Source organism: Brienomyrus brachyistius, chromosome 1 (assembly GCF_023856365.1).
Source record: "Brienomyrus brachyistius isolate T26 chromosome 1, BBRACH_0.4, whole genome shotgun sequence".
Classification (NCBI taxonomy): Eukaryota; Metazoa; Chordata; class Actinopteri; order Osteoglossiformes; family Mormyridae; genus Brienomyrus; species Brienomyrus brachyistius.
The window spans coordinates 32682483-32810452 of NC_064533.1; the positions used below are offsets into that span (position 1 = coordinate 32682483).

Genomic DNA, 127970 nt, shown 5'->3' on the forward strand with positions numbered 1-127970 from the left:
ATCTCATTTGCACCAGGCTACTGGTGTCACAGCAACAGGCATTAGGCAAGTGTCAGCTAGGGTTGGTTATGGGGACTTGTCTGAGGGATGGGCTCCTCGGTGGATTAACCCATCTAAACCAGTGCAGTATGGAAGACCTTTTCTCATTTTGTCATTGACTAGGAGATGGTGTGCAGCTCAGTGGGTTGGGATGCTGTGCCTGTGATCATAAGGTTGTTGGTTCTAGTCCCAGGGCCAGCAGAGTGATTTCATCCTTAGACCACTAAGTAGGACGTTGGTTCTTTCAGAAACTGGTTGATCCTGCTATCTTGAAAAAAATATATATTTTTTCACTTTGGATAAAAGCATTAAAAAATTAAATGTAAAAGGGGTAAATTAAAGCTAAACAAATTAAAATTATCTGGGGGCAGTTTCAAAAAACAGGATTTCTTGCTGCGCTGGATAACTTGTCGGATTTCAAGCATAGTGAGATAAATGTAAGTGAACAAAGAAAAAGTTCATTTAATAAGTTATCTGTGTTAACAAGAATTCTTGCTTTCTGAAACAAGCCCATGGTCATAAAATATGGGGGGATTGTAACCCCCCAGAAATTAAAACCGGCCAATGCATGGCCCTGGACATCCCTAAATGGGTGGGGACCTTAACCTCCCAATGTTCAAGCCAAAGTTACGCCCTTGAATAGACCCTAGAAAGTACTGGTGACCTAAGTCACTTAATATTAAAGAGGTTTGCACAGCAGGAGAGACAGGCCAGGGCATAGATTTGGGTACGGTTGGTAGGGGCACGTCCTTTCCCAATATTGTGGGAGTGCCATGCGTTTGGGGGGGCGGGGGGTTCATATGCCCTTGAAGATAGAGGTGGGGGGCGGCATGGTGGTGCAGTGGTTAGCACTGTTGTCTCACACCTCTGGGACCCGGGTTCGAGTCTCCGCCTGGGTCACATGTGTGCGGAGTTTGCATGTTCTCCCCATGTCATCGTGGGGTTTCCTCCAGGTACTCCGGTTTCCCCCCACAGTCCAAAGACATGCTGAGGCTAATTGGACTTGCTAAATTGCCCGTAAGTGTGCATGTGTGCATGTGTGAGTGACTGGTGTGTGAATGTGCCCTGCGATGGGCTGACCCCCCATCCTGGGTTGTTCCCTGCTTCGTGCCCATTGCTTCCGGGATAGGCTCCGGACCCCCCGCAACCCAGTAGGATAAGCGGTTTGGAAAATGGATGGATGGATGGATAGAGGTGCAGTTTGCCTTACGGCCAGCAACCGTATTATCACGTTATGATTGTGCCACATAACCTCAGCATTAAACAAAATCACAGTGCTAAAACAGACAACAACAAACATGATAATCACACGTTCCACCTTTACAGAAAGGTGATGAGTTTTTCCACACAGGGAAATAGGGACACCATTATCTAATCTGACTGCATTTAGATCATAAAAACATCATGGAATTCAGTTCAGCAGATGGAGCACATAATTCAAGTGCAGCAAATCATGAATTATGAAAATTACTGGAAATGATTCGACACAATAATAGAGTTAAGATGGAGTACCGTGGAAGAAAAATGCAAAAGACAAAAAGGAAAGAGAGCAGGGATGGTAAATGGGTTTCCTTCATCCAGTGGTTAATGCTGTCCTGAGGTAATTAACAACTTCCTGTTGAATGAAGAAGAATTCACAGGCAATTATCATGTGCAGTTCAAAAGCAACTTTGCTACCTTAGCTGGATAACCCCCACCTGAATTCCGAACAGTGTCAATCTTTGCAACTGGATCCTGGTGGGAGTAGTTTATTGGTTCCCTGGCTGGGGGTCGGGGTGAGGGCCCCCAGGATTGTCTGCTGTAACCCTCTTGAGTGACTTTGTTTCCATAAGCTGTTGTTTCATTACAGATCTAAAGCTCATCCTCAGATTACAGCAGCTTGGATGTTCACTGAAGGCAAGACACCTCTTTTGTTTACAGTGGTTTACCAGAAGTAGATCACCATGGAAATAGTGGAACCTTTGCTATTTTTCACTATGGTCATGTCAGCTTTGAAAGGAAGATACCCAAAGAGCCAGGACTGCCGCATCTCCACAGGATACCACACACGATGAGACGAAGCCTTTGCCTTACACTGATAAGGCTTCCAGGACCGAGAATATCTTCCTTGTGGTTCATGGAATGGATCTGCTGGGTCCTGCTATTTAAATAGTGTGTTTATTTCATGACCAGGGCTGGACTGGGATTAAAAATCCATTGAAGCCTGTGCCTCTCAGTATAAACGCAGAATCCGGTGTTTCCATGGTTTTCCATAGCCTTCTGGGTAATTTTATCATGGGAGGACTGTCCTTGGCTGCTTTTCCTGACCATTACCTTGTTTTTTAATGATTTTATTCCAGGCCTTTGATCCATGTGGGGTCTAATGAAGGTCTCTTTCTTTTAAATAGAAAAACAATGTGCGTCAAATTCATCCTAATAGGAGGGTGTTTAGGCAAACGCTTCAGAATACAGGCGTTTTGTTTTCCAGATGTTCCGCAAGCTAGAATTTGCACCACAGCACAGCCCGTTTGTCTCTATGGAAAAGCACCACAAGAGGGCAGAAGTGTAACCACAGCCCAGTCCAGGATACTGTGTTTGGGAAAATTGATGAACAGATGGAGAGATGGCTGAGTGCTTAACACTGATGAGAATCCAGACTCCATGTTTTGTGTGTAGCTTGCATGCTCTCCCTGCGTCATGTGAGTTTCCTCCGGTGGTCCAAAGACCCTAATAGGCATCTTTAAATTGCCCTAGTGTGTGAATGTTTGTGTATATATGTATCCTATGATGGACTGGAGCCCTATCCAAGGTGTTCCCCAGCCTGGTGCCCTATGCTGTCTGGAATTGGCTTCAGGCTCTAACCCTGTCCAGGATAAGCGATTCTAGGAAAAAAATTATGTTGTCAGAGAAGAAGTAAATGTTCTGGTCACGTTTGCCTGTCCTTACAGTAACCAGGCCCCTGATTTGTTCCACACTTTTATAGCAAAAAGAATATAGCTTAATAATTAGTCCGAAGTTATATAATTGTAATCGTATGTATCGTGTCACTGTATGTGCTCCTTAATTTAAAATTTGTGCCTTAATTCTATACTTCTAATCTGTGTTTTTGTGTTTCTTTGTTTTCAGCAGAAGGGATGTAGAGTAAGACCTTCATTGCAAAGTGGACCTGATTGTTTACTGTGCATAATCCTGAAAAAGAATATATTCTGTACAATGCAAAGGATGTGATTAAGAAGTTGTGGGTTAAAAATAATTCTTAATGTGCCGTGAAGAGTGTATTTCTAGGGAGGAGGGAGCCGCTGCTCCCATGTCCTGTGAAGATCACACCGTCAGTCTCTGCTCAGCTCTGCAGACAGTGTAAGGCAATGATTACAAAGGATTTACCAGTATCACAGCAAATAAGACATTGTTATGGTTCACTCATGCAGCCTGATTAACAGGAATAGCACAATGCAGCTCCTGCTGTGACTGAGGAGACTTTGTTTTGAGTTACCTGGGGTGTGGATTACACCTGTACTTTGTGTGAAGCATGTCCCATGTTTGGGCACAAGGAGACGGAAGGGATGGGCTTCCACAGTGCCCTGCAGTGCTGAATTCTTCTGTCCCTTTAATTACACTGGAGAGTGACTCAATGCTGATTACAGAGCCGGATGACAATCTGGATGACTAATCTGTGCAGGGCCACACACCTGCTAGCACGCGCCTGCGGTGTCTGACACACAGATCCAAAGCTAGGTATTTTATGCTAAGTCTAAAGTTCAAAGGTACAACAGCAATGACCCTCTTGGATCTGAGTTTGCAACCTTCAGGTTAGGAGGTTATGGCCTTTATCACTATGTGGTCAGCTTCCACACCACATCATAAAGCACAATCCCTCGAGTTTTAAGTCAGAATCTAAGGGGTGGTTAAAAAAGGGAGATGTGTATAGCTTAGTGGGTTGGGAGTGTGCCTGTGATCAGATGAGCACCAGTCAGTTTGAATCCCATGGTCAGTGGGGTGACATCATCATTGGGCCCCTGAGCCCAGTTGCTTCATATACTGGTCGACTGTTCTTTCTCAAAAAATGTATGTCGCTTTGGATAACGGTATCTGCTACAGTAATAGTAATGAAAAATGGGTTAAGTTCAGTGGAAAACTTGTGTGTTTTTACAGAAAGAACCTTCCTTTCATCAACAACCCAGTAATCCTAGACAGGCTAACTGCATTTTCAGCTTTTTCCATTTTTTTTTACTTTCTTTCCAGATGGAATTCGGAATAAGGTGTCAGGAATCTGGCAGACTGCTCCAGCATGGAAAAAAATAAACATTTTTGGGGGATCGGTAGACAGGAACGCCGTCTGCGCAGGCGCTGGGTGGCCCGTCTGCTCCTGGCTGCAGCAAGGACAGTTCGGCCCAGAAGGAGGGAACAAAGAAAACATTCCAGACCTGAAGTACACAAATACGGATTCCAGGCACAGCTGGAATAAAGTGATTGTGGGGCACAATGCAGAGTTAATGGGCGTCCCTTTAAATATGCGAATTCCAAAAATGGGCTCAACATGGATGTTCTGCGGGACCGATGACTATCCTCTGTGGTAGATGGCAGTGCACACAGAAATGTAATCATTTGCAGTTTAGTGGGTGTGGTTAAGTGGGTGGCAGGGAGGGGTTAGTGAAACTTTAACGAAGTTCACGGCCTGGTTTGAGCATCAGGGAATCAGCAATCAGACCCGGAACCTGCACTACCATCCCGGAATGGTCACCTTCCATCCTTTAAGAAACGACAGGAAATCGGGCTGCGTGAGAATAATCAACAAAGGTGGTCATCCACCAAACCCTCCTGATTCATCAGCAAGATGTGAACGTACTAAAACAATACAGAACACAAATAAACTTTATCTTAATCTCTGACTTCAATCTCTCCACATGCTGCTTAACTTCAGAGGTGTGCTTTTACTTTGACATACCTGTTTCAAAGCTTCTCAGAAACACAAATACGATTAACAAAATGGTGTATGTGATTTTCACAAGGAAATACATGGACTGGGTGTAGTCACTTAAAATAGGGCTGAAATTGGGAAGGATTAAAGCAGATAATTTCATAATTGACGCAGCTGTATCCTCGCAGAATAAACTGGAGAAAAAGCAGAGAGTATGTGTGTGTGTGTGTGTGTGTGTGTGTGTGTGTGTGTGTGTGTGTGTGTGCAAAAAAGAGAGATCTGAAAAGCATGTCTTCGAGATAAAGAAAGGGAGGCATGACCAGTAGCCCTCTTCTTAAATAAGTCACAAAGCTTGCCATTAAGATCCGGCCGATCGCAAGTGACCCTCCAAACACAATCGGTCCATTGAACATTCAGCCAGACGTTCTCATAAGGCTGAAGTTCTGGAGGGTGTGTCATGGCACGAGAGAGGACCAGCTGTAAGAAAGTCTGAATTAGCTCTTTCTCAAGATCTACTGTCTCGAAAAAAGGATGCTGAGTAGTGACACACATCTTGCAGCCCCTTGACAGCAGCAGCATTGTTTATTTTTAAACTTAGGTAAATGCGGATATGTGCATTTTACATAACAAGACGCTTCTATCCAATGCAATGCACATTTCTGTAAAGCAAGGTCAGATTGTCCCTGAAGCAATTTGGAGGTTAAGGGTCTTGCTCAGGGGACCAGTGGTAAAATCATTCTCCCAGCCCTGGGATTCGAACCAGCAACATTCTGATCAAGGGCACAGCATTTTAACCCACTAACATCATGGAATCTGTTTAGTTTGTGTTTCTCTTTTATTTTTATAGACACATGTGGGCAGTGGTGGCTTAGGGAAGTGCACTTGTAATTGAAACATTGCAGGTTCGAATACCCCACCAGCAAGGTACCACTGAAGTACCCTGAGCAAGGTACTGCCCCCAAGCACTGCTCTGTGGGCACTGAATTAGCTGTCCACAATGTCCATAAGGTTTAGGGTTCGAATCCCACCCCATGTGTGTGGAGTTTCTGTGATCTTCCTGGTTTCTGTTTCCTCTGGATGCTTCAGTTTTTCCCTACAGTCCAATGACACATAGATAAGCGAACTGGTCTTGTTAAGCGTCCATAGGGTATCACTGTGTGTGTGCCCTCGGAAGGACTGGCATCCTTTCTGCCCTGTGCTTCCTGGGATATTCGGTAACGACGTAGCATTACTACTTGGAGGACAGGGACTGACAAAGAAATGACCAGGTGGATAAACGTTTTGAGATGACCTTCATGCATTGTGAACTAAAGCGCTATATTTCTAGTAGCCTATAAGCGCATCTGCGAATCTGTAAAAGGGAATTATTCCCATTGTATGTTAAAAATCTAACTACCAGAAAAGCCGCAGCGGGCAATCTTCTGTCAGCCGGAAGAGGTGGTCAGATGGTCAAAAACAAGAGTATTAACCCGCTACTTCGATTACATCCATTACCGGATTACTGCGGAAGCTTGAAATCGCCCAGCCTTGCGTTTGGTTGCCTTTTCCTAAGGACAGCATTACACAATCACGCACGGTACCGAAAAAAAACCCAGAGGGAGCTACGCGGCCAATGGCTCGGAAGCGAAGCTCGGCTTTGGGCCGGACACAGTGACGCGTTCCGGGGCGGGTACACCAAAAGCGGAGTGGCCAGCTCGCTTCTGGCTACAGGGCGCTCCGCTTAGGGCTTGTTGGGCTGACGGGACGTTTTTTTTGTGTATGGAAACAGCTGGAGAGGTCTTTCCGGACGCGTTTTTTATTCCATTGTTACTCGGTATATAATATTACTCCACTTTTTTGGATGCGGAGAAAATGGTTTAAAGGACTACTTGAAACTTTTTTTCTGTTTCTGACCTACTAATAAATAAATAATCTGAATTTGCTGACGGAAAGAGGAGTTTGGAAGAACGGTACTCGGGGTGTCGGAGCGCCGCGTATGAAGACGCTCGCCGTGGGAGTCGGTGGGACATTTCACAAGGTTATCCGCGGATCGTGCTAAAACGTTACGGTTCCGGCGTCTTTGTTATCCCCACAAACGCTGACGATCACCGTCTGATTTCATTGTGTGGTTTTAAAATGATGTATTTAGTTATTTTCTGAGTTCGGCTCTCCGGATCTGCTCGTTTTCCAGCTCGTAGCCGCAGGAGCAGGAATGCGGTCGGGATATTTCTGGGTGGGGATGGGCTTTGTGAGTGTGTAACAGTCCCCCCAGGGGGGGGTTGTTTTATTAAGTATTATTAGTTTGTTCCGTTGTGCTTGATCGTCATTAGATGTTGTGTTTAGCGCAGTGTGTTGAGGCTTTAGGTTGTGTAAAATATCGGCTTGACCGCCGATCCCACCCTGGATGCATCGGGCAGGCCTGGCTAGGGTAGGGTAGGATAGGGTGGGGGAAGGGGGCTGATTTATTCACATTTACAGTCTGTATAAATGCCTCTGGTTTCTGTGCGGATCAGCGATTGCTTTGCTGCTGGAGTTAAACTGTTACTTTGTCACTTAGTTGTTATATTTAACTTTACTTACCCCCCGGGTATCTTTCTCGCTTTTGTTTTTTGAGGTTGTTTGAGTTTTGTCTTTTTTTGTGCCGTGTGCCTCGGTCGGTAATAACGTTTAACTGGCTTTAAATAGAATGCTATAACCTCGTTTTGACACGTTACTTAATGAATTTTGAAGGGAGGGAGCTGTAACCATACCGATTCGTTTTCAAACCCAGTTTAGATCAGCCAATTGGAATACGATCTGTCGTGTTTAATGCCCAACGCGCCTTTTGCATTTATCCCATAACACGTGTATTCAGTGCACCCTTATTTCAATCCCGATCTGGCCTTTAACCCTTCAGGAGATCATGTAGCTCCTGTGCTTCAAACGCTACTGTAGAAAACTAACGCGACTGACCTGCTTTATAAGCATAACTGAAAGTTAGCCCATGTGCTACTAGTATAAATGGCTGAATTACCTTCTCCATTTGCAGTACCTGTGTTGGTGGGGCACAGTGCTTATCATATGAATAAAACACCACTAGAATTCGTTCAAGTAGATATTTTTGGGCAGCAGAGTTAGTTTGTTGGTTGGTGATAAGCTGGTAACTTGCAGTTGTTAAACGCCAAGATCTACTGCTTCTAGTGAGATTTTGCTATCAGGAAGGTCAGTTTTATTGGCTGTTTGTGACTGACAGATTATTCATGTGTCAGTGATTTTGTAAGTGTGGAACCTGAGACTTATGGACAGATTCGTCTGTGTGACTCTGAAAGTACTTGATCTTCTCCTACTTGGAATTTTTAATTCACATTTTTGGGAATCTGCTGCTTTTGCTGCTGCTTTCCCCAACTAATCACTTAAACTCTGACTTGTCCGGACACTTCCGACCAGCCCGTGAGTGATTAGCTGCCGTGTTACGGTCATGGATTTGTAACATAAACTAGCTTTTTCAGCTGCTTTCAGGCGCTCTGTGATTGTACCATTGAATAAGAACCGTAACGTGGCTCGGACCAATTAAGAAAAAAAAATCCTGATTTATAAACATCAAATCGTTGTGGGGTTTTTTTTGTGTCTAAATGTTACTTTCAATGTACATACTTTCAATGAGTCTCGTTTGTTAGGGAAGTCGCACCTCTAAGAGATTATCACTGCTTTTTTTTTTTTTTTTTTTTTTTTAAAAAAAAAGGCTGAGAACAGCTGTGGGATGACGTTCACATGAAGTGTGTGGTCAGAGCTGCAAGAGAAGAGGCTGTACGGGTGCCTGCTGGGTGCACTAGCTAATCAGGACACAAACCGTACGTCAGCTGTATTTAGCTCTCCGGCAGACATGTTCCTTTAGTTAATCTTTGCCTTGGCTGATTTAGAACACATGAAGTTGTACAATATGCCTTTATGACATCCTTGCCTGCATAATATCCTTTCTGGTCTCTATATTCTGACTCATACCCACCAGTGCGTTTATGTGCCTTTACTGGCTGTTGTCTCTCATGAGCTCCCACACACACAATTTCAGTCTTTTCACCATAGTAACCTGTCGTGTCTTGAAGTCGCATTCTGCTATGCACTGGAGTGGCCAATAGGCGGCGTAGTGGTTACTGATATGGTCTTGCAACTGAAAGGTTGGGCCAAAGAGTCCGCTAAGTGTAAATAAATCTTGTCTCATGGGATTTGTTGCCCCCTACTTAAGAGATTGCCTGTCCGCAATTGACGTTTGTGCCGTGCTCATTAAATTGCTAATCAGGTATGACATGTGATCAGCAAACGAAGGATGGACACTGTCCCTAGCGCCCAGACACTCGGGCCCTCCTCCCTGAAAGACTTTAATTAAGGAAATGGAAGTGCTGTTTTAAGAGAGGAGGGAAGGGAGGGGTGAGTCATAAATGAATAACTGTGACCTCAGGCTTTGGATAGCAGCTCTTTGCGGGGGGGGGGGGGTGCTTTACAGCTAGAGAGAGAGCATCCCGTTGCTGATTTTCCCCTGCAGAGGAAGCGACAGGCCCATTGCGACATGGCCACCAGGCCAAAGGGCTAGGGAAAGCATGCTTCCTGTTAGTGGCCATGCAGAAGTGGGGCCCCCCGCCCAAGACATGGTTAACACCAGCTAAACAGGAGTCACGAAAAGCTCAAAGCCTCACACTGCTTAGATGTGGCCTCTTGGAATAAGTTCTGTGACATCCAATGTTAAATCCAAATCGGATCTATCGTTTTTCTTACTGAGCCACATTAATTAAACTGGTCCGCTCATGTGGGATTTTATTTGTTTTTGCCCGTTGCCCCGTGACTTTCAGTGTGTTTGGGGTGGTCCATCATTTAAAAGTATGATGATAGTAAGTCAGAATGTCAGGCAAGCTGTAGGCTGGAGTGGTTTATCTATTATCCAATGACTGATGCAGTATTGGATTTTTCCTGAAGCAGAGTATGAATTCAGATGAGGCTCGTTAGTTCTGCGATTCTAAAATAGAGTGAGTCATTTTTCTTCCTTTCTCCAGCTATTTGGGCTGGTTTCCTCTTACACTTGTGGTCATCCAGCATGGAGAGCTTTCTGTACTTTAATCCTGCTCCATATTTGTTCAGAAATGTGGGCTGAGGAGAGAGCCAGTGCATGTCTGTGCTGATAAGCATTACCAGGCTCCTGCTGGTGAACGTTGGAGGAACCGCGTGTCTGGGGCTCTGACAGGCTGCTTCATTCTGTTTAAAACCTTTGAATGTTTTGGCCACGTCTTCTGACACATTCCCTGTTTTCACGATCAGAATGGTGTCCTTTCCTCTAGCACCACCCCCCCCCCCCCCCCCCCACGGACCACTGACATCTAAGATGGCAGTAGATGGACTGAAATGGTCAATGTTTTGGGCAGAGGCCAGTCAGCATGATCTTCAGGGGTCTGATCGACCCAGCTGCTTTTTATAGAGGCTGTCTGGATCTAGTTCTGGAGCTGCCAGCTTTATTTGGGCTTGGTCAGAACTGGGGTGATTTTATCTAATCATTAATTTTCCTCTTCTGCTGGTTGGATGAGAGATGCACTTGATGTACAGTATTGATGCATGAAATCGAGGTCTGTGCAATATGAGATGCTAGCTGCAAGGGTCCTGATCCTGCACGGCTGCATTTATTTATTTAGCTAGCATGTCCCTTTTCCTAAGATGAATTTCCCTGAAATGATTGTTATTAGAGGTTGCTGCGTCCTGTACAGTTTCTGCAGATCCCCGCATTGGCAAGTCATGGCGGTTGTTAAGTAAATGTTTGAAGGATGTTTTAAGGCCAGTTCGTACTTCTCCGTAGAAGCGCAACCTTCGCATATCCACTCTGCGTATGCGGGCACGGAAACATTCATAGTTCTCCAGTCAAGCCACATACTTTGCAAATGCGCACAACATGTCGTATTTTATATTTTATTAAAAATAAGAACCATATAAATGTATTATTCTGATATTCCCTGCACGCATTCCACAGCAGTGTACGTCTGCCTCTTTCTTTGCGTTTTACAAACACGGAGAGCCAACTGACAGGGTTGCCAACTTTGGTCTGCCGGTTGGCATAAGAATTTTAGTTTAAATCGAGTGTGCACACACAAGAAAGCGCATTTACACGTGTGTAGCAGGTTTATTACCTTGTGAACAGTCTGTTGGGTTTGCAATGTACTCGTCAAAAGCATCCGTGGCATTTAAAGTGGACGCCCCTGAATCGACCGTGCGCGGTGCGTCCTGAGTTGCGCTTGCGCTGCCGCACAGGCAGAAATTTGGAGGGCAGCAGGCATTGGTGCAGAGTGACGTCAAACGTGTCCCAGACGTTGGCGCGGACACGTCTGCTAGTGAGGGTGTGGGGTACAGCTGAACCTGTGCCATGGTTTGGGATGGTCTCTCTCTTAATCATTATAATATGTGGGGTTTTTTGAGTCAGACGGTGCATGTGGTGTTAGGGGGAAGATGGCTGAGGACTGGATGCACGTTCCCTCCCCCCTTTCACATGTCCAGTATATGTCTAGCTCTTTTCGGGGGAGGTGTGGCAAGGCAGTCGTCTCGGGTCACTGGTCGCAGACTGAACTGGCCGTCTCCTTCAGATGATGGCGAAGGCCTCAAAGCGCTGTTTGGTCTGCTCCTAGACTGGGTGTTTGCTTGAGTTATAGTGTGGGGGTGGATTATTTGGGTTTGCTACCTTCTTTAGGACGTTCCCCTCCCATTCTTTGTTTTGGATGCTTCCATTTTTGGTTGTGGGAGGCAGTGATGATAGCAGGGCTGCCCTGACTCGGACCTGCTTCCATGCTTTTTTTTTTCCTGCACTGTGAGCAGTTTTGTGTGCTAAAGCCTGAAAGCCACCTGGAAGCCTGACTTGGAGACTCGCTGAGAGGCTCTGGCTGACCCGATCCCAAACGGCGCCGGCTCAGCGCATGCCAAGGTTCAGACTTGGGACTCAGCCCGCATCTGGCCAGATTTTTCGATTTCCCCCCTGATTTTATGCGAAGCAGCCGTCTACCCTGAAAGGTAATTCTGGTTATCGCTGACATTCCAGTGCGAAATGTCAGACAACCTGGGATGCATCCCTGAGAGAACCACTGCGAGGTCAGGGCGGGGTCAGAAGATCACTGTCCTTTTTAGCATCAAAGGTGTGACTGTATTTTTATACTCAAGGTCTGTTTTGAATGTTCATGAGTGGGTTTGACACACCTACATGCCCTCGGTCAGGCCAAAGTAAACAAGGCATAGGTCATATGTAGAGACACCTTTAAAGTAGTTGGAATTCTTTTACTCGGGGGTTTTTTTTTTCCTGGGTTTGCGAGATAAGCATGTTAGTCTGTTTATGTAATTTATGAAGGCTGTGGTCTTGCCTATGTTCACTTTTAAATCACTCGGAATTCAGTGATGGGTTGAGCACCATAGAAATTTTTGCGCCCTGCAAAAACATACGCATAAAAGTATCGTTTTAAAAGCAGGATTTAAAGGGGATCTGCTTTGTTGCTCTGTCACTGTCTACTGCAGCACCTCAGGCAGAAGGATCAGCACTAAGTGTAAGTGTGGCTCAGGGCGTAATGCAGACAGCAAGGCGTTGGCCATGTGAGAGAGGCGGCTCTGGGCAATGGGAGGTTTCTGTGGTGGTACGGTTCAGCAGAGCTTCTAAGATGGGACTCTGATATGCTACAGCTGATGTCTTTAAAGTCTGCAAGCAGTACTGTGTGTGGCTGCCGTGGCAGGATGGAGAAGTTTCTGGCCGACGCTGAGATCACAGTGTCGCTAAGTAGAGGTTTATCGTTCAGTCGCACGCGGGAGGTGTAATCCTCGTTAGTGAGCAAATGGGGAAAAAGCAGGTTGAAGTGCATGCTGCCTTCAATCCCGACTTGCTGTGGGATGCGCTCGGGGTGATCTTGGGACGCTCGGAGCAAAATCAGATGTCTTCTCGCCGCTCTGACTGCTGGATAGTGTCGTCTCTGTTCGGCGCCAGCTTGTAGGTGTCACAGTAGGGCTACTCTCATTCTGAAAGCGCATTGTGTAGTGGTCGGGGGGGGGGGGGGGGGGGGGGGGTGGTAATGAACAGGAACTCTTATGTGGGTGGAGATTGCGATCTACCAGGAGTGTAGTTGGGGGAGGTGGCATTGAGCGTTCAGAGCTTTTGCTGGAGGAGTACCAGTTCTACAGTGAAAAACGGAAAAGACTCTTTCTCCTTTGTCTGGCGCTTGTGTGATCCGATGTAGCTTCCTCTTCCCCGGCATTTGACAGAAGGCTTCTGTCTTGGCCTATTGCCCTTCTTTTTTGTGAGGAACACCTGGATTTGGGTCCAATCCGGCGTTATCAGACTGCAAAGTCTGCATAAACAGATGAGCCGCGTCATGGTCAGGGCCTCTAAACCAGAGGCAGAAGCTACCCGCACTTCTCCCTAGAGCGGGAACAAGGCCCCAGGACCACATTCTTCACGACTGTCGGCGCAAGGCAGATTTAGAGATGCGGTCTGTCCCAGTTGTGCGTCTTGGAGGAAGTTGGCTGTCGGGGGAGCATGTAGGAAGGGGGAGGGTGGGGGCTGGAGTGGAGGATTTCAGGAGCTGGGATGGCAACAGCAGCTTGACCAAATATGGCCGTAGACAATCCCAGCTCCCAATCCGACACTTGGGCTGCAGTGCAGAGCACAGCTCGGTGAGGATTCAGTCGTTCAGGAATGTCTGGGTTGTTCAGACCTGATTTAGGCTTGTATCTTTGGCCCCCGCCCCCATGAGTCAAGTTCCGGACACTCGTTACAGGAAGGCTAACCAGTCAGCTTCTAGTCACAGCTTATTGAAGCGTTGGATGTCGTCTCTTTGCTATGTAAACAAACAGTGTTTCCTGCCACTTGAGTCGGTCCTTACCGGATCACTGGCTTGATAATATGGGCCAGGCTCTAGATTGTAACTGGACTATAATTGGAGATGAGCAAGGAATAGTTTAGCACAAACTGAAAGATCCATATGAAGAAGAGCAAAAGGGCAGTAGTGGGGGGGGTGGTAAGCCTCTGAATGTGAAGGTGCTTGATCATGGAGTAAAAGCTGATGTAGTTAAAGGATTCGTGTAGTTTGGCGTGGGGGTGAAGGTCGCCACGTTGAGCAAAATGCCAGTTTGTTTCTGAAAATGTTGTAGCCGTCTTGTTTATCGGAGAGACTGCAGATCATTCGTACAACAGTAACTGATACTCCTGATGGTCTCTGGCTTCTGACCACAAATCCTTAGTTCTCTGAACAGTCATAGGGTTAAGGCGTATGGCTTTCTGGGATTTGTTAGTTAAGCCCCATCCTTGCTACCAGTAGCTTCATTTATTCCCCAACAACTGTTTTTCTGAAGGCTCCTTTCTCTTGAAAAACAAGGAATGGCATGAACTGGTCCAGTTCTGGTGGAATGTTGGCATTCTTTACTGACGTAGCTGGTTGTTATTAACTAGTGAGATTCAGATATCAAAGGAGTCCTGTACCTCCGTCACATGACCTAGTGCTTATGTTAATAGTTTTGGCAAATGACGAGTTGACATTATAATCAATGAGATATTAATGTTACCCGTGTTTGTTTTTGGTCTCTGGCGTCTGCCTGTATGGAAACATGGAGCTCTTGTTTTCAGTAGCTTTTAGTTTCTGAAAATGTTTTTGAAAGCCAGTGTACCAATAAAGGGCCTGGTCACATTATTAAGGAGAATCCTGACTCAATGCTCCTCTGGTTTTTGTTTGCCCTTTGAGCACCATCAGTTGCAGATTTACGCAACATCACAGCCTTTTATCTTGAAGCATTTAGCCTCTCGGTAAATTGGTTACAAGTTCTAACGAGCATCCCAGTAAAGAAAATTCCAGTGGAGTTTAACAACTTTTGGCAGCATTTGGAACTGTTGTTCTTGTGGCTGCAGGCGTGGGCTTGAGCTGAGCTGCGTTTGCTTTTCAGTGTGAATATGCTTAGAGTGCCACATTATGCTACATGTAAGAGATTGAGGATGACTCGTCATTTTGAAAGACCCCTTTTTTTTAAAAAGAAAAACAAACTCGAATGCTACGCTAATGCCGTTACCAGTGACCTCTGTCGGCCAGCCTATCACGCTGCGAGTCTAAGAGGATGCGATCTAATCGGCGCCTTCCTCCTGATTTATCGGCTGTAGTCATGACTGAGACTCCCCTTTCTCTCGTGCACAAAGAGTTCATGCTGATGTCTGTTTGCCCCCAGTCATCTTTTGCTAATTGCTCCATGTTTTCTGAACTGTTTTTCTTCTCCTGCTGTCCGTTGAATATTTCCACCAAGCCCATTGGGCTGCCAGGTCCCCCGCTGCTCCCCCCGGCGTTTATTGGTCCTTTGGGCGAGCGCTAGGCACGTTCTAACCACAGTTAAGTGGAGCAACTGCTCCCTGCTGGGGCTGCTTCCTGTGTTGCCCCTGGAGACTGGTCCTATTTAGAGATGCGCTACCTGTGGCTGGATGGAAATGTGGCTGGAGTGGCGTCTCCTTTGTTGAGTGAAACCTTCCCAACTTAGCATCAGGATATACTCTTTTAAATGCGTCTTTGTGATTTTGGTCCATGATTTGAAGATGCCTTGAACCTCCCACCTCACATTGGCTTATTTTGATTTTATTTTCTCTCTCTCTCTCTCTCCCCCCCCCCCCCCCCCCCCCCCACCTTGTGTTCTGTAGATGGACCCAAAGATACTGTGTGTGCTGTTAGCAGTAGCTTGTTTCTGCAATGCCCAGCAAGGTAAGCTTGTGTGTCTCTCTCTTTGGCCACGTTCACACCGGGTATTAACACGCCTCTCAGCATGCGTCTCCACCGACCGCTTTTAATCGGATCTCACTTTCCAGCAAATTATTCAACTTAGCACGTCTGTATGCAGAATATGCCGAACATTTAAAGAAACAGAGAGCTGTTTTCTCATTCTAGTGTAAACAAACCGCCTGAAATAATTATATCTATAAAAAAAAATTTATGAATAAATATTTTAATATATAAACGGGTGTTACACTGGTGTTATGTTTCTATCAATACATCCATTATCTAGGATATGGAGCCCACATTTTTACCTACGTGCTTTAATTTTGTGTTCATGTAATTTTTACCGCCATGCTTCACCAATATTAGTAAAGCGCGGAGCAGCTTTGGCATAAACAAGGAAGCTTCGTCAAAGTGTACATTAAATATTTGATCTGTGCAAATTCCGAAACATCTTTATTGAATCCCTTCTTACACAATTTATTGTTCCCAAATTTGCGCACTATGATAACGTTTCCGTGCGAATGGGTCAGGACGGATAGATATTAAACAAATTCCCCAGCAGATTCAAACTTATTTCTTGATGTTGTAGGGAAAAAGATGCGTCGTTCACAACAGTTTAGTAGATGATGGTCTGTTCTGCACCGACACAGGCTCTGACCTGAATCATGTCAGATACCGTCCGCACATTTAATGCGTACATAGGTATGTACACCCACACCAGGATATCGGTTGAGAAGGCGGCCCTTCAGAGCGACCCGTGACACGCCCGTGTTCACACTGCCGTGTGAATGTGACCATGTCCGTCCCAAACCACCTCCCAATGTGGTTTGAGCGAGCGGATCTCGATGTGTTTTCAGTACGTTTTGGGTAGGTCCACACCTGTATTTAGCGCTGTCCACTTGTGATCGAATCACCCAAGACGCATGTTAATACTGCCAGGTATGACCAAGGTCGGCCTCTCTCATTCGGTCTCTCTCTCGCTCTCTCTTTCTCCTGTCCTCCCTCTGCTCAGTCGCTGAAATGCAGCACATGCTATTTGTGGTGAGGGCCGTGAATATCCCACTCTCTGCTGTCAGAGGGTTTGCCCGCACCATCTGATTCATCTCGTCGTCTCCCCCTGTGGGTGAGGCGCATGCACACAACTTTTATTGGGGTGATGTCACTGTTCAGGAGACCCCTCCCTCTCCAGCCTCATCCAGGATGACACAAAATGGAGGGAGTGGAATGTTCCATTCTAGGCATCCCTCACCAAGAATGTATTTTCCATTTATAGCTGGCAGCTGGTCACCAAGACAAGTGAGATGTCTACACTGTGGTTTTCTGGGTGCATGAGAAGCTCTATTGAATTGTGCTGCTTCGTTCCTCCCATTTTCCTGCTTTGCACAGATGGAAACGAATGCATCAAGGCCAACGCAAAATCCTGCGGGGAGTGCATCCAGGTCGGGGAGAAGTGCGGCTGGTGTACAGATCCCGTAAGTACTTTTCTAAGGTATTTTCATGCTCCTGAGTTCCCTTCACCATTGGCAAGTTGTGCCGGAAGGACAGGATGCTTCCCATGCCTCCGTTCCAGCAACAGCCGGTGGCCTTTCAAACAAGGGAAGTTGGCTAGTCCCCCCCCCATCCAAGAAATGTATATGCATTTATATTTTTCTTTACTTGCATTTATTTACAATAGGATATTTATAAATGAAAATCGAAAAAAATTAAAAAGTAGTGGAAAATCCACATGGGACTGAATTTGAAACATTACGATGTTGTAGTATCATTTCAAAACGCTGTCAGTCAAAAAGAGGTGCAGCCACTTTGACAGTTCCTCCAATCATCATGCAGCAGCCCAGAGTCCTGGCCCGCCCACTGCCCCATTTACTCCCAGAGATGCTGAGCTTCCCTGGAAATTACGCTTTGACGCATTTGCCCAATAAATGTCTAACTTTGCTGCACTGGAAACAGAAGTGCTATTGACATCCAGTGAAGCTACACTTCAAAAGGTTTTATTAGATCATGCTACCATGGGAATATAATGTATGACAAATAAAAAATCACGGTGACAACCCGCGAGAAATTATTGTTGATTCTAAGCGAACTAGCAGTGAAACTGAACACGTTCCAGCAAGCTCTTTGTAATAGAAACGTGTAAATACAACAGAACATATTTTACAAAAATTTTCATGAAATTCTAGTGGAGGCGAAGCTTCCCTTGTGGCCTTAAAGCAGTCGCTAGTCTGGTGGTGCATGTGGTTGTAATGAGGTTTTTTTGAGAGGGGTGGGAGGAAGCATCTACCAAATGTGCTAGAGTCTTTGTGTTCTCTGTCCTCACTTCTGTGGGACCCCAGCAACATGCTGTCTAGCTCAAGCCATGAACGTTTTGGAATATTGACATCCTGTAAAGTTGGAGTTTAAGACAGAAGACTGATGAGCTTCTAGTCAAATGAGTCAGTTGCTTACCAGATCTCACCTGAGACATATTCCAGCATCAGAACCAGCAGGCACTTGGGGACCTGGGCCCAGTCTAGTTGCAGGAGGGGCTGGGGTGTACCCCTTTATTCTGGTAAATCGAGTGAAAGTTAGTGGAGTGAAAGAGCAGTGAAAGTTAGTGGAGATCGAACCCCAGAGCGAGGATTACTGCATTGGCTGAAGGTGTCCTTGATAAACAGCATTTCATATTGCCCCCCTGTATCCCCATTTGCAGGACTTCCTGAAGCAGGGTGAGCCCACCTCGACCCGCTGTGACGAGCTGGAGTCCCTGAAAAAGAAGGGCTGCAAGGCGACCCTGATCGAGAACCCCAGGGGCAGCCAGACAGTTGATAAGAACGTTCCGGTCACTGACCGCAGCAAAGGCAGCATTGAGAAGCTCAAGCCTGAAGATATCACGCAGATCCAGCCACAGAAGCTCACCCTGAACCTTCGATCTGGTGAGGCTTTCCGCCCTGACTTACTTTACGGGAAACGGTAGGCTAAGGGCTTTAAGATGAAGGTAAGATGTGGTAGCTGTGGCGGTGTTTACCAACACTCCCACTACATACTTCCATGGGTCCCCTGTTGATCACAAGTAGTCACCACATTTGGAGGCAGAGGGCTCCAGAGAAGTAACTTTTTGATTATGGCCTCAGAATTGACAAATCCATTATTGTCTGTTGGTGTTGGAGGAGTTTTCGGTATGTGTGGGTCACTTCCTATTGCTTTCTTGAATTCTGGGACGCTTATTGTGGGTAAATGGTTGCTAACTGGCAGGGCTGACCCTATCTTGGTTTCTGATCTTGTCATGTGAAGTTGGAATTTTTGCGAATGATTTGCCAGGTCGCCCAGTGATTGTAATGTTGTCTTGTGCAGGTGAACCCCAGTCTTTTAACTTGAAGTTCAAGAGGGCCGAAGACTATCCCATTGACCTCTACTACCTTATGGACCTTTCCTTCTCAATGAAGGATGATTTGGAGAATGTTAAAAACCTGGGAACAAGCCTAATGATAGAGATGTCCAAGATCACTACAGATTTCAGAATTGGTAGGAGCAGTCAGACTCTGTTTTTATCTCCTTGCACGTTGCACAAACACCTGTCCTCCACCAAGGGCAGCAAGTTCATTTATCTTTCGACCTTAAGGTTAATAGTTTATGCTTCTTTCCAGCCAACTTGCAAAGGCAATGTTTTCCCCAACCATTTAACATCTTTTGTTGCTATTCACAATGTTTCTGGACTGTTAGGTTGGATCTTAACCGCTGCGTCACTTGCTCGACCATTCTTACATGTTGTTTACCTTCAAGCGTTCCTGTCCTCTGTTAGCCTTGGGTTGGTTTGCTCTCTGCACTTCAAAGGCTGACTTATGTTGTTGACCATCCCATGGTTGACCTGTTGCCGCATTGCAGGCTTTGGCTCCTTTGTGGAAAAGACTGTGATGCCATACATCAGCACCACACCAGCCAAGATGCTGAACCCATGCACCGGCGACCAGAACTGCACCAGCCCCTTCAGCTACAAGAACGTGCTGAAGCTCACCAATGATGGGAAACAGTTCAACACCTTGGTGGGCCAGCAGCAGATCTCTGGGAACCTGGATTCCCCTGAGGGCGGCTTCGACGCCATCATGCAGGTGGCAGTCTGTGGGGTAGGTGTGGAGTCATCTGCCCTTTTCACTTGCAGTCCTCCCTGTTTTGATGGTGCTTTACCTCGGCATGCGGTTGTGATCTTCTCAGCCCCAAAGACACCTGTACCAGAGATTGGGTGATCTTCACTGGCTGAGAGCTGGGAGGGACTAGAAATGTGGCCTGTTTATGGTCCCCAAGGGCTGGGTTGAGGGTTGAGAAATACTGCTCTATAAGAAAGTCTATGGATTGATGCATTGAGCACTGGCATTAGTTTTATATGTGTTAAGCTTCAGCCAAGCAGTAACTATATGATGAATTCCCCCCCCCGAACTCCCAGGACCAGATCGGCTGGAGGAATGTGACCCGCCTGCTGGTGTTCTCCACGGATGCCGGGTTCCACTTTGCAGGGGACGGGAAGCTGGGCGGGATCGTGCTGCCCAATGACGGGAGGTGTCACTTGGAGAACAATATGTACACCATGAGCCATTACTATGTACGTCTTCTGCATCCTAGGGAGGGGGGGGTTGATGATAAAATAACGTCACTGCATAAGCAAGCTGCATAGTCCTGTCTGTGCCCCCCTCCGCCCCCAGGATTACCCCTCAATCGCCCATCTGGTCCAGAAGTTGAGTGACAACAACATCCAGACCATCTTTGCCGTGACGGAGGAGTTCCAGCCCGTGTACAAGGTGACCGTGGTGTCCGTGTTTCTTCACATCTGTGTGAAGATCTGAATCTTCAGTGAACCTGTAGTGCCTGGGGCTCTTCACCCTGTTGATTCCCGTTCGTCCCAGCTGGGGGTGTGTTCAAGCTATCTACAGCTATTACCTCTCGTTCATAACAGCTGCTGTGGGGCTGAAGACAGACTCTAAAACTAGACACATACACCCCCCCCCCCCCCCCCCCTCTTTAGCTGCTGCGCTAAAACCCACATTTAGCCTTCGTAGCACCCTTGCACACTCTCCTAACCATAATATCTCCCCCCCCGCACCCACAGGAGCTGAAGAACCTGATCCCCAAGTCTGCCGTGGGGACGCTGTCCGCCAACTCAAGCAACGTCATCAATCTGATCATCGACGCATACAATGTGAGCTTGGGTGTCCATGTCATGAGAAATGTCACCCCGGGGGGCACTCTGACTCTTTGTAAGGTTCTCTATACGCCCCCACCCCTTTCCCCACCCATCCACCCCTGCTGTTTATAGTGCCACTAAATCATCTTATGAGCATTAGTGCAGTAAATCAGTAATTTGGGGACCTATCCCGCCTTTCTCCTCATACTGAACATGTTCTGTTGGTTCACAGTCTCTGTCATCAGAGGTTATCCTGGAGAACAACAAGCTTCCTGATGGCGTGACCATCACTTACAAGTCCCACTGTAAGAACGGCGTGATCGGGGAGGGTGAGAACGGCCGCAAGTGCTCCAACATCTCCATCGGCGACGAGGTGAGCCCACGCCGCACCCACACCCCCGACCAGGGGCTGACTAATGCACAGGCTGTGGACCTTTGTACTCGTGCAATATTTGTACGACGCGACCATAGGTCACATGGTAGCTAAGAGGTTGCCGACATTGTAAAGTCACATGATCAATGCCATTTTTACCTGCGAAAGCTACCAATACTGCAGAGCTATGCAAGTTTTTTTTGCATATTATACACACAAGATATTATCGTAAGCAAACAATAATTTAATTTTTGTTATAGTTTTCTTGTGTGCATAAAATAACATGAGCGCACAGGAAATTAACCAAACAGAGCAGTGGTCAGCCTCGCACCTGACAATCTACTTTTATTATTATTAATCTTGTGCACTGAACCACAATGATATCCTTAAAGCAAAATGTACTTGATATGTCTTATTTAGTTTGTTATTAGCCCATTTATTTATTCCAGTGCACATTGTATGTAAAGTGTAATTGGTAATTAATTATATGTGGAAATACATAATCTGAAAATCCAAGGGGTGTGCATTGTCCCCCACAGCGAACTGCTCAAAGCGATCTTTGCTACACGTCTGTGTCGTGTTTTAGAGTTATAACAGTTATTACACTCTTAGAACTATGAATGGGCACTCAGGGCACCTGACTAACCGAATGTAAAGTTCCCATGACAGCAGTCAAAAATGAATTAAAATTCACTTAAGAACTCTGGAAATGCATGACGTGTGCAAGAGTTGCCATTAATTGTAAATGCTTAACGAACATCTCATTACAGCAGAAATGGACTATTTTCATGGCTATTAATAATATAAAACTTTATTGCGGTGTAAAAAGAATTTCTTTGACATTCTAATGCTGTGTTCCATTTAAATTCATAAATCATAAATTCCGAGATCTTCGTCGGAAATTTCAACTGGAACGCTCCCTCAAGTCGGAATTGCAACTCATGAATTTGGAGGAATCGACACCACCCTGAGCTCAGGATCCAAAATGGCTGCTAACCCTAACCCTTTATCAACAGTAGTTGTCACTGTAGTTTTATGTCGTATAGTAGCACTTGCGTCTTATTTGTGGCTCATTAAATCGGTCATACACACAGTACTGTCCAACCACTGTCTGTGGATGTGTTGCTATGGTGTTTTTTATGTGCAAAATACCGCATATTATATTGTTATCCACTAATATTGCTAACAATTAACTGGGCTGGAACTGGGACAGATTCAATAAGCAGGATTTAAGGTAGTCTGGGCTAATTGTAAGTGAATGAAAATTAAATCAGAGTTAGACGTGTAAGCAAAAAATCTTGCTCTGTAGCCCAGCGTCCTACCCAGCCTTGGGAAAGATGGAACAGTTAGTTAAATCAGCAACCCCTGACTGTCCATCCAGATGTCAGTCAACGGCCCTAGATAAGTTAATATGCCCCTAGCCTCCCCCGCACACATCCCCCTTATCCGCCCCTTGCTTGTTCTCAGAGTTGAGGTTTTCACACCTACTAGGTCCCTTGAGTCCCTCAGGCGGATGTGTTTCATTTCAGCAAAACAGTTTCCTGAATGCACACTCAGCGCTCGGTCCGCTGCACCTGCCGTGCTCCCAAATGCAGTTGCATTCTGCTTCATGCAGATCAGGCAGGGCACTGAAATGACGGTGTGGTTTGCCCTCCCCTAGGTGTCCTTCAACATCAGCATCACGGCACACAAATGTCCCAAGCAAGGCAAGTCGGAAACCATCAAGATCAAGCCGCTGGGCTTCACCGAGGAAGTGGAGATTGCCCTCAGGTTTATCTGCGAGTGCGAATGCCACAAAGCCGGAGTGCCCAAGAGTCCCCTGTGCCACAACGGCAACGGGACCTTCGAGTGCGGGGCCTGCAGGTACAGCGCCTCAGGAAGTCACCACACTGGCTTCCTCAAGCTCCACTAGGATATTGGTTTAGCATCTGATACAACACCCTAGGTCTGGTGACCACATGGGGGTCCAATAGTACACCTTGGTGACGTGTGTCCTGATGTAGTCATGGGTCTAAGCAGACCTATTCCAGCCCAAGGCGTATGTGAACTAAGCGACCACCAGGACCCCCCACTCCCCCATCTGATCAAACTGTCAGAATGGGCAAGAAGATGACAAATGACAGCTAGGTTCATCAGATTTTGCTTAGGGTCCTGAAAAAGATTGGTCCTACCCTTTTCTCAAGTGTTTCAATATCGCCGTCCTGCACCCATCCCACCCCCCAGATGTAACGAGGGCCGCATCGGCCGGCAATGTGAGTGCAGCACAGAGGAGGTGAACAGCGACGACCTCGATGCCAACTGTCGCCGTGACAATGGCACAGACATCTGCAGCAACAACGGTGACTGCATCTGCGGCACCTGCGAGTGCAAGAAGCGGGAGAACCCCGAGGAGCGCTACACCGGGAAGTTCTGCGAGTGCGACAACTTCAACTGCGACCGCTCCAACAACAAGCTGTGCGGAGGTGGGCCCCGGGGCCCGTCGGGGAGCGCTCTGCACTCTACCTGGTCACTCTTCCTCCTTTTGGGGTGTTTGTGAATTCTGGGCCCCCTGACAAAATGTTACTTTGAGCCGCCTCGATTGATTTTTGCCTACTGGCAGGTTCCTCTCTCTCGAAAGGTAGACTCTGAGCCTCCTCCAGTCCAGGGTCTGGGAAACCAATCTCTCTACCTCTCCCACCCTCCAGGAAATGGCCGCTGCGAATGTAGGGTGTGCATCTGTGACGCCAACTACACAGGCAGTGCCTGCGACTGCTCGCTGGATAACGCAACCTGCCTGGCCTCCAACAAGCAGGTCTGCAACGGTCGCGGCAACTGCGAGTGCGGCACCTGCAAGTGTACCGACCCCAAGTTCCAGGGTCCCACCTGTGAGATTTGCCCCACCTGCCCCGGCGTTTGCACCGAGCACAAGTAGGTCTGCACCTCCAAATGGTGACTCTGTCCTGCTGTCGGCCATTTTGGCCATGGTCAGAGTTTGCCTTCTGTCAGAATAGGTTAAATGTTTGTGTTTACTTTACTTTTTTTTTGTAATCTGTGGCGAAATGTCATTCTGAGCAACGATGTGTTTACTGTTTGTGTTTGGCCAAAACTACTGGCAACAAAAAGAGCTGTAACTTGATAGTAAAACCACTTCCTGTTCTGGGCGCCTTTGCAGATAGCATTCCTGCATTCTGCTGGGTCTTGGCAGCTTTCTGGAGCTTTCTGTAGGAAAATGCAGTTGTGTGTTGGGTATGGGTTTGTGTCTCTTTTTTTTTTTTTTGGGGGGGGGGGGAGGGAGGGGTCTTCCAAATTCTGTTCAACTGGCAAAAAGGTTTGAGTCTTGGAGTTGCTTGTGTTGTCTTTGAGTTGAGTGATTGTACACGGCACTTCCGCTGATCCGACCTCCTCCTCGAACTTTTCAGGAGTGTTTCGGTAATTTCCTCGGTAAATTCCCTCAGCCGTGCACCCAGCCTTTCTCGGTGCGGATCCCAATACCTTCTGGTTTTCCCAGTATTGCTGAGCTGCCTCTGCCCCCAGTGAATGAGGAAACCTTGTTTGGTCAGCCAAGGCAGCTCTTGGTAGCTTAAACTCGCTGACCCCCCCCCCCCCCCCCCCCAGGGACTGCGTGCAGTGCCGGGCCTTCGGAACGGGCGAGAAGAAGAGCACCTGCGAGAGGGACTGCAGCTACTTCACACTGGAGAAGGTGAAGGACCGTGAGAAGCTGCCCCAGCCCGTGCAGGCGTTCCCCCTCATGCACTGCAAGGAGCGCGACGCGGACGACTGTTGGTTCTACTACACCTACTCCGTCAGCAACACCTCCGAAAAGATAGTGCACGTGGTGGAGGAACGAGGTGGGTGCAGATCTGTCTTTCTTTAGGGGGGAGATGTGTAACCCTGCAGACTAGGGGTCTGTGCTGGCAGCTGGGAGGGAACTGACATGTGGACTGCTGGGGGTCTGTGAGGAATGAGTCAGTAAACACTGGCCTAGACGTAATGTAAATCGTTAAATGTAATTACACAGGACAGCTTTAATAATTAAACAGTAAAGCATATGTATTATATGACACTGAATAGTGTGGGTCACATATCATCCTAAATTGTAAATCCCCCCCCCCCCCCCCCCCCCCAGAGTGCCCCACCGGTCCGGAGATTGTGCCCATCGTAGCTGGGGTGGTCGCCGGGATCGTGCTTATTGGCCTGGCCCTGCTGCTCATCTGGAAGCTTCTCATGATCATTCACGACCGGCGTGAGTTTGCCAAGTTCGAGAAGGAGAAGATGAACGCAAGATGGGACACGGTGAGGAGCCCCCCCCCCCCCGGCATCCCTGAAATGCCCGTTTGACCCTCGTCCCTCGCAGTTCATTAGTCTGGTCCATCGATGCCCTTATGTCGTCGTACTGCTAGTGCCCCCTAGTGTGTCCCGCCAACAATATGGTTATGTACGAAGGAATAATCGGGCCCTTTTACCCACATGCAAATGAATCTGTACAAATACAAATTATTTTAAAAGAATTTCAAATCAATGGAGTAATAGGTGTAGCTATATGTGAGTTGAGGAATGTAATTGGTTTGTGTTGCTAAAATATGCTAAGCTAAGCAATGCTATGCTAAGATAATCTGTTTCTGGTAGCAGCACAGCAGTGTCAGCAGGCTCTCCTGATGAGTTTAGCAGGCCTGTCTGCAGTCTGCTCAGCCCACTTCTCTGTGCTTGGAGCCATGGATGCTGCCTCGAGTGTTTTAAGTACAAGCCTGGCTTTCCAGTGGCCGCTTGGCCAACTTTGCAGTGATCTTTTTGTCCATCCTCTGATGGGAGTGGCGTCTGCCTCTCTTGGCGAAGTGCTGCTGCCCCCTAGTGTTCCTTCAAGGCACATCTGTTTGAAGGACGCCAGTCTATCCCAGTTGCTTGTAGCTCCATCTAGTGGTAGGTATGAGGTGCTGTAGCCCAGGCTGCATGGGCTTTTAATTAGAGGGAGCCACACTGTGGAGTCATGGCTCTGGCCAGCTGGGCCTCGCATGTAGATTAAGCGTTTTCAGTACCCGGGTCTCAGCTGCATGAACAGTGACTGCCCTGGCAGGGGCAAAACTACTTAAATGTCTGTAATCTGTTACATGCGTCATTGAACTGTCCACTGCGCTCCAGGAAATGACTCGTCCTGTTCTGAGCCCTCCCTTCATGACTGCTCGTCCTCTCTCTACTTCTGTCTGTCCCTCTCTCTCACCCTCCTCTTTTCTACTGCCATCCTTACCTTCTTCCCTGTTCTCTACCCATAGCAAGACAATCCCATATACAGAAGCCCCATTAATAAGTTCCAGAATCCCAGCTATGGACGTAAAGCTGCAGTACTATAAGTTTGTATCTCCTCTCCTTTCTTTCTGTGCTTTCCTGCATGATTCCTGTGTCCCTGACCCTTTATCCATCATACTCTCATCTACACCTTTGTAATATTTCTAATGACCAATGAGATTATAAGAATGAGCCTTTGGTTAGCCTGCAGTTGGCTGATGTTAGTGTTTGTGTGTCTAAACTCTGATGAATGGTAAGTACTCGAAGTAAAGGGAGAATTACAATCCCAATGATAAATGCAGTCTGCACCCTGTTGCCGTGGAGACTCATCTGCGTGCTTATTGGTTATTCTGCATGTGCTATGTGGGCTTTGAACCCATCGTTTGCTGTTGAAGTCCCACTAAACATTACTAAACAGGTTAGGAGGGTCACAAAAGTTGGCCTTAAATGCATGAGAATTTCTGGTTTCACCAAAGTTTTGAATTTAAAGTTTTTTTCTGTTCAGGGTGTGTGACAGTTTCCAGAGGTCTGCTTAGCACTCGGGGTTTGCAGGTGGTTAAGTAGTACGAGGGGTTTTGATGGTGGAATCCCAGCATCAGCGTGGATCTGCGCGATCCTGTAATCAGTCAGGGGTCCCAGTGTCTGCTAGTGTGTGAGGCTGTCCCAAAACGTGCCTGTGTTTTCTGACTCTCATCTCTGCTTTATAGGGAGAAAACCCCATCTACAAGAGTGCAGTGACGACCGTGGTCAATCCGAAATACGAGGGCAAATGATGGTGCCTCTTTCTAACACTGTATCACTGTATGCAAAATTGTTTGGGCTGAGGGGGGGGTGGGCTGGGCTGGGAATCACCTCTCTGGGGTTTGTAGTCACAGTATTATAGCTTTAAGTTAGGCCACTATTTTAGTATATTTCTCTAACTTTTTTTTTTTTCCTGAGCATTGTTAAACTGTACATACATGTATAAACTTGGTTTTTATTTTGTGTTTTTTTTTTCCTTTAAGTTGTAATTGAGTTTTAATTGCAGGCCTTTCAATGCTTCAATGGTGCCTTTTATTTGAGATCTCAGACTTCCTCAGTTATGGACCTTTAGCCATGGTGACAGCGAAGGCCTGAGACGCCTGAAGGAATCAGCCGCCTGATTATGTGATTGTGATCATGAAGGTTGCGTTGGAGTGGGTTCATGTTTGGTTTCGAATAACACAACTGCAAAGTGAAAGAGCCTTTTCGTTTTATGGTTTTTAAAAAAAAATGTGTAAATGTGGTGCCTGTTTCTTCGAGAATGTGTAAGGAAAAGGATTAAGAGTTTTGAGTTCTGCAGGTTTTGATTTTGGAAGCTGTCAATGTATAAAAATCTCAGGTTTGTTTGGGGTCTCTGTTTAAGCGATGCCAAAAATAACAGCCTTATTTGCAAGAGTAAAGCCTTATACAGTTTTAGCCTTTTATGTTATTTTACATCAATATACTTGCAGAGGTTGTCAGTCCTCTTTTCTGTGCGCGTGTGTGTATGCGTGTGTGTATGCGTGTGTGGTTTTGTCCCCCCCACCAGCCTGGTGCTTTTACAGATTTGGATTCTGGTGTGAGTAATCTCCAGATGTGCCACAGAGTGTCCCTAAGACCATCAGTGTTAAGGGGAATGGGGAGGAGCCTCCATCTGATGCAGTGTCTCCATAACATACCAGCCCATGTCTCGCTTTTTAAAGTGCCTTTTCATTTCTGCTTCATGTTCACTTTCGCGATTGTTTTCTGAGTTTATTTATTAAATAAAGTACCAAAATCCCCACACTTCTGTGCATTTTTGACTCTTGTTTGGTGGCAACTTGAAATGATTAAAGAGACAAAACATCTTAACGCATTTTAAAACGCATGTTAGTCTTGGCCCGTGGTAGGATTTACTGTTTTCAGTGTCCGTGTTGAGCTGGGTTTCTCTGGGTTTCCTCCACACGCCAAAGAACCATTAAATAAAAATGTCGGATAACACAGGTTTTTTTAGGAGTTCCTTTAGGAGACCATTTTGAAGCTATTGCATTCTTGGAATAGCATTAAGGTTTACATTAACCAATAAGATTTACATTATGATTAATTCTGTCCACCTGCAACCCTGATTGGGATATGTGGTTGGAAGTTGGATGGGTAATTCCATTCAGTTCCTGAAAGTGGGAAATGAGTCCAGCCGGGTTTCTACAGGGTTGCTATTCCAGAAGAGAGAACAGGCTGAGCCCAGCTGACCACTGAACACGTGTGAGGTGACCTTGTGGAGAAGTGAGTTTTAAAGCTGCTGAGGTTCCAATATCCCCCCACCCCACCCCAATACACGCATACCCACACCACAGATGGTAGGTTCAAGGTCCTCTTGCCAAATATTATTATTTTTTAAAATACATTTAAAGGAGTGTATGGTGTGTGTGGGTTAGTTCCCCATCCGGTTATTCCTTGGCTTGTGCCTGTAGATTCCAGACCCCCACATCCCTAAATTGGACAAGTGGGTATGGAAGATGGATGGATGGGCATTTGAAAATTACATGGGGCATGTTACAGCCACTGTTTACAGTACAATAGCTGTTTTTGTGTTGATGCACCACTAGGCGGAGCTATTACACGTGAAGACCAAAGGACACCAAATACAGGGTGCAGATTCAGTAACTCTGTAAATGTCTGTGCATTGTCTCAGTGTGAAACATTTCTCAGCAGTTTTACTACATGTGGTTTTTTTAAGTGTGTCGCTTTCATATTAGGGGGTTATATTTTCTCTTCAAATTGCTTATAGTGTGCCTGGAATTTAAGATTCAAGATTATTTGTCACTTGTACTTGTACACCAGCAGAGAAATGAAACTGTTGCTATTCCAGACTGCAATAAACAAAGTAGAAGAATGATGGAATTAAAATAACTAACAAAATAAGTAGTAAAATATAGAAATATATAAAAAGTAAAGATGAAAAGTTAAAAGAAAATATTTGAGATTCCTGGCTGAATGCATTTATGCCTTGTTCAGTAGAGGACATTTGAAGAATGTTCTACGTTGCTACTGGAAACCATGTTTGGGTTACGGAGGCAGGACGGGAAAAAGGAAAACGAAAGAGACATAGGGAGGCCCCGCCTCTCTGGGGGGGCGGGGGATGTGATTTTAGGCTCTAAGGCTCTCTGCCTCTGCATAGATGTGGCCTGAAACAGGACAGCCAGCAGGGAGGTAAGAGGTTGGGGCTCTATGTTGGGTTTAACAGCATCTGAGGATCAGTGTGGGTCAGGGCTGATGAGGGAGCTACTGATCCGCACAATCTTTTCCCACCAGTAGCTGTATTTCCTTAGCCTTAATGCCCGTGATTTAAAATGTCATGTTTGTATTGTGTATATGTGTCTCGGTATTTATATTCTGCTTATAACTTTGTCACTTGCACTATGACCAACAAGAATATTTCCCCTCAGTGTATCTGTTGACAATGAGAAATACTTTGAATCCTGTTTCATTTTGCCGCCCCCAGATGATACAACAAACCATGGCTGTGGGGCTTTTCCTGTGCTTCTGGCCCTGGGTCCCAGAGGCTGATGGTAAGGAGCTATGTGGTGGACATTTGGGTCATCAGGGTTCTGGGGCGGGAGCCGTCCTGGGCTGATGGGGCTACCAGGCGCCGGTGACGTCAAAGGGACCCTCTCCGTGGTTCTGATGCCCTATTCCTGCTGTGTCTGCCAACCTGCCCTTTGGACCGTACCACTGGAGGTGGCCGGGGGGAGCCGTTTTGCCACGCCACAGGGGTGACCAGCTGTCAGGAGTGCCTGGCATCCGGACCGCAATGTGCTTGGTGCAAAGCAGAGGTACGTGCGGGACACCAGTCCATGTGGGGTGTCCACATCACCCTGTCTACATCCGTTGTCACTATGCTGTCGTTTATTGCCTGCTAATATCAGCGCACACAAACTAACACCCTTTAAAATGACCGCCAATGCTCTCTATATGTAACTGGTGGTAGATCTCTCATCACAAAATTAATTTTTATGTGGCACCTTTCACAACACAGCTGCACTCAACAAGCATGCATGGCAATCCATTATTTCATCATTTATACAGAATGGTTTATTACACAGGGACAAGAAATAGAATAATGTTCGATAACATCTAAATGTCTAGCAGGAATACACTGGACTAGAGCTCTCTAATTTCCTTCCTTTGTGTGTGGGTCATAGATCATATTCTTTATAACCGGGGGGGTGTCAGCATGCTTTACCGAGGCCCTGAGGTCGCCTTCCCCCTTTTGCATGTGAAAGGGCTTCGTCAGGCTTGGCCAGCACACTTGGGAGCGCTGTGGTACGGTCCAGGCCCTCCTGGCGCGGGGCTGCCCCACAGCTGCTCTGGAGGACCCCCGGGGCTCCAACGTGCTGCTGCAGAACCGGCCCGTCGCCTCCCGCCACAGGGACCCCGGGCACCGCCCCCACGACGTCACGCAGCTGCAGCCACAGAAGGTTCTCCTGAAGCTACGACCAGGTATGACTTGCTTTTAAAAATTTATATTTTTGCCACAGACTCTTATCCAAAGAAACATACAGTTTTTTTCAGAAAGCATGGTCAGACAGTTCCTGGTGCAACTGGGGGCCCCAATGATAAAATCATTCTGCCAGCCCTGGGATTTGAATGGACAACATTCCAATTACAGGCACAGTGTCCTAACCTGCTGAGTCCCAGTGAGCTGTGCTATCAAAACCCCCTGCAAATTTTGTCAGTACTCCCAGGGTTATTAATGAAGCTGATTCCATTCTCATGGGCAATGTGTAATGAGGTACCATAATCGCGTTCTCCCAAAGTTGGGGTGTTCTTCCGTTTACTGGCGTTCCCAGTTCTCCACTTTACAGGCCACTTCCTTCTGGACAGGAGAACCTCAGACCTTCGAGGTGAAATTCCGACGTGTCGAAGGCTACCCTGTCGACATGTACTACCTGATGGACCTGTCCTTCTCCATGGAGAATGACCTCCTCAATGTGAAGAAGTTGGGCACGGACCTGATGGAGGAGATGAGGAACATCACGGAGGACTTCAGAATCGGTGCTGGCCTCTCGGACTCGCTTTTATATCCAGAATATTCAGTCAAAATGACAAATATGTTAAATAACAAGGATCAAGACCTGTAGAGCTTTGTGGAGGTTCTCCAGATGGATGTGAGATTATTGACATCTTTAACCTGTTTCTCTGATATCTGGATTTTTTGCCTTTGTTTAAAAGCAGCTGTTTGTGACCCTTTAGGATGATATCCAAGTCATTTATGAAACCAACGATGATGATTATCTTCCGGCCTGTAGGTTTTGGGGCATTCGTGGATAAAACAGTGATGCCCTATATCAGCACGTCTGAGCAGATGCTGAAGAATCCCTGTAAGAGGGTGGAACCCAAGCCCTGTGCCCCAGCCTTTGGTTTCCGGCACGTTCTGAGCCTCACCAATGATGGGAACCTTTTCAGCCAGATGGTGGGGGAACAGCATATATCAGGAAACCTGGATTTGCCAGAGGGAGGGCTGGATGCACTCATGCAGGCTGCTGTCTGTGAGGTAGGGGTCATGGTGGGGGGGGGGGTGTCTTCTGACAATGCACTCGTCTGTTTTCTTTCCGGCCATTGTCTGCATGTGGAACGGGAAATCACGTAGACTTTTGAAGTTCTTGTAAAGACATTGTTGGGCACAGTCTGGATCCTCCCCCCTCCAGGAGCAGATCGGCTGGAGGAATGTGACCCGCCTGCTGGTGTTCTCCACGGATGCCGGCTTCCACTTTGCAGGGGACGGGAAGCTGGGCGGGATCATCCTGCCCAGTGACGGGAAATGTCACCTGAAGGACAATGTGTACACCATGAGCACACGCCAGGTGGGGGTCCTGTGTGCGGCCAGCGAGCTGCACTATGGAGCTTGGTGTTGATCATTCATTCTTCATGGTAGCTTCTCAGGAATCATGCTTAAATGTTATAAGGTTGGGTGATTATCCTATAGCGACCTCCAACGTAAGCCTGACTGTCAACATTTGGCTTTGTCAATTGACTGATTAGTTCCTAGGTAAACAGGTCAAGATCCTGAGAAAGAATTGGTCATAATTTACCATCCATTTTTAAGAAGTTACCCACTGGCCCAACAACAGAATTGAATTGAACAGCTGAAGGCTCTGAGTGCATGTCGATGCTTCAAATTGCTTACTTGCTGTTTTAGGCTAAACCTAATTAAATCTGACTCCAGCTTATATAGTTTAAGAGCTATTTTGCAATCGTTTAGTTATGAGCTCCAGATAATTCAGGCCAGAGCTACTTATTCCTGTTCTTTGAGATCAAACACCACATCAAGCTTAGGGGCAGCCCAAATTTAACACACCTGATACCGGAGGCTCTAAACTGAGATGCTACTGAAGGGCCTAATTATCTTCACCAGGTCTGTTAAATAACGGTTGCACCTGAACTCTGTGGGATGGTAGATCTCCAGGAGCAGGAATGAGTTTGTTTGACCTTGTTTGTTCTGGATAAGGTTGCAATTATATGAATTTTTAAGTTGGAAACATTACATGGAAATTAACAGGAATATAAAGGAATTTATGGGAATAAACTGGAAATTTGCAGAATTGCATCCCTATAAAAGGGAACTTAATCGTATTTGAGAAAAAAAAACATTTTGATGGTACTAATAGTGATATCGTTGTGAGTGTGTGTGTGTGTGTGTGTGTAAAAACACCCCAAAATAAGCATCTGTATGAAAACGCACTGGTTGTAAGTTAAATTCTATTTTGTATTATTCATTTAGTTTGCTTTCTTTGCCATATCTGACAACTTGCGCAGAGTTCCACAGAATTCAATATTTCTAAAAATCCCCAACTTAACTTCCCACGGAAAGTTTCTGGAAAGTTTCTGAAAAGATTCCGTTCCTTTGCAACCCTACTTCCCATGGAGGGTTTTTGAAAAGATTCCAGAAATTTACCAGAAAATTTTCCACCCTTTTGCAACCCTAATACTGGATTACAGTGTCACACTAGATTTGCTTTTCCCCGGTGAAGCAATATCCATGTACTCAATGTGTGACCTGTTTGGTCTTGGTCTCGGGTCCGCAGTTTGGCAACAAAGTAACATAATGACAGCTTGCTTAGTCAATATAACTTGCCAGCTTGGTTTAATCAAATATCACACCTCATAAGCCATGGGCCTCATACATTATTTCATCCATTTATCCATCCATCCAACCTTCCATCCATCCACCTTTCAACCACTTATTCTACAATTTTTACACATGACCTTGTACTGTATATTAGTGCCCCGTGTTTAATAATTGGTAGAGTTAAGCAATATGGCGTTAGATGGTGGGTGGATGGATGGATAAGCAAATTATAAGAGTAGTAGTAGGGCAGGATCATGGAGTTGCTGGAGGAATCCCTTCCTTTGTAAATACAGGGCTGTGGTTGTGTGCACAGATACCTGTCATGTGTGTGTGTCTCGGACCAGCTGCTGTCTTCCTGTGTTGTGTTGGCATGTCATATTTCCTGTGGTTGATCCTGAAGGACTATCCATCCCTGGCTCATCTGGCTGAGAAGCTAAGGGAGAAGAACATCCAGACCATCTTCGCCGTGACCGAGGATGTGGTCCCCCTGTATGAGGTGGGAGCTGCAGGAGTTTCCAGCACCAGTGATACTTCAGTGAAGAAGTTCATGTTCAGCTGAGCTTTGATTAGATAAACGGATTATCTGGGACAGGATCCAGTGATCCTGAGGTTACAAGAATCTGCTTTGCATTGGGCTGAATATGGAAAACACCTGTTGAAAAATGTGCCGGCTAACTTACCTGGATCTTAATTCTTACAGCCTATTCAAGGGACCAACAGCATGTTATCACTATCCGTGCTTTTTAGTTCTGTACCACCACTTCTGCTGATTTCTTTCTGTTTATTTTGCAGTAAATTGTCCCATTGTCTTGGTTCTAGAAACTGAAGCAGATATTTCCTACTTGTACTGTTGGGACCTTATCAAATGACTCCCACAACATCCTGCAGTTGATTGTCGAGGCTTATAATGTGAGTTCATTTCAAAGTTTTATTGACATACGTACAAAGTACAGTGTACAGAGTGCAATGGAATTCTTACTTTAGTGCTTCATCAGAGACTACACAATTAACAGAGCAGTGCAACATTACAATAACTAACATTACATAAACAACTGACAATAAACAGCTAATAAATAAGCTATTGACAGAGCATCCATGAGCGCAGGTGTGAGGTGTTTTTAAACGGCCTGTAGCACGTGTACTGAGAGTGTGTTAGCAATATTGCACATTTTAATCTGACACCCTGAAGTGACCTTTTGAGTAGACTTCCAGAAGCACAAAGCCTGTCTCTGCCCTCAGGACATGCCACTACAGACTCAATGTCATCGTATCCATAGAAATGTGGCTGGTGACCTTTGCCCCTCAGGCTCTGACTTCAGAAGTCATCATGGACAACAGCGAGCTGCCCCCTGGGTTCCAGATTGAGTACAGCAGCACCTGCAAGGGTCACGTGACCCAGACGGGGGAGGCAGGACGCAGGTGCTCCGGTGTCTCTATTGGAGATGAGGTAGGCGTGTCCCAGGTTCCTGCTGGCAGGCTGCCGCCTCCCTAAGCATCTCTGACACATGCTTCCTGCCCCCCCCCCCATGGTCAGGTGACCTTCCAGGTGAGCGTGACAGCGCCGCCCTGCACGGCTGAGACGGCAGAATCGCAGCTGCTGATCAAAGCGCAGGGCTTCAGCGAGGAAGTGGAGGTTCTGCTCCGCCCTCTGTGCCGCTGCCAGTGTGCCAAAGACAGCGAGCCTCACAGCTCCGTGTGTAGCGGGGGCCGCGGGACACTGGAATGCGGGGCCTGCAGGTGGGGGCGCCCCCTAACGGCGGGATATTTAGACACGTCACCCTTCATCCTTTATGCACATTCAAGCCATTATTGTGTGACATTCAGCAGGCAGGATGGAGACTAGATCCACTTAACGAGAGGAAGGAATTTGAGTCTGATTTAGATAGGGGGTGGAGAAGTAAAAGAAAGCAAGGAACAAAAACAACTGGGGGGGGGCTGATATTCACTGCCTTATGAAAATACATAAGGGCCAAATGATTGGATCATTATTATAGTTCAGCACCGTTATGTAGCAGTAAAGTGAAGTCAGCTGAGTGCCTGAATCTATTGATTGGCTGGCCAGGTTACACCTCCATCTGTCATCAATGGATTTTTTTCTCAGTCTGTGAAAGAGTAGTTCAGGGAGCAAGAAGAATCATTTTCACACATGATTTGGCCACCACAGTCTTGCCCTTAACCACTGAAAGGCTTTGAGATGTGCTGAAGCAGATGTGCTTTTTCTGGAGCAACTGAAGAGCAATACAGATCACCCGAACTTGACTGTTTAATATGTGGTTAACCGCCATGCCACCTGCTGGCCATTCCCAATACCTCAGGTGTGATGCGGGTCACGTTGGCACGTTCTGTGAGTGTGAGGCAGCCATAGCAACCATGGGTGACCTGTGCCGGCGGGACAACGCCTCGGAGGTGTGTGGCGGGCGCGGTGACTGTGTGTGTGGCCAGTGTGTGTGCCACATGCTGCGCCGCAGTTCCGGGCATGCCTACTATGGACAATACTGCCAGTGCGATGACCTACACTGTGACCAGCACCAGGGTGTCCCATGCGGAGGTATTTTCTTCCACAAAAAAGGTTGTTATGATAAGCAGAACAGTCAGTCAAAACTTGCCTTATTTAATCTAAGTTTTTCAAGGCATCAGGAAACAGGAACAGTTGAATAATGCTCGGAAATGTGACTGAGAAAAACTCCTACAAGCAGTGTTAATTCCTCTAAGTTACGGGGCGGGGTTTGTGATCTGCTGGTGACATCTTGGTGCACTGACCTAGTGTGCTTTGCGGGTGTGAGGGCGGGGCAGGTGTGAGTGCGGTGTGTGCCGCTGCTCCCCGGGCTTCAGCAGCAGTGCCTGTGAGTGCCCCACCTCGACGGTCAGCTGCCTGGGACCCAACGGCCTACTGTGCAGTGGGCGGGGCCACTGTGTCTGCGGCACCTGCGTCTGCGGGGATGCCCGATTCCAGGGCCCCAGCTGCGAGCTCTGCCCCAGTTGCCCGGACGTGTGCGTCATGCACAGGTAGGGGGCGCCACATCCAAATCCCACCTGAGGGTTTGTGGGGTCTTTGGAGGACACATTGACCCCACCTTTTCCTTGGCAGGGAGTGTGTGCTGTGCCAGGTCCCTGCCCCGGGTTTGGTAGATGGGCGCTGCAGCACTGAGTGCAGTTCGCTGAACCTCACGCTGGTTCCAGGCCCCCAGCTCCTCCCCCAAGAGCGCCGGGAAGTGGGGCTTCGGCGATGCCGTGAGAGGGACGCCGATGGCTGCTGGGTGCAGTTTTCCCATCAGGCCGAGTGGGGGAACACCTCTGCCCACCTCACCGTAGCCCTCCATAAAGGTAGGCCCCAAAGTCCCCCGACACACATGGGGTCCGTGCAGCACTGTTTACAGCAAAGAAGTAACATTAAAGTCAAATGATGCTTTATTTACCTCAGGTTATGTACATTTTTAGTATGCCCCATCTTGCTCTCCTGGATGTTCACACACATACAGAGGTGAGGAAGAAGCTTGGCATCTGAGTACAAGGCCAGCCACCCATCTACCGCCCCTGGTGCATATTTCGCGGAGTTAAGGGCATTATACACGTGACTATTTTGCCATGTGTGGGACTCAAACCAACAACCAACGACCATAGGCCTAACCAGCCACACGTTGATTACCTAATCCAGCAGCATTAGGGCATCAATCTTTGCTGGCCTAGAGCTCCTTCTCTATTGATTCCACCCTCCATTATGAACGCCTCGATCCTGTGGCCTTCAGCTTGATGTTTCCTATGTCATCTCCTCCCAGAGTGCCCACCGGGCCCCAACGTGGTCCTGATCACGGCCGTGGTGTCGGGCTCTGTGGTCCTGCTGGGCCTGGCTCTCCTGCTGCTCTGGAAGCTTCTCACCACCATTCACGACCGCAGAGAATTCGCCCGTTTTCAGAACGAGGTGGAGCGTGCGCGCTGGGACACGGTGAGTGCAAGTTCTGATGGCAGCGGCACCCGACCTGCTGCCATGGCGCATTCAAATACGCAAGGGGGTGTTATAATTTTGCTCAAGATGGTTTCCTCTGTCATCATTACCTGACATGAAGATTTGTGGATGACTTCCTCTTCATTCTAGGGCGATAACCCGATCTACAAAAGTGCAGTGACCACAATCAAGAATCCAAAATACAAGGCACACTGACACCCCTCCGCACAGGGTTCCCAGGCTCCCTTACACTTCCTGTTAGGAACTTCACTTAACAGAGCACAATGGGCTATAACTGTACCCAAAGTAAATTATTTGGCGTGTGGGTTTAGCCTCACTCGCTAACTGTTGCTAACCGTGTTACGTTTAAGTGACCGTACTTTCTGAGTGACCCTAAGTAACATTCTGAGTGTTCAGTAAGAAATGCAGGAAGTCATGCTTAACAGGATAGAATTGTTATATTTTGTAAAATGTATAATACACCTATCACAAAATGGAAAATATTTCATGCTACTGGCATATACCAAGAATTATCAGATAAATGTGAGAAATTATCAGGTAAAATAATTTTCTATAAGCTTGTCAACTAAAAAAGTCAAAATGCTGCTGTTTCCCACTCAGTGATTGTTTTTTTTTTTGAACGTGAATGTATGAGGGCAAGGTGATACCCTTTAGTCCCACAAGAGGGCAGCAAAACGAATCATTTCTGTTACACCGGTCACTGTATTTCATAATGACGTAATGCTAAATGCGGGTTGATGTCTCGTGTACTGACTTGTATTCTGTAGCTTTAGAGATATGCAACCTGCGTAGTTTAAATTTACACTATAAATGCAATAAAACCCCTGTTAAAACAAATGATTCTGTGTGTGTGTGTGTGTGTGTGTGTGTGAGAGAGAGAGAGAGAGAGAGAGAGAGAGAGAGAGAGGAAAATCTCCCAGAAAATCTGCCTCTAAATACCCAATACTCACGTGCAACAGTATGATCACATGACACACAGGGTAATTTTTCATGGAGTAACAGACAATTCAGGGACTATAGAAAATAAATGGTAGAAATTCTTTCATCTTAATACTTAATATTTCCAGTAATTTGTCCATGTTTGAGAAGTAGAGAGCCTGAGCTGTGGCAATGTGTACAGTATTATGGTCTGTCTCTGCTGAGCCCTGATGTTCAATGCTAATCCTCATGCTGAGCTGCTAACCTAAGCCAAACTCCACAGCACCTCCTATGGGAACGTCTGGGTGGATCCCTGTAGTAGTGGGGGGGGGAGGGGGTGTTAAAGGTGCAGGTATGGAGGGTGGCTGCACACAAGAGGACCTCCGTGGCAATGTCAGCAGGGAAGGAGAGGAAGGGAGGGAGAGAGAGAGAGAGAGAGAGAGAGAGAGAGAGGGAGATGGGGGGACGGTGGGGGATGGGGCAGCTTCTGGAGCCATTTGCTAAACAAGCAGCTGAGAAAGAGAGTTCTGGAAATAAAGAAAGGTGGGGGGCAGAGCTGCATTCAGGGGGTCAGCTTGATGTCCAGCCACAATAAAATATCCCTGATCTGACATGTGCCCACAAGCAAGAACCTTCGTCCCGATCAGAGGCTCCAACCACAGGGACCTGGCATCCCTGGGAAAGGGATACTAGGCTGAAAAGTGCATATTATTATACCGCTCCACCACTTATGGGATATTTTTGAGTCTATTAAGCTAGGAGCCTGACTGGAACAATGCAGGTTAAGTACCTGGGGCACCTCCTGGGATTTGCACAGGCAGCCTGCTGAGTGAGGGAGTTTCCTTAACCATTGCGCCACCTGCTGTCCCCAGACCGCAACACTTCTCTTTGGTCCTTGGAAAAAAATCGGAGAGCTGTTGGTTTTTGGTGAGAGAAAGAGCTGCATTGTGCCCTCTATCTGTCTTCTGGGTCACATGTTTGCTGCAGATATGTCGCTGAAGGGTGGCTGGGTGGGCGGGCTTTCCACATGCGCTCGGGGGATGCTGGGAGAGGGGCAGTCGGAGGATCACCCTACTCAAGCAAGTCACAGTAGAATCATACTGATTTAGGTGCGTATGACACTTCTGTGAGCAAAATAATATACCAGATATATACCAGGTACAAAAGTAAACCTTTCAAGCAAGAAACTCCAAAGAGAGGATGTGAAGACTGGGAGATGTTTATTGACCAGGTGGACCTCTTTGTAAAAGCTGGGATCGAATGCAGCAAAGAATGCTGGGAAAAATGCTATTCAAACATGCTTTCATGTTTCAGAATCAGCTGAAATGTGGCATAACCCAAAATCTGGAGCAATCAATAACTACCAGGTGCATCAGCAATAGCTTTCTCTATAAGATGGTAAGCATAACTTCAGAGAGCCAGAGGCATCCATTTCTGTAGTTCATGATGGGCTCAGCTCATCGTAATGGCACATTATAACCATTCAATGAAGCCCAAAGACTACAGATATTATTGGTATAAAAAGGACTTTATGTTTGTCATAATCATATGTGAGCCTTCTCTTCGTTATTCCGCCTTTTTCCGATAATATCCAGCAATTTGAAGTAGTGTTAATTATGTAGCGATTACAGCCTTTTGGTCCTAATGACTTAGAGTCCTGTGATGAACCACACATCACTTTCCCATCCCTAAGCTATAGCGGCAGATGGAAACATGGATTAGCCCAGGCTTTCCGGATTTTCCGATACATGGCCGGATCCCATGCCGATTTGAATGTGGCCTCCTCGACTTAAAAAGCGGAAACTCTCCAGGAAAACGTTAATGTGAGATGACTGATGCGCACACCCCCCAGGGGAACTTACTTCTCTAACTCAGATCACGGCAGTACAGTGGCGAGTGCCAGTGTGCCTGTTGTACTTGGAGATAAATTATTTACAGGCTTTTGATCAATAGACACGTGGAGGGGTGTGGGACTCTCACATGTGGCACTGGCTTTTGTCCAGTTATGTCACCCTCAGCCAAACTGGGGGGAGCAAGTCAAGCCCATGCTGGTACCCTAAAAATGGGCTCTGTGTTGACGTCAGTTTCAGGTGTAAGTGGGTGGGCCTTAAAAATAATGATAATGATAATAATAAACGTACGTATAATTAGCAGACACTTTTGTCCACAGCCATATACAAGTGAGCCATATAGCACAGTGCATACATACATGCTGTCAAGGGGTTGAACAGGCATCGGTGTAACCAGACTGAGCTTCCGGTGCATGTCCAGGTGCAAGTGAATGCGGGTTTGGAGGTGGAGCCACAACAGCGGCTACACAACAACTTTAACAAAGTGAGAACCTAATAAGACTATTTAAGGGGCTGAAGCGCGACATAAGAGCATTCAAAGAACATAAAGACAAAGAGGCATCAGGCTAGTAGAGGAGTTCTTGGGACAGATGGGTCTTGAAGCATTTTGTGAAGGTGGAGAGGAAGTCTGGTGGCTGGACTTGGTCCGACAGCTCATTCCACCATTGGGAAACCACACAAGACACCCATACAACACTTTTTGCGTGGTGGAGGGAGCTACAAGCACCATTGGTTTGCTGACCAAAGGGGGCAAGATGGGACATTTGATGGAGATGGGTGCCTGTCCATTGATAGAGCTGTAATAATAATAATAATAATTATTATTATTATTATTTATTTATTGTTATTATTATTGTTCATAAACTACTCCCTGACTACAAATTATTGTGCATTTTGTCAGATAAACTCAGGCCCATAGTTTTTGAGGTCAGCAGTTTGACAGACATTTCTATAAGCCTACAGTAGATATTACAGCCAAAATTGTGTGATGTTTTCGCTCTATGTGTAATCTCAGAACCCCATTCCATCAGCACCATGCTTTATATTCAAAATCAATTTGTAATCTCTTATCTAATATTATTCAAATGCTTAAAATCCAGATTTTTTCTATTATTCTCTTATCCAACATTATCACCGGTTCTTGGTGTCAATGGAGAGATTACCAGAAACATGCATAATCAAAGCACCCTGAATACACGGGTGTGCGATTTAATAATTCATCTTTTGATTTATGGTACGTAGGTCAAATGAAGACGCCTCAAGAGGTACCTCTTGGGAACGTATTAGGAATATGGGCATTAAACCTTACAATGACTATGTTTCTCGCAATATCTTGGTTAATTATGCTAACTTTCAAAATCTACGTCGTACCGTTTAATCATCCAACTTGTCGACAAATTAAATTAAGCAATTATTCTTAACTTCTCTTTGTTTATGAAAATAAGATAAGATTTAAGAAGACTTTTGTTTACAACAAACAGCGAAAATACGATACTATTTATCACCGATTTCGGCTTTTTGAATCACTGAGGAAATATATTATTATAAAACCGAGCAAACTGTATTGAGTGTAGCTTCAAATTCACGTCAAGGCAGGGGGGCGCAGAATAAAAGTCGCCCCTATCCGGCCGAGCAACGCAGTTGACGCTTCACCAGACTGAGTCATGCTTGTGGATTGCTGCGTTGAGTAAAAGTGCCCGTCCCATTTATAGCATAATGGTGTTACCGCTATTTGTTTAACTCACACTTTAATGCGAATGTGTGCCAAAAAGGGAGAACCTTACCTCATTTTTTCTTACTACGTAGGTGTCTCTAAAGATCCGTTATCAGTGTGTGTGCCTGTGTGTTACATAGGCCCACTGAATGTGTGTGTGTGTGTGTGTGTGTATGTAATGTGGCTCTTTAAATAAGTACACGAACATATAAGAACGCAAAGAGGAAATAAAAAATAAAACAAAATAAAGAAAATCTGATTATCTCATAAGCTTCTTGTATTTGTATCGTTAAATGTAAAAAAGGACTAAAAAGCAGGTGGTGCTGCGGTTGAAGACGTTGCCTTGCAGTCGGAAATTGCAGTAGGAAACGCCGTACACTGCATTTGCCAGCAACATACTCATTGCTCATTGAAAATGTCATTTTAAAACTTGAACCTCGGTTTTTTTGTAAACCATATAAAACACACCGGACTAAGTCGCGCCCTTTGCGCTGTTGTATAACCTTGCCGCACGACGGGGCTGTGTGCCGGGGGGGTCTCCTCTCGGTATCGCGGTACCGTTCCGATTCGGCCCGGATCACATGTTGCTGACCTGTCCCTGCGATCTGTGGAGCGACCCGGGGGTGGGAGTCTAACCCCTAACTTTGGCTGCTGACTGAGCTCATCAGCCCCCGTCTCTCCACAGGTGATTGGTGCCACTCGCCGTCCAATCGCAGCGCGCTCGTTTCGCCATCGCAAAGTTGTTAACCCCATACCGGAGTGTATTCCTCCGGCTTGATCAGCTTTAATCTCCCCGGTGCTCTTTCCAGTCGCCCCCTCCCCCCTCCTCCAAACCCTCCCGTTGATTTCCATAATATTTTACAGGCACCAAGACGCGTGTCGGTTCGGCGGGTCTGGGAGATCGCTTCGCCCCCGGAGATGGTGTCCGGAGGGATCCCGACAAATGTCTCCCAGTTATTCTGCTGCATGGCGTTTGCTGTTTGCCAAACACCTACCAGTCTCGTTTTTTTTCTTTTTGATAACCTAGTTGCCCAGGACAGCTAGTTAGAATGTTGAGTGTGATTGCCATCTCCCATCCGTGGCGCTACTGGTAAGTTCTTGCTGATTTTTATATATAATTTATATTTTTCGCATTATAATCTCGTCCAGTATTGGCGTGTCACAGTTGTAGCACCGATTGCCATTTTCTACGTGTGCTCATGTGTAGCGAGCATTATGTCTCTCCAGCTTGGCTACATATGTATTAATTCCGCCCATGGTTGTCGCGTCAAGACAATATTTGATTTTTATAGTGTTTTTCTTCCTCCTCTGTTGAATGTTGAGCCAAAGTGTGCTGCTGGGTGTTTTTTTTATCAGTATTTCCTTGCGCACATATCGCCCCGATTATAGACAAAGAGTCGGCCGCGATCTAAGTGAAGGAAGGTGACGCTGTCTTTTTTGCTTGAATCTTATAATGGGGGGTAAACTTGCTGGTCTGTCTTGTCCGACTTCTCCCCCCCCCCCGGCCGGCCGGAGCCCCCCGGAGCCGCAACGCAAACTGCGTACGCAGCGCGCAGCCGCTTCACCTTTGTCTGGGTGCGCGCAATACACGCATGTGTCTTTAAAAATAATTCAAATAAAATAAACTTAAAATGGTGTGTCGATGTGGATAAGCGGCCGTGGGCATGCTATGAAAATGCTTTTCTTTTCCCGGATTTTGCGTGGTGGGTGCAAGGGGGGGCTGCCCTTGTGTTAAAGGTGGAGGTTGACGTGTTGGCGTGTTGACATATCGTGGGTAACGTGTCGCGTTAAGTGCGCGTTTAATGTTAACTAGCTGAGAGACTGGTCAGTAAATGCGCGGTTAACGGCAACTAGTGAGCAACTAGTTAGCAAAAACCCGTTTAGTATTTCATGTCAAAACTATGATTAGGGAGGGGGGAGGGAAAGGGGGGCACGCGGTTCGGTGTGGAATCATTTATGGCTTTTTGGTTTTCAGGGTGGCGCTGTGCGAATAATTTAAAATATTTAATGACAAATAAAAGTGGGGCATAGTCCGTTGTGACACCGTAATGTGACATGCGTCAGATCTGGGCTATCAGTCCGAGGTCGCCTTGTCTGCTCATCATCTTTAATAAATCCATAGGGGAAATATATCCCCCCGATGCTTCCTGACGCCGGATCTAATAGCAGATGATTGAAAATCGTCCACAGGCTGCATTTAAGCCGCTACTAGTCATGTATGCGTTCAAGAGCCGATGTTAACGTCTGCTTTGCCGATTTGAAATCTTTTAAGATGACATTTCCTGAACTTGACCTAATTATTGTTGGTGTTTTTTCTTCTTTCAAATGTATACTGCAAAAAAATGGAGTATACCATCTGGGGATTCAAATGTATATTCAACAATATTCCTGCACAAGGGAATTGGTGAGGACAGAATAACTATCCACAAGCGAATTTTTCCTTTGTGCTGAAAGAAATATGACCTGTTTGGTGGAACAGGGCAATACATGCAGTATATCTGTGAGATATAATGCTGTAATCTCCCTGGGGATTGCAGTCTGCTGTTCTCTGGAAGGTTTCGTCCCTAGTCATAAACTGACCCGGCTGACAGTAGGCGAATGTAAATTTTTACAGTGTTGCATGTATAAATGTGATAAACCTTCAGTGCGCACTTAATGCATCTATTTTAATGCCTTTGCCAGTGCTGAGGTTTTGTTTGAAATGGAGCTGTGTACTGCAAAGCATAGGGGGTGCTTTTCTTAGCTGTACTTTTAATTTTTCCATGAAACTGGACAATTCAGGCGCTTGAACGGCACAGTGGGGGGCAGCTTGTACAGTAATGGAAATGGGGGGTTATAAAATTACTGCTTGGGGTGGGTGCAGTTTTACATAAAATGTCCTGGATGTTTTCCGTATTACTGACATGTAAAAGCCTGCCCTTTTCTGGTAGGGATGAACGGTGTTTGGCAGTGGCAACAAGGCATGTTGGGTAATGCACGGTTGGATGTATTTCTGCAGGCCATTTTTCTCTGGGTTTGCACTGAACTGGTAACCTGGAGCTGGGTGGCGTGGAAAGCCCTGAGGTCTGTCTCTAGGCTGCTTTCCACCAGAGGCAAAGTGATTCAGCTTCTGGGTGTGGAGCTAAAAATCACATTAGTGGCAGTCAGCTGGAAAAATGGAAGCCATAACAAGCCTGAACATGGTGATTGTGGTGAACGATTTGGCTGGAGTCAACAGACAGAGAGGTGGGTCGCAGTTTTCTTTTTTTTTTCTTTTTTTTTTTTTTACAGGTTAGTCGGATGTCCAAGAAATGCCAAAATATCTGCTAAGCAAGACCGTACACATATGTGACGGGGCAGTGGTGACTGTGGGTTAGGATGCAGTGCCTGTGATCAGAAGCTTGCTAGTTCATATCCCACAGTCAGCAAGGTGTTGTCACCACTGGGCCCATGAGCAAGGCCCTTAACTTCCAATTGCTCCAGCAACTGGCTCACCCTGTCTTCTCAAATGTGCATCTCTTTGGAGAAAAGCAGCTGCTAAGTAAAGAGAATGTAAGACACAAACTGACATTTCAGCTGGGTTTGTAGGTCCTGCAGGGTTTTAGGGCCTGGTTATGAGTGTCAGGAGGAGCTCAGCTGCCTCACTTGCCCTGGCAAGTTATCTGTACAGATGGGTAAAAATTACTGATTATCATAAGTGTCAGCTAATCGACAAAAACAGTATTAAAATCCTTTGACTTCAAAGAACCAGCTTGATGGATCAGGCTCCTAGCGTGTCTATTAAGTGTGGATGTATTTATCGCAGCTGGGGTCGCTTTCGCTGGTGTTGGAAAAAGAGGGTTTTTTTGAACGAGTAAATGAATTTGCCTGGCTGGTGGTAGCAACCATCTGATTTCAATCTGAGGAAAAACACACGGAGACTGTTGCTCTGAAATGCGCCTGTTAGATGTGGAGACTCCGTAGTTCTGGGCTTCGGGCTTGTGTCTTCCCCACTTAAATGTCCTCTGTGGTGATGCTCTATACGACTGAGATGTTTGGTTTCTTGATCGTTTTGGTATGACGTGCTGAAGTAGTTAGCTTAGCTTTACCTAGCCAAATTCCCAGTTGTGACTTAAATTTAATTTAATGCCCCTTTTTATTGTTTGCCCAGTGGTAGTTTAGAATTGCCTCCTTGATATGAAAATATTCCCTCAAAGTGTTCTTTCACATATTACGGGTGGAAGGTCGACGGTCTCTGCATAATACCAGTCCTGAGGCAGGTAGCTAAGCTTGCTAAGGAGCTAGCTGGCCTTGGCTGGGTGAGTTGTATTTCTGGCAGGGTTTCCTTTACCCATGTGGTAGCCAGCTGTCCCACCTTTAACGAGTTTGAAGCAGGGGAGAGAGGGAGGACTGCGATTTTAGATGTTTCCCCTGCCTGTTTGCCAGTCTTTAGCCTGTTGGTATGGTCTAATCTTCTTGAGTGGTCACGTGCCTGGTGGGCGGAGGGCCGCAGTTCATTCACTGGGCGCGAGCACAGCCTGTGGTGGCCCAGAGTATGCAGTGGGTTGTTGGGACTAACATTGTGCTAGTTAGTCCTTCTGACTACTCGGACGACTTGGATGCTTGTGGTGAATCTGTTCGTTCCAACAAACGTTTTTTTTAATAAATTGGATCTTCTTTCTACTGTTTAAAGTAATGACTTCAAAGGTTTTTCTGTGGTCTGTCCTTCCCTTCTTATTCTCAGTGCTGTTGCTGGTAGGATGATTGCAGGGTGGACACCAAAGCTCAGTGATCTCCACTAGCTTTCATTCACCTGACGTGTGCCTCAATGCAGTTGGACCTCCAGCTCCTTGTTGCATATGGTAGCTAGCGTGCTGGCTTTCTACTGCGTCGTCGTCCACCTCCAGTGACTCAAGTGTGTGATTGCATTTGTGTTCAGCTTAATCGATTATGCCAGCACAATTGAGTCCAGTTAATGGGAATCGGTATGTGCCAGATAGCTGTGGTTCGCTGTATTGGTGCCCGGTGCTGGCTGTCCCAAGCTGATCTCTCTTGGACTATAACCCTCCCAGATGTCCATGGGTGAGTCTGATGGGACAAGCTCTGCAGACAATAATGGGTCTTGAGTCCATGCAAGAAAGTTAAGTGTTCCGTAGCATAGAGTGTTCTCAAGGCAACCATGGATTTAATGATGAATTATTTTCAATGAAAGACAGTCTGGTGGCCTAAATGATGAAGAACTTTAGGCCTGTGGTCGTCTGAACGTAGCTGGAGCTTCACAGTGCAGGATGGTGTCTGGATGAGATACCGTTAATTAATTTGGTTTGATTGGATCTTTACAACATTATGAACTGATGTTGTAGTCACCAGGGCAAAAACTATTGATTCTTTCAGAGGATAAGGTGTCATTTGACTATATGGGGGGGGGGGGGGGGGGGGAAATGTCAAATGTTTCATTGATTTTGCTTTGTTTGTGGGGCTTGAACAATGGTGGGGAGAGATTATTCAGCTTAATTTGCATCAGCCAGCCATTTAAATACTCAAAGGCATATAGCTATCAAGTGATGTACTTAATTATAATTTGTACTATATAATTAAGAGTCAAACGCTTTCTTAGAAGTACAGCAAGTCAGAAATCTGAAATGCCAGGGTATTTCATGGCCTGTGTGTAAAATGCACCAGTTAATCCTAATTATGAGTGCAGATGGATTGGGGAGGGGGCTATACAGATGGTGATGGGGAAATCGAGCACCTGGACTGCCGCAGTGGGTATTTAAAAGGATGCTGTGTCAGAGAGGTTCTCTGTTTGTTGCACTTCCTGTCAGTTGACATGGTCCCTCATAGGACTGGGCAATTAATCGAAAATGAATCAAAACCAACATTCAGAATCTCTAATCAATGTTATCTTGCCCATGTTGTTTACTTCATTTAAAAAAATTCTATTAATACCTTCCCCAGTGTGCGTTCATGTCCTGTCCCTTTAAAAACATACTACCGCGTGTTGTCACATGACTCCGCCCTGTCCAGTCTGCAACATTCAAACAACATGGAGGAAATCTGTCAACACTGAGCTGACTGACTGAGCAACTCCAGCAGCATGTACCAAAGAAAAATGCTGCGTCTGTTGTTTGAACACAGTGTGGCTTTAGTGAAGAGTGCAACACAAAGAGGTCACTGCGAAAAAACTTTTAGTTACCAAAGGTAATGCCACCAAACCATTTCAACACTAACAATGTTTAAAATGCAGTGGAGACTGCTTATAGTGATCACGTTTATAGTGATCAACCACTGTTTTGGATCAAAAAGCTTGTGACAGAATCATTCCTGTACAAATACTGTTTCAAAAATTTGCTTACAGTAATTAAGTAATCTACTTAGTGTTCATTTTGGGTCTTTTTAAACATGACAACATGCGGAAAAAATACAACTGCTGTATTTTTATTTATTTTATTGTTTTTACTTTGATAGCCCTACTTTGCCTTGCGGTAGCCCGCCTGTTTCTGGCTAGCTACCTGAGGCTAATGCTGCATGCACAGAAAACCTGACTGGGGAAAAAGTCATTTTCTCTCAATGAAAAATATAGAAAGCTGCCAAAAACAAGCCAACAAGATGCTGTAGCAAAACTACAATAAGCTATATTTTATATACAGTACTGTATTGTAGCATATTTGAATATTACACAGTTCAGTGACCTGTGCATCACAGTAACTTGAAAAGCATTTGAAACACCTGTACTGTATTTTGAAATCGTCAATAAAATTTAGTAAATAGCGACGCTGTCCGTTTTATTACCTTACATTTGTGTAATAAATATACAAATGTGGACTTGCTAAAATTGCCCGTAGGTGTGCATGTGTGAGTGAATGGTGTGTGAGTGTGCCCTGCGATGGGCTGGCCCCCCATCCTGGGTTGTTCCCTGTCTCGTGCCCATTGCTTTCGGGATAGGCTCCGGACCCCCTGCGACCCAGTAGGATAAGCGGTTTGGAAAATGGATGGATGGATATACAAATGTGAATTGGATGGTAATATGCCTGAGACATAAAGAAAAACAATCTGTTATGATGATCATCCGGTTGTACTGATCAATTTCACCCAGACAGATGTGATCACTATAAATGATTTACGTTTGCAAAAAATGCAAACTATTTATTTTACACTTTTTTTAGGGAACTTGCTTGTGACCTTTTTATAAGACGTTTTAATTTCAAGTGTTTTGTGCTTTGCTTTCAGTTGTTCAAATTATTCAATGAATAAGCATAAATTGTGCGTCTGTTCCCTTCGGTTATTTTTAAATCGTAAAGTTATACAATTTCTCATTAGAAAGGAAATCCCAGCTCCAGAAACAAAATAGTCGTTCATTAATTGTAATCGAGGTAAAATGTTCAGTTAATCGTGATATTGATTTGAGGTCATTTCACCCAGCCCTAGTCTGTCATGTCTTCCAGGGGGTCAGGGAGACCCCTAAGATTATGCTCCTGTGAGCATGTAGGTGTCTGGGCCATCAAGGCTGCTGCTGGTAGGGGAAGCTTTGAGGGGTGGGGGCAGGGAGACTGATGGGACAGCAGGGCTGTGTGTGTGTGTGTGTGTGTGTGTGTGTGTGTGTGTGTGTGTGTGTGTGTATGTGTGTATGTGTGTATGTATGTATGTATGTATGTATGTATGTATGTATGAATGAATGAGTCAATTGGACTGCTTTATGTTTCTTAAAATGATTGAAATCTCCTGCCCCCGCATGGAAGGATAAAAGCTGCTCGTCATTTTGCCCCCACTTCCCTCACCCCCCTTGCTTCCCTCGATGTGATTCGCCCCCTTATTTCCCGTAAAGGTGGCAGGTGGCACACGCCACATTTCAGATGTCATCGCCATGACCTCATTTCTGCATTGCATTAGAGGCTTTGCTTCTTGGTCTGGAGGTGATTGGCGCACTGTTAGTGTTCGTTACACTGCAACATCGGCAGCCATGGCGACGGGTGCTGGAAGGCCAGCTGCAGCGCCCCCATCAGGGCGGAGTCTCCTGGCTGAGATCTTCTGCTCTGGAGCACCATCTGGGGGCCTGTTGGTGTCACATGCCCTGAACAAAGCCAAAGGGACCAGTGTGTGAGGCAGAAAACCTTCCTTCACTTCTCCACTCTTACTGCTGAGTTTGCCTTGGATAGCTGCTTTCTGGAGTGAACCATCAGCAATGACATCATTCCTCACGTTCTTCTGAAACGCTCAGAAGCTCAACACAAGCTGTTTATGTGGCGACTGTGTTCTGTATTCTGCATACACACAGAAACATCTGTGTTCTTTTTGTTGCCCTTTCTCTGTCTGGGTCATAGACTACAGTAAATGTAACGGTACTTTTAAAAGAACTTCTGGGTTTGGGTCGGGGTCCTTCACGAAAACATCTCACGAGACCCCCCCTGCACATCGATTCTACCAAATGTCTCGCCATTCATGGATCTTTCTTTTGCAGGCCTCCATGATGCTCTTCAGATATCCTGAAGAATGTGGCTATTTAGGGCCAAGGATGGGTGTATTCCCCCCAGAATGGGAAGGTAAGCTGCACTTATATTTATCTGACAGTTGGGACAGGCATCTTCTGTAAAATGCCTGTATTTTTTTTTTTTTTTGGGGGGGGGGGTATTTGAAGCAATATTTGTGCTAGAAAAGCAGATGGAATGAACACTGCATATTGCACTATTCCCTTCTTTATCCAGCTCTTGGTTGCCATCTGGTAGCTGAAGGTGGAATTGCAGGGGGTGGCTGGTCTAATAGAGAGAGTACTGCTCTCCCAAAATGGAGCTCTGACTGTGGCAGTATGGGTGATATGGCTCTTAGTTTAGCAGATAGTCAGTCTGCATCATCAGCGGTGAGAGGTCCCTCAGGACCTCCTTAAGTGTTGTTCTCCTTGTCCTAACTTGTACTTAAAATGGATTAGCTGGGCTTGGTTGGTAACCCTCTGGGGTCCAGAGGTAGGGAACAGACTTTCACTGACTGAGGCATGATCACACATTTCATTCAATATGATAAACTTAATTCATGGTAAATTATTTATTTGTTTTGGCATTAAACTCATCTTAATCTTAGTGTACTTTGTAAATATGTCAGATTTATGTGAAGTTTGTCATTTGACATCAAAGTATAGACTTTGAAAATGCAGTTTGGAACACCTGCAGAAACATTATAAAAGTACATAGTAAACAATGGTAGAAGTTTGTTTTGACCCCAGATATCTGATCACCAAAGTCTTGGCTAAATGAAGATGACTAAATGGTGTAGTTGTAACATTCAGTTGGATAAATAAATAAGAAAAACCAAACTCATGTCACTATTTCTGGCTCCTTCCATTGAATATGTAGGAGCTGCCATGTGTATGCATGAGCCATTCACACCTGGGCACACCCCCCCCCCCCCCCCTTTTTATGGCGCTGATGGGGATGTGTCTGGATCACGTTTCACCGTTGCGTTCATCAAGTTATCATGCGAATGCAATTTGAATGTTCTGTAATGCAGCTGTTTAGAATGCGAATAGCGATCTTCAGGTGAGGGCGGCACTACACACCCCCGATGCAGGTAGAACAAAGTAAGGTGACATGGTTTACTTATTTGCCGATTTAACCTAATTTTAAAAACTTTTTGAAAACGTTTTGAAAAGAAAACTAAGTCCGTAATCTGTCTTCATGATTCTGCATTAAGATTTCAGTGAGTTTTGAACTGAAATACACAAGAGAGATTCGCAGCATCGCTGACTCCAGAGGGTTAATGTGGGTTTGAGTGTGACTTTGTATACGAGGAGGTGTCCTGAGTGCTATCTCCCCCCCCCACCTCAAATTCTTTACTCATTTCCATGTCAAGTGTTGGTCAGTAATTAGCATGCATGACCAGGTAGTGGTCGACATCATCAGAGGGTGCAGTGATGCTGTACACCTCTGCAATGGGGAATTGCTTTGATAAATAGAGTTGAATAGCCATGAATCTGAATGGGCTTATGCAAGTTACCCAAGGTGTCCATCTGATGGGAGAGGTGTTCTGCCATTTATGCTGTGTTACATCTTCAGTGACTGAATAAAACCCAAAATCATAGAAGCTGTCATCTGGTATTTCTAAAGTTAACGTCTCTTTACAGTGTGTACTTTAACAGATTTTGAAATTTCCTGTCACCTTGTCCGAGCATCACATGACCTTGAATCTGTACTACTTCCTGTTAAAGAAAGTGAATCCATGGACCAGATGGCAGAACACTTCAGCTGGATATTGTGTCCAGTGTACATGCATTCAAGTTTTTTTCCTGCCTGGTGTATCAGTAGACAGCAGTTAACAAGAATTTTTAGAACTGTCCTGGAAGTTGCAGTTTGACTTTTTGGAAGGGGCTATGCTTTTGCACATTAGAATTATACCAGGACAATAGCAATTTTTTTTTTCTTGTTCAAACAGCTTTCGGTCAAATTGGGGGAGAAAGTCTGTTGGACAGCTTGATGTAAAAGTACCCCCTTTGCTGTTTTGGCTAAAACTGGCCTTTACAAAGAAATACACCAACCTTACACTGTAATGGGTGAGATCACATCCAGACTGCTACGTATTTAGGAAACCGGGCATGTAGTTGGATCAGAGAGAACTCATTTTTGAGTGACTTTTGATTTATATTCTGTTGAAGTAGTTCAAGTGTAGGGAAAAAATAAACAACCAAAGTATATCATCCAGTCTGGAAAAATGGGGAAATTTAACAATATGTAGGTAAAATGAAATGTGCCCTCATGCTTTTTACTTAAAGTTAAAAAAGAAATGAATACTCATTATACCCACCCCAAGCCATTTTCCTTATTTTCCCAGAATGTTCATTTAGCTGCGTTTGTCAGTTCTGGGTTTGATTTGAGCATCTTGTAATTACAAATTTGTCCACAAGAGGGAATGTATATAAAAACAAAATAACGGAGTAGCTTCCGGTATTCATACAATTTAGTCTCCCAGATAAATTGTAGGTGCAATTTCAGACTTAAGACATGGCAAACTTATTGGTAAATACTGGTGTTCTAAACGAAAAGTACTCATAATGCCCACAGAGCGTGCGGCTTTTTGTGGATGACGAATAGGTTGCAGACTAATTTATAAAATGTCAAGTTCTTTTTTTGTTTGTCGGACATAATAATCTCTACTAATCAGTGTGACCTCCCAGTTTAATATGTTTGGCAATTTACTATATTCACTATGTTGTCATTTGTCAAAATTTGGATATGCAAAATAAAGATATTTTTTAAATACTACTTTTAATTGTTCTTGAAAAGCGTAGTTTTAGTTATTCTTAGAGATTTGTAATTTTCAGTAACTAATTATTGCATATGGGGATTATAAACATAAAGAGCTTTTAAAAAAGATTTTATATACGTTTTTTTTGTAAAATAACTAAAACGCAACTTTCTTATAGTGAACAGCAGACACCCCACGCGCTGTCCGCACCGCCCCTCGCCCAACACCCCCCACCTTGTCGCCAGGGCGACGCGAACGCGCACGCGCGCGGGCCCGCGCGGGAATGGCTGTCGCGTGACGGGAGGGGGGGCCGGGCCGCCAGGAGCGAGCGGACGGTTACGGAGTTTTTAATGTCCGCCATGTTGGCCATGGCGTACTGAGCCGGGGAGAGAGAGAGCGGAGCAACGGGAAAAAACACATCGAGAGGGAGCGACCGAGATCCGGGCCTTCCCGGCGTCGTCCTGGAGAGCACCACGGACGCATCAATGAAAACTAAAACTGGAGCGGCTGCGCTTTTTATGGGATCGCGTAGATTTATGCTGCGTCTTTAATCATAAGAATGAGTAAACTGTCGTTTCGGGCGCGGGCGCTGGACGCCGCCAAGCCTCTACCCGTCTTCCGCTGCGAGGATTTACCCGACCTGCACGAATATGCCTCCATCAATCGGGCAGTACCGCAAATGCCGACCGGGATGGAGAAGGAAGAGGAATCGGTACGTTTAGCCGTCCCGAAGCGCGAGTCGGATAATGACATCGGGCTATCGGCGTACGAGGGGCGCCCCTGTCCTGTCTGCGCAGGTTTGCACAAAATGGCCGCCATGTCCCTCTTTTCAGAAAGGCGCTATTATGATACGCCTCGACCGCGCCAGCTGGAATAAAACGTCGCATACACGGACATAAGGTCCCATTATCTCTAAATCGTGTGGTAAAGGCCGGTTGCGGCGGCTCGTTTCTCCTGGAATCGGTTCGCCGAACACAAAGGGGTCACGTGACAGGAGTCGAGCCCGCCATCTTGTCCGCGGTCTTTCTGCTCCGGGGCGCGCCTGTACCGCTGCAGCTGCGGCGGGCCGCCGCCAAGGGGTGCCGTCGAGCCGAATGGGGCTTGGGAGCACGATCGCCTGTCTGTCGCTCCGCGTTGGTGTGCGTGGGAGAGACGCACGGGCGATAGAACGGGAGATGCATGCAACTTTGTCATTAAGTTTAGAAGGTAGCACGTATTAAGTAATTTATTCAGATGTGGAAGAAAGCATGACTTGTTGCGGGTCATTAAAACTCTGAATCGGGTTTTAGTCTTGCGTCTTTGCTAAATACCTGTTCATCAAATGTGCGTGAATTCCCACCTTCCGAGGACAGCTCTAATGGATTCTTCTGGCAGTATACATTCTGTAATCAGTGGTCATTGAATTGTTCATTCTGTAACGAGCGTGTCCTGCCAGTTTGTGGGGTTTGTTATGCATGCTGGGTGGGTGTCCTGTACTGTGTTTACATTCTGTCAGTTGTGACTTGCACGCCTGGAATGAAAAGGGTACATAGGCTAATTCACCAAAAACGGGCCCTTCCGTTCTGTGGGATGTTTTGCTGAAAGGGTGCTGTTTCTTATGTTTCTGGTAGGATTTAATCAGACTTTGGCAGGTTTAAGGGAACACAGTACTGCACCGTATGGGTCACAGGAATGTGTGACACATCAGCCTGGGATCACTTTCTGGAAACCTGTGAGTGCTCCATTTGTGTAATTGGAGGTGACCCCCTTCCAGCATCTTTGTATTGATACACCACACATTAGACCAGAGCTGTAATATTGCTCACACACTCCCATGTCCTCTGTGGCACTATTCCCAATGTGCTGTACCCTATGCTTTGGGGAAATTGACTTTTTATTAGAATTTTAAAGGATGCTAGGTTTTAAATAGAGTATTTCTGAGGAATCTCCCACAAATGCACAGTTATGAATTGTAAACATATAACAATGGTATTCATAACGCAATTGTGGGTAGATTCCATTACACCGGGATGCAGACACCATTCACGTGTCGGAATGGCTCTCCTATACTGTTTAATGCTTGAAGTTTGTGTATTGAAGATGATCTACAAGAAATAAGTCCCGCTTTTGGTGATTTGGCTGTTCACCTTGACTGTCCCCCCCCCCAAACTCAAGGTAGCATAAATAGAATTGAACAGAATGGCAACTTTCAGTCCTGTAGCACTCAATTATTTTTTATTGGTTAATTTTGCTGTTTGTGGATATGCTTTAATTGTGCCAAATCAGAATTGTTTTTATAGTTCCATCCGTCAGTGTTTAGCTGTAGACTGTTTTTTGTAAGGATTGGTTAATAATGCTGCATTTTAATTTTAAATAGAAGCTGTGCAGCAGGGTTCAAATGCTTTTAACAGGAACATCAAGCTGTAAAACACCTGCCAGTAGCTTTTTGGGATTTTTCCCACAATGGCTCGCTCTGTTTGGTTTGTTTTCTGGTTGAAAGTGTGTCATATCACAGAATAGCAGCTGGTTTAATTTCCCTTTTCCTTGACAGGCTTTCAGGTGTTTCTCAGGTAGTTTGTTTTCGCTGAAAGGATTTTGCTTGATAGGGTGGAAATTTACTTCCTTGATGGAGCCAGTGGGACAGGTTTAATATTTCTACAATAAGTTGTTTTCATATCCACTCCTCCAGTCGTTGCTGCATATTAAATTTAAATGGGTGAATGAGTGGAGCCCCTAGTAACTGTGTTCTGGATGTGGGCCCTGTTGATTTTGGTGGAAGGATGAGAGGGTCCTGCAGTTTAGTTCATTCTTCCTTTATGGGAAGCCTGACCTCTGAAAATCTGAGTCCTGTTGATGTGCAGCCTCTGGAAGAAGGAATGAAGGAGTACAAGCTTTCTGTCTCCAGCGGCACTCCCTCTCAGCAGGGGCACAGGCCTGTAGTACTCCATTGATTTCAGGGCAATTGAGACGACACATGACCTGCTGTCATTCATCCGAAATGTTAGGTTATACACACCTGTTGTTTGAACTCCGAGAACGAGAAGTCTTCTAAAATTGTTCAGAACAGGCAAATCAGAGGCAAGTTTCTGTGCAGCTGATCTTGCCACTAATACGATAGAAGATCTAACAAGTGTGAAGTTGTCTCTACTTGATGATGACCACTGGCAGGCAGTGCAGTGACACTGGAGGTGAATTTTGCTGGATTTGTGAGACTTGCATGCACGCCTGCTTAGAAATGTTTAATGGGCAGGTCTGTCTGAAACCTGTAGTTGAGTGATTTTTTTTTTTTAATAGTTTTTCTGTCTCATGCATGTCTAGAGTTTATTGTGCTTCTGTGCTGAGGTGGTTTTCACATTTTATGTGGATTTTGATGTGCATTACAATTGAGAGCTTCTGAAGGCATAAATCACTGTTGTGGAAATTGTTTCCTATCTGGGAAATCCATCCTATACTGCATGTGGTTTTGGGCACAGATGGTTCACATGTCAGGTCTTCATGGGGCAATATTCAGTGGTTTGGTAATATGTTCAAATTATCTTGAACCCAAGTCTTGCATGACTCACACTTCGGTGAATTTGTGCATTAGCTGCACTACCATTTAACAAACACTTAGGTTAAAGCATTGAATCTGAGCATGTATGTTTCTTTATTATGCATTTAATGGTGGAAAATTACCTATAATAAACCCTTTGGAGGGATTCAAAACAAGTTAAGCAAACTTGTGACTTAGGGGTTAAAAAAAAAATTCTTAAATTTTTTTCTTGCAACTTTTTGAAGAAATCAGACAAGATATCCCTGTAAAAAATCCAATTAATGTATGCGCCGCAAACATACCCAGAATTCCAAACCATTGTTCTTAATTAGGCTTCATTGGGAGAGCTGATTTGGAGAAGATAAAGGATGGCTGCATTATTATTTTCATATACTGCTCACCTCTGGCAGCAATCCATACTACATCTCTGCCCATAAACAGTACATTGGCAATTTTTCACGTTATTGCTGTAGCATAAAAAGTACAACACGACTACCTTAATGGTGATTCCGTACAGAAGATTAAGTTGTGTTTAACATGCTTAAACTGAAGCAAAAGGAAATGTAAAAGCAGGCTTCTTCAATGTCTAGGTGACTGGTCACTCCAATTCATCTTTTTCCCACCTGCAAATAGCACCATTTTAATAGCTCAGTGTAAAGCAGGAGTGCTTTCATTATGTTTGTGAATTTTTTTTACTTGTTTGCTTTTAATCAGTTGTGCGCTGAAATAGCACTATAGTCTCCTCTGCCAGAATATCAGCTTCTAAAAACATAAAATGAATGACAGAATGATTGTGAGATGAGTCAGCTTTTGCTACAAACAAGATTTTCAGATTTGGTTCATGTGCTTTTGAATGTACATGTGCTGATGGTCTTTGTTGCAAACATCTGTTTTTTTCTGTTTAAAGGTGTTTATTTTTAAACAACTCTTGGTATTAACAAGGTTAGAATTTTTTTCTTAATTGATCTTTGGACCTTCATGAAAATGAGTGGGCTGCTTGTTGGAATTATTCATTTGAGCTACAACTGTGTGTCATTCTTCTTCGAGTGTACTAAACGATTTTCTCCAAGGATGTTTCCGAATCCGTATATTCTCTGTAATGTTCTGAACACCATCCAAGCTGCAGTTGTTCACTGGAAGGTGAAGCTTTTCAGTTTGAGAATATTTTGAATTTCTGACTGCAGAGTAGTACCTGTGTGTTAAATGCCGTTCCATTTACTTCGGAGGACAGAAGTTGGAGCTAGGAATAATGTCACACCATATTAAGTGCGTTCCAGTACAAGTCAAAAGCCATTTAGTAATACTACTTCTAGGTAGGTTCATTGTTAGCATTACATGCTATTTTGAGCATATAAACTTTTGTGTGTACAAACCCTGTAGCACCACGTCCACAGGTTGGACAGCATTGTATGTACGACTGACATTTAATGAGATACAAGTTTGACAAAAGTGCTAACAAGCAGTATATATCTATATGAACTCAGAAATTTCAACTATCCAGTTCAAATGGAACGAACCATATGTCATTTGCTGGGGGGTGTCACCTTGAAAACCCCCTGAGAAAGGGGCAGGGTTTCATTGAAACCCTGTGTCATGGATGGTACAAAGTACTCTTGATATTTTGTATGCTGATTAAAATTTAATCAGTATCATCTACCATGTCAGTGATAGCTTTCAGAAAAATCTTAAGCATGTAAGTCTCTTCATTTAGAAGCATGGGTCTGAATGGGTTTCATGCTTGTGCAGGTGTTTGCAATGCAATGAATGATGGAATTTCAATTGGTGGCATTATTTTAATGACAGTGTTGGCAGAGATTACAGAATGAGTACATCAATCATTTCTACAATTTTGTAAGCTGTGTTCAAGACCAGCTTGTTTCACCAGCTTCATTCTTCTTCAGTTTGTAATTGTGGCATTGTGCGGCAGGTAAAAATACCTGGCAGCACGATCAGCAGCACTGTTGGAGTTATAACTGATGCTTGGCAAACCTATTATCTGGCAGAATTCTCCAGCTTTGTGTCAAGAAGGCTGTCTCTTTATGGGGAAACACTTCAAATTTAGCTGGTTTTACTATGTGTGAATGTGTTAAGGCATGCCTTCTTGTTTTCTGGTGTTTTAATTGATAGCAATTCACTGGTGGCTAATTGTTCTACATTCCCAGACTTTTAGAGCATCTCTGCTTTTTTTTTTTTGTTTGGTGATCCTGATTTTTGTAGACACCAATAAATCCCCACCCACACCCATTGTTAAAAATGGGCAAGAGCATGTGTGCACCTCTGCAGTATATTTACAGCTAAGGCAGATATTAAATTGATATTAAATTATATAACTGCTAAATGAAATTCACTGCTACAGCTATATGAAAGGCACAGAACGTTTGTGAGATTTTACAGCCCCTAAACTGATTTTCTGTTGGTTTTTTGTGTTGAGTTTATTATCTTTTTTATCAATTTCAGAGAATGTCTAAATTGCAGGAGGGCTAACATCTGAGGCATTAAAATGAATAGAACTGGCGTATGTTAATGGTCTCTGGCAGTGACGTGATCCCTGGGAATAATTAAGGCCTGTTATTAATATGCTTGCAGTTTTTTGTTTAACTTTCTAAATGGGGTGGCCTTTTCCCTACTGTTTTGTTGGCTCTCCTGCCTGCTGCTGAACCAGGTGACTGATCCCATGAGGTCAGCAGAAGGTCTGACTGCGTGTTACTCTGTGGGCCAGGCCAGATGCTACCAGGCTGATCATGCACCCTTGGCTTGGGGCCTCTGGGAGGGAGGGTGGGGGGTTGTACTGTAGTTCTTTGGCAGCTGGGATTGAGGTAGGGCAGGGCAGGTTGAAAATCTGTCAGCGGATCACTTCCCACTGGTCGCTCAAGGCGGCACGGTGTTGCATAACAGTCAGGGAGCGACAATCAAGATGTAGGCCTGGCATTTCTCCGGGGCTATTATGCTGAAATATCTCCGGCCGTCTGGCTCCCTGACCCACTCTCGCATTTCCCCCTGCCAGGGGAGGCAGCAAGAAAGCCTCAAACACATGTCCAGGGAACGGCAGCTTCAGTCAGCATTGGTGCTGATTTTTGCCCTGTCTGTAGGGGTTTCTTCCTCTTTAATAGATTTGTTTATCATTAATGGGTTTTTAACAGTTCTGTGCAGTGTATTAACTGTCGGGTATTACTTTTGACCATTTTGATGTGCATATTCATTGCTTACTTTAAAATGCTGCTATGCAACCAATCGTTATTTAGCAACCCAGTACCATTCCAACGACTAGGGTTGGGTAATGGCACGGATGCCTCAATTTGATTTGATTCTGGTTTATAAATGAACGATTCGATTCAATCTGATTTGATTGTGATTCAGTATCAATCCGATTGGAATGAGGTTTGAAATACTATATAGCATCCATCCATATTTGGAGAGATGTTGAAAAAGCTATAAAAGGAACACATTTACAAATGCAAAGTCACAGGAAACATTGTGAAAACCACTGAAGAAAGGCTAAAGGCTTGTATACAAACAACTTAATTTGAGGAACGTATGAGCATGGCTCGTTAATTATCCTGCCTTTCAAAGCACAAAAATGACATATGACTGAAAATAATAGCTGAAAATAAAAATGGTCTAAAACTTGTGCTATGTTTCGGAAGGACTTCAACATAATGTGTGCCAAAACAACATAAAATGGAGCTTTTAATTTGAGGAACATATGGATATTGTTTACCTCATAATACAGTTCAATTTTGATTCACAAGTGCCCAAATGGAGTCCCTTTCAATTCTATTCGGTCTGTTTTTAGACGCATTCACTAACACAAGATCAAACCATCTGTTGTAAAAACAAAGGACATTGGAAAGCAATATAATTACCATTAAATGACGAAATGAAAAACAATATAATAATAATGTTACACTGAAGTATATTCCCTCTGCGGTTCTTGTACCCAGCCAGAAATAAATTACTCCTGCAGGCTTGGGCACTTTCATTTGCTTCAGTGTTACCCACAAAGGGCAAAAAAACAGTTCACAACATTCTCATAACTGACTGCAGTTCACATACAATAATATCGATTTCCTCTTTGCATTGTTTGCTTTTATTTCATTTCATTTATTTTGCTTTAACACTATTCCATGTCACCGTAAACCTTGTACTGAAAATGATGGGTGTGAGAATCTGACCCTACTTGATTTGATTTGTTTGCATTCACCTGGTTGGAATGCTCTGTTACCATGACTGACAATGCACCAAATGCGAGATGATCTCAAAATACTATTGCAACCCTCCTATAGGTAAGAGGATGAAGTAGCGCCACCTGTATGATAAACGGACTGATAAATATTTTCTCAGAATTTCACTTTTTCGAAGTCGCCGGGAAAAGGCATAAATAAACTAGATCGATCTTGGGATTTTGTGAATCTATATTGAGTCATCAAAACCAAGATCACAATTTTAATAATTTTTTCCCCACCTCTACCACCAACCAGGTCCTTAAGTGAAATGGTAGTTTCATGAAATTCACAGTAACCTAGGCGTTACTGCAACTGTGCTTACGGCTTCAGCCTTTCATACGTTTTTTATCCATTAAGTAAACATTAACAACATTTTGTACATTCTACTTCAAAGATCTGTCACTCCATGCATTGTCAGGCTTCAGAAATTTAGTCACAAACGCATGCATTGCTTGGAAATTTTTGTGTTTTGTCATTTGTTGCCATATTTGCTAATGGTCACTAACCAGGGATTGGTTGTATTTTCAAGCCTAGAAAAATAGTGCATCCTATACTAAAGACTGTTAATAAGGATTGAACAAATTATGTTCCAAAGCACATTTATAACAATGGAAGTAGAATATCACTTAAACCCTGACAACTCACTTATTACAGTAGCACTAGCTGGTGACCAGTATGGAGATCAAACTACACAAAATAGAGTGATGGTCTGACAGGGGCTGCTTACCAAAGACACTGACCCACAAATTATTAAAAAAGCAGCATAGAGGACATATTACCAAGGTAAAAACCCCCACAAATGTCTCATTGGAAGGGTGTGTTAAGATGTAGATTTGAAGTCTTACTCTGAACTGCTTTGAAAATCTGTAAAGACGGAGACCATTTGGGTGCAACTTTCAGAATAAGAGAATTTGGTGGGGTCTCTGTCTCGTCCTTTGATTTACTCTTGTTGGCCTGTTAAACTCCTCGAGGCTGGTTGTAGGTACTGGTGGTTAGTGTTGGGCAGTATATTGGTTCATACCAGAAAAATCCATATCATAACAATAATAAAGTTTTCTTATCACTATATACCGCAAATGGCGCTGCTGGAAACTGTTTAAGGGGGGATCTTTTTCATTGGTGCGCCGCTAAAAATGTACCGTGAAAGATCAAAAATGGGAGATATATCTGATAATTTGATCTGATACTCATTTTCAGCATTATTGATACCAACAGTGTGGTTTTCGCCTCATTCACCACACTTCACACAGCACCACGCGTGCACACACACACTCGAGCAGCCCCTCCCCTCCTTTCAATAGCCGCTGAACGCATTCGCTCTGGTTAACACAGACATACTGAGTTGGCCGAACATGGCATATGCTACAGTTGAAGGCACTTCGTAACCTGCTTTAGCAAAAAAAAAAAAAAAAACGCAAAAGTGCTATTTGGAAGCATTTTGCGGACTAGTATGGAAAGGCTAAGGATGTCGATAAGCCTGTATGCAAACAGTGCTACAGTGTTGTGGTGACGAAGTCAAGTAGCACGTCAAACTTGGCGAAGCATCTTAAAGACCAACGTCCCGGTCTTTATGATACATTTCATAAGGTCAGTAAAGCACACGTTCCAGCAACACCGAACTATTAAACACATCAAAAATGTTGCCTTGGCCGGCGCACACCTTAACACTAGCCGTTTATCTATAAGCAGTTAGCCAACAATCATGTTAGCCGTATGTTATCATTAAGGTAACGGATGGGCGCCATGGCTATATAAAATAATATAGTTTATGTTGGAACAATGCAAAAACGTTTAAAAAAATTATGTAAAATCCTGTAAAATGTGGTAAATGCCCATTCATACTTAAAAAAAATAAATAAATAAAAATACTGTCGTATGCTGTGAAACCAATATAACTTTGAAAAATACCGTGATATAAATTTTGTCATACCGTCCAGCCCTACAATGTTAACATTCAAATGCAATTCTGTCTCATGAATCTTGCTATATGATAAAGGAATATACTGCCATGCTAAGCAAGAGTGTGTTGTACATGGTTTTTTTTATTTGGTGGTTTTTCCATGGAAAATAAGTTTTATGTCCAGATGAAATTATTTTAAAGCTTTTCTGTCTTTTGCCATAGCTTTGTGGATTTATGAATGTGCTCTAGCAAACCTAATTTTTATATTTTTCTGAAACAATTAAAGGGTGCTCTACATAAGGGTCTGTAAATGGCTTTTTAAATGGTTTACTGCACAGTGTACCGCAATGTTTTTGTCACTTGAAAAATCTGATAATTATGGGTTGAATTGTTAATTTAGTTGCAGATGAAGGTGAACCAAGTCCATTGCATCTTTATTGTACATTATAAAAGCCCAATATATCTCATGTCCTGACCTCTTGTGAGATTGAAATTGGATTTCTGGATTTTGCTGCTCATTGTGTGCTTTGACAAACAGTAAATGACTCTTGATGGGCAGCACAGTTCCTCAAACAACCCCCTATTCTGGGTAGGCTTTTCAAAGGCCCAGTTTACTGGACTACCTTTGAGCATGTGTTTTTCTGCACAGATAAGCTGAAACATAACAGGTGGCAGCTTATGATTTGTGTGCTTCAGATGATTGTATAAATGTGGGTTTTGGCTTAGTACAAGTTTAAAAAAAAATTATTCGTTGTTGAATCATTGTTTAAGCAGCAGTAGTGGTAATGGCTGCCCCCACCCCCATTCTGTTTGACTGAAGTATATTCACTCCAGGTAAAATCTCAAGTATTGAGAAATGTTGGGACCAACTTGTCAGGAATTCAATCTTTTACCTCAGTCTTGCTTAATTAAGAGCTCACTTGGAATAGCACTTAATGCAAATAAAAGTGGTAGAAGGGTTAGGACTGCTTTTAACAAAACGCCTCCTCTGGGCCAGGAGGATACCCAACACCACATCTGTGTCCTTTGAGATACTTTCTGTGCTTGGTGGTATTGCAGTTTTGAGGCTTTGAGGGGTAATTACTTGGCTGGTCTTATTCTGAGAATATATGTGAAATGTGTCAACAAGCTGATGACTGTTCTTGAAGGGGGGGTTGTGGAGGCAGCGAGAAATCCTTTGAGGCTCATGAAAATATTCCTAGTATGAGTAATAATATTATGACTAGTAGTAAATAATAGAGATTTGTCACCTTGATGCATGAACCTTAAGTCCCATGTTTTCCATTTTTGGTTTGAGAAGAATATCATATGTTTGGCTCTACAATACAGATCAAAATTAGCCTTTTGGCAAAACTATGCTAATGCCAGTTTAAACAGACTGTCTGCTTGGCAGATGGCCATCGCTAAAGGCTCTTTATGGTATAATATTCATTTAAAAGGTTTTTCTGTGATCCAGCATTTGACTGTGAATAATTATGGTCTGTCGGGGCTGGACCACCATTGAGTGAAATGTGGCTTAGTGTTGATGATTAGTTTCCTACTTCATATGTATGTTATCAGCAAAGGCCCTATTTGATTTGCTTGGCGAACTCTTGTCTGGGCATAGCTGCCCAGCACGACGACATGGGGAGAACATGCAAACTCCGCACACGTGACCCAGGCGGAGACTCGAACTCAGGTCCCAGAGGTGTGAGGCAACAGTGCCTAGTTTTTTAATATATTTATATTTTATATATTATTTTTAAACTAGTAAATACAGATGAAATATGTATCCCAGAAAATCTTTAATTAGGCTACTAGAAATGTACATAATGTACTGTACGTTTTTGGGGCATTTGCGGTTGAATATGTATTTTCCTAGCTAGTATACGCAAGTGGCAAATACTTAAAATGCCCCATTTTTCTCCCACTGTCAGCAGCACCAATTACACCTTGTTGCAATAGCAGCCCCATGTATCACAAGTTTTCGTGAGTTCACAAAACAGACTAAGCTAGTGACTCCCAAATCATCCATTGCATTTTTTATATCACTTGCACTGTTTCACACAATCACATGTGCTTTGTGTGGTGGGATTTTCCACTAAATGCTACTCCCACCTCTTTTTTTTTTTTTTTTTTTTTTTTTTTTACAAAGATTGCACATTGCTGTGCTTTCTAGTTGCTGTTTAAAGCGTAAAATACTTCCAGATCGTCACCCTCTTATCTCATGTTCTTATGCTCCCCCTACTGCAAAGGGTACGCACATGACATCACAGCAGGTGGAAATCACTGTGCTCACACCCACTGAGTAGCAAAAAATCTGAGTGTCTCATTTGTGTTGGATTTGTGACTTTAATATTTGCCCCATTGGCACTAAGAGCTTTTCTAGTGCTAGCCTTAAGCGTCATGCTACATCATTAGAAGATAAGGGTAGCATGATAAAACATCACAAAATGGACGACTGTATTGACCATCGTGCATGACAAGGAACAGATTTTACCCCACATTAAGGATGAAGCTCCAGGGATGAACACTCATCAAGAGGAGAAGCACGCTTTATGAAAATTCTCTCCCTTTGGATTGAATGGCCGACTTGTCAGTGTATTCCCATAAGCCAGATGTTGATTCAGGAGAAAATGTTGTCTTTGCAGACCACAAGAAAGGGTTTCCTGATGTGAACAACACAGAGTGCAAACCAAGCACAGGATGGTTTATGAGTTTTAAGCAATGATAAACTCTTCACAGTGTGAAGATCCAAGGCGATAGTCCCGTCAGCTGATGAAACCGCAGTGTCCAAATTCCCTGCTACATTGGCAAAGCTTACTACTGAAAACAGATTTGTTCCAGAACAGATATTCAATGTAGATACAACCAATATCTACTGGAAAATGATGCCAGGCCATTCATTTTTATGCAAGCAGGAGAAGGCTGTGCCGGGCCTGAAGGTTTCAAAAGACTGACCCTTATGTTAGAAGGAGAATGTGTGGGTGACTTGCGCTAGCAGCAGCTTTAGTTTCATCATACCCAGAATCCTCGAGAGCTGAAGAACATCCCCAAGGCATCTCTTCCAGTAATATGGATGTCAAATCAGAAGGCTTTTTGGGGATTAGTTCTTCAACCACTTCGTACCAGCAGTGGAAAAGTATTGTAAGGGGAAGGGCATCCAATTTAAGATTTTTCTTTTGTTTAGACAATGCTTTTGGCCGCCCAACAAACAGTCACCTTCCATCTCAGCTTCAACATGATTTACAGTATCTCACCAAAGTGAGTACACCCCTCACATTTTTGTAAATATTTTATTATATCTTTTCAAGGGACAACGCTAAAGATATGAAACACTGATAGAATGTAAAGTAATCGGTGTACAGCTTGTATAATACGGGGAAGATGGTGGCACAGGAGGTAGTGCTCTCGTTCGGCAACTGCTGGAGGGTTGCAGGTTCGAGCCCTGGTTCCTCCTGACCTCATCAAAGTGTCCTTGAGCAAGACACTGAACCCCAAATTGCTCCCGGTGAGCAGGTTGGCACCTTGCATGGCAGCCTCTACCACCGGTGTATGAATGAGTGTGTGGATGGGTGAATGTGAGGCATGAAATGTAAAGCGCTTTAAGTACTCGTAGGAGTAGAAAAGCGCTATATAAATGCAGTCCATTTACCATTCCATTATAATGGTGTAAAGTTGATGTCCCCTCAAAATAATGCAACACACAGCCATTAATGTCTGAACTGCTGGCAACAAAAGTGAGTACACCCCTAAATGAGAGTGCCCAAATTGTGCCCAGTGTCAATATTTTGTGTGGCCACCATTATTTTCCAGCACTGCCTTAACTATCTTGGGCATGGAGTTCGCTAGAGCTTCACAGGTTGCCACGGGAATCCTCTTCCACTCCTCCATGATCACGTCACGAAGCTGGTGGATGTTAGACACCTTGCGCTTGTCCACCTTCCCTTTGAGGATGCCCCACAGATGCTCAATGGGGTTTAGGTCTGGAGACATGCTTGGCCAGTCCAGCACCTTTACCCTCAGTTTCTTCAGCAAGGCAGTGGTTGTCTTGGAAGTGTGTTTGGGGTCATTATCATGTTGGAATACTGCTCTACGGCCCAGTTTCCGAAGGCAGGGGATCATGCTCTTCTTCAGTGTGGCACAGTACATGTTGGCATTCATGGTTCCCTCAATGAACTGTAGTTCCCCAGTGCCGGCAGCACTCATGCAGCCCCAAACCATGACACTCCCACCACCATGCTTGACTGTAGGCAAGACACATCTGTCTTTGTACTCCTCACCTGGTCGCCGCCACACACGCTTGACACCATCTGAACCAAATAATTTTATCTTGGTCTCATCAGACCACAGGATGTGGTTCCAGTATTCCGTGTCCTTAGTCTGCTTGTCTTCAGCAAACTGTTTGCAGGCTTTCTTGTGCACCATCTTTAGAAGAGGCTTTCTTCTGGGACGACAGCCATGTAGACCAATTTGATGCAGTGTGCGGCATATGGTTTGAGCACTGACAGGCTGGCTCCCCATCCCTTCAACCTCTGCAGCAATGCTGGCAGCACTCACACGTCTATTTTCAAAAGCCAACCTCTGGACATGACACTGAGCACGTGCACTCAACTTCTTTGGTCTACCATAGCTGAGCCTGTTCTGAGTGGAACCTGTCCTTATAAACCGCCGTATGGTCTTAGCCACCTTGTTGCAGCTAAGTTTCAGGGTGTTAGCAATCTTCTTATAGCCTAGGCCATCTTCGTGTAGAGCAATAATTCTTTCTTTCAGATCCTCAGAGAATTCTTTGCCATGAGATGCCATGTTAAACGTCTAGTGACCAGTATGTGAGTGTGAGAGCGATTTACACCAAATTTAACACACCTGCTCCCCAAGGACACCTGAGACCTTGTAACACTAATGAGTGACATGTCAACGGGAAGGGAAAAGGGCTAATTGGGCACAATTCGGGCATTTTCATTTAGGGGTGTACTCACTTTTGTTGCCAGCAGTTCAGACATTAATGGCTGTGTGTTGAGTTATTTTGAGGGGACATCAACTTTACACCATTATACAAGCTGTACTCTGATTACTTTACATTCTATCAGAGTTTCATATCTTTAACGTTATCCCTTGAAAAGATATAATAAAATATTTACGAAAATGTGAGGGGTGTACTCACTTTTGTGAGATACTGTATCTCCCTCCCAATATGACCTCTTTTCTGCAACCAATGGACCAGGGGTTCATTGCCCTATTCAAGTGCTACTACATGAGACGTACATTATGCCAGTCTGTAACTGCAACACTACTTCATGATGGCATCACACTCCATGACATCTAGAAGGCATGCGACATTTACAAGGCCGTAATGAACATAAACGCTGCTTGGAATGAAGTTTCAAGCACAAGGATGAACATTGATGAATCTCAATGGTCAGTGCTTTGCAAAGATTACGGGGAGAATGTTTTGGTTCCGTATAGGCTAATCCTGGAAAAACATGAGCATTTAGGAAACTCTGCCATTTTTTTTCAGCAAGTCGACACAGCCTCAATCATGTAATGCTGATGAGAATCAGTTGTCAACATCTCTGTTATTTTGTCATTATGGTGTTTTGAGGGAATTTGATGATAAATCTACCCAGTAGTCTATCCCATGGTGATCTAGTAACATTAGCGGTAACTTTCTGACATGGCTCCAGTGTGAATGCGAATTGGTATTGTATTATCATATTGGAGGTGGGAGTAGTGTTGGGCAGTATACCAGTTCATACCGAAAACCGTCGTCTTATTGTTATGATATGAATTTTTCTTATACCGCAATACTTGTTTAAATAGCCTACACAACGTTCAGAAAGTGGCGTAGCTGGTAACGGTTTAAGGGGGGACCTTTTTCACTGCTGCACCGCTAAAAATGTACTGCAAAAGATCAGAAACGGAAGATGTAGCTGCCGTTGGCGTTGAAAATGAGACATTGGGGTTGTACACAATACTGCTATGAATTCTGCACGCACGCACGCACACACTCATGCAACCCGTCCCCTCCATTCATTAGCCGCTGAACGCATTCGCGCTTGTTAACACACACATACTGAGTTGGCTGAACATGGCATATGCTGCAGTTGAAGACACTTTGTAACCTGCTTTAGTAAAAAATAAAGTTTGGAAGTATTTTGCAGACGAGCATGGAAAGGCTAAGGATGTCGATAAGCCTGTATGCAAAAAAAGTGCTACAAAGTTGTGGCGGCGAAGTCAAGTAGCACGTCAAACCTGCGAAGTAACTTGGACATCCTGGTCTTTATGATAAATTTTGTGAGGTCAGTAAAGCTTGCATTCCAGCAACACTGACCTGTTAAACATTTATCAAAAATGTTGACTTGGCCGGCGCAAACCTTAACATTAGCGCTATAAGCAGTTGGCCAACAATCATGTTAGCCGTATGTTATCATTAAGGTAGCAGATAGGCGCAATGGCTAATAATAAAAAATATACCACATTTTACAGGACACATTTTTGTTTTACGTTTTTGCATTGTTCCCACATTAAGTAAACACCCAATTATACTTAAAAAAAAATAAAAAATACTGTCCTATATCCATCCATTTTCCAAACCGCTTATCCTACTGGGTCACGGGGGGTCCGGGGCCTATCCCAGAAGCAATGGGCACAAGGCAGAGAACAACCCAGGATGGGGGGCCAGCCCATCGCAGGGCACACTCATACACCATTCACACACACATGCACACCTATGGGCAATTTTAGCAACTCCAATTAGCTTCAGCATGTTTTTGGACTGTGGGGGGAAACCGGAGTACCCGGAGGAAACCCCACGACGACATGGGGAGAACATGCAAACTCCACACACATGTGACCCAGGCAGAGACTTCGAACCCGGATCCCAAAGGTGTGAGGCAACAGTGCTAACCACTGCACCACTGTTGTATATCGTGAAACCAATATATCTTTGAAAAATACCGTGATATAAATTCTTGGTCATACTACCCAGCTCTAGATGGGAGCTTCTCTCCCTTTATTCACTACATTGATATCAGTTGAGGTACACGGCACCCATTTCTTCCCACAATAAATCCACTAATTTAGACTGAGTCACATACATAGTTGGGCTGTGTGCAGTGTAGTTAGGCTGTTACACTGTTGGGTGAAGCACTGGAGATGGGAAAAACTGTTGAGGACTTAATTTAGCATCTGCTAAAACATGCAGTTACAGCCGTCGCTGACAAATAACTAGCTTATATTCGTTTGTATAATTTCCCCTTCATAGACGGAGGGATCATGCCACCACTAAACAGCAATAATAAAAAAAAAATTACAATAATGGTCGTGCATTTATTTTTTTGTAGTATACCCCCTCCCATCCATCACATTGCCCCTACACAAAGCCTCTTGATCCACAGGAAACAGATTTGTTTGTGGCCCAATAATTTGTTAGTGCCAGTTAAATTGTTCTTAATACTGTTCCTCCTGTAAAATCATGTTGAATCACATCATGATGAAAGCCTAGTGCAAAACGTCTGTGCTGCACCCATAGTGGATAATAATAATTAATAGCTTAAGCCATCAGAGTTCAGACCTGATTGTTTGCAATTGTGTTGCATGATCGATCAGTTGATGGGGCTAATCTTCTGAAAAAGAGCTTGGTGTTTCAAATGACTTACAATGGATCTTGTGTTTTAATTGAAATTTCTGAAATGCATTGGTGGGGATTAAAACTGGCAGGCCTCAGTCTTTTCCGAGAAGTTTCTATAGTGTTAAAAGGTCGAATAATTGTTTTGTTATACTTGAAAGGTGGAATCCGCACCTTTTATTTTCATGTATTTAAAAGCACATCTGTGTTGTGTCTGCAAAGCATGGCTACAGTGTATGGCTTTGCATCTTGGCAGCTCATCCAGAGTATGTTTATTTTAAATGGATGGATTCAGTAATTGCGGTTAGGGATGAAAGGGCAACTTTAATGAATGTGCTGCTGACAGTCTGTGCTAATGGCCGCGTCTTGAAAATGGCTTTCATAGTAACGGTCGCTGGAAAAAGCATTTGTCCTTACGTATGAGTGCAGAGTCTAAAATGAGTTTAGTCCTTTTCGAATCTCCGATTTATGAAAGGTAAACGTACACCTAGGTTTGGAAACCAAAAGTACAGTCCAAATTAGAAAATATAAAAAAATACCCAGTACCGGGTACCCAATATTTTGAATTTTAGTTCTGCTTATCGGTTCCTAAACACTACATATCAGCAAGGACATGTGACTACCTGCCAGGACCTGTTTTAGGTGAATACATCATGCATCAACACGCGCAACAACCGAGCATGTGACAACAGTGTGAAAGAGAGTGAATGGTCAGAAGTGTAGGTTCACTTAGTTAAAGATAACGACAATTAACACATCGAATCTGTTCTTAAATTACTGCATTGCTGGCATTACTTGTCCTAAATCAGTGCCATTTTGGCAAAAAACTAGTTACCCCCCCCCCCCCCCCCCCAAGTCAGCTAAGGCACTTGCACCATTAAAATATTATTAAAATATCATTTCAAACCTTAATGTGTTGTCTTTATAATATGCCCACTCAGACAGAAATGTCTGCTTTTATATGAAATTATTAATATAATCAGCTAACATGTTTCTCATCATGTCTTACCTGTGGACATGCCTGCAAGTGTGAGCAGCTGTTGATATGCCAATAACAACTATGTTCGAGGCGGAGATAAGCCATGTGCAGAAACACCAACCGAGAATGACATAAATGGCAGTTTGTATTTGCTATTTTTACAATTGCACACTTGTATTTCTCTGCCAAAGAAGCTTGCAACAAGTTCAATCATTTCTTGACAGCAGTGATGAAATTAATTCATTCTGATGCCGAATATGACAGCAATGAGGATTGTTTGAAGTTTTTTTTTTTTTTTTTTTTTTAAAGACAAAACAAGCTGGTTGTTCTTAATCATGCCAGAATAATTGAATTGATTACCTCGTTCTGCCATATTTACCATTTCTGTTGTTTTCAAGAAACAAAACTACAAATGATATATCTATTTGTCTCATTTCACACTGAATTCAGCACTAGACAGGCCCAATTGGGTATGGGGAGTTCCCCAGGTGAATCTCATTCATATTCATGACCACAGCTGTTTGACAAGATAGCGACAATTGAACAGAAATAGTGTCAGACATTCATAAATAATAGCTCTTTGTTAAACTGAAAGGAATTTGTGAATGACTATATTATATTTGTATAGCTAAGACTTGTCCCTACATTGTCTGTGTTCCAAAGTTTGATATATGTTGACCAGTTTATCCATCCATCCATTTTCCAAACCACTTATCCTACTGGGTCGCGGGGGTATTTTCTTTGTATATATCTTGGTAAAATACTGTTACCATATTATTGTAGCTGTATTTGTACTAAAAAAACTATAGGTCACACTGAATCATTGTTTTGTGCTGCTGATGCATACAGAAAAGTCAGAGCAAGTAAAGACATCTCCAAAGTGTCTCAAGGCCTTAGACCGCTGAGAGTTATTTACTAGTTGCAAAGCTAATGGGGACAGCTCAGCATTCTGATGCATTAACATCAGGTTTGTAAATTATTCACCTGAGCTCAGACATTTATCCTTGTTTTTTTTACCTTTTTGTAATCAAAATAGGGAATCGATAAACAGAATTTGAATCAATAAAATTCAAACGTATCCATTCCTGTATACACCTGGATCAGATACAGGTTTAGTGGTGTTCTCGTGTTCTGTTTAGTGGAATTCTGTTTGAAATTAGGGCTGCAACGATTCATAGAGTAATTCTAACTCAATTACAAAAAATCCTCAATGCAAATTCTTTGTTTCGATGCTTCGTGTAATCCGCATGACTATGTACTGCTTAGTGATCACCGTGTTTCACTCGGAGGATTATCACTGTCACACAAGGGTGCTTACGCTGCATTACTTGTAGCAGGTTTGATTTGATGGTGCAATGGAGGAAGACGGGAAATAGAAAGGAAGTCAGCGAAAAAGACGTAAAATGTCTAAAGTTTGGGACCATTTCAAACAAAAGAAAAGTGAAAATACTGTACAGTGTATCCATTGTAAATTTGAATTGGCTTACCACCATAGCACAATGTCAATGATTCAACATCTCAACAGAAAGCACCCAGTCTATGCATCCAGTCCACAGAGCGGAGCCAGTATGCAAAGTAAGCGCAAGTGTTTCATTCACATTCGTGGCTAAAACAGACCTGCGATAGAAACGTATTTATGGGCATATGTGTGAATAAAAAAGTATAACAACATTCAGCCCAAGCAGCCCCTATTTTTCCTCAATAAAAACACTGTTAACAGCAGTGAAAATGATGCTGTCGTTAGGGATGTCCCGATACATTTTAACTTCCGATACGATACCGATATTGCAGCCTTCAGTACTAACCAATACCGATACAAATCCGATACAATAATCAGCACAAATCATGAATACTTTTACCCATTTCGTTGTGTGGAATGTATGAACGGCTAGATCAAACTGAGAACAAAAGTCAGCAACAGTAAGTATGGAAAAAAACAACCAATTTATTAACTATTGGTTGCAAAAATGTGAACCTTTTACGTAAGAATATATAAAAAAGAATTAAAGAATAAATATTAAGACCCTGAAAAATATCTTAATTAAATAAACAAAAATATATTTTTTAAAGTGCAAAATACTAATTAAAGGTCACTTCAGTTATTTATTTTTTACCATCAGCAAATGGTAGGAACAGCTGAGAGCAGGAACATAACAAAAAAAAATTTAATTGACCAACTGCTAAAGGTTGAGTGTCCAAAGTTTCAATTTCAATTTGTTTCTTTAACTCAGTGGTCTTGCAAAAGTCCTCATACAGAGTTTTGTGATGGTGCTTCAAATGCGCGATGAGGTTGGACGTATTAAACTTTCCCGGTTCTGTTCCACCACGGGAAACTTGTGCATGACAAGTGTTGCACTGAGCCACACTGTCTTTTTCGGACTTTAATGAAAAATACTGCCACACAGCTGACATCAGTCTTTTTCTTTGCTACTTCGCTAGCAAGCAGTGTTGTGATCACGTGGGCTTTGCACGCTGGCTCTGGACGCTGCTGGATAAAATAGCTGTAACGGAGTTTATAGCGGAACGGACTGCTTATATCGGAGATTTTTAACGCAGTCCGATATAATCCGATAGTTTTTTTTGGGCTGATATCTGACCTATTTCCGATATCAATATCCGGATCAGGAGCGGGACATCCCTAGCTGTCGTAGTTTAACATGGAGCTGGAGCCTGTCTATACATTAACAGCAAAGAGCAAAGAGCCATACAAGTTAAAATAGAAGCTAGTTAGCTTAGTTTGACACACTATTTAAATTTGGCAACTTGCAGCAGGCTTACAGCAGCCGTCACACTTTGTCGCAATGATACCTGCACCATGCAGGGGTGAGTCTAAAGGGGAGCATGGGGTGTACTCAGATCTATTTCAAGGCTTTAGTAATATTATTCTGCAGATTTAGATTAATATGAATAATATATTATAAATATAACATAAAAATTACCCACCCCCCTCCCCCAACAGCCTTGGGCTAGTGAAACTCTGAGACACTGAATTATCCAACCGACACACATGCTCCTTTGAAGGCTTACACACACACACACACACACTCACTCACATTCACTTACACACACACATGAACAAGCACACAGCATTCCTACCTCACAACCCTGTCAGAACTTTTTTTTATGCCTCCTATAAATGTACAAGAACACAGAGAGTAAAGGGCATTTTAATTTATGCCTTAGTTTGATATATGTATACCTTTTTTCAGTAATTTTATTTCATTTTATTTATTTTTGCATTTAAGAAAGTGTTTTCTTTTAAAAAGCAAAACAAATATGTACATAAATGCACTAAAGGAGTTCAGTTCTTTTGTCATTGTTGTATGGAGTTCAATCATTAAAAATGTTCCAAAAATGGAAACCCATGAGTTATTCATTTTAATAGTCCCGATTGCTCTTTAGTAAGACAAGTATTTCTTATCCGATTGCTCGATTTAATCTATGGAATAATCGATAGAATACTTGATTACTAAAATAATTAATAGCTGCAGCCCTATTTGAAATTCTTTTTTTTCTTCTTTTTACACTAAGTAGCATATAAATTTGATGTGGTGAATTGTAGACCTGTTGTGCCACTTGTGCACACAGACAGAATATCCTTTGAAATTTAGATCAGTGCAAAAAGCAAGTGAAACCTCAGCAGTAGCATCTTCACATTCGCATTGTCTCGATCACAGGACTGGCTCTCTGACCTAAACAGTGTGCTGTTTGTCAAAACTATTTGTTTGATATGCTTGTTCACCACATTGCTATTGAGTAAATTAATCATTATCCATTTATCCTTTTCATTAGCTTTCTATTTTAAATGTATTTAGCTGTGATACTTAAAAATGGCACAATTTCACTAAATGTAGGGGTGGGTGGTACACTGGTGTCAGTCATCACCATTGTGATTGTGCACCACAATATGAATTTGCTCTATACCACTAACACCGTGAGAAGTCATCAGCCTAATTATACAACAGGCTATTTATTTAAAAAAAAAAAAAAACATTTTATTTTCTTCAGCGCTTGTAAGACACTCTGATGCTGTGTCAAGATAGCAAATTAATAGATATAAAAATAAAAGATTTTGTTTATACACATTAAACAAAATAACCTGGTTGAATATATTATGCTTTTGAAATTTACTACTATACAACCATGGGAAAAAATTCAGACTACAGCACAATTTTTTTTGTTCCTCATTTCTCAATTTATGGGTGTGCAGCTGTGAATAATATATACTTTTGCAAAATGAAGCCTGGTTCTTTGCTGTTTCTCATTAATAAAGGGCTTCTCCCTTGCTTTATGGGACTTCTGTCCTGCTTCTAGGAGCTTGATGCTTACTATCCTATACTTCACACCTGTACTTATTGTCTGCTATTCCTTTTGAAAGTCACTTCATGTCATCCTCAGATTCATATGAAACTGTTGCATAAGTTAATGGTCTTCTCTGGCATCAGAAAATTGTTCTGCCCTCTACCCGGTTTTTGGTCATTCACTGTGTCTCCAACTTCACCTTATTCTTATGTACTGTCTATGTGTCTTAGAAATTTTGAACCTGGAAGCAACCTGCTGATCAGTATAGCCTTCTGCCAGCAGAACCATGATTAAGCCAGGATTTTAAAAATGCGCGGCCCTTCTTTTTGTGCTAATGTGTCAATGTATGTGTATCACCGCAATGAATCGTAACACCCTCAACCAAAAAGTCACAATGTTCCTAACAGAGAATCAACTTTGGTGAAACAAAAAAGATACATTTTCAGGGCTACCAGCTCTCATGCATCTGGCGTGACACGCCAGTGAAATCTTACATCGAATATATGTAATTCTGTTATAACCCTAAAATTAGCTACATCAGTAACGGGTTATTTTCCAAACCATGCAGACTATTTACAAGATCGTAAAACATAAATCCGTGTGCAAACTTGTCTCTAATTGAAAATCTCACTCCAGCCAGCTGACCAAAGTTGGCAACCCTGCGTTTTATTTGAAATTAAAGGTAAAATTAACTGTTTTCAGCTGAAGCGGCTTGTCATTCTGTTTGCAGTGATAGTCGTTTATAAAAACATATGAGAACATTACCTATGTCTTCTATCTTTTCAAAATAACACCACTCACACCCAACTATAATAGCAATTAAAATGTACTTAATATATTGTAATTTTTTTTTATTTACATAAATGGATATGCATCTCAACTTGTTCATGAGGTCAGTTTCTGTAGAGGTAGACAGCTGTAATACATAAGCATAGCTTTCATTTGGGACGGCAATTGTGCCTAGATTAAAATTGATCTTCTTTCTGGTTGTAAATTCTCTAAAATAGTTTTTCTCAAACCAGTCCTAGGGACCTCCAGACAGTCGAAGTTTTTCCTTTCCCCCAGTTCCCTGAGAGTTGGGTGGAAGCAAAAATGTGGTCCGTTTGGGGATCCCTGAGGACTGGTGAGAAACACTGCTGTAAAGCAAGTAGCGTGGTATAAGAATGTGAAATCAAGCTGTCCATGTTGATAATAGGCTGTCCAGGAGTATAGTAGTGTTGATTCTTTAACTTTGTTTGCCAGATGCTTATGTTTTTTCTGTTCTGTTTTATAAGAAGGTTTGAATGTCAGCAGAACATAATGGACACAAATTCCCAGTTTGCAGGCATATCAAATACAGTGGCACTGGGGACGCTGAACAGGACACGCTTGTGAATTTAGCTGTAAATTCAGTTTAATTTCCAGATTCTGTGTAACTAGATGTTTATATCTAATAATTAGTGCCTTTAATTGGGTGCATGCGGGCCAGTCTGCACTTTTCCTTGTTTGATGGACCCCCCCCCCAACTTGAATGTGGTCAGTGGAGTGAGGGTGTTCCTTAATGTGTGATGAGTCAGTATGGCAGAGGCTCTGTGTGAGACAAAGGGTAGGCATTTCTGTTTTCTATCAGAAGGATGTAGCCCTGGAGGGAATCCTCCCCATCCCCCCACCCCAAATATAATCACAACAACAAAGTATAACTGTCTTTGTTAAATAAAAAATCTACCAATATTGCTGTGACCTACTAATAAACAAAAATTTAGTAAATCAAAATAAATATTCTCTCAAGTAGAGCTGGGCGGTAAATTTATATGATGGTGTTTTTCAGTTATATCGGTTTCACGGTATACAGCAGTATTTTTTTATTTTTTTAAGTATGACTACTGAATATATTACAAAATATATTGAATTTAGACTTGCCTTCTCTGAATGTGTTTAAAAATCTCAAACTCTGAGATTAAAGAAGTGTCATAGTTTCATATAAATGAAATAAATGGAGAGTTTGAGTATTTGTATATGTTTTAGTTTGTTTAATTTATATTATTTTATTTATATTTTCGGTATGAACTGGTATACCACCCAGCACTACTGTCAAGTAAATAAAATTGATATCCATTAAGGTGTACATTTAGTAAATGATCTGTACAGTATTGACATTAGCAGTTTTCAGCTTCATTGCAGTAGTGTCGGCTGAGTGGGGTGCAGATCATAGCCCACTGTCCTGGCCTGCACCCAGTCCTCCCCCATTGCCCTTGGACACTGTTCACCTTTGATGTGTTTTGACTCTGTCACTCATTGTGGACTGGGGTGCTTTTATGGCCAGGGGACAGTGTTTAAACTCTGGACACTTTTTTGCAAGTGGGGATTAGCAGCTTTATAAAATGGCCCCAGCCTCCGGGTCTGTGTTTTTTTTTAATGCCTAGCATCCCATGTGCTTGGGTGTGTATTATGGTATGTGAATGAGTTATGAGGTCTTTCCCCTCACCCATCATCATGATCTACAGGATAGTCTTAATTGAATTTAATTTGATTGATTTTGATTTCTTTGAGCCTGTTCACCATACTTGCTAATTACTTAGTGGGTTCTTTATACAGATGATTGTGGCTGCTTTGTAAATGTGTAGGAACCTCCATATCAGGTCAGCGGCTTGAAGGGCCTCCAGGCACGTTTTAAACTTTCATTATTGGTTGCCTCTAGATGGTTCCTCCTGAAACCTGCCAACCAAGTGCCTTAATGTGGATTGTTACGGGATTTAATGATGCTTGTTAACAAGGGTGAACTGGTCAGCAGCAAGCTTAATTGTGTACCCTATCTCTGCCATTACTTTTGAAAGTAATACAGCTATCTAGTTAAACTTATAAAAATATGGTCAAATGTACACGTTACATAGCTGGTTTATCTGATCTGTTTTCTATTTGGTTTTCCCTAAAACTTAATTTTTGTGCAGGATAAATTGCACAGTAGAATGTAATGTATTGATTTTGGATACTGTGGGGAGTTTAAATTCGCTTATGTGTTCGGTTGCCCATTGAACTTGTTCTCTGTAGGTCTCACATGAAACTTTTAAATGTTAGTCACAGTCACATATAGAAAACAATTTTTCAAGACACTAGGCTGAGTACATTTTTTTATATGTAATTCAAGCTTGGCATTCTCCAGCCTTGAGTTTATGCCAGATTCCTGCTCTTACTGTGGTTGATTTTGGCGTCAGTTCATTGCAGTGTTTGGAAGCTGGAAGCTTTGGCCGCATTTGCCACTTGTCTTTCTGCTGTATGCTTGATCATTTGTATCCCTTGACCCTGTGACTCATACCTGTATGCTGCCACCCCTGACAGGAACACCACCTCCAGAGGGCCATATCAGCCCAGCAGGTGTACGGGGAGAAGCGGGACAACATGGTGATCCCCGTACCACAGGCAGAGAGCAACATCGCCTATTACGAGACGCTCTACCCTGGGGAGTTCCGGATGCCCAAGCAGCTCATTCACCTACAGCGTGAGTCATGGTCGGCCCACAGCTGGCCCGTATTCCTTGTTTATTTTTTGGTGGTGGGGGGGATGAATCTTTAGCCACGTTTATTTGTTAATTATTGCCAAGAGAGTACACTAGTTTTACCAATTTATACTATATAATATATATTAGACATAAACACACACATACAGAAATCCTGTCAGAATGGTCATTATTCCCAAAGGCTCATTGGCAGGAATGTGCAAGCAGTATGTCATACATTCTCATGCATCTGTGCAAGTCCACATAAACTTGATAGTGGGATGATATGAATATGAACTTGAAAGTTTTCTGTAGGGACTGAATGAGTATACGCCTTTTCACGCCAGTCACATAAGCATAGATGGAAGCGAGTAAGGTGCAAGTTGCACATTTGATAACTGTTCAGTGTTGCCTCAGACTGACATTTGTTGAAGTGAACTTCTTCGTGATGGCTGCTGTTTGGGGAAGGAAACCATACATGCCATTAAGTTTGATACGGTTATTGGAATTCAGGTGACGTATCTGTCCTTAAATGTATGACAGGAGCCTGGCCTGCCAACCTTGCTATGAGGGTGGTGTTTTGTGTATTTACCCCACTGTCAGAGCTAATGGATTGGTGGTAATTTCCAGATGGCTGTCTGCATACGGATGGTGTGACCGATGGGAATTGATTTGCTTTCAATGCATAAATGCAACTCTGTCCACCTAGCTGATGTGCTTTCCTGGTTCTTAGTCACGTTGTTACCTTCTGCTGACTGTAAGATCACCAGGCGATTAGAGCAGGATGTGTGAATGGCACCAGGGTGAGGAGAGTGCAGTGCTGGATCCGTGTCTCCTCTGCTGTGTTCTGCAGAGGTTTTGTTGGCTTGTCACAGTGGGGTTCCTGCTGCTGGGATCAGAGCCCCCTTTGGCAGGGGGCTGCAGGAGCTGACACTGGACTGAACATGTACTTCAGATGGAGCTGGGATTGCTCTTGTGTTCAGCCATTGACATTTGAGTGGAACTTGCATGCATTTTCAGCATTTTCTCCCATAATGATGTTTCACCACTGTGAAGCAGCTTTTCATGTTTACTTGGAGTTATGTTGTGTTTAGCAGGGGTCTGTCGTCCGTGAAATATTGCTTTGCTAGTAATAAACTGTTCCTGCTTTGCATACTATCACAGCCAAAGGAATTGTTTGTCATTTTCCAGTCGGAAACGTAAAATATAAATCTATTCAGTATTCTGTAAGCCTTGGGAGTAGTGCTGCGTGGTGTATCGGTTCATCTGCTATACTGGTTTTAATTTCCCCTATGATATGAGTTTTTCATATACCACCATACCATAGCATAGCTGAACCTACAGCTGTAACACTTGTTAAATGATATCATATTGTTTGCTGCTACAAGCATTATGGATCGCTGGGCAGAAAGTATTGGGGGGGGGGGGCTGTTAACTGTCTGTGCTCAGTCATAGCTATAACTTTGATACAACAATATATACCTGTTCAGCGGTTTAGTATTTATAGCTACTGCTTCAGTCTGTGCCTTATTATCAGAGTATGTGTTATATAATTAGGTCAGCAATTAAATGTTTATCGGTAAAGCAAAATACCTAATTACTGATTTATCACAGCAATAATAATTAAAATCATCAAAACCAGTTAAGCAAACATGTCATTATCCAGCTAAATATACAATATTAATGTAGTGAAACACGTGAAACAATTATCGAGCTAAGTACATGCTAATAATCAATGAAGTGTGCTGCTGTCGTGCTGCATATACATTAATAAAACATGTCTGTGATACTATCAAGCTAAATGTTAATGATTATAATAAAACACACCTTTTTAAAAACATTCAGAAACATTTTATTGATGTAAACGCTTGTTGCATCAGTAAGGGTGACCTTGGGGCCAAAAAAATACTGTGATAAAAATTATGGCGCCATTTTTCACTTTTTGGACGGTGTCGCTTATTTCCAGGAGTAGCCTGTCCCTTTATGTAAATAATATTTTGATAATGTATTAAGTACAGGAAATGTATCATTTTCAGTTGGGAGACATGGGAGAGTATCAACAGCATTCATTTTGCATAAAGTCTGAAAATCTTAATATGAACTTGTGCTGCAACACAACTAAAATGACCAGTTCTGCTGCACCAAAAGAACACTACTTGTGGTCACATGATGGCTGGGAACCAACCTGTATACCAATGAAAGCATCAAGGCACACAGCTACTAAAACAGTAAAATATTTAGATGATGTCATCCAGAGTAACTTAAGTGAATAATGAGGGGGAGGTAACAATGCATCCTCTGTAGCTGCCGTTGCTTGTGATTTCCACCTCTTTCTGTCATGATAATGTTTGCACAATACTGAAGTTTGCTCTGTCGGATGATTTAAAACCGAACCAGTTCCACAACAGAGGTCTCCTCTCTTGTCGATGTCTGCTGCTTCAGACATTCCACTCCTTTTTATTTTTATTTTTTTATTTCTTCTTTCCCAACCTTCTTAAATTTTACCCTATACCTAGCTTTAGTAACTACTTTTTGCACAACATTACCACACATTAATGTTTTGCTTTTTAATTTGCTGCTACCTAATGTATCTGGGTTCTTGTTTAATGTGTGCAATCACACAAAATCTGTTTTGTTAATTTGCCATCACGACAGCATCAGTGTGTGTTTTAATAGAAAATTCACATAACACGGATAAACCGGTTACACATACTGTATACTATTTAAGGAGAAGTATTCGGACTACAACTGAAGCTTTGAAGAAAATAAAATATTTTTTATACAGAGGCTATTATATAATTAGATTGTTGACTTCTCATGGTGTTGAGGGTATAGTGCAGTCCATGTCGTAGCGCACAATCACACCGGTAATGACTGTGGCACTGGTGTACCACTCACCCCTGCTGTGATATACCATGTAACGGCCAGAATCTTAAATACTGTGATACAATTTTTTGGTCATACCACTACTTGGTAGCCCTCTGAGAGCATCACTGTCAGGATGGGGACTAGAGTTATAGGTTTGTAAGTTACAAACAAACAAATTTATTTTTGTAAAGCGCAGTACCACCACATTACATCGTCTCAAAGCGCCCAGTGAGTAAGCCAAAGGCGACAGTGGCAAGGAAAAACTCCCAAGAAGGAAGAAACCTTGGAAGGGATCAGACTCAAAGGGGGAGCCCATCCTCCAGGGGCCGGCAGGGAGAGTCAAATAGAAGAGATGGTTAAGTGCCAAGTCACACTGTCGAAATCATAAGATTTGAGAAATACACGGGGAGCAGGGAGGTGATGACAAGCCGGTGCCGACTCTCCTTCCAATTGCCAGACAACCAGAAGTAAGGCAGCGGGTCATACATGGAAGATGACACAGGCTGAACGACGAGCTGGATGCAGGGACGTCTCTGGTAGTGGCAACGTCACATGTAGCAGGGTCTGCTGGACATCTTGATAGGTTGAGGTCTCCAGGCAGCACCCCCCCGGTAGGAGTTGGGGAAAAAAATTTACAATTTGTCAAAGTAGGGGAGACTATAAGTAGTGAAACATCTAGGTGAGTGCAATATGAAGTGCAATGTGCAAGCTCCGGCAGATATGGCTATGGCAGCATAAGTAGGAGGGAGAGGCATGTGGGAATGCAGGCATGGGGAGTCCCTGAAATGTCAGTACTCCAATTCCACAAGGGATTGTGAAGCTAGAGTGACAGAACTGACAGTTCAGTTTATCCAAAGCCAATGGCACCGATCCCCACCCAGCTCTACACCTCACACTATAGGTCTGACTAGGAGTGAGGAGTTAGCTAGAGCTAGAACTAGTGTCCCTATACGCTAAACTAAACAGGTGTGTTTTTAGGCTAGACTTGAATATTGAGAGTGAGCCTGAAACCCGCACATCCAGTGGAAGACCATTCCACAGCTGAGGAGCTCTATAGGAGAAAACTCTGCAGCCTGCCATAGCTCTTTCTACCCTAGGTACTGACAGATATCCCATGGCTTGAAAATGAAGCAAGCGTGAAGGGTTGTATGTGGTCAGCAGATCACTAAGGTATTCTGGTGCAAGGCCATTCAGTGCTTTATAGGTTAATAGCAGTATTTTATAGTCAATTTGAGACTTAACTGGCAGCCAATGAAGGGAGGATAAGACCGGTGTAATACGATCAAATTTGTTAGTGTTTGCTAGAACTCTGGCTGCAGCATTTTGTACCAATTGAAGTTTATGTAAGGATCCAGACGTGCAACCAGATAGGAGGGCATTATAGTAGTCCAGTCTGGAACTTACAAAGGCATGTATTAATTTTTCTGCATCATGAAGTGAGAGCATCTTACGAAGCTTGGCTATGTTCCGTAGATGATAAAATGCAGTACTAGTAATACCTCTTATGTGAGCATCAAAACATAGATCTGAATCAACAAGAATGCCAAGATTTCTAACCACCGTGTTAGGTTGTGTAGGAAGGCTACCAATGTTGATGTGGTGAAACTTATTTCTTGCAGCCTTGGGACCAATTACCAGAACGTCTGTTTTTTCTGTGTTTAACATAAGGAAATGTTTTGCCATCCTGCACCGGATATCTAATAGACAGTCTTCTAACCAAGAGAGTAGTGATGTATCATCAGGGTTAACAGATATGTACAACTGTGTATCATCTGCATAACAATGAAACCCAACACCATGATTTTTAATAATGTTACCAAGAGATAGCATGTATAGGGTAGATGGTAGCGGGCCCAGGACTGATCCCTGTGGGACACCATATTTAACTTTGGTGGGCTTGGATGATTCATTGTTCATATGGGCATACTGATAGCGATCAGTTAAATAGGAGTGGAACCAAGAAAGTGTTGTCCCTGTAATGCCAACTACACCTTCTAACCGGTCCAAGAGGATATTATGGTCCACAGTATCGAATGCTGCAGTTAAATCTAGCAATACCAATAGAGATACACAGCCACGGTCAGAAGCCACAAGTAAATCATTCATTACTTTGACTAGAGCAGTTTCTGTGCTATGGTTTGGTCTAAAGCCAGACTGATATAATTCACTGGTATTATTTTTTGTAGGAAAGAAGACAACTGATGAACCTTTTCCATGATCTTTGAAATGAGAGAAGATTAGAGATAGGTCTATAGAAACCAAGATTTGGTTTCTTTAGGAGGGGTCTAATAACCGCCATTTTAAAAGGTTTTGGAACATGTCCAAGCCTAAGAGATGAGTTTAACACATTTAACAGGGTAGTGCTAATCTGCGGTGCAATTTCCTTGAAGAATTTTGTAGGAATTGGGTCTACGAGGCTAGAAGAGGATTCACAGGAGAAAATTAAGTTCAAAAGTTCTGAGTGTTTTATAGGAATGAAAGATTCAAAGGTCTCATTATTGGTAGACATAAGACTAGCAGGAGTCTGGCAGCCGTAAGTAGGTAAGGACATGCACTGGATGGTCTGTCTAATCTTACATTTTTTTATGGTAAAATAACTAATAGTTAAAGGAACCCATTTGTGCTGTGGGGCAACTGTGCCTCTGTGAGTCCAGGTATCCTTATGCTTGCAGCTCCTGAAGCTTTGAGCCCTCAGTTTTATGTGCAGTTTTATGAGAGGCACAGTATAAAACTGGGTCAGCTAGGGAGACTGTAGTGTTCAGGTGTGTCTCTGACGTGATCTGGGGTAAAGAGCATGAAAGCCCAGGTTAGTTTGGAAGCTGTCCCTGTTTGTGTCTGCCTGTGTTTGTCCTCTCTTAAAGGACTTGACTAAACTCCATCTGACTTTCTTGGTGCAGCGTTCAGTCTGGACACAGAGCAACCAGACTATGACTTGGATTCGGAAGATGACGTGTTTCTGAACAAGCTGAAGAAGAAGATGGAGATCACTCCTCTGCAGTTCGAGGAGATGGTAGACCGTCTGGAAAAGGGTAGTGGACAGCAGGTAACCCAGTACTCATGGATTGTTTGCCTGTATCTGTACCTATTAAATGTACCTATTGAAATTAAAAAAATTCCTGAAGCAAGACACCCTGGAAAATCTATGCTGTGGTTTTTCTAAACGAGATCTCACTATTGAGCCTGTCCTTCCTGCCCATTTTTGGGCACTTATACAGCACTGGATCAGATTGCTTTCATCATAGTCTTGAAAGTGAATTGCATGTTTTCTTTGTTCCGATCTAAACTGTTGCCATCTGTGGCCTGATGTTGGGCTGATTTGAATTATCTGTGACCTTTAGGTGCTTTGCAGTGTGAGACCACATGGTGGGGCTGAAGGGCACAGTATTACCCCTGTCCTCCCTTGCCCCTTCACAGCTGGTGACCCTGCAAGAGGCCAAGCTGCTGCTGAAGGAAGATGACGAGCTCATCCGCGAGGTGTTTGAGTACTGGACGCGCAAGCGGAGGCCCTCCGAGAGCATCTCCCTCCTCTCCGGCATCAAGCAGGAGAAGCGTGATGGTTCCAGCACCAATGATCCCTATGTGGCCTTCCGCCGGAGGACGGAGAAGATGCAGACACGCAAGGTAGGAGACGTGGTAGCTTCCCCTTCCTCACCCACTGGCACCGTGCCACATTCTGGTGCCTTGTTATAGCTGGTGGGCTCCACTGACTGTTGGCTTATTGATCCCAGAACCGCAAAAACGACGAGGCATCGTACGAGAAGATGCTGAAGCTGCGCCGGGATTTGAGCCGGGCCGTCACCATCCTGGAGATGATCAAGCGCAGGGAGAAGAGCAAGCGGGAGCTTCTGCACCTCACGCTGGAGATCGTGGAGAAGAGGTCAGCCCCCTCGCCTCTCAGTGGGCATGTAGAACCTGGAAGACTAAATCATAGTGCTGTACTGGCAGGGGTATGTCCTGACCCAGCACCACTTGTCTGCTGTCCTAGGTACAGCATGGCCGACTTCGGCGGCGAGGTCATGGCAGAGGTGCTGGCCCAGAGGGCCCTGGTGAAACCTACATACCCCATTCCCATCATTCCACTGTCCAGCAGCAACCAGCACAGGCACCAGGATCACATGGAGATGAAGGAGTACAAAGCTAAGGTGAGCCTAAAACCATTGCTGCTCCTCCAGGCCACCTACTTGCTCAGCAGTAGGGCTTCATGGGAAGGGGCACCATCTGACTGTGTAGTGCAGGTCTTTGCTTTTCATGGCTGAAAGACATGACGGAATTGTGAAGTGATCATTCCTCAAGCCGCGTATGCTAACTCCACCCCTGTTTGGCCGTCTCACCAGCCTGAGAAGACAGAAGTCGTCAGGACGAAACGGAAATATGAGAAGAAGCCCAAAGTCTTACCACTGTCGGCTTCTGTGCCGCAGCAGACAAGTCCGTCCGTGTTCAGTGTGAAGGACCTGAACCAGTACGATTTTCCCAGCTCAGACGACGAGCCCTTCTCCCAGGTACTCACCACCTAAGAGTCTGCTTCTGGGGAGGCCAACAGCTCTGTAAATCCACCCAAAGCCCCACCCCCCCAAACGTCAGGTTTCATCCCCCCCCTCTCTCCCCCATCTTCAAGCAGCAGATTCAATCAGGTTCCTCCGATGCCGAGGAGGAGAATGACCCAGACGGGCCCTTCGCTTTCCGGAGGAGGGCTGGCTGTCAGTACTACGCTGTGAGTGTCCGGGAGGCTGCTTTCTTTGATGTCTTGACTTTTCTGTATGTCTCTCCCCAAACGCTGACTGACCTTCCCTCTCTCTTCCGCACCCCAGCCTCGGGAAGCCCAGGGTGCCAGCGGCTGGCCGTGGTGCAGCCCTTCCGAAGGAGGTCTGGGTGATGTGCTCTACAGATACTGCCTCACCTCTTTGTCGGTGCCCAGGCGCTGCGTGGGCTTGGCACGGCGGCGAATCGGCCGGGGGGGCAGGTGAGCCCTGCACGCCTCTGATTGGGAGGGGAGTGGGGGCATCCTAGCCATTCAGGTGGCCAGCTGGTTTGGAGATGTTTTGGGGGTCAGTCAGGCCTCAGGGTGACCCTGCCCTCCTGCCACAGGGTGTTATTGGACAGGGCGCATACGGACTTTGACGATTCGATCGACGGGCCAGATCCAGAGCAGCTGGTCCCCTTGCCCCGCAGCTTGGCTGATGACCCCACCGGTACCTCAGACACAAATACCTCCGACAGAGGCCCTTCTCATGACCTCAACCGCATCCTGTCCAACATCAAAGCGTCCCGCTGGAGACACTTCCGGCCCCGGACGCCGCCACCACAAAATGCACATGGAGGGGAGGCCCAGTCCCATCGCCCATGCCAGGGATTGAGCCGGCTGTCTGCGGCACAATCCGGAACCTTGGCAGGGGGACCTCCCTCCCAAAACAGGAGGGGTGGGAGCACTGCGGCATTCCCTGCTGGTGAGTATCACCCTCTCACAGTTTATTTGATTTTCATAGGTCACCCAAACACAGCATTAGCATTTTAATGAGTGGTTAAACCTGATTAGTCTGGAATCCCCGTAGTTTGTCAATGTTAAGATCAGAAGGCAAATTTTAGGAGGAGTGAGGGGTGTGGGGCTATCGGGTACACGGGACATGACCTAAACGGAGCAGAGAACGTTTGTCAGTCCTAAATTTTGCCTTCAAACTTCCAGCTACCGTTTTTAGAGGGCACATATTTAAATGTGAACTTCACGGTTGGAGTTCGGAATACTAGTTCACCCTTCACTTAGTGGGGCTAGTGACCCGTGTATTTGGTAGCCGACCCCTGCGACCCCCTGCGTCACATGAGCCCTGCTTACTCGATAGTCGACCACAGCAGCCCCTGCTTTATGGTCCTTGCATACGCCGTGTCCCCACAGTCACAGCTGAGCAGTACCAGCAGCACCAAGAGCAGCTGGCCCTCATGCAGAAACAGCAGCTGGCGCAGACACAGCTGCAGCTCAGCAGCAGCACGCAGGTATGCACCACTGCTGCTCAGCAGCCATCTTGTGACACACCGGTCTCGTCACCCCGCTAATGCTGAATTTACTTCCCCCTAGGGTTTGGTGTCGAAGACACTGGACTCTGTCAGCGCCCAGTTTGCTGCCTCCGCTTTGGTGACAAAAGAGCAGCTGATCAGCTCCAAGCCCAAAGAGGAGGTGGTGCTCGGAGCCGGTGTGAATGGTGTGGTTCAGGCCTCAGGTAGGTCCATATGCAGGTCCTGTAAGCCCAAAGAGGAGGTGGTGCTCGGAGCCGGTGTGAATGGTGTGGTTCAGGCCTCAGGTAGGTCCATATGCATGTCCTGTAAGCCCAAAGAGGAGGTGATGCTTGGAGCCGGTGTGAATGGTGTGGTTCAGGCCTCAGGTAGGTCCATATGCAGGTCCTGTAAGCCCAAAGAGGAGGTGATGCTTGGAGCCGGTGTGAATGGTGTGGTCCAGTCCTCATTTAGGTCCATATGCAGGTCCTGTAAGCCCAAAGAGGAGGTGGTGCTTGGAGCCGGTGTCAATGGTGTGGTTCAGGCCTCATTTAGGTCCATATGCAGGTCCTGTAAGCCCAAAGAGGAGGTGGTGCTCGGAGCCGGTGTGAATGGTGTGGTTCAGGCCTCATTTAGGTCCATATGCAGGTCCTGTAAGCCCAAAGAGGAGGTGGTGCTTGGAGCCGGTGTGAATGGTGTGGTTCAGGCCTCATTTAGGTCCATATGCATGTCCTGTAAGCCCAAAGAGGAGGTGGTGCTTGGAGCCAGTGTGAATGGTGTGGTTCAGGCCTCAGGTAGGTCCATATGCAGGTCCTGTAAGCCCAAAGAGGAGGTGGTGCTCGGAGCCGGTGTGAATGGTGTGGTTCAGGCCTCATTTAGGTCCATATGCAGGTCCTGTAAACCCAAATTTTTATCACTGTCAGCTTTGAACCGAAAAGTGAAGATGGCCCTCATTCTGCTGCTGTTCCTGATGGAGTCTCTCTTCTTCCCCCCAGGAGTGTACAAGGGCTTACATCTCTCTAGCACTACGACAGTCCCGCCTCCCATGAGCCAGCCAGTGGCAGCCGGCTCCACCTTCCCTCAGCCAGCCACGAACAGCAGCAGCAGCAGCAGCAGCAGCACTAATGCTGTTGCCATCTCTGCCAGCGAGCCTGCTCACCACACGCCCGCCGCCAACTCCACTACTCAGGTCCTGATCGGGAACAGTATGCGCTTGGGTTTGCCCCCTCCAGGGGGCGCCGTCGCCACCCTGAACACGCGGCATCCACCCAGGACTATAGGCGCGGTCCCGTCTGCCTTAAAGCTGGCCGCGCCCACGAACTGTCAGATGCCCAAGGTCGCCGCCACCTCATCCATGGACATGGTGCCAAGGTGAGACATCCAGATGGCCCAGGGTGACCTCTGCTCTCGATCAGTGGTCGGCATCCCTGGGGGCCTGGTGCTGAGTATGACTCTCCTGTCTCCGCAGGGAAAACCATGAGCAGGAGAAGGCAGCACTGAACAGTATAGCGGACACCACGGTGGTCATGGAGGTCACGTAGTGGCAGGTGGCCCTGCTCGCGGGGGCCCCCTCTAGGTGCTGTGCATCGTAGCATTCGGACCGTGGTGGCGTGCAGTGCAGCGTCTCCATGGCGACCCCCGGGACTTAATGGCAATTCTCATCTCTCATGCTTTTAATTTTTTTTTTGTTACTGTTAGGAGGAAATCTGCGACTGTAAATACGAATATGGTAATTATATGTACAGTACTGCATATTTGTAATATCCCTTGTATATACGTTACTTGAATACAGAACCGTTCATTTGTGATGTTTTGCACTTGGGAAAAAAATAGAAAACTGGTGAGTGAGACGAGAGGGTTGTACAGAGATATGTCATCACGTTGTGCATGGTGAGCAACCTGCTGTTTTATCTATTTATTGTGCTGTGTTTACAGGTTTTTCTTTTTGTTTTGATTTTGTTTTTTTTTTGTACACTGTACCCTCATTGGTTCCTGTGCTGTAGTGAATGTTAGGTAGCTATGGACTCCTGTAATTTTGTATATCGTGAATTTTGGCTCGGTCCCCCTTGGGCTCCTGAGGTTTCTGTGTAGTGTGGATTCAGTGGTGATGTATGGAATTGCCAGGGTGGGGGGGTGGGGGTGCTGCGATTTGTTAGTGGGTAACCTTATGTAGTGGGATCTTCCATTTAAATTGTCCCGACACAGGTAATAAACTAAGAAGGGGGTTCTGGGCCCTGCGGCCCTGCGTCTGAAGTAACACAAGCACTATACTCCTTATCGTGATCATTGCTGCTTTTCTATAACCTGGGTCCCTGGTTTTCATGACATGGAGTCCCGAATGCCTTTTTAATCCCCTCATTTTCTTTTGTAAAACACAGATTGAGTTATTTTTGTATTTTTTTTCTCCTTGTGGTAATGACTATGCGTCTCGTATCGAAAGACTTCATTCTTTTGTTACTCGTTCATGAAAAAGGATAAAAGGGAGATGAATGGCAGTAATTCTATGTGTATCATCATTCCAATTTCTTAAAAAAAGAGAAAATTACAAAAAAAAACAAGAGAAAAGCCAGCTTTTTCCTTTTTAAAAATTCTCCAGAAAGCTGCAAGGCCAGAACCACAAGTATTTGGGTGCCTTCCTTTGGAATGATTTATGCTCTCTTCTGTGAAGAGTATGGTACTTTAAAACAAGGCTACTAGTAGTTTTTTGTCAGTACCACATCCTGAATGCCCAGTCCAATGGCATCACTTAACCCTTGAGGTTTTCTATCCCACCTGGAAAATGAAAATGTGATCGAACTCTCACAAAAAAATAAACCCCAGGGCATTATATGTTGACCAGCAGATGTGTCTTGTGCTTTGTGATGCTGTTTGTGGGTGTCTCTGCTCATTATTTTTGGGTTGGGTGGGTTGGGATTTTATAAGGGTTCAATCTGTTTTTGTTTTCCTGGTTTTAATGGCTTGTTTTACATTCCTTTTGTTTCTGGTTAGCTTGTCATCAAAAGCAGTGTTTCTCAGCCCAGTCTTTGCGGGCCCCGGGACAGTCCACATTTTTGCTCCCTCCCAGACAGTCCACATTTTTGCTCCCTCCCAGACAGTCCACATTTTTGCTCCCTCCCAGACAGTCCACATTTTTGCTCCCTCCCAGCTCCCAACATACCTGTCCCAGGTATTTGTTGTTTTTGATTGTTTGGTTCAGCTGCTCTGTAAGCTGTGAGGAAGCAAAAATGTGGACTGTGTGTGAGTCCCTGATGACTGGATTGAATGACTACAATGTGGATGAAGATTTCCAAGATGATTGTCTAAGGCTGTTTCCTGCTGATATTCGTGCATGTGCGTGCTAGTCTGTGTGCAATGGTGTATAAAACCTTGGGGGGGGGGGTGGTTGTAATTGTTTATTTCTGAATCTGGTAATTGTCAGCTTCTCCAGGAGCTAATTTAGGCTGCCGGTTCCCCTGCTTACCTGATCAGGAAGCCATTTACATGCGGCAGCTACCTGACTTCACTTGGGAGTGATGTTCACTTCCACTGCTGGGAATGTTTGCCATGGCAACATGCTGTTGGAATATCACACGTTGAGATTGGTGTGATCCTTGAATTAGCCCTGTAAATGGCTTTGAATTAAATGTCTTCCATCAATGAAGAATTTTTGTTTGTTGCTGGGGGGAACAGAAGAGGCTGGTGTGGGGAATGTGACCGAAATTACCTTGAAAATGGAAGGTAGTGCCTCTGTCACTGTTGTGACTTCTGGAGGCAGATGGCTCCTGTTAGCTTTCTTTTACCTACCTGAAGTCTGGCTTTTCTCTGGTTTGCAGCACAGTGTGACCAGGAAAGGCTGGAGTTGTTAAATGCTGCCTTTAGGGAGAAAGACAGTTGTGTATTATGACCTTTGTGAGCTGCCATAATTGAAGTTGGCAATGCATTATGGGAAAATGAGTATGCATTCATATTAGATGTGTGCAAGATGGCAGCAAGCACTATCAAGCTGTGTATGTCGTTCTAATGGAGGATGCCCCTCTGACTTGGAATCTGTTAGGATCAGAGGTATAATGGTCAAGCTCGAAGGGTATAAGGCTTATTCACCTATCCAGTGTATAGGATAGCCCCCCCAAGGGACCTGGTAGAAGGTTCTTCATTTGCATGCTGGAAACCTGCAAATGAAGGTTCTTCAGTCGTCTGTCTGAACAGGACAGCCTCTCTTTAAAGCATTTATTTAACGATCTGTGGCTGTCATGGATAGACCTCCTTGCATCTTCAGTACTAAACTGTTAGATCAGGTTTTGTCCCTCAGGCTCGTTAGTGTAAAAACTTGAACCACGGGGAAGTAAAGCTAGGACTGTGGCCTCGGTGTCCTGGATCAGAAACAAACAGTCCTTTCATCAATAATCTGATAGTTGATGGCTTTCGCAGAGGGTTTGATGCAGAAGATGACATGCAGGAAAGCAGAGTAATCAGGTTGTCTTTTGTTTTAACCTGAAGAAGGATTTGTGGTATGGCTTTTTGATATTTGTGGTATGGCTTTTATATAGGGAATTTATTTTGTTTAGGGGAATGATTGAAAGACGACATCACAGCTATTTTGGTTGCTGTCTGATCTGTCTCTGAAATAGAAGAGAGCTTTAGCGTAGACCATAGCGGAGCAAAGAGTGAGCCCTGTAAAGTACTGCGTGTTGGCTTTGATCTGCCTTTTCTTACATGTTCATAAGTAGCCCTTGGGCGCAAGGCCAGCCTTTGAATATAAAATGGGTTTTGAGATGGAAATTCTGCAAGGAATGATTTTGAAAGATAGGCAATGATCAGAACCCCCCCCCCCATCCTCTTCAGGACCACTGCATTAAGATGGCCTGGTGAAGTGTCCTGCTCATGTAGAGATTCTTCAAGCACACGGCATGATAACCACACAAGAGGAAGGGAAGTGCCATATCTTCCTGCTTTTTCCAAATATCAATAGTTTAATACGATTGTCAGTCTTGAGACTTGGTCCACAAGAACGATTCCTACGGTTTATGGGCTCATGCTTTGGTTGCTGTATCAAAGCCTTCCTGGGATTCAGTCTTCAAGTTATAAAGATGTCCTTAACTCTGATTCCTAAACCGGTCCTCAGGAACGTGCAGCCGGTATATGTTTTTCTCCCTCCAAGCTCCCTACCAGACAGTCCACATTTTTGCTTTGAACAAAATGTGGACTGTCTGTGGGTTCCCGAGGACCGGATTGGGAAACAATGCCTTAACCACTGCACCACCAGCTGCCCACAAGGAGTGCTGTTAGGTCTTCTGGTTCGCTGGGTTGCTTCAGCCAGGATGGTCCTATGATCCCTTTGTAAGATCGTGGTTCTGAGGTAGGTCACATAATGTGATATGAAAAACCAAATGTTGAAACGCACAATTTAATTTCCTCATATTATTTCAAAATATCTGACTTGCAAGGTCTGCCAGGCACTTGTATAGATTACCATTCCTATCAGTACCAGTATGTCATTAAGAACAGCTACACTCCCCCAATATGATGCTTTGATTTAAATGAAATTGTAAAGTTGGCTTCAAAAATGTCTTTTTCCCTACTGAGTGTGACCCAGATTTTTTTCCCTTCAAATCACATCCCCTTCAGTTTCAAAAAACAAAAAGGTCCCTTCATAGAAACCTTCTTCCAAAAGGCCACCAAATTCATCCCAAGAAAAAAGTTTTTGAAGTGACAATCAAAATGTGTATTTTTATGATTTTGTCTTTGCATTTGTAAGATTTTAGCTTGTAATGGTAGCCTGCCTTCAGTAATGTTCCCAGATCTCCCTGATGCTGTCTGGCCATTGCATTATGAATTATTTTATATTGGTATATGAATCCCTAAGCCCTTGAAATGCTCTTGTATGTAGTGAAAACTACCCCCCCTCCCCCCTCCAGCTCTGTTCAATGTGTTCCGTGGGGCGGGGGGGAGGGGGGGGGTGTGGCGGAAGAGAGTGTAGCAGGAGGGTAACAAGTGCATTTCTGTTACTTCTATCTGCACCTGCCCCTGTGCCCCCAGCTGCATACAGAATAGTCCCCCCCCCCCCCCGGACTTAGATGACTTGGATTAAGTGACTTGGATGCCATGGATGCAGCAGGGATGAAAGTAGTGTGAAGCCTACTGCCCCCATCTGGTATTAATCACAAAGTACAGCAAACACGCCTTACAGAGGTCATGAATCCTGGCACTGTGAGACGTTACCCTTAGACGATCAGCTTTCAGTGACAGAAATTCATCTCGCAACAGAACTGCTACATTTCAGTTTAAATCTTTTAATTTTTTTCCATTATTTGCCAGCCTTTGGGATGACAGCTAACATTTTAATTAGTATAAATCAAATGAAAAATACCTGGCTAGCTGGTGTCCCTGCGATGGATGGGTGCCCCATACTGGGTTGTTCCCTTCCTTGAGTCCGTAGCTTCCGGCATAGGCTACGGATCACTGTAACCCTGCACAGGACAAGCGGGTATGGAAAATGGATGGATGCAATTTAATTTTGTTGGCTATGGTATTAGTATTATACTATTAATAATATAATACTTTGTCACTGTGTTAGTACTAGAGCATTAATATTTATAGCGACATGCATTATCTTGCCCTCGAGCTGCATGTTCAGGTCAGGACCCGAGGAGCCCCCATCGTCCACAACTTTGTGTGGGTGACCGTTACATGCTTCTGTGTCTCTCGGCAGAAAGCTCATCACGAGCTGCGCGTGTGATTCTAACGATACGTTTTTACAAGCCCGTGGAAAATCGTTGAAATGTCTCTTCAGTAAAATACGGCAAAATAACAGCAATTAGGTTGCCTGGTGGATTGAAGCTTATTTGAATCTAGGGTGTGATTTATTTTAAACCAAGCCATTTGTCAGGAAACGCCAGTGTACATTCAGCATTTCGGGAGTGTTCCTCCTATTATTTCAGAACACTGCTGCAAAAAAACGGTTAAAACCAGCTTATGCTGGTAGCTGTTCTAAGATGGCTTTAGATGGTCATGTGCCAACTCTTGCTGCTCTTTGATGGTTTATCAGGATGGGTCACCAGCTGGTCATACTGGTGTGGCAAACTTAAGCTGTTTATGCTGGTATGAGCAGCTAAACCAGCTAGAATGGCCATCATAAGGCGGTATGACCAGCTAAACTATCAAACCTTAAGCTGGTCAACTATCAAAAGTTGGTCAAACAGTAAACTATCTTGAACTGGTCAAGCTGGTGTTTTTCAGCAGGGAATGCCATTACTTATTCATATTTTTGTTTCATTTTCTTCAGTGCAGAGCCTAGAGACTGATGGTTGTCTTTTGAAAAGACCTTCCCGTATAGTTGCATGCTCAACACTTCTAAGTGATTTCTGAAGCGTCCTATTTCATTATGCAAAGGTGGATTTTAGAAAATATTTTTAATGCAGACTTCGGAAGGTACGGGAGTTTTAACCGTGACTGAAAATCTTGTCATATCGCGTTAAGAAAAGGTGCTTTTACCTTTGCTGTACATGTGCATGTACAGTACATGCAGGTTTGTATATGGGAGTACGTACCTTCATGCTTTAATATTACACAATACAGACACCCCTCTACTTACAAACTTTCAATTTACGAACTTTCAGACATACAAACAAACAGGACTGCAAGTCCAAATTGTGTTAATTGGGCTCCCTTTTCCTGTCCGCAGCATATTTTTTTTCTGCGTGCCAATTCCGCCCAGTACGACTTCTGGCCACGCAGCAGCGTAGCGTGCGAATTCCCAGCATCCTAGTTCTTTGTACTTGCATATATCCTTAAAATAATGCTGAATAACGACTTACGAACATTTTAAGTTGCAACGGGCCGTTCGAAATGTATCTCGTTTGTAAGTAGAGTAGCGTCTGTAATTATTAAATGAGAGAAAATAAAAAATGCTACATATTTTTGAAAGCTGTCTTAGACTGACAGAGGTTATTGTTACTCATTTTGTGTAATGTCACCAAATTTCATAATTGAAGTAACTAATTAATTGAAGTAATTTTTTCCAGTAACTACTTGTTTTCTGCCTGATACAAAAAAACGGGAAGGCTGTGGTCTCCAAGGACCAGGGACAGTCATGGTTCAGGATGGTTGATGGTCATATTGGAAAGAAGTCTATATGCGTGGTAATTGTGAATGTATGCAGGTAGGTTACTGGGATGGTAACTGGGATTATGAATAGCTGATTGTGTATTCAAGTCCCATGAGTAGCCCTGCTGTTATGCACCTTTGAGTGAGTTAAACAACCTGAAATGCTTCAGTTAGCATGCAGTGTTATACATCAAAAGCAGTTAGAAGCCCAGTTTCCTCTGGGGGAAACTAAGTCCAGTCTAATTGAGGTAATGGGGCTTCGTTGCCTTCCCTGGCGAGGCCTTAATTAACGCATCTTGTGAACACATGCGTGTCAGGTGTGTTGGAGGGCTGAACCATGCTTTGCCTGGGACTCCCTGGTGTCCTCTGACAGAAGAATATCTCGTCCCCTGGAGATGGCCTTTACCGACAGATGGGGCTTTCTTGTTTACCTGATCCTCTCCATTTTTTGTACTCCTTCTGAATCCCATTAATCTTGCTTTCCTCTGAGTTGGGATGGGTCAGCCTTGAGCAAACCTACATCACTCCCCAGGCTCCGAGTGATGCTTTCCACTGTGCCACAGCCCTGCTGCTCTAAGGACACTGTAGTTATTCTCCAGATAGGCAGACATGCCAAATGAGTAATTTCTGCATATCTACACATTTATGGTGTCTTAAAAAATGGCTGGATCACTTAATGATCATCTGATTGCAGGAGTTATAGGAAAAACTAAGCCAGTGCAAGGCAGTTGGATGAATTAAAGCTCTTTGTCATTTGTCATGGAAACATGTCCTGCTCATTTATCACCATCAGACCTTCTCCTAGGAACCTCAGATTTCTCTTCTTATTCAGTTAATGTATTACCTCTAGGGATCATTAGATTGGTCTCTCCCAGTCATTCAAGTGTTCCGCTTTCCTCTCTTGTGTATCCCTTTCCCTTATCAATTTGTTATTCGTTTTCCCACAATCCTTTGGTGTGGGCCAAAGTTAGATTAATGCCAAGGATTGTGGAGGATGCATCCCACCCTTCCCAGAATCTCTTTGTTCCCCGCAGCATCAGAACCAGACCTGTCAGACTCTAAAAGCACCTAACCCATGGACATCCAGCCTCTGAATTCCTTGCTGCCCTGGTCCCCACAGATGTGAACTCCCCACTAACTGCTGTCCATCACTTTATTGCTATTTGCACTGCTATTGCATTGATATCAGTACTCATTATTCCTTTGATATTTGTTTATTAATTACTCCTACATACCACTTATGTGCTCTGCTGCTTCCGTCATTGCCCATTTTCAACATTCCACCATTACTTTCTTTTAATTTGGGTGTCAGTATTAACATGTCGTCCCTCTCGCACTTGTCCTGTACAGCATGCATGTTGCACTGTGGTCCGGGCAATGTCATTTCACATCACTGGATACAGTGTGCTGAATATCAGTGGTGTGACAAAGCCCCGCTTGGCTTCAATTGTATGTGTAAATGTCAGTCAGTCTTACTCGCACACCATGCAAATGTTCATATTGTTAACTACAAGAATGAAATAAGCATTGTTCAATTTAATCATTATATATCAGGGTTGGGGAGATTCTGGAATGCGTTCATCAATTCCAATCCAAATCAGGAAATGGGACTGGAGTTGGAATTAAAGTCTCCCTGAGATTTGAATTCAATTCCATTTCGGTTCTCCAAAGTTTTCCAATTCTAGCTCCAGTTCTATTTCCAGATTTGGATTGGAATTGATGAATGCATTCTGGAATAGCCCCAACCCTGATGTATTCATTAAACACATAGTCACCTATGAAATACTTGATCTTTTACAGTTAAGAACTCGTCATTATTGGCAGAAGCGTAGTGACAGGACAGGCAAGGCAGGCAATGGCCTGTGGCCCCAAGCTGGGAGGGGGCCCCCGAGGGCGGCCAATTATATAGTACATTGCAATGACAAATCTGCTTTATCTGCGTATTCTGTTTTCACAAAAGTGAAAATAAAGATCTTGCGTTTATAAAATTTTCTTTGTTGGCATAATTGATTCATGGTAAAATAAAGGTAATAAATTGGGAGTAAAAGGGGGAGTTGGAGGGCCCCATGAAGTTTTTTGCCTAGGGCTCCCGGTCAGAGCTGGGACTCCTTGGAATCTGTGTTTTTGATGTGTGGCTGGTGCACATCATTTTTTGTAATGTCAGGAAAGTTAAAACCTGCATTTTACCTGCGCCAGGCTATTTAATACTCCAGCTGTCGCTGGAGGACTGATAGGTTGGGATATATGCAACAAAACAATCGCTGCACACTTTTAAAATCATCATTAATGCTGTACTGTGGGGCCACTCCCAGACCTGAAAGATGCAATAAAAAGGGAATCTTGGTAGTTTTCCCAAGGTACCTGAAACAAACAGGTGTGTTTAATAAACACAATACCCCTGAAAGTTGGGAGGCAGGAAACAGTGGCAGAGAGTAACGAGAAGGCAATGATGTCAACATTATTACACGTCTGTTCATCCATCCATCCGTCCGTCTTTCCATCCATCCATCCATCCATCCATCCATCCATTATCTTCCAGTTGCTGACACACCAGTGATTTTACAAAAAATATAAATTTTGGAACATTTCCGTAACTTAATCAGTCTGTCGACATTATTGTCCAAAGCTACCTACAGCTGAGGAAAGCTTGGGGTTTGAGAGATCTTCTGCTATGAGGCTAGATGGCATGAGACTGAGGAAGGATCTCCAGTCCTAATGTCTAGCAGAAAGGTGAGGGGATCTGGACTGATGTCCCACCAAAGCTCAAAGCTGGTGACTTGTCGCTCAGTATGGGAGAAATGCCCCGCATCCCCCCACCTCGGGAAGCACATAGCCGTACTCCTTGGAATGAATGCAATCATCTACCATACTTTGTATAATTGCTCATTTCAAATTGTTCCTCCAGCGTATGGATAACTCATGATTCGACAGGCGTCCACCATTCTCATGGAGATTAAATTAGGGTTAGGATAATTAATGTAGACTTGCATTTCCTAATGTGATCTTAATCAGAGGTAATTAGGCTGAGATGTTCCTCAATGTCTGAGATGGACTGTATGAATTGAAAGGGATATTTTCTTATTCCTGTCTTCTATCATCTTCCACGTTCTTGCATCTTGTACATTGAACATCTTTCAATAATATGGCTGCTGCAGTTTGTCTGGGCCATGTTCTGATCTTGCGCCCCACTTCAGTTTCATGCTCCTTGCAATCGTCAAAGCTTGTTTATAAATGCGAGCAGTTTTAAATTTATCTTGAGCCGCTGCTTTAAAGCATTTGAGCTTTCACAAGAAGGAGGTTTGCCGTGATCTTCTGAGAGTATGTTTCACCCAGAATGTGGTAACATTTTCTCCTTAACTGCAATGGTTCCAGAAATGTAAACTGTGTTTAAACACAGCTTGCCACTCTAATCACTACTAATTAGTCATTTTTTATATTTTTGGTTCCTTTGATAAAAGTGTTTGAAATCTGAGTTTTCTGATTTATTTTTTCACAATTGAAAGAACACGCTGATTTTGGTAAGAAACGGTGGTGAGCAGCAGCAAGGAGAGCAGCAGAAAAACATAATCCAGGAATGGGCTTGAACTTCATTTCATTTGCTTAATTTTAGTATCAAAATATTTAGAAAAAATATTCTCTTAAATGATTTAAAGTAAATAAATATACAAGATAATAAGAACAGGGGCATCCACTTCTCCTGAAACTATGCAAGTGCATCTCCAGGGCGGCATACCCTTACATAGAAGAACATTATTATTATTATTTACAAAACTACTCAGAAATGAGCCAAGTTCATGAATAACAAATGGAAAAAAAAATTGGGAGCTCATCCCTCGGGGTGGAATACTGAGATTACGAAAGATAGCAGCTCTCACAACTGGTGTCAGCTGGGATACAGATTATTGGGATCAGCAAAGGAGGCCACAATCAAATGAATAGATCGTACTGATGTGGATAGGAATACCTCCAACCACGGTCCACCCACGGTCCATCGAAGCATGAAAGTGATGTGGGAGTCAGCTAGGGCCTGGCACCTCTGTATGGGAGAGAGAGCCTTGAGCTAAATGATTAAAAAGCAGTACTGTCATCTGCTGGTCAGAAATGGTAATGATGTATTTATCCATCTGTCCACCAATGAACTTTCTTTAAATATACTTGGAATTAAGGGCAGCAGAAGTCTGGATCCTGTCCCGGGAAGCACAGGGCACACAGCCGGCAGCCAGTTTAACACAGGAGATGTGCCACCTCCCAGTCAGTCCGGCGTGAAGGTTAATGCATTAATTACATGTCACATAGTTACTAATATCTGACAGTACTTCCTTTAGTTTTGAACTGTAGTACAGATAAGGCAGCAACAGGGGCAGACTGGCAACAAAAAGCAACCTGGGAATTTGCTGTCAGGCAGCCTCAATTAGATATTCTGCTGCTGATCTGGGAGCGGAGGTCCTTCTTGGTACATTCTGCCACTGACTGATGGCAGTTTTCTTTATTAGATTGAAGATTTTGTTTATTTTCCATGCTGACGATTTCATCCAGCGCTGCTCACAGTCGTGTCCGTCGATGCTGTCTGAATTGTTTCCTGTTCAAGTGTTTTGTGTTTAATGCCTAAGTCAGCCATGGCTGGCCGCACTTTTTCAAGCAGAGTCTACAGATTCTCTCCTGCCTACCGACCATATCCATCCACCCTTCTGCATTTTTATCAGTTTGTTAGGGTTGCCTTTAGCTGTGATCCAGAGCGTGTACATAAAATGCAAGGCTGCGCTGTAGGGCAGGCAAGACACTTCTGAGGTTCAAACTATTAACCTTCAACGTTTAGTGCAAACACATGTCGATTCTTCTGAATAACTATGGAAACGGAAGATACGTTGCTATAGCAACTCTGGAAGAACGTAGTTCAGTGAAAAGCAAAATATGATTGATTCACAGTGGGAGCTTTACATATGGGCTGCTTAAAAAGGATTTACTCAAGCCTACATAACTACAGAGCCACCACAGTGACTCAGCATAGGCTAGGGTGCTGGGTTCGATGCAGGATGTGACACCACCTACAGGTGAAAAATAGTATAGCACACTCTCAGCACACAAATCACCATCAACAGGGAAGAATAAGAACTTAAAATGAAGGCCTAAATTTAATCTGCCTGAAAAACAAGGGGTAATTTACAGCCTGCCTGTCCGACTAACTGAACTGAAGGAAATAAAGCTTGACATCTAAGTCATTTTATGACATTTTAAAGATATAAGAGCATAAGACACATTTTTGCACAGTTTTTAAATAAGCTTAAGTTGTTCTTTGACATATACCCTAACCTCAGGTTGTTTTACGTTTTATGTTTCCAGCATAAATTACTGCTTGTGACTTGTATTTCATCCATCCATTTTCCAAACCGCTTATCCTACTGGGTCGCGGGGGGGTCCGGAGCCTATCCCGGAAGCAATGGGCACGAGGCAGGGAACAACCCAGGATGGGGGGCCAGCCCATCGCAGGGCACACTCACACACCATTCACTCACACATGCACTCCTATGGGCAATTTAGCAACTCCAATTAGCCTCAGCATGTTTTTGGACTGTGGGGGGAAACAGGAGTACCCAGAGGAAACCCCACGACGACATGGGAAGAACATGCAAACTCTGCACACGTGACCCAGGCGGAGACTCGAACCCGGGTCCCAGAAGTGTGAGGCAACAGTGCTAACCACTGCACCACCATGCCTCCCTCACTTGTATGTCAATGAACATCTATTATCTGAATGTGCATGCATTAAGATATGTGGACTGCCTCATAATCTGTAATTATATAACCTGACCACTTGGTGGTGCTATATGAGATAACGGAACATGGAAATGCTTCAGAACTTGGGTCTGCATAAGTGAACGTGATTTACTTTTTTTCTGTGGATCTAGAATAGTAAACTGACAGACTAAACTTGCTTTAGTAGAAGAAAAAAAAAAGGCAATTTCAAAATACAGAACATCAGGAGTGTATTTGGAATTATTTCATGGAAAATAATCTGCTTCATTAGGAGGTCTCTAAGAGGGCTGACCATCCCCTCAAGAGTATTTCTTTTGCATACCAATGTTTGTAACCCTTTCTGTCTGACTTGTGTGTTTTTGCTAGTGAACCAGTCAGATCTGAAGCTTCAGATGGGCGAGGACCCCCGTAAGAGCAGCTGCTCACAGCTGGAGTCCTGCCATCAGAAGGTATTCCTGAGAAGCTCTCAGCTTTGCCATCCATTAAGTGGCCTTTGCCATTTTCCTTGTGTTGTTCAAGCTCAGTGGGATGCAGTAACTTGCCCTCGGGCCGAGGCACATGGGGCTTAATGTGCGGACACACACACACAGATACACGGGTTTGTAATTATATCTTTATCTTCATTCGTTTCTATGGGGAAGACCCTAATCCCAACATGACAACCTTAACCCCTACCCAGCCATAACCTTAACCATAAGTAACCAAACAAAATGTGAAACTTCTGATATCTTTTACTTTTTTGATTGCATTCATAGATCTTTGTGGGGACCTCAAAAATGATCCCCACAACGTCAAAAAACAGGGTTTTATTACATTATGGGGGACACACAAGAGGCAAGCCAACCATTCACACACACAGCTGGCGAGCAGGTTGTAAACTGCTAATATATTCTGCTATTTCGCACTGTATATACCATTGTGATACATTGTATTGCACAGTTTATTTTTAAATGTATTGCTTCTATGTCTGTTTAATTACTGATTTTCATTTACATATTTATTGCTTTTTCACATCCTTTTGTAGCATATCTTGTATTTTGTTGTAACTTTCTGTGCAACTGGGCAAAAGATTTTCCCCTCAAAGGGACCAATAAAGTTCTACCTTATGCATTTTATCCACTAAAGGGTCATTTTTCAAAACAAACTAGGCGTTCTATGTAAATTGGGTGAATGGCTGAAACAACCTATAAGAGGCACTCTGTTGACTCCCCCCCCCCCCCCCCCCCGATTTTTCTTTACACGATAACTAGCATCTCTCTCACTCCCCAAACTACAGCTAGTGCTCAGCCATTTTTGTACAGTTACTGCCACCTGCCTGATATGTTGCTGATGTGCTGAACACGCTGTATTGTTCAACTTCCACAAAGCCTATTGTGCTGACTGCAATGTATAAATAAAATATAAAAGACTTAGTAGCATCTTAATGCATAAAAGGAGGTGACGAGTCTAGTGCCTTGGGAGGTAGATTTGTTTATGGCCAAAACAGTCAATAAATTCTATGGTGGCCATCAGATGTAGTTGCCCAACTCCCACAATGCACCACTCTTGGTATGGAAATCAGACCCAGGAGCTGCCAGTCCCCCACAAAAGCCATTTGTTTAGTAAAAGAAAACTTGAATGAAACACAAAGCTGTTTTCAGCCTATGATGTCCTTCCTGGGTAGCTTACAGTGCTTTCTTGGTGAGGTGAGGAAGGCAGACTGCCTATCATGTAATCCTTCTTGGCATATCTTTTCTTTACAACATGGTTTCTTCTCCAAAGTTATTGGCACTAGAGGCGATCATGGCTATTTTAGCTGTTCCCGTCTCTCAGGGCGCCTTTGGGTGGCATGGACTGAAAATGGAGTTACTTTGTGGGTCTTCTGGGACCAAGGCAGAGAGGCCACTACAGAGGAAATACATGTCTCTCATCCTAATTGTGCCATGCATATCCGCTCTAGTTTCTATACTTATTTAGCACCTCTTAATTGTGGGCAGGGCCAACCCCTGCACGCTAAAATTTCTCAGAACAAAACTTAGGCAGAGTGAGGTAGTGTCATGCCCGGTTCGTACTATCCTCCTGTGTGCCACGCCCCCCTGATTATCCACGTGTGCTTCCCTGATTGTACCCAGCTGTACCCTGTTGTCTTGCCTATTTTAGTCCATAGTTACCTTAGTTCTTGGTCCGTCATTGATGTTGGTGAGTCTTAGTGCTGTCGTTCCATCCTGCCCTGCCCGTACCTTAATAAATCCCCAGTTTCTCCCTGTATTTCGCCTCCTTGCCTGTATCCTGCCCGCTTGCCTGCCTGTACGCTCACCTGTTTAACCACGGATCGTGACAGGTAGCATGATAAATAATAATAATAATAATAATAAAATAATATATTGAGGGGCGGCATGGTGGTGCAGTGGTTAGCACTGTTGCCTCACACCTCTGAGACTCGAATTCGAGTCTCCGCCTGGGGTCACATGTGTGCGGAGTTTGCATGTTCTCCCCATGTCGTCGTGGGGTTTCCCCCCACTGTCCAAAAACATGCTGAGGCTAATTGGAGTTACTAAATTGCCCATAGGTGTGAATGTGCCCTGCAATGGGCTGGCCCCCCATCCTGGGTTGTTCCCTGCCTCATGCCCATTGCTTCCGGGATAGGCTCCGGACCCCCCGCGACCCAGTAGGATAAGTGGTTTGGAAAATGGATGGATGGATGGATGGATAATATATTGATATATAGATTTAGTGGATAGCACCATTGTCTTACACGTTGTGCAATAGGCTCTGGACCCCCCCCCCCCAGTCCTGCAGGGGACAAGTAGATACAGAAGAAGAATGGGTGGATTAGATTTAAACAGCATCCTTCCAAACTCAAAAATGCTAGAGGCTTGCTGTTCAGTGAGAAGGTAATTAAATAGTTATGATAATAGTAATAATAAGCAGCATTTAATCTTCCACAATTATTCGCTGCCCACAACCACTGCAAACATTGAGCTTCTGTTTCCTGAATGAGCATGTTAATTACTCATTACAGCTTGTAAATTAAATCTGTTAATAAAAGCCCTTCTCTTGGATCAATGCTGCAGACGGCCTGTTTATTACATGCACAGGTCTTTCACATTTATGGCCCCTAGTGGGCTGCTCGCCTTTAGGCCCAACAAGTCCTGTAAATGTCAATTAGGTGCTTATGCAAATGAGCTGCGGAGCATACCAGCTGTGGATAATAACCACAGCCACTGTCAGAATGTCCTCAGAGTGGCCTGTGTCCAGATTTGAGCTTACGGCTCGCGGGATATAATCCAGCTGTCATAGGGGACAGTCAATTCATCCACGCACCTGTCCCCTTTAATCATGCAGGTGTAACATGTGTCCAGATGTTCGCCCCCTCGGGCTTGCAACTTATAATCTGGCTGTAATGGGGGTTCATCCATCTTAACCGTGCGATCTCTGCTTTCCTGCCTTAGATTTATACCGGCCTTTGTGTAACATCTAGGACTTAGTTTACGGTGAAATTTCTAATCAGGATGACACAATGCACTGCTGAGGTGGGTTAAATAGCTAATTTAATTTAGGATTATTGCACATCCCAAATAAACTTAATTTGGCAATTTTTGCTCTTTCAGAAAAAAATATATGAAAAATGCACCGTGATTTGCTTCTTCACCATCCTTAGTCCCGCAGGATAGGAAACCACACTTTAGATTGCTTTAATAGCATACTTCCTACTTTGCAACAGCCTGTTGTTTCACCCTTAAACCCCAAATTAGGATTAACAAACTGAGGATTAGGAGAGGTATGGCATTTTCAGGCATCATCATGTGTTTTTATGACAGGTCTACTCCCCCATAGGATAGGAAACCACAGTTTAGCATGCTTTAGTAGTATATTTCCTACTTTCTAACAGCCTGTAGTATCACCTGAAAGTCCTAAATTAGGGTTAGGGTTAGAAAAAGTATGCCATTTCAGGCATCAACATGTGATTTTTATGTTAGTTCTACTCCTCCATAGGATAGGAAACCACAGTTTACAATGTTTTAGTAGCATATTTCCTAATTTCCAACAGCCTGTATTATCACCCGAGAGCCCTAAATTAGGGTTAGGCTTAGGAAACTGAGGCTAGGGTTAGTCTCTCCAGACATAGACATAGTCTCTCCAGCGTGTCCTGGGTCTTCCCCGGGGTCTCCTCCCAGTGGGACATGCCCGGAACACCTCCCCAGGGAGGCGTCCCGGAGGCATCCTAATCAGATGCCCGAGCCGCCTCATCTGGCTCCTCTCGATGCGGAGGAGCAGCAGCTTTACTCCGAGTCCCTCCTTCCCAAATATATGTTTGACTTAATCCGAAGTCCAAAGTCGTTTTCTGAGCAAAGTTGCTACAGTTCCTGTACATGAGTGCATATTGGAGCTTCCTGAGTCGAAGGGTGTAGCTTTTTGGTGTCATATATTGTGACCCCATACTTGGTATGGTTAGGGTTAGGGATGCTAACATGCTAACTTTCGAGATAACTGCGGATTCTGTATGTAGGAGGCGCTTTACGTGTAAATCCAAAGTTTTAGCCTGATCAGAGAATGCTAAGGGTTAGGGTTGGGGTTAGGTTCTACGGTTAGGGTTAGATTATAGTGCTAAATCGTATTATCATCGATTGGTGAGAGGATTGTCCGCGTACAATGATTGTTATCTTTGGATAGGAAACTTCAAATAAAGTTTGTTAGATTCTGTGGGCAGATTGCTTTTGATTGGTACCACAGTCGTTTTCGTATGACATTGAGTAGGGCGCCAATATAAGCAAGAGAGGCGCCAAATTAGTTAGGGGCACCAATTAAGCAAGGGGAAGCAAAATTCGATAGGGGGGCGCTGACTAGGCAGGAAGGGTGCAAATATAGGCAAGAGGGGCGCCAAGTTACATAGAGGCACTAACTAGGCAAGAGGGATTCCAAGTTCGATTGGGGTGCAGATTAGGCAAGGAGGTGTCAAGATAGCAAGGGGGTGCCGACTTAGCAAAAGGGGCCCCAAGCTAGAAAGGGGCGCCAACTAGGCAAAGGGGTGCCACGTCAGCAAAAGGACATTGACTAGGCAAGGCACCAAGCTAGATATGGGTCTTGACTAGACAAGGGACACAAAGCTAGAAAGGGGTACCAACTAGGGAAGGGGGCACCAAGTTTGATAGGGGCGCTGACTAGGCAAAGGGGTGCTAAGTTAGAAAGCGGCACCAACTAGGCAAGAGGGGGGCCAAGCTAGAGAGGGGCGCCAACTATGCAAGGGGTGCCAAACTGGAAAGCTAATTGGCTGGAGGAGCTAAGTCAGTCCTCGGGCCCCACTTGTTCGTTATATCGTTGGATGATTGGAAGGATTGGAACAATTGAAATGATTGGACTATGGGAATTATTGGGATGATTGTAATGATTTGGACATTGGAATGATGTGATTGATTGGAATGATCAGAATGATTGGAATGTTTGGGTGATTGCAATAATTGGACCATCGGAATGATTTGGGAAACTGGAATCATTGGAATGACAGGAATGTTGGATGACTGAAAGGTTGGAGAGATTGATTGACTGGAATGTTGGAATGATTGGGACGTTTGGAACTTTATAAGTGTCCTTGGGTCGTGAGATGGAGTTATTTGTATATTACGTATAAGATCCATCCATCCATTTTTCAAACTGCTTATCCTTCTGGGTCGCGGGGGGTATATGATAATATACTTCATAATATTAATATAATATACTAAGTTCTCTTTCACCATGGTATACAAAATGACAGTCAAACTATTTTATAGGTAACACAAACATTGAATTATTTAATTCTAATTTTTATAACAACTATACAATATATGTTGTGTGTGTTAGACTTAAATTAAAACATTTCATATTGAAATATTAAGCTTTATTGTTATAGTTGCACTTCAACAATGTATATGTATTTATCTGAATTAAATTCCATTTTATTTCTAAATTCCTTAAATTCAAAATCAAGTGGCATTTTTGTGCATTATCATAAGATGTATTATTGTTTGGTGCAAAATACTGCATCAATAACTTTTTCTGATCTATTTCAGGCGACCACTGTGTCTCTGCGGCAGAATAGCAGTCAAAAGTTCAAGTAAAGAACCACGTAGATATTAAGTTGACAAACTGGTTGGATCACTTGATAATCTTTGAACAAGATACAGCTGCTTTGGTACTTTTAGGGAACTACTTTAGTTACGAAGACAGTGGCACCCGCAGAATTCTATACAGTAAAAACATTTCTTCATTCAGATATTCTTAAGCAACTGATTACAATAGCACACTTGAGTCACAGCTCTCCTAACACCTTTCTGCATACATTACCCATAATCCAAGTCGAAGACTCAAAATCAATATGCCACCCAATTGCGATATCTCTTACACGACTACGGCAACCTGTACTGTAAATCATTAAGATGAGTAAGACTCATAACTAACATACAATTAAAAGTAAGGTCAGAACTAAGAACAGTATTTGATTCGCTCACAGAAATACGGTTCCCTAACCACCACGGATAACGCAAACAAAATTTTAATGCTAATATAGAAAAGGCTGAAAGGTCCATTTTGGTCAGAGTTTTTCACATGACGATATTAAATTTAATGTTGATAGGTGTGGACCAAAATAAACAACATGCAGTGATAATTTAACGTGTGCCTTTATTGTGCACAAATACATTTACATCGTCTGGACATTATTTATATGACGCCTGCAAGCGAGTCGAACCCTTTTTTCCCAGTAATATACGGCACTTTGGCACTTTATTTTTGAAATGTTATCGATATATTTTACAACTATTCATGAAAATACAATGTTTCAAGGAACTAACCATGTTTCAAGGAAATATGTACATTTTAAAAGCGTACTTATTATATTATTGAGTTTACCCGGAATAAATTGGCTGATTGGCTGAATAAGATGTTTATCATTTGCTCAACTTACTTGTCAGTCCGATATAGTTGTTTACGTATGACAATTATACATGATGTTGACATAACTTTATAATTATTATTTCATCCATTAACTGGTGTTGGCTGTATTATTTGATTTTAGTAAGGCCAATGCGAATTTACTTGTCAGTCCAAAATTACACCATTTCCTTCTAATTCACATGACTCTACAAAAAGTCATAAAAACGTTAGGCACTCTGTAATCAGTTACTCGAGAATTTATGAGTTTTGTAATGTTTTAACAGTACAAAAAGAACGCGTGCTGATAATTCAAACCGACTCGAAGGCTTTAATATTGTGGTGTTTGTTGATTCCAATAATTCCACGTTGAGAACGGAGTTCTGATTCTATGCTCTTCTATTTGGCAGTGCTGAGGAAAAACTACACCAGGTACCCAACAAGAATCGAACACAGGGTTGTCAGGCACTGAACTCTAAGATACACACACGATGAGAGATTTACGGAAGCTAATTACACATGAGGATCGGACAGGGTACACGCAAGACACAGGCAAACACACGCGAAACAATAAGGAATATAACCACTAACAACAACAACAACAACACAAAGGCTATTTACAACTTACAAGCGGGGCATGCTGGGACATGTGCAAATCGATCAGACGGCGCTTGGCTCACCAACGCCACGATACTGATGAAGACAAGATGAATCCTATTGCTGATTGCTATTGTAATCATGCAGTTACTTAAGAATTGTTAATTGGAAGGAGGAAATATTTTACAGTGTATTTTTAGATCTACGATTTAAGGCACTGAAAAAAATAATTGGTTAATGGATTTCGAGAATAAAGTAATAATATTTCGATGAAGCCTATAGGAGTCAAAATGAGACGTCAAAGTTCTTTGTAGGAAAAAGTTTACAAGAATATTACTGGCATTTTTAATTGAAGTTCAGAATTATACACGCTTAGAAGTGTGACACGTCATCATAATTATTTATATGTAGTAAAGCGTTACTGAATACTTTTTTTTGTTTTCTGATGTTATGTATTTCGCATTTGCAGTATGACTGCTAAAATGCCATATTGTTGTTTCAAATATTTTACCAGTAGATGCCGCAATAGATCTCTAACAGACGTTTCGGTGAATCGCTGGTGGAGTAGCGTAATACAGCCAGATTTGTACGCGCCCCCGCCGCGGCTAACAGTACGGGACACAATAGGCCTATATTCCACCGAGTTCACGGGCTTTCTCTGCTCAATATCTGAATTGCAATATTGAATGTTACGTTTCTCTCTTAAACTCTCTTAGCATTTTTGTTGTATGTCATCTCCCGTTAAACAGGACTGCTCCCGTTCGGTTACAACTTTATTTCCGTGTTACTGCGGCTCTATAATGTTGCGGTGTTGCCTTGGAAATCAATGTATGGAACACCCGATCATTGTCTTCCACAAAATATATCTGACCAACATTTTAGTGAAACATGGTGTTTTCATTATTTAATTCTATTGGGATTTGGAGATGATACACTTTATTATGTTTATTTAAATGTGGTGTTTTAAGCGGAACATTTGGAGTGACGCTGGAATATGAGGAATGATTGTTTAGTATTGAGCCGAGGATAACAGAATGGATCCAGTATAACTGGATTCAGATGGCAACTATTAGTGAAGCGTGTACTGGAAGCGTTTTAAACAGATATAGCTTAACACTTTGAGAAAGAGAGTCCTGCTCCAGAGTTAAAGTGGAGTTTTGATCTGGTGTTTGCAACCTGTACTCCCAGCCAGGGGCTTTGCATGTTCAACAAATACTCAGCAGCAGGTGTTTGTCATATCTCTCAAGAAGTGTATCAGTTAAGTAAAGGCAACGTAATATTCGGTCCTGAAAGGTAATGTGGGGTAAAATATGTGGATTTTACTGGACCTGAAACAAAGATAACACGCAGCTATTCTGCTTATAATTGTCATTTGTTGTAGTTTTGGTGTCCTGGCCCGCATGTCCCCTGCATTGTGTCCTGTGCTTCCTGGGACTGATGCCAGGCTCGTGATGACCCTGTACAGTAGTGTTTCTCAGCCTAGTCCTTGGGGACCATGTTTTTGCTCCTTCCTAAATTCCAACTGTACCAGGTATCCAGTGTTCTTGATTGTCTACTTCAAGGGAGTTGGGAGGGAGCAAAAATGTGGACTGTCAGGGGGTCCCCAAGGACTGGGTTGATAAACAGTGAAGAAAAAGGCAGGGGTGCATTACAAAACACTGATTTCATCCATTTACCATGGACATTTTCTGAATTAGGGTAACAATAAGGTCCAAAGTGCAACACTGAAAGGTCTCAGACTCTTTCTGGAGGTGTGACTTATGTCAGTATTTGGAAAATGATGTGAAGGATTTTATGAAGTTTTGAATAATAAAGGATGTTTAAATGTCACACTTTCCTGTGGGAAAACCTCCTGTTTAAAATGCTGTAGTAAACAGTCTTACTATTCTGGCTTATCACAAACAGCAGTCAGCAGAAACTTATCTGCCATCTCTGTGCCATTGTTTGTGAGAATCTCTAGCTATTAGCTGGAGGGAATTGTGAGAGTGACACATGGCTTTAATTCCCAGACGCCAAACATTATAACCTGTAACTCACCCAGCAGCCATGGTCGCTCACTCACTCGCTCGCTCACTCGCATAGCACCTGACATTTATTTTATGCACTTTACTGTAGCATTCTTCAGTATAACACCTCCATGGGCCACACACTTTATAGCTAGATTTTGAATATGATTTGTCTATTTCAGGAGAGTAAAATGGGATATTTTATACTGCATGGGTTTTAAACCTCATACAGTTTTATGAAAATTTTTATTTAAAAATTAATAAAAATATTAATAAAAATGTATTTAAAAATGTATTATTTAAAAATATTTACATGAGCATACTATTTATTACAGAACATTTTTATTGACGAACATGAAATACATTCGCAGACTCCAATTTTAAAATAAAGTGTTCAGAACCTCGCACCAGTCAACAGATTAAATGTTTTAAAGTATATTTTTAGGCAATTTTCTTATAAAAGAAAGTCGTATGTTCATTCCTTTCTTGCTACAAACACACCGTGATACAGGTTTTGTTATGATTATATGTTCTCATTCTGAGCTTTAATGTGTGACATGCTAATAGCTATGATTAGCATGCAGTGTTTATCGGTGCTTATTTGAAGAGCGTGTACTGTGTGTGCATGTTGGAATGTGACGGGTACAATTTTGAAAGCTGGCACTGAACGCACTCAGGTAACAGTGGCATTAAAACACACCTTCCTCTGCCCACCGTCACTATTCATTTCTTTACTCTGTCTGCCATTCACTGGAACACAGGAAATGTAAATCAGTGTCATTCTCCCCCACTGAAGTGCCCCTTTTATTACTGGTTTCCTTTCTGGAGACTCTGTGTTAGACCAGGAAGAAAGCAAAGGATTCTGGGGGCACTTAGTGCAGGTAGGAGGGCAGCTGGTCAAACTGGGAGATGAAGCACTTGACGACGGCATAGGATGTGTGTGTGTGCCGACCAGCCGCCCAGCACTTCCCCGGCTGATGGTCCCCCAGCCTCTGAGTCTCATGCAGGCTCCGCATTAGCAGGCCCGTGGAGGGGGCCGGGCTTTCAGCCGGGGCCCTAAGTGCCAACAGCCCCACGTTTCATCTGCCTCAAAATAGGGGCTGAGGCACAACAAATAAGTCGCGCTTCGCGACACACATGCTGTATGAACTTGTTTATGTTAAAAATATATTTATGATCCTTATGAGCCTAATGGGGTATTCTGGGCGGATGCACCCACAAACTGCTCAGACTTCTGAGTGAAAGTTTGCTTTCATGTGCTTTATTCGTGGCTTTTGAAACGTATTATTTTGTTGTGTTTTTCACCACATTTCATATCCTGATGAATATTGTGTATCCATTTAAAGACTCCAGAATTTCTTCCTCCAGGGTTTGCGAATGATTCCGCCCAAGTCTGCTGGCACAGGAGGCCCAGTACAAAGCTTGCCACCAGTTTGCTGATCTGATAGTTATCAGGCTACGTTTAATCTAAGCTGTACTGTGCTTTCAGCCGATTATAATAACATTCTCTTGTTTTGCGTGAAAAAAGGGGCTCTTAGCTTAACTGTTGTGATTGATTTTAGGTTTTATTTTACAAACGAATCATGGAACATTCCCGCAATATGATTCCTATCATGATTCAAATCAAATGAATAGCCAATAATAATATAGTTCCATCCATATATAGACTCATTTTTTGTAGTGGAGGGTTATGGTTGTGTGCTAGTTTGTTTATTTCATTTAGGATGTGTACACTTGCTTTCTGATATTTCAAGAGATATTACCGTCTGAGAGACAGTGATATACTCAGACTGTAGTGTGATTAATGATATATTCATCTGTCCTCCTGCTTCAGAAGACAAACGAAAAAAAATAAATCTGACAACACTTGACACCAGTCGGAGCCCGCACAGGAGACCCATGACCTACGTGACCTTCAAGCTGGGGTAACTCAAGCGAAGTAAACATGTTTTGGTTGTGATCATAATAAGTTGACATTATAGGGCCTTCAAATGCCAAAGGTTTGTTTCCCAAATATATGGAGGGAGGGGTTGGGGCAGCAAGGTCTGCTGTTCAGAACAAACGGCCGGATCTGCACATCCATTTTTTGAGATCATTCTGTGATGTTTGTCGTGCCCTTAGTTTTAGCTTTTGTGTGTCAACATAAAATACTACTGGCCCCTTACTTAATAACAAGTCATCTTCCAGAAAAGGAAGATATTTTTTCCCTTATGTAAGGTCTGCATTCATTCATTATTTGTTTGTTTGTTCATTTGTTTGAATCTCTTTAAGGTGTAATTGGAGCCTAAATCTATTCTTAGGTTTTTTAAGAGTTAGAAGGTAGGTTCTGCAAATCACGTGTTTAAGAAATGTGTGTTTCTCTTACACAAGACAATTGAATCCATAGGGAAGTGAGTTTGGAAAGGTTTATCGAAATCAGCATCAATTATGAAAAGAGTTTGGGAATTTCTGTAGGAATGAGAATGCTAGGGGAATTGTTGTCTCCCCTAGCTCTATTAGGTTTGTGGTACAAATATTTGGTGGACGATTCTAGAAGGATCACAGCCTCCCTAAACATCAATCAGGTGAAACACCTTTCACTAATAAACCGGCTGTTAGGCAGTAGGAGGTGGTTATTGCTGCTCTGCCTGGGTTATTGCAACCTTAGGCAGAAATTTGGCTTTTGCCAGTTTTTAACTTAATACGGATCTGGAAACAAGGAAACTTTTATCCTTCTGAAAGCGAGCAGAAAGGTCTGCAAGGAGTCTGTAAACATCTGTATCACACCATATCACCCGGGGTGAGACAAGCATCACAGGCTCTGCATCAAAGATATTTCTCTGCAGGAGTCAGTGAAGTAGAATGAGTATCTCACTCACTCCAAAGGTTCAGATGGAATAACATTGTATTAATTTTATTTTTCTCCTTCTGTACACATTTAGGATACATTTATGTAATGTTTATGACTAATTTGTGACATTCTTAGAAATCCTATGTAATCAGACAGATGCAGTCCTGAATGGCTGGCTCTTTCTGTGCTAAGTGGTGTTGCTGATCCCCTGAGTGGACACAATCAGCCCCACTAACCCAGATGATGCTACTCCTTTGTAGCTCAATCAGAGCGATGGATTTCAATGGTCTCTAAAAAAAATGAATTTATTGCCATAGTACTGCTTTCAGTTATTAAATATTGCCAAAGCATCTTCAATTGATACATAACAAAATGATTATTGTTTTATTTTTTTCTTATGCTGATTAAAAGTCCAGAGAATTAATCAATGCATCACTTTGCATCCCCCAAATTGCACATCTCTCTACATATAAATAAATTTCCATATCACCATAATATAATCGCCGCTCAAGTGCCCCCCCATCCTGGCCTGCCCTCACAGATGTGCCTGCCCCCCCCCACCCCACCCACACCCATACTAATGGCTGTTTTTGCAGTGATGCCACTTGGGGATGATCAAACACAGGGGTAAAGGAGAGGAGAGGAGAGGTGGAAGGAATAAGCGCAATGGAATTTAAAAGCAGCTGGCAGATGGCTTATCAGAGGCAGCACATAATATCCTGACTATAAGATCCTTATCACAGGCCGTGGCTAAACCAGTAGCTTCATGCCTCTTTTACAAGACAAGAAGACTACATTTTTGGTCTCTGCTTCCTGCTCAGATAACGATTTGCACGGAAAGGTGTCCTCTCTGCGTTTATCGTACCCTCATACTGTCACGGTATAAGCTGGGTCCTCTTTGGGTGGGACTGACATAAAGCCTGATCTGAATAGTCATGTGCACATGTTCGGAGTGCTAACAATGCTAATGTCCAAAAGGGGCTTTACAACAGAAGGGTTCAGAAGGGTGGGAAAGTGCTGGAAACATAGCAGCTGAGGATGAGGGTGACAGTTTGCACATGGACTGCAGGTGGAGTGTCACCCACATATATCACTGTCCCAATTTTTACAGAAAGAGTCCTGATAGAAAAAATAAACATGTGAGTTTTGGGAAATTCACACAGCCTCACAAGCGCCATCATTCCTGAGTCTTTCTGTACCGTGAATGACTCAGAGAGAGAATGTTAACAGGAGAGAACAAGCGAACCAGCAACAGCACGGTCACATGCTCAGAAAACCTGACAGATGCAGTGAGAGCACAGTCAGACTCTGTGTGCAGCCACTGCACACTCTGCTAGACTGACCGCAGAAGCACTCCAATGACCACAAAGACCCAAAAGCTACATATGAAACAGGAAGGGATTCTGCCAAGGAGGACACCAAAAAAGAGAAAACAAAAGAGCATGTGGGTTTCAGATTCACTCAGTGAGACAGAATCCTTGGGAAGCGCCATTGACCGTAAAACCAGCATTCAGTGAGAAGAAGGTTAGGGCTAACCCTAACACCAGCATCAGAAGGCACAAGGTTAAGGCTAACGATAATATCAGCACCATTCAGCAGAAGGTTAGAGCTAATGCTAACACCGGCATCAGTTAGCAGAAGGTTAGGCTTAACCCCAACACCTGCATCAGTCAGCAGAAGGTTAGGGCTAACGCTAACATCATCATCAGTAAGCAGAAGGCTAGGGCTAACGCTAACACCAGCATTAGTCAGCAGAAGGTTAAGGCTAACGCTAACACCAGCATCAGTCAGCAGAAGGTTGAGGATAATGATAATATCAGCACTATTCAGCAGAAAGTTAGAGCTAACGCTAACACTAGCATCAGTCAGCAGAAGATTAGGCTTAACACCAGCATCAGTCAGCAGAAGGTTAGGGCTAACGCTAACACCAGCATCAGTCAGCCAAATGTTAGGCTTAACACCAGCATCAGTCAGTAGAAGGTTAGGTTTAACCCCAACACCATCACCAGTCAGCAGAAGATTAGGCTTAACCCCAACACCAGCATCAGTCAGCAGAAGGTTAAGGCTAACGCTAACATCAGCATCAGTCAGCAGAAGGTTAGGGCTAATGCTAACACCAGCATCAATCAACAGATCATTAAGGCTAATGCTAATACCAGCATCAGTCAGCAGAAGGTTAGGGCTAACACTAACACCAGCATCAGTCAGAAAAAGGTTAGGCTTAACCCCAACAATAGCATCAGTCAGTAGAAGGTTAGGCTTAACCCCAACACCAGCATCAGTCAGCAGAAAGTTACAGCTAACGCTAACACCAGTATCAGTTAGCAGAAGGTTAGCGCTAGCACTAACACCAGTATCAGATAGCAGAAGGTTAGACTTAAACCCAACACCAGCATCAGTCAGCAGAAGGTTAGGGCTAACGCTAACTCCAGCATCAGTCAGCAAAAAGTTAGGCTTAACCCCAACACCAGCATCGGTCAGTAGAAGGTTAGGCTTAACCCCAAAACCAGCATCAGTCAGCAGAAAGTTAGAGTTAACGCTAACACCAGTATCAGTCAGCAGAAGGTTAGAGCTAAGGCTAACACCAGTATCAGTTAGCAAAAGGTTAGGCTTAACTCCAACACTAACGTCAGTCAGCGAAAGGTTAGGGTTAGGGTTGTGCTGCTTCTGTGGAATCTGATGTGTTTATGAATGTTTATGTTGAAAGCAGGAGCCGCTGATCCTGAACTGTTCTGGTTAGACCTGTTGAAAGTCTTTTATCTGTTGGGCTGGACCTTTTGGCAGTCAGTGTATGTGGTGGCTCCAGCGATGCGCACGTAGACATCGCTTGCTTCGGCAGCGCTGGAACTAGTCCCAGGCGAAAAAAATCTACTCATGCTGGTAGCTCAGATAAAGCGTCGGTCGCCCTCTACTAGCGACAAAAGCTCAGGGACAGAGTATCAGCGATGTCTGGAGATTGCAAAGAATACAACTGTATACAGTCTCCCAAAACATAAACTGGAAGCACAGACAAAGAGCTGCCATTCTGGCTTATGCAGAATGGAGGCCTAATTTGCTATTGTTCTCCCAAGAAAATTGGCCATTACTGCTGACTGCTCATCGTAGATTGCATTTCGAAAAATATGGGGCTGTTTTGACACCGTTTTCAGGTTGACCTGAAGAGCAGCTGGAGCAGATCCAGCCTCTGCCGAGCGTTCAGATCCATGGTGAGCCGGATGACTGCGGGCTGCAGCAGTAACCTGTTTGATTAATCAGCTCCTCTGCAGTATGTCAGACGGGCGCATTGCGTAACAGTGAGCAGACAAGGCTTCCCTTTGAGGAGGCGGCTGCGTTTACATACTTCTGCATCAGTCCACTGTATCACATGGCTTGTGAACGCCAAACCTCGGTTTCACCACCCTCCCCCAAGAGAACCTTTTAATCTCTGTGTCCCACGGCACATCTGAAAGCCCAGGTAAGAGATGTAGAGATCTGAGAGGAGCAGACTTTTAATCAGTCTGATATGGGATAAGTGCAGCATCAAACAGGACAGCATCTCAGAAAAACCCACAGCTCCTCGTCATCCTCATCTGCAGCTTCGCAAACCCCTGTGTTGGGACTTTAACCACTATTGTGTGGCAAACTAACATTTCCACGCTCATGAAACTGAAACTGATGCACTATGTTGCCAGAAGTATTGGGACACCCCTCCAAATCATTGAATTCAGGTGTTCCAATCACGTCCATAGCCACAAGTGTATAAAATCACCTAGGCATGCAGACTGCTTTTACAAACATTCGTTCTCGGGAGCTGAGTGAATTCAAGCATGGTGCCGTGATAAGATGCCACCTATGCAATAAGTCCATTTGTGAAATTTTCTCGCTGCTAAATATTCAACTGTTAGTATTATAACAAAGTGGAAGCAATTGGGAACAACAGCAATTCATCCACGAAGTGGTAGAGCACAGAAAAATCACAGAGCGGGACGACGCATGATGAGGGGCACAGTGTGCAGACGTCACCAACTGTCTGCAGAGTCAATAGCTGCAGACCTCCAAACTTTGTGTGGCCTTCAGATTAGCTCAAGAACAGGGTGTAGAGAACTGGGTTTCCATGGCTGAGCAGCTGCATCCAAGCCTTACATCACCAAGTGTAATGCAAAGCGTCGGATGCAGTGGTCGGATGAGGGGCGACTCCACGCTGCCTCACCCACCCACACCAGCATCTTCCAGCAGGGGACAACAGTAATCCCATTGGATGCCTGACATATCGCCCTCTTATCCAGACCTTTGAAGATGTCGGCATCTGCAGCAATAAGCTCTTTTATCAGCATAGAATCACCATGACGGAAATACTAAGACAGGAAACAGAATCCCGTCATATTAGAAAAAATTTCAAACTTTAGTTTGATTCTTCATGACCTGTTCAAAAATGCACATTCTTTTACCAAATTCATGTGTAAACAGTTAAAGCTTCTCCAGAAATTTGTTGTACAGAAATAATTCATCATAAAATATATGATATACATAGAGAATTCAACCTGGTTTACATCTGACATGCTAAAATTTCAACTTATTCATGCATACAGTCACTGCCGAGTAACTCCTGTGGTTTCTGAGTCCTGGGAGCGATCTCTCTGATAAAAGCTGCATGCTCCACCCTGCCTCTATATGTTGGTCCTGTTTGGTATGATGCAAAAACACAGAGCAGCTAAATTCCGCTAAACACCGGGACCTTCTGGAACCAGTCATTTCAGAAGCTGTGCTGCATCTTTACTGTCCTCTGTTTGCTTACTGTCATTCTCCTCAACACCTAAACTTACGTCTTAGCTTAAAAAAGTGAAATGAAATGAGGGAGTGTTTAGCGTCAAACGCTGCTCCTTAAAGGAACACCCGATGCCCCGTGCATGGTCAGAGGCCTTCATCTCTCCATTCACACCTCATTTTGCCCCACAGACATAACAGTGCTCATGTTCTATGCTCTTCCAGTGAACCGAATCAGCTGTCTGAAGGTGACTGCACAGGAGCGAAGAGTGTCATTAAAGACTCTGCTGCAGGTTAACTCAAAGTATGTTTGCACAGTCCCAACACACCTGTCTCTGTTCTCATTTTACACAAAGTACACCTGAACCCCAGTAGTTTGTGTGTTTATGTGGGGAGAGGGGGGGCAAAAGAAAGGATCTTAATCACCCAAACTTCCATGCAGATGGATATAGCACATGTTAAATTCGCCTTGCTTTCCTTACCCAAAGCCTAAACCTCAAGCTTGACCCTAATGCTAACCATGTCCATAATCCAGATCTCATTGTGGTGTTCACGCAAAGCTCATTCTAATTTTAAGGGAATTACATTTCCTGGAATAACAACCTTTATGTCCTGTTACCAGTCAGCACACATTTTGCAGCAAAAATGCATCCAAACTGAGGGCAGGAATACATCCTTTACTGGTATACTAATCTGTACTTTAAAGTGTAAAGTGATGATTTCACAATGGGGATAGCTCTATACTGGATGGAGATTTTATTTTGGAGTAGTGAATGACACAGAGATTCTTCTACAGTGGAAAAGTGTAATAAGCAAAGGTTATCCTAAGCAAAAGTTAAGTGCCTAGGATACTGATTTGCTTCAGTTAAATGTTAAAGCAAACACCTGCAGCCTGATTCTGCCATCACTCACCTTCATTTTGCTGGCTGATAGTGACTGAATTGCATGAGTACAGCAGCCACTTGTTATAGACGTGGAGCATGGTGCAGGCGGGGAAAGGAGGTGACGATCCACTAGCGACTCTATTACAGAAACTAGATCCACTGGGTAAAGCTACAAACAAAAAGACCACGGACATTCTGGCAGCCGCACAGGACCACGGACATTCTGACAGGCGCACAGGACCACGGACATTCTGGCAGCCGCACAGTTAGTCAAAGTAGGGGAAATTATAGGCAGTGCTAACAGCTAGGCGAGCGCAATATGAAGTGCAATGTGCAAGCTCTGGCAGATATGGCTATGGCAGCATCAGTAGGAGGGAGAGGCAAGTGGGAATGCAGGCATGGGGAGTCCCTGAAATGTCAGCACTCCAATTCCACAAGGGGGTGTGATGCTAGAGTGACAGCACTGACAGTTCAGTTTATCCAAAGCCAATGGCACCGATCCCCACCCAGCTCTACACCTCACACTATAGGTCTGACTGGGAGTGAGGAGTTAGCTAGAGCTAGACCTAGAGTCCCGGTAGGCTAGACTGAAGTGTGTTTTTAGTCTAGAATTGAATATTGAGAGTGAGCCTGAATCCTGCACATCCGGTGGAAGACCATTCCACAGCTGAGGAGCTCTATAGGAGAAAGCTCTGCAGCCTGCCGTAGCTCTTTCTACCCTAGGTACCAACAGAAATCCTGCAACTTGAAAAGGAAGCAAGTGCGGAGGGTTATATGTGGTCAGCAGGTCACTAAGGTATTCTGGTGCAAGGCCATTCAGTGCTTTATAAGTCAATAGCAGTATTTTATAGTCAATCCGAGACTTAACTGGAAGCCAATGAAGGGAGGATAAGACAGGTGTCGTGCCGAGCGGGGATGGAGCAGGAACAGAGGATCAGAAGTCCAGGGAGTCGGGGAAATGAGGGTTTATTTGGAAGATGACAAATTGGGAACATAGAATAAACGAAGGAAGGACGTGAATGACCGGACTGCGTCTTAAATACATTGAACTAATCACAGCAACAAGAAACAGCTAGTAAAAACGGGGAATCCACCCGAGATTAACGAGGGGGTGTGGCACACGGAAGGAGTGGACGATTGGGGCAGGACAACAGAGCTAATGGGATCAAATTTTTTAGCATTTGCGAGAACTCTGGCTGCTGCATTCTGTACAAGCTGAAGTTTATGTAAAGATCTACTGTAGATGGGCAACCAGAAAGGAGGGCATTACAGTAGTCCAGTCTGGAAGTTATAAATGTATGTATTAATTTTTCTGCATCATGAACAATATCACGACAACAGTCTCCAGCTGAATGTTGACAAAACAAAGGAGCTAATGGTGGACTTCAGTGGGAGGCAGCACAGGGCCTACACACTCCTCATCATCAATGGATCTCCTGTGGAGAAGGTGAGGAGTTTTAAATATGTGGGTCTCCACATTTTTGAGGATCTGACGTGGACTGTTCACATCCAGGTTCAGTCCAAAATGGCTAAGCAGTGCCTGTACCACCTACGAAAGCTGAGGAAGTTCAGGGTCTCTCCAACGATCCTACAGACTTTCTACTCAGAACATAACTTCCTGGTTCAGGAATAGCTGTGTTCAGGATCACAAAGCCCTGCAGAGGGTGATCCGTGCAGCAGAGCGCTGCTGCAGGTCGGCCCTTCCATCTCTTCGGGACATTTACATCAAGAGATGTAGGAACAGGGCCTTCAGGATCATCAAGGACACATCCCACCCCAACAACAGCTTCTGAAATCAGTAAAGAGACTCAGGAACATCATAGCTAGGACTGAGAGGAGGAGTTTCTACCCCCAGGTCATAAGGCATCTGAACCTGGACATGCCACTGCACCTCACACCCTGATGAACACTGTGCTCTTGTACCCCCAGGTCATAAGGCATCTGAACCTGGACATGCCACTGCACCTCACACCCTGATGTACACTGTGCTCTTGTACCCCCAGGCCATAAGGCTTCTGAACCTGGACATGCCACTGCACCTCACACCCTGATATACACTGTGCTCTTGTACCCCCAGGCCATAAGGTTTCTGAACCTGGACATGCCACTGCACGATAAAATGCAGTAATGCTTCTTATGTGAGCATCGAAACATAATTTCTCAATCAATTAGACGACCAAGGTTTGGTAGGTTGTGTAGGAAGGCTACCAATGTTGAGGTGGTGAATCTTATTTCTTGCAGCCTTGGGACCAGTTACCAGAACTTCTGTTTTTTCTGTGTTTAACATAAGGAATTTTTTTGCCATCCAGCACCGGATATCTAATAGACAGTCTTCTAACCGAGAGAGCAGTGATGCATCATCAGGCTTAACAGATATATGTAACTGTGTATCATCTGCATAACAATGAAACCCAACACCATGATTTCTAATAATGTTACCAAGAGGTAGCATATATTAAGTGAACAGTAGGGGACCCAGTACTGATCCCTGTGGGACACCATATTTGACTTTGGTGGCCTTGGAGGATTCATTGTTCACATGGGCAAACTGATAGCGATCAGTTAAATAGGAGCAGAGAGAGCTGTCCCCTTAATACCAACCACACATTCTAGCCGGTCCAAGAGAATATTATGGTCCACAGTATGCTGCAGTTAAATCTAGCAATACCAACATACCAACAGGGATATACAGCCACGGTCAGAATCCATAAGCAAATCATTCACTACTTCAACTAGAGCAGTTTCTGTGCTACGGTTTGGTCTAAAACCAGACTGATATAATTCATTGGTATTATTTTTCTGTAGGAAAGAAGACAGCTGACACACTACAACCTTTTCCATCATCTTTGAAATGAAAGGAAGATTTGAAATAGGTCTATAATTTCCTAAAACTTTAGGTTCAAAATTTGGTTTCTTTAGGACGGGTTTAATAACAGCGGGAGGCTATACTGGATTTCTAACATTAACAAGTAATGATCTGAAACTCTGAAACACTAATCACACACTAGAAATTCAAAACTCAGAAAATGTGGAACATAATAAAACAAGGCACAAGTTTGCCAAGGAGAACACAGAAGTAATAAACAATAGGAAAAAAACAATAATTAAGAGAAACAGATAAGGCTGCTTCCTGGCCAGCCTTGAACCCAAGCCCAGAGGGCTCCACCCTCCATGCTGCACACTCAACCCATCAACCCACCATGTGGCCGCCTGTGGAACAAGAATAACTCACTAGGGCCAAAGACAATGAGAGACCACAGGGGATGGACAGCGATTGCTGCTGGCCACACGGGGAAGAGACAGCTGACCCTGACACCACACCTGTTTCTGTAGAGTATCGATGTGTCAACTTACGATCATCGGTTCCCTAAGCCGCCCCCGACCTGGCATGTCTCTGTCTGCTTCTCGCCGTCTTGTTCTGCTGTCTTCCCACTGCTGATTTGTCACTGCTGACTTGTCACTGCCAGTTCTCGTAGTTTCAGTATTGCAGTAACAGGCTGGATCATTTAAACCGTAATGTCTTTGTCTACATTTTTGTCTGGTCTAAATGATAAAATCACTTAATCTCACTTTAAACCGCAGCCCCCAGCCACCCCAACCCTTGCTGTTTGTTTCATCGCTTTTTGTGTGACAACAAAAGACCCACCGTTGACAAGTTGGTTATGTTTTGTGTTTTAATGCCACACTGACTCTTTATAGGTTTGTTCCAGTCACTCACTCTGATAAAAACCTACAGTTGTGGCTCTTGATTTGGGCGATATTATCAGTGGGTGAGTTTACTGCTCAGTATTGTTTTAATACACATAAACAGTTATATTGCTGGATTTAAAGATTAAGTTAGCACTTTTAGGTCTGTTGGAGTCGGTGACACTGCCAGGAAAACATAGAAATTCATTTGTGTGCTGAGCCTCCTTCTGTCCTTTTCTCAGTGAATTAATTCATTCATACTATCATGGCTGTAAATTATTGGAGGGATGGGGGATGATTGTAACCCCCCAGTAATCAAACCCTGGAAATAGCCAATACATCCCACTGGAGCCCCTTAAATGGGAGGAGACCTCAACCACCCCCCCCCCAAAAAAAAAAAATAAAAAATGCTCAACCCAAAGTTATGCCCTTGCATACTATCAAGGTCCACTTGTGCAGACGTCCGGAGTTTTCTGCAGATGTGTCCCCATACAGGCCACAGCATATGCATACATGTAAAGGGAGGCCAGATGCATTCATTTATGCTTAGATTTTCTACTGCTTGTGCTTTTTCACTTTCTATTTTGCTTAATTAGTCTAATAGAATTTTTATACATTTGCGAACTGCTTGCAGCCCAAACTAAACCTGTATGCCAATTTCCTTGCCCAGGTGTTACGTTTCCTGTAACTGAATGATATGTGAGGCAAATTTCTGAAGAGCAGCATCTTTGGTTATGAATACTGTGTCTTGACTGGGACTTCCGCACTGAGGATAGGATTTCACTCACATGGGTTCCGTTTCTCTTGATTTACCTTAATGCCACATGGCTGGAGTGTTTGAGAGCTTTGAGGCAGAAAAAAGTTTCACCTGCGTTTAATGATGCGTCCTTAGAGCAGCATACCTGAGATTCTGCTTTTGGTTCACAGGTCAGAGCAAACCAGTGGAGTTCATCCTCAGAAACACAGTACTGGTTTCATCTGTCCCCAGTTTGACTCCGCTTTCTTCCCTCGACATGCCACTTCAAGCTCTTCCAACATTTCTGTTAAAATCTCCAAATAAACAAAATGTTTTAAATACTGCAGTCATCTTTCAGCCCCATTTTCCTCAGTTAAATGTAAGGCCTACCTGAAGTGTGTGTGTTTTTAATCACTTGAATCCATCCAGAGTGAAAGTGCATTGTTAATATTTACTACATCATGTCGGCCAAGGCTGCTCCCCGCTCTCAAGTGATGAAGTATTTTTGGGAATCGTTACAGCTGACGATTTACCTCATGCATATTTACTAGGTGATTGCTTGTAACATGTGTAAGGAACATGTATTTACAACGAAAATGTAACTGCATATAACATACGTGTGGAGCATTTATTTACCAGCTCGCATAAATTGTAATTACGTGTGACATACATAATTATTGGCACCCCTAGTTAAGATGTGTTAAAAGCCTTAAAATAAATTCAATTTTATATGCATACTCTCAAACTGAAAATTGTAGAAAATGTAACCTTTAACTCAAGTGAATTATAAGTGAGAAAAAAATCCCCTGTTCCACAGTTATTGGCACCTCTAACAAATCCTAGGAAATAAATATCATTGAAGTGTTTCTGTCATTTCTACAGTGGTTTACGAAGTTGATCAGAGTATCTAGGAACATTTAATTAGTAATTCATCACTTCCTGTTTCCCTGGGTTGCAAATATGACGTGACACAGAGGCGATTTCTCTTATCTGCTCTTCAACATGGGAAAGACAGAGGAACACACCATTCAAGTAAGACAGATGTGTGTCGACCTTCACAAGTCAAGCAATGGCTACAAGAAAATAGCCACTCGCCTGCACCTGCCCATGTCTACTGTCAGAGGAATCATTAAGAAGTTTAAAACAACTGGAACAGTGGTAAACAAGCCTGGAGGATTACGCAAGGTTATTATGCCACGCACAGTGTGGAGGATGGTAAGAGAAATAAAAAGTTCTCCAAAGCTCACTGTTAAAGAATTGCAACAAATGGTAGCATCTTGGGGTCACAAAGTCTCCAAAACAACCATCAGGCGCTATCTATATGCCAAGAAGCTGTTTGGGAGGTGTGCACGGAAAAAACCTTTTCTCACTCACAATCATAAACGCAAACGTCTGGAGTTCGCTAAGCTTGGGCAGTACTGGGGCTTCAAGTGGGACCTTGTGTTTTGGTCAGATGAGACCAAGATAGAGCTTTTTGGCAACAAACACTCTAAGTGGGTCTGGCGGAACACAAAAGATGAGTATGCAGAAAAGCACCTCATGCCCACTGTGAAGTATGGGGGAGGATCGCTGATGCTGTGGGCCTGTTTCTCTTCCAGAGGCCCTGGGAGCCTTGTTAGGATGCATGGCATCAGGAATGCTTTTAAATACCAGGACATTTTAAATCAAAATCTGGTGGCCTCTGCCCGAAAGATGAAGATGGGCCGTCACTGGGTCTTTCAGCAAGGTAATGACCCTAAACATGTGGCCACATCTACACAGAAATGGTTCACCAGACATAGAGTCAAGCTCCTCACATGGCCATCTCAGTCCCCAGACCTCAACACCATTGAAAACCTGTGGAGCGAGCTGAAGAGGAGAGTGCAGAGGAGAGGACCCAGGTCGCTGGATGATTTAGAGAGATTGTGCAAAGGGGAATCCCTCTTTCTGTATTTTCCTGTCTTGTGAAACATTATAGGAGCAGATTAGGTGCTGTTTTGTAGGTAAGAGGGGGTTGAACAAAGTATTAACATCAGGGGTGCTAATAATTGTGGCACACACATGATTTGATGTAAAAGAATTATTTCTTAATGTGGGTTTTTTTTCCCACTGAATAAATGCACTTGAATTAAAGGTTGGATTTTCCTCTTTTTTCATTATGGTCCTATATTATTTAGAAAACAGCTGAATTTATTAGAAGCTAAAGAACACATCTTAACCAGGGGTGCCAATAATTATGGAGGGCAGTGTATGTGTGCAGTGTACTGAATCCCTGCATATCATGTTCAAACCCTGAGACCTGGTTGAATCCAGACTATCCAGCATCTTTCCATTATAGAAATGTCATTTTTCTGTAATCACTCGAGCGTGCTCAGTAGCAGAGCATTTCAAAGTGCCTTTCCCTGCTTCTTCATGTCGTCCTTTTTCCTCCCGGCCCGCCGGCTTTGGCCGGGACGCCGGGGAGCCAAGGATCTGCCCTCAGCCTTCACCCTCGAGCTTCCCGTTCAGACCCGCTAATGAGCAGCTCTCCTTCCCAGACACCTGGGGCCCCCGGCACATCCCTTGCTTCCCCAGCGGAGGGGGACACACGCCAGTCCTCTGCTACTTAATGGTAGGTTTTGGAGGGTCTCTTGAGGAATGGTGGTCCTGAAAGCCGGCACTGGGTCCATTAATGTGGCTCCTCCATTTCATTCACACGAAAATACACCACAGTGCATTATAATCATCGTAAGTGAGACTGCAGGCAGAGTCAGTGGGGAGAGAGAGTGACATGGAGATTCGGATGAAAGTCAGCGGGGAGAGAGAGGGGACAGAGGGGTACCATCACTGCCCCGATAAATTATCAAGAGGTCATGGAAAGTTTCTGACTTGAGTAGAACGCACCGAACTGAAAGCTCACTTTTACTTTACATTCTCACCATTAACTTGTTTACCTGTAATTATACAGAAAATGTGAAATTTAAACCAAGACTTGTGCATCCAGTAGGTATGGAAGGGGAATTTTGCATCTTAGAGGTGAAATGACTTTGAAGTCATATGAGGGTGGAGAGATTGTTGTGCTTCTGCTTTAAAGTTTGTTGTGATTGTGGGTAAAAATTATGAAGAAAGGCATCAAGTCATGAGGGCAGAGGAGAAATATGAGGGTCCTGCAGTGTGCAACCCTTTGCTTATGCAATCTGCAGGTAACAGCTCTAAGAGCATTAAAACATACAATCCATTCCTCTGTCTTTGCTATCCAGACTGATGGAACATTAGCAGAAAGGGGGTAAAAAAGAGCATAGTGTTACACTTGGGGAAAATAATTTGTAGGTGTATGAAAATGTGTGAATGTAGTGCATTTAGATCTGTGTATATAATGGAGATAGATCCAAATCGATACACAAACCCCAGAACCCATCACATGACTGCTGGGTACATTTAAAGAGCTGACATGTCCACTGATTTGTTTGCTCAGACAGCTAGTCTCTTTTAATCATTTTTCTCACCATCTATGTGACTTTTAACTCAACCCTGTGTGTGACTCCAAGCCATAGCAAAATGAAATCAGTGATCAGTAATTTCTCAGCCACGTTCTACATGCTTTTGGAAAAGTTGATGACACATTTCTTTGAAACATGGACGTCGGAGATACCATCAAATACTCATTCTACTGGTATGTTTCTGAAGAAAAGCACTCACCTTACCTGTCGGGGCAACTAACAATGTTTACGCAGTGATGAGATTAAAAGTCAATATCTAAAAATAGAGTTAAACTAGTCAAATTAAACAGGAATG

The 127970-nt window shown here is 43.9% G+C and overlaps 3 protein-coding genes across 51 annotated transcripts; all 3 read left to right on the top strand.

Annotated features, from left to right (window-relative positions):
* The first annotated feature begins 6591 nt into the window (after window positions 1–6591).
* Window positions 6592–28214, top strand: LOC125735910 (integrin beta-1-like). 5 transcript variants are annotated; one of them, XM_049006263.1, is made up of 18 exons: window positions 6592–6953; window positions 8637–8745; window positions 15570–15630; window positions 17032–17117; window positions 18335–18557; window positions 18976–19146; window positions 19507–19745; window positions 20063–20218; window positions 20319–20414; window positions 20723–20812; window positions 21030–21170; window positions 22831–23033; window positions 23394–23632; window positions 23855–24077; window positions 24765–24997; window positions 25276–25442; window positions 26417–26494; window positions 27137–28214. In XM_049006263.1, exons 3-17 carry the CDS (start codon window positions 15570–15572, stop codon window positions 26492–26494), a joined length of 2406 nt encoding a protein of 801 aa, XP_048862220.1. In that variant the 5' UTR covers window positions 6592–6953; window positions 8637–8745; the 3' UTR covers window positions 27137–28214. The 5 variants fall into 5 exon arrangements, with proteins under 5 accessions (XP_048862220.1, XP_048862221.1, XP_048862218.1 ...); XM_049006264.1 differs by lacking the exon at window positions 8637–8745 and having other exon boundaries at window positions 6592–6936; XM_049006261.1 differs by lacking the exon at window positions 8637–8745 and having other exon boundaries at window positions 6593–6953.
* Window positions 28215–29557: 1343 nt separating this feature from the next.
* Window positions 29558–38338, top strand: LOC125735966 (integrin beta-1-like). 2 transcript variants are annotated; one of them, XM_049006266.1, is made up of 16 exons: window positions 29558–29618; window positions 29911–29977; window positions 30147–30241; window positions 30692–30908; window positions 31293–31463; window positions 31718–31962; window positions 32117–32272; window positions 33938–34033; window positions 34357–34446; window positions 34844–34984; window positions 35072–35274; window positions 35853–36085; window positions 36321–36543; window positions 36626–36861; window positions 37314–37480; window positions 37631–38338. In XM_049006266.1, the coding sequence occupies exons 2-16, from the start codon at window positions 29911–29913 to the stop codon at window positions 37694–37696; spliced, it is 2406 nt and encodes an 801-aa protein (XP_048862223.1). In that variant the 5' UTR covers window positions 29558–29618; the 3' UTR covers window positions 37697–38338. The 2 variants fall into 2 exon arrangements, 1 of the variants encoding a protein (XP_048862223.1); XR_007395266.1 differs by lacking the exon at window positions 37631–38338 and having other exon boundaries at window positions 36718–36861; window positions 37314–37452.
* Window positions 38339–42764: 4426 nt separating this feature from the next.
* Window positions 42765–90147, top strand: LOC125740624 (enhancer of polycomb homolog 1-like). Of its 44 annotated transcripts, none has more exons than XM_049012184.1 (15): window positions 53486–53882; window positions 79007–79166; window positions 84929–85074; window positions 85446–85652; window positions 85760–85908; window positions 86017–86173; window positions 86366–86530; window positions 86647–86742; window positions 86840–86991; window positions 87117–87475; window positions 87919–88016; window positions 88099–88568; window positions 88650–88730; window positions 88812–89384; window positions 89482–90147. In XM_049012184.1, the coding sequence occupies exons 1-15, from the start codon at window positions 53730–53732 to the stop codon at window positions 89552–89554; spliced, it is 3039 nt and encodes a 1012-aa protein (XP_048868141.1). In that variant the 5' UTR covers window positions 53486–53729; the 3' UTR covers window positions 89555–90147. The 44 variants fall into 44 exon arrangements, with proteins under 44 accessions (XP_048868162.1, XP_048868075.1, XP_048868084.1 ...); XM_049012248.1 differs by having other exon boundaries at window positions 88099–88487; XM_049012256.1 differs by lacking the exon at window positions 88650–88730 and adding an exon at window positions 88569–88649 and having other exon boundaries at window positions 88099–88406; window positions 88731–89384.
* Window positions 90148–127970: the final 37823 nt, after the last annotated feature.

What these genes read in the sequence shown, in the direction of transcription:
- LOC125740624 (XM_049012066.1), top strand. Translation starts at nt 53,730, where the DNA reads ATGAGTAAACTGTCGTTTCGGGCGCGGGCGCTGGACGCCGCCAAGCCT. An exon ending in CTGGAGATCGTGGAGAAGAG is followed by an intron (nt 85,909 to 86,016) that starts GTCAGCCCCCTC and finishes CTGCTGTCCTAG; the next exon opens with GTACAGCATGGCCGACTTCG. An exon ending in AGCTCAGCAGCAGCACGCAG is followed by an intron (nt 88,017 to 88,098) that starts GTATGCACCACT and finishes ACTTCCCCCTAG; the next exon opens with GGTTTGGTGTCGAAGACACT.
- LOC125735910 (XM_049006261.1), top strand. Translation starts at nt 6,912, where the DNA reads ATGAAGACGCTCGCCGTGGGAGTCGGTGGGACATTTCACAAG. An exon ending in ACATCTCCATCGGCGACGAG is followed by an intron (nt 21,171 to 22,830) that starts GTGAGCCCACGC and finishes GCCCTCCCCTAG; the next exon opens with GTGTCCTTCAACATCAGCAT. An exon ending in CAACAACAAGCTGTGCGGAG is followed by an intron (nt 23,633 to 23,854) that starts GTGGGCCCCGGG and finishes CCCACCCTCCAG; the next exon opens with GAAATGGCCGCTGCGAATGT.
- LOC125735966 (XM_049006266.1), top strand. Translation starts at nt 29,911, where the DNA reads ATGATACAACAAACCATGGCTGTGGGGCTTTTCCTGTGCTTCTGGCCC. An exon ending in CCAGGGTGTCCCATGCGGAG is followed by an intron (nt 36,086 to 36,320) that starts GTATTTTCTTCC and finishes TGCGGGTGTGAG; the next exon opens with GGCGGGGCAGGTGTGAGTGC. An exon ending in GACGTGTGCGTCATGCACAG is followed by an intron (nt 36,544 to 36,625) that starts GTAGGGGGCGCC and finishes TTTCCTTGGCAG; the next exon opens with GGAGTGTGTGCTGTGCCAGG.